Consider the following 144,179-nt stretch of genomic DNA (forward strand, 5'->3'; position numbering starts at 1 on the left):
TACTATCTCTGCCTGATTGCCTTGATTCTTTGTCTTCAGTATGTTACATGATAACATCGCGAGATGGATTTCACAGGGACGATATTTAATGGAATCTACGATATTTAGTACGGCGAAGTTAATTCTGTTCCAGATATCGAAGGCGACACGCCTTTTGTTTCCCACCAGACACTAGCTCAAAAAAATCCATCGCTCAGAGCGCCCTCCTTGACATTCTCTGACTACAGTATTTTTACAATGAACACAATGGATGATCTCAGTAGACCGCCATTGAAGAATGAGTGAGGTTCAAGTTTTGCAACAGTATGACCACCTCAGCAACGATATGCCAAACAGGCTCTCACCATGTTAGTAGGTTCTAGGTGGAGCAGCATGGAACTGAAAGTAACCTAACCCTAGGAGAGTTTGACTGCGCTCATTTGTAGCACCGAACTGGCCGTTTTTATTTTGACTGTTGGTTTGTTTTTATTTCAACTACCAAAAACCCTGCACTAATTTTAAAGTAAGTATTTATTATTGATGTTGATGCGTATGCTTACCGCCTTCAGATGTTTGTACTTCAAGGGTGTATCGTTCAGAAAACTTTGTCCTTATTTATCTAGCTGATGCTTTCGAAGCAGGTTTGGCACACTGATGGTTTCTTTTCGACACCAAGATACTGGGGAATGGTCTTTCCTTTACCGTACCTAGGTCGATGTGACGTAAAATTCATGTTAACTAGGTACAGTTTAGATGCGCTTTCTGTTTGGCAGTCAGTTGTCGCGGGACTTCGTATCGATGCCATTGTCTGAGATGTACAGTTCAGACTTAGCTTAATTGTTTAACGGCATGCCATAGGTCGTAAATCTGGCTAAAAATTTAGGTTGTGTAGTCTCGTATTTTCTGGATATCGTAATTTTCTTGTCGCGTCGTATGGAAGTCTTGTGTACTGTGCACTGTGGTAGTCTTAAACTCCATTTGTACCGTTTTCTTTTGCAGCATCTGAAGATCTTTCATGTTAGTGTTGAAAGTTGTGTCTCATGTTACACCACCGTGTAATGTGGTGTGTAGAAGCGACGCTTTATATGGTCTGAGATTAGTTGTAGTTGACGTTTTTAAAGATTTTGATGCTGAGGATTGGCATTGATGTTTCACTTTCTTCTTTTTCTTGACGTGGTTTCTAAAATGACCTCGGTCTCACCAAACTCTAAAGTATTTTGTTTCCACTTTCCAGTGTATTAATCATCAAATATAGTTAAATCTTTATCTAGAATTGGCCTTATTGTAGCTGTTCTAGTTGAGTGTGAAGCAGCTGCTTACACTGCCGCCTCACACATGAGTATTTTATTTGTGTTCATAATCCCTACATTCCTTGGATTGACACCCTCATATGGTCACAGTTATGCATGTACAGGAACTCTTAATTCAGTAGTTTCGAATGATCGTTGCACGACTCTCAGTCTTTGAAAGGATTTACAATGGCTTCAGTATATATATATATATATATATATATATATATATATATATATATATATATATATATAGCTTCACTGTGAATATTACATGTATTAACCCTCAAAATACCAAGGGGTACAGGGTAGTTTATGCCCACATTTTCAAAATGTCATAATCTAGTCAATTACATTGTTATCTAAAATTAAAAGAAAAACATTTTTTAATGAGCACTAGTGGAACAAATAAATTTTTCATGCTTCTCACTAATTTTAAAGTCATATTCAACAATTTAGGTACAAAACCTTACTTACACATAAATATCTCTTTAAAAATTACATTATGAGAAAATTTCTACAACAATTAACGAAATTTGCATTTTAAAATTTTTCTTTAGGGTGGCCATGAAGTTCCCCTCCACTCCTCCGCACCTGGTTGTAAACATGATTGAAGATGCATTGATATTGCCAAAGTGTGCTAAAAGATATTTTCGGGTTCTGGACCAAAATTCCAAATCAGTACCTGTTTAAAAAGTATGTGGTTAATGTAAGTCAACAAAAATTTACGAATTTCTTATATTACTTATGTTTTATACAGTGGGTGTAAAATAAGGTTTATGTGCAATTAAGGATCAAAATAGGCAATCATTATGGAGCTACTACGTAGCAACACTCATCACACATAGATAACATAATGGAAGGAAGAAAGAGAGAACAGTCTTTAGCGTCCCATCGACAACAAGGGCATTAGAGATGGAGCACATTCTTAGCATGTTTCAAGAATGGTGAAGGATATGGGCCATCCCATTTCAAAGTAACAATCCTCTTGTTTGCCTTAAATTATTTAGGGAAATCACCGAGTATCTACATCAGGTTGGCTGAATGCTGATACTAAGCACTGTCCTCCGCAATATTATCAGTTTTTGTATTTTCGAGTTTATTATTGTACTTTAGACAGTGACTAAAGCACTAAGAAGATCGATGTGCGTGTGCACTGTTCTGCAAATTTTGAAAGGAACCTTTACACTACACAGAGCTCTGATGTACGTGTTTATTCATACACGCTCTTGATTTAGAATTTTAAAAAATAGTTTTATATTGTTCCTGCTTAGTAACACAAATACAATAAATAAGGAGACTGAACACATAATTCACTTTCTTACTTTTAGATGTGTAATTGTTTTCATTTACAATGTGTGACTAACACTTTGAATTATGTTTCTGCGGTGGTGTTGATAAATAATGTTTTATAATGAAACTTCCCATAACGATCTAATCATCCTGATAATTAGAAACTACATTATAGTAATGTATTGCGAAATTTATTTACTGTTGCTGGAGAATAACTAATAAATAACATGATTTTTAAAAAAAAACTTTATTTTTTTCAAATATTTAGAGTACAGAACTATAATCATTTGAATCACACACTGAACATCTTTGTGATAATATGCTTAAGGACTAGGCTCCAACAGAGTTTATGGACTAGAATGCTTTCAATAATTACGATAGCATTGTTTCGATGAAACATTTCTATTGTTAATGAAAGCAAGTCCGTTGGAATAGACTCTTAAGCAATAATATGCTAATTGCATTTCGAAAGGGACTCATTAATGACTAAAAGGGAAGGAAAATCACTTACTAGTGGCAAAACAATGCCAAGATATCTTTGTTTCTTCGAAGATTACATAATACCATGAAGAGAATAATATTGACCTTTCTATAAGCAGAACTTCCAAGCTGCTAGATCTTCATGAAGGTGGGAAGACTGAGTTGTAGGGGACCTTGCTAAACACTCTTTCAGCCATCTCCTTGAAGGAGGCAGCCAGGGCTTCCTGTATGACGGGTACCACCTCCTTCGCAATCTCTTCAGAATTCTCATTCAGAAACTTGAGGGTGTTGTCAGCTGTAACACACACATAAGTTACAGAATTACCTTTACTTTATCAGAGTCATAATCATCTTAGAGCATCAATTAACAGGCCAAACTCTAAGACATATGAGTATTGCTGAGGTTCATGTGTTTTTTTTAAATTATTGCCATATGTATTTAAAATATTGCAAACGTATCAGAACACTATGAAAAGTAGTGCCCAATAAATTAAATAATGACACTGATGGAGGTCGTGAATACGTCAGATGTCTCAACTGTTAAGATCAGTACAATAATCAAAATTTCAACTAGTAGGAAATTATAAAATGAGTCTCTGCAGGTGCTAAAAGTAGCGATTACTGCTCTTCACATAGCTGATTGTCTCTGAGACAAGCATATCAGTGTCTTAACATAGTTTGCATATTTACAATCAAAATCTTAATCTTCTGGGAAGTGTCATCACTTTTTAAAATATAGTACTTACTACAGAAATGTGAGAGGTGACATTTACTTTCGGTGTTTATCCACAGTTAATTTGTGGTAACTAGTAGCATTCATCCTATGTCACTATCTTTTAAGAGTTATGCTATCTGACTGAAATTTTCCTAAATACACTAGCGTCCACAAATAACGCAACTAACCGCTATTTCCCAGTCTTGTGTCTAATTCACCGTATAATCATAAAAACTGCCAACAGATTCAGTACGATCGTACTATGCACGGAAAGTGGAGTTCCGGTGAACGGACATCCACGTCAACCATCAAGTCAGTTACCATTTAGACAGTGTAATATCTAACGTGTATTCCCACATCCACGATTGCTGAATGCAGTCACCGACGGTGCAGCATGGCACAAAGAAGAGGCCTACCAGAACACTCTGCTGTGGAGAGCCATAAGAAGAATAGAAGCAGGACAGTTCGCACACTGATGAGGCCCGATGGCTTAATGTAAATCGTTTTGTTATTTCACGGATGTAGCAACAACTTACAGAGGCCGCAACAGTACCCCAAAGACCAGAGCAAGGCCGACCACGTGCGATATCAGAAAGAGAGGACCATTATTTTAAAGTTAGGTCACGATGGTACTGCCTCAGCATTGTACGGAAACTGGCATCAGACCTCGCAGCATACACTGAACGTCTTGTATCAAGACAAAATTTGTCCAGAAGACTTTGGCAGAGTGGCCTTTATTGTCGAAGAGCTGTTGTATCTGCACCAATGATGCGTTTTCACAGAAAGGAACGTCTAGAGTGGAGACGTCAACATGCCGTCTGGGCGCTCGAACAGTGGACCAATGTTCATTCCACAGATGATTCCAGATTTGGTGTGTAGAGTGATTCTCGACGCATTCGCATATGGAGGGAACGAGGAACACGCTTTTGGAATCCAAACATTATGGAAAGAGACCGATAGAAGGTAGGGTATCTAATGTCGTGGGCAGGGATTATGTCGACCGTATGAAGACCTCTTCTTGAAGTTGTGTGCGTGAATCGACAAGGTTTAACTGCTGTCAGGTATCGTCACAAGATTTTGAAACCCAATGAGTGGTTGTTTCGAGGTCTTGCGGGCCCAGACTTGTATTGATGGACGATAACGATCGGCCTCAAAGAGCAAGATCGTTTGATATTTTCTTGGAAACGGAAGATATTGCACTCATGGTATGTTCTGCTCGCTCTCCCGATTTTAATCCCATACTGCATATCTGGGATACACTAGGGAGACGGGTTGCTTCACTGCAGCATCCATCAACCACTCTAGAAGACTTGGGAGCAACTCTGCAGAAATAATTGACGTTATTGTCTCTAGTTGAGATTGATGATGTCTTTGTCAGACCTGTGTTACTGCCAGCGGTAGTAACACCTCATATTCAGCGCATTAGCCAGTTGTCAGAATCTGTATACAAATCTGTTAAGTTGGAAAAATCTTGGAACATTTTATGAATATTGCAGCTGTTTACGTTCAGAATTCCTTACATTATTACAACTTTACTATCATCTGTTTGTGCTGTTTGTGGCAAACCAAACGCAACCGTCCAAAAATTTTGAGTTTTTTTCTTAATTTTTGGACCAGTGTAATTCATCACATTGGCAGATGGTGTTTGTGGCCAAACAAGAGCTGTATCATTGGAGAAATACAGAGCCGATCGAGTTTGCCGGGACTTACCCCAGTTCACTGTTAGTAGCGACATGTCACCACAATGCGTCTGTGCGTAGCACACAAATATTGCACCATAATTTAAGAATGGAATTAAAAGTTAAAGTTGCTTTTCCTAAATTTGTTAGCACGTCTTTTAGTATACTAATTTGTAGTATGTCAAATCTCGGAACGATCAGGTCAATATTTTTCCCTAAATCCATCATTTTACGGAAAAACAAGTGGTGCTAAAAAATAAATCTAGAAACCGAAAAATTGGTCATTGTGTGCAGATGTATGTCTAAATTACCTGGTACAAGTCTCAATGTGATTAAAGAAATATTTTGGTCAGAATTCGGGTTTTTAAGAAAAATTGAAGGCACCACTTAGAAATATGAAAATTTGTATGAAGCTTCAGTTCAACATAAAAATAGTAATTATGTAACCCCATTGCGCTACCTCTAGTAGTTTTCGAGTAATTTTCAGGGAACTAAAATTGTAACTAAGACCTTATTTGTAGTAGGTTAAGTATCTGTTACATTAATGCTAAAAAGTTTTGGTTGCTACACGTGATGAAACCTATTAAATAATAGAGCTATGACAACTTTCAAGGCCTGGATATAAGTAATGACAAATACAAGGTTTCTTAAAGTTGTATTCCAGAGATCAGGTTCTACTGAAGTTCCGTTCTGAAAATTCTAGACGGCAAAGGTTCAGTGCAGGTGAGCTAAAACATTTCGGTTATTTTAAACAAATTAACTACATCTACAAAAATATTACGAAGATTCTAGATTAATACACAACAGTGTTTTAAAATATTATGTGCCTGAGAAAGAGGCCATTTGGAGGCTGCTTCTGTCGGCATAGGGTGGATAACAGCAGGTATTCCCTTGGCCGTCTGTTGCGCCACATACATAAATATAGCCTCGGAGGCTAGACTAGGCTTCACTTCGCATCCAGCCACTGTACGATCAGTGTCAGTCAAACATCAGAGTGCGTGCTGCCTCGGATGACGCCAGAGACAAGCTGTTACTAAACGCATATATCCAGTAATAATAGAAAATGAGCCCACGAGGACTGTACACCTTCTTGGATCACTTAAATTTCGCAGATGTAACCCTTAGTGTGCCGTCCGTAATGTTAACAAATCTGCATGGAAAGTTGTGATATTTATTTTCCACCTTTGTGGCGAGCCATTATTTTGATTATCAGAAGACACAGCGAAAAACAATTTAAGAGGAACTTACGATAGAGGTCGCCTCTGAACTGCTCTAGTGATGTTTAGTATAGAGAGATTTATTGTCAATATTAACATACACAAGGTTGGACAAATGGATCTTTACCAAATATATCTGTCAATTCGAACTCAAAACCTTTATTTATAATTACAGTTTTGATCCCGCTGAGCAAATAGAGTATGGCAACTTTTCTTTCAGTGGGCTGGACAAAAATGTGAACTTGCAGACTGGGAACTATGGTCAGCAAGTTCTCCATCGCTTTCCGGCTGAAGACAAAAATAATTTCCAGGCTCACGTATAAGATGGCGAACAATATTCAAATACTTAGAGCAATTCAACCATATTCTAATATTTCAAATATTCTCTTCTATTACTTATAACTGAGATTATTATATACTATAAACTATTACTGCTGTTATTATTGATCCACCACCTCACATGATAAGTCCCACAACCTTACAGCAGAAGAAAGAAAAAAATTATAACTACTTATGACTAAATCTGTTTATACTAAAAGCTTGCACCTCAACACAACAAAAGAATTTAATCGTTTAACGAATAACACAAACCTGATGACAAATAACAAACTAAATTACAAATCTAGAACGAAGTCCTTTCATTACTAACGGCCATGTATTTTATAGACGATTTTCTTAAATTGATAACTAATAGCACAAAGTGTATGTACGACAGTTACTTTTTGATTTACAAACCAAAGCTACTTTTAATTGTAATACACATAGTAAGTATAAATCCTCGTATTTCCTTGCACTGTTTTATGACAGACACTTATTGTGGGAAATCAGGGGTCTGCCGTTGATAAGTAGACATTTAATATCAGTTTAATATCTGTATAACTAGCAGGTGTTGTCAGATGTGAAAATTACCGAACAATCAGTTTAATAAGCCACAGCTGCAAAATACTAACACGAATTCTTTACAGACGAATGGAAAAACTAGTAGAAGCCGACCTCGGGGAAGATCAGTTTGGATTCCGTAGAAACACTGGAACACGTGAGGCAATACTGACCTTACGACTTATCTTAGAATAACGATTAAGGAAAGGCAAACCTACGTTTCTAGCATTTGTAGACTTAGAGAAGCGTTTGACAATGTTGACTGGAATACTCTCTTTCAAATTCTAAAGGTGGCAGGGGTAAAATACAGGGAGCGAAAGGCTATTTACAATTTGTACAGAAACCAGATGGCAGTTATAAGAGTCGAGGGACATGAAAGGGAAGCAGTGGTTGGGAAGGGAGTAAGACAGGGTTGTAGCCTCTCCCCGATGTTATTCAATCTGTATATTGAGCAAGCAGTAAAGGAAACAAAAGAAAAATTCGCAGTAGGTATTAAAATCCATGGAGAAGAAATAAAAACTTTGAGGTTCGCCGATGCCATTGTAATTCTGTCAGAGACAGCAAAGGACTTGGAAGAGCAGTTGAATGGAATGGACAGTGTCTTGAAAGGAGGATATAAGATGAACATCAGCAAAAGCAAAACGAGGATAATGGAATGTAGTCGAATTAAGTCGGGTGATGCTGAGGGAATTAGATTAGGAAATGAGACACTTAAAGTAGTAAAGGAGTTTTGCTATTTGGGGAGCAAAATAACTGATGATGGTCGAAGTAGAGAGGATATAAAATGTAGACTGGCAACGGCAAGGAAAGCGTTTCTGAAGAAGAGAAATTTGTTAACAGCGAGTATAGATTTAAGTGTCAGGAAGTCATTTCTGAAAGTATTTGTATGGAGTGTAGCGATGTATGGAAGTGAAACATGGACGATAAATAGTTTGGACAAGAAGAGAATAGAAGCTTTCGAAATGTGGTGCTACAGAAGAATGCTGAAGCTTAGATGGGTAGATCACATAACTAATGAGGAAGTATTGAATAGGATTGGGGAGAAGAGAAGTTTGTGGCACAACTTGACCAGAAGAAGGGATCGGTTGGTAGTACATGTTCTGAGGCATCAAGGGATCACCAATTTAGTACTGGAGGGCAGCGTGGAGGGTAAAAATCGTAGAGGGAGACCAAGAGATGAATACACTAAGCAGATTCAGAAGGATGTAGGTTGCAGTAGGTACTTGGAGATGAAGAGGCTTGCACAGGATAGAGTAGCATGGAGAGCTGCATCAAACCAGCCTCAGGACTGAAGACCACAACAACAACAATCTGTATAACTAATAGAAAGTCTGACAGAAAATTAGAAAATACACATATAATTAAATACATCTACGTCTACATCTACGTGATTACTCTGCTATTCTCAATCAAGTGCCTGGCAGAGAGTTCAATGAACCACCTTCAAGTTGTCTCTCGACCGTTCCACTCTCGGACGGCAAGAGGGAAAAACGAGCTCTTACATTTTTCTGTGCGAGCCCTGATTTCCCTTATTTCATCGTGATGATCATTTCTCCCTATGTAGGTGGGTGCCAACAGAATGTTTTCGCAATCAGAAGAGAAAACTGCTGATTGAAATTTCATGAGAAGATCCCGTCGCAACGAGAAACGTCTTTGTTTTAACGATTGCCACTCCAATTCACGTATCATGTCTGTGACACTATCTCCCCTATTTCGCAATGGTACAAAACAAGTTGCCCTTCTTTGTACTTTTTCGATGTCAGCCGTCAGTCCCACGTGATGCGGATCCCACATCGCACAGCAGTACTCCAGAATAGGACGAACAAGCGTGTTGTAAGCAGTCTCTTTAGTAGTCCTGATTCACCTTCTAAGTGTTCTCCCAATGAATCGTAGTATTTGGTTTGCTCTAAGCACAATATTATTTATGTGATCGTTCCAATTTAGGTTATTTGTAATTGTAATCCCTAATCATTTAGTTGAATTTACAGTCTTCTGATTTGTGTGTTTCCTTGCGTATTCGATGTATAGCTTATTTCTTTTAGTACTCTTGTGAATAACTTCACATGTTTCTTTATTCAGGGTCAATTGCCACTTTTCGCACCATACAGATATCCTATCTAAATCATTTTGCAATTCGTTTTGATCGTGTGATAACTTTACAAGATGTTAAATGACAGCGTTATCTGCAAACAGTCTAAGAGGGCTACTCAGATTGTCTCCTATGTTGTTAATATACATCAGGAACAATAGAGTGCCTATAACACTTCCCTGGGGAACGCCTAATATTACTTCTGGTTTACTCGAAGACTTTCTGTCTATTTCTACAAACTGTTACCTTCGTGACAGGAAATCACGAATCCATTCGCACAACCGAGGCGATACTCCGTAGGCACGCAGTTTGGTTAGAAGACGCTTGTGAGGAACGGTCTCCAAAGCCTTCTGGAAATCTAAAAATATGGAATCAATTTGACATCCTCTGTCGATAGCACTTACTACTTCATGAGTATAAAGAGCTAGTTGTGTTTCACAAGAACGATATTTTCTGAATCCGTGCTAACCATGTGTCAATAAATCGTTTCATTTGAGGTACTTCACAATGTTCGAATACAGTATATGTTCCAAAACCATACTGCAAATCGACGTTATTGATATAGGCCTGTAATTCAGCAGATTACTTCTACTTCGATTTTTGGGTATTGGTGTGACTTTAGAAATTTTCCAGTCTTTAGGTACGGATTTTTCTGTGAATGAGTGGTTGTATATAACTGCTAAATATGGAGCTATTTTATCACCATACTCTGAGAGGAACCTGACTGGTATACAAACTGGACCAGAAGCCTTGCCATTATTAAGTGATTTAAGCTGCTTTGTTACACCGAGGATATCTCACCTTGGCAGTTTTTCGTGATTGCAGTTCAGGAATATTTACTTCGTCTTCATTGGTGAAGGAGTTTCGGAAAACCGTGTTTAATAACTCTGCCTTAGTGGGACTGTCATCAGTGACTTCACCGTCGTTATCGTGCAGCGAAGGTATTGACTGCGTCTTGCCACTGGTGTGCTTTATGTATGACCAGAAGCTCTTTGGGTTCTCTCCCAGATTTCGAGATATTGGAAATTATTGAAAGCATCCTGCACTGAAGTACGCGCTATATTTCGAACTTCTGTAAAACTTAGCCATTCTTGGGGATTCTGCGTTATTTTAAATTTGGCACGCTTTTTTTCGTTGCTTCTGCAACAAAGATCTGACCCGTTATGTGTACCATGAGGGGTCAGTACCATCACTTATTAATTTATGAGGTATATATCTTTCAATTTCTGTCGATACCATCTCTTTGAAAACATTCCTCAACTTTTCTGCACTTACATGATCAGATTGGAAGGAGTGAAGACTGTCTCTTAAAAAGGCGTTAAGAGCATTTTATCACTCAACAGAGGAAAGGCCACTGGACGTGACGGGATACCAATTCGATTCTACACAGAGTACGCGAAAGGACTTGCCCCCCTTCTAACAGCCGTGTACAGCAAGTCTCTAGAGGAACGGAAGGTTCCAAATGATTGGAAAAGAGCACAGGTAGTCACAGTCTTCAAGAAGGGTCGTCGAGCAGATGCGCAAAACTATAGACCTATATCTGTGACGTCGACTTGTTGTAGAATATTAGAACATGTTTTTTGCTCGCGTATCATGTCGTTTCTGGAAACCCAGAATCTACTCTGTAGGAATCAACCTGGATTCCGGGAACAGCGATCGTGTGAGACACAACTCGCTTTATTTGTTCATGAGACCCAGAAAAAATTAGATACAGGCTCCCAGGTAGATGCTATTTTCCTTGACTTCCGGAAGGTGTTCGATACAGTTCCACACTGTCGGCTGATAAACAAAGTAAGAGCCTACGGAATATCAGACCAGCTGTGTGGCTGGATAAGAGTTTTTAGCAAACAGAACACAGCATGTTGTTCTCAATAGAGAGACGTCTACAGACGTTAAAGTAACCTCTGGCGTGCTACCGGGGAGTGTTATGGGACCATTGCTTTTCACAATATATATAAATTACCTAGTAGATAGTGTCGGAAGTTCCATGCGGCTTTTCGCGGATGATGCTATAGTATACAGAGAAGTTGCAGCATTAGAAAATTGTAGCGAAATGAAGGAAGAACTGCAGCGGATAGGCACATGGTGCAGGGAGTGGCAAGTGACCCTTAACATAGACAAATGTAATGTATTGCGAATACATAGAAAGAAGGATCCTTTATAGTATGATTATATGATAAGGGAACAATCACTGGTAGCAGTTACTTCTGTAAAATATCTGGGAGTATGCATGCGGAACGATTTGAAGTGGAATGATCATATAAAATTAATTGTTGGTAAGGCGGGTACCAGGTTGAGATTCATTGGGAGAATCCTTAGAAAATGTAGTCCATCAACAAAAGAGGTGGCTTTCAAAACACTCGTTCGACCTATACTTGAATATTGCCCATCAGTGTGGGATCCGTACCAGATCGGGTTGACGGAGAAGATAGACAAGATCCAAAGAAGAGCGGCGCGTTTCGTCACAGGGTTATTTGGTGAGCGTGATAGCGTTGCGGAGATATTTAGCAAACTCAAGTGGCAGACTCTGCAAGAGAGGCGCCCTGCATCGCGGTGTAGCTTGGTGTCCAGGTTTCGAGAGGGTACGTTTCTGGATGAGGTATCGAATATATTGCTTCCTCCTACTTATATCTCCCGAGGAGATCATGAATGTAGAATTATAGAGATTCGAGTGCGCACGGAGGCTTTCCGGCAATTGCTTCCCCCTACTTATACCTCCCGAGGAGATCATGAATGTAGAATTATAGAGATTCGAGTGCGCACGGAGGCTTTCCGGCAGCCGTTCTTCCCGCGAACCATACGCGACTGGAACAGGAAAGGGAGGTATTGACAGTGGCATGTAAAGTGCCCTCCGCCACACACCGTTGGGTGGCTTGCGGAGTATAAATGTAGATGTAGATGTAGATCAGCTTTTTTAAGTAGATATACTCCTATCGTTACCATAGTGTCTTGCACAGCAACCAATCCATTGACCATAACATTCTAAAAAAACCGTAATTTTAATGAAAGACAATGACTGAAATGAATTTTTGCATCTATTGTCTGTTTTTGTGTATTTCTGCAACAAAACTGCAATTACAACTCAAATGATACTTCTTAGAACAGAAGCAAAAAATTTCTGCCCTTCAAGTATACTATTTTTCCATAAGACAATTCTGAGGTACCAAAATTTAGCCTAATATAGACAGGGAATAATAAATTTCCGGCAGTAAGTAACTGAAAATTACAACAATGTGAGCTTTTATAAGGAAAAAATACAAAAATAAAATGAACTTCAAGAGAAATAAAAGGATCGCCTCATTAGACTCTCTGAGATGGTTGACGAACTGTTGACATCAGTAGTCTAGTAATCTTCATGACTATTCTTTGTTTAACTTTGCCAGGTTCTTCTGGCTAACGTCCTTACCACTCTCAAACATAATGTACTTTTATCGGATGTTTCAATAAGTGATATGGACGTTAGCTAGAGGAACCTGCCAAAGTTAAATGCACATAATGTTGTACAATTGATGTATGTTTTAATATTACATGAAACATTTGTAACTGTTTAACATAATCTGAAAAACCAACGTTCTATACAAAAACTGCATTTCTGAGAGAATTAGGTTCTGTGGTATAATCTGAAGTTGCCTCAGCTATAGTTTTCTGTTAAGACAGCGCACTTTGTTATGAGCTATGAACGTAAATGTCTGTTGTGATGTGATTAATTGGTGCTGAGAAGGTGTTGCAGTATATGACAACTGTGAAGTTCGAGTTCCACGTCATAGTATGACATTTCTGTGGATACCTCACTTCCACAATACAGAATCTGGAGGAGAATACACATATAGCCACATGAAAATGAAATTTGCTGTAAAGGTAGGAATCGTGTCGTATGCATTACCATCAACTCGGTGGACTCGTCTATCAAACCTAGTTTTCCAAGTATTTCACTTTGAAATCAGAAACCTCTGGGCTAGGCACCCTTTAGGTCCCTGTTTAATCCGAGCAAATCGTGTACCGTAAAATATCGTAGTTGTTTTGTAACTGAATATTGCTTTTCGTTAATAGAATCTTGGTGATTCCTGTATCTGTCAATATAAAAGACTAGTTAATCTGTTATATTTAAATAATCTGGTATATCTACTTGGAATACCCGCAGGTACTTTCTAATGATACATTACTTTTCTATATTATTTGAAATAAATGAATGGAGTTTCATTGCATTATGGCAGAGTGCTACAGCAACCAGTTTAGAATTATTTCAGAGTAAAAACAATCTTGGTTGCGAAGTTATTTAATATCAACGATGTGGTTCACTCTACTAGGATTTCATCAGATTGAACAAAAGTAACTGGATATGTAACACATCTGTCATAAAGCCACATAAAATGGAAAATGGACGCAACAGTAACTGGATCTGTAATCCATCCGACAGATTGCATATCCAGCTACTGTGGCGTCCATTTCCCATTTTATATGGCTTTATGACGTGTGTGTCGTATATCCACCTTCTTTTGCACAATCTGATTTGCCCCAAAAGAGTGATACGCGTTATTGATGTTAAATGACTTCGCAACCAAGACTGTCTTTGTTCTGAAATAAAATACATAAAACATTGACACTTGGGAAATCCAACAAAAATTTGATTTCTTGGATTCTGTTTTGAATCGTATGTGTACCATGATTACTAACAATAACAGTATGCATTTTCTAAATAATATTAAGTCTTACTCTCAGCGACTACATGAATGGAGAAATTTTTCTCTCTTTTGCTGCAGAAAATTGTTTCCTCTACGACATAACGAAATTACTCAATGTATGAACACATAATCAGTAAAACAGTTACTCCTATTAGCATTAATCTTATCATCACAGATCTAACAACTGAACATAATCTACCAGGTTTAAGGTTTAGGTGAAACGCTTATCCATGCAGATTTGTCCTGCCTCTACAACCAAATGAAATGTAGTTTGTGTTTAGCCGTATGTGTTTCGATTATCCTATCTATGAACCACTTAAGTGGGCTGTAATACAGGAGTAGTTTTATATACATGTTGTCTCCAAAATTAAGGGACAAGCTTAGGGCAGCTTCCTTACATGAAAACAAGGAAAAATTTCTTGTAAATTTGGGCTCTCAAATGAATAACGTAAGAGCTAAAAGCACTTTTTCATCTGCAATCCTACGGAATACATCTCTTCTACTTTCAGTTCCTTGCTTTCGATACTTCTGCAGGAAATAGTATGCACCAGAATAGAAACGGATGTCAACATTGGCTCTAAAATGGACCTGAAGGACTATGAGCTCTTATTCAGTAGAAGACATATGTCTCACAATAGCGAAGATGAATAAGTGCTCATAGCTGCCAAAGTAGGCAGTTTAGATCGCATATTTACTAAACATTTTTGTCTTAGTTTGGATCATAGAACCGCCTCCCAAAATATTGGAAGAAAAATCCTTGCTGTAGAAAAGATCTGAACGTGGTTTTCAGTGTTTAGTGTTGCCACCCATTGCTGTTGGTTTATCTTTCGTCTTTTGATTGTGTCGCGCATGTGATTTGCTATTCGTTTCTTTTGTCTCGAGTGTGTGGGTGTTTGTCATGTGAGAGTGCATTACTCTTTTCGTGAGTGAATTTGTCTGTGTGTGTGGGTGTAAGTGTGTGAGTATGCGTGTTTGTGTTTGTGTGTGTGTGTGTGTGTGTGTGTGTGTGTGTGTGTGTGTGTGTGTGTGTGTGCGTGCGTTACTCTTTATGTGAATGGATTTTGTGTGTTTATGTATGTGTGTGTTGTTAAGTGTGAATGTGTTACTCTTCTTTCATTTACTTTGTATAGTCTCATCACTCCAAAAATTGCCCACTGCACTTCTCATGCGCCTCAATATTTCAACAGGTGGGAGGAACAGCCCTATAATAATGAGTACAAAAGGATCTGTTCAGTAACATACCTAGTGCCTTGTCATTGTTGTAGAGTCCTGTCAAGTCAATCGATAGCTTGCCTAAACTGAGGTCGACCTTGTAGTCCGTGACGTCCCAGTACACCTCTCCATCTCTTTCAATGGGCTGTCCAAATAGCTCCAGGACGGCCTCCAGTCTAGCTGCAGATTAGGAAAAGAAAATGAGTATTAACACAATTATAGCGAAACTAAGAATACATGACGAAAAGCTACAGAAAAATGCAAGGGCTTTTACCTGAGAGCTGTACCATTATTTGAGACAAAATTTAATGAAAGGAGTCACGAAGCTGAAGTTTTTGACCTAGGTGTCCCTGTGGTGGAAGAAAAAAAAATGGAGATTTCTGTTAAGGTCTTCCTGGACCAAACTGCTGAGGTCGTCGGTCCCTAAGCCTAACAGTATTTAATCTAACTTCAACTAAGTTACGCTATGGACAACGCATACCCATGCCTGAGGGAGGACTCGAACTTCCGACGGGATAAGACGCACGGACCGTGACAAGGCGCCTGAGACCTACACCGCGCGGCAGTGGTGGAAGAGGTAAAGTATTGAAAAATCAGTTACCTATGGCTGTGAGTCATTATACTGATTCTGAAGCCTCCAATTTTCATGATTCTTTCGCAAGCTAGATGAAGTATTGCAGTTGGTAAATGATGGTTACCAAATAAATATTCTTCAGTAACGTGGTGTCGTCAAACCATAAACAAAGGATATGCCGTATTAAGTCACTCTTAACAACTGAAATCTACACTCACACCATGTAATAATTTTGTGCTGCGTATAAGATATCTTAGACGTTTTACATAAATAATTTACATAGCTGTTTCTTCAATGCTAAAACAAATACACACCTAGATTTGTTGTAGCTTGTCCCTAATTCGTCAGGAGAAATTTAACCCTGCTTGATACACTTCTGGATGTGGGTTCAGGCATCCCAGTACTCTTACCATAGGCTTGAAGATATTGAAGGTGAATTGGTGACTAGTATATGGCATGTTTAGGATTTCTTAAGTGAAGAAAATTCTGTGGGTTTACTGGATCACACAGAGGAAATTCACCCAAACTTCGGTAGACATATAACTTACCACAAGCCTACAACAGGAGTGTGTGGGAAAGGGATGACGTGTGAAACGTAGCGCAACTCTGGATAAGCTGGTGCAGTTTGAACCAAACATGATTAACAGAAGAATTACCAAGTGGAGATAAAGTACTGTGAGTGATTCCTCTATAACATCACGACTGCCGAGGATGGGAGTGAAAATTAATAAATAATTAGATAAATTTGATTTCTATATAATAATTTATTTACCAAACACTGCTATAACCCAACATAGGATGAGACATACTTTAGAATCTGACGCTCTGATGAGAGGTGATTTTTGGTCATCCGATTCTTGGTACACGAGCGGCTTCGTACACAAGAGAGCCAGCAACGAGCTCAAGCTAAGACGTTTTAGATCTCTGTGTCTGTGGTTGGAGAGAGTAGGGAAAGACTATGATGTCGAGCTAGGGGGTTACGTGTGGTGGTGGTAGGCGGAACGAGAATCTGGGTTGGTTTATTCGTCTGCTTTTTCTTCCTTCTTCACGTGTTTACGACGAACATGCAGTACACCTCAGACTTTAGTTTATAATTTCAGTAAGTGTAGAACGTAGATGAGGCTTCCTACCAATTACCAGAACAAATGGCGACCCTCGCGCACACTCAGTAATTCATTCCACTACAGACCACCAACCGCGGAGATGCCAGTTTCTGTTTCTTTAATCGAAGCCTTAGGTTCAAATACTTGTCACAGTGTAAATGACATACAAATATAGGTGTATGTAGACAGTTGTAAGATGGAAGCAAATAGCCCTAACCCACAGGTATGTACAGGCAAGTATTGGAAGTCCTTCTTATTGCACAGGATTAACGGAGTATAGTCGCCCACTTGTAAAGTATTTACTGCATGCTCGTATATCTGACGTGGCTGTCGCAAGTTCTCTCGAGCCAAGAGGCATGTACAGGCACGTTTTGAAAGTCCTTCTTATTGCACAGGGTTAACTGAGTATAACTGCTCACTTGTACAGCATTTACTTTGTGCTCGTATATTTGACTCGGAACTGTCCTGCTTGGCTTTCGAGGGCCCCTACATACAGCTTTTGAGGCTGTTTGGTTATAGATGATATACGACTGCGTCGCTTTTTACCTCCGACTCACAATCGGTGTTTGTGAAATCAGTGGAATCTCGATGTATGAGACCTTTTAAAAGACTGACGAAAGGGGCTTACACTATGGGCCTCTACCTATGTTAGTGTATTTACAGCTGTTACTAATACTTGGATGATTTTTTCTTTTCTTTCTGGATACCGTTCATGATTCAGTCATTACAACAAAGACAACTAAAGGAAAACAGTCACTATTAGTATTATATCGAAAGCTAGAGTTATCGCCAATAGCACTCATATATATAAATCAAGATTAGTCGAAGACAATGAACGGAATTATGTAAGACTTTACACTAATTTTCAGCAATGAACATTCTGAAATAACTAATACTGTCAGACTTATCATTTTATAGTTATATGTTCTGACAAACCAATATAAACATGTGACCAAATAACGCCCTCGTAATTAACAATTTCTCCGCCTTATGAAAATATAACAAAGCTTGATCGCTGTTTCTACCAAAGATACTAGTTGCCAACATTGTTTCCAAAAGCAGATTAATTTTATGAGAACAGCTTAACATATTATACTGTTCTCTACATCTGAATATTTCAGGGTAGAACAAAAAAATTGTTCAAATGGCTCTTCGCACTATGGTACGGAACATCGGAGATCATCAGTCCCCTAGAACTTGGAACTACTTAAACCTAACTAATCTAAGGACATCACACACATCCATGCCAGAGGCAGGGTTCGAACCTGCGACCGTAGCGGTCGCGCGGTTCCACACTGAAGTGCTAGAACTGCTCGGCCACACTGGCCGGCCAGGGTAGAACACCGTTTGGCATGTCATACACAATCAATTGATGTCTGTTGAATCTTCTACTTAAGTAATATCAAATATTGAGGAATGTTGTCACACAAATTTAGTGTGTTTCCTTTCAGATAGATATACATTGATGATCTCATATTCACACATAATATTTACAGAAAATCATCCAGTCACAAAATCAGTATCATTGGCGATAATCTGCTATGCAGCTAAAGCTTCCTTTTGTGCAAGTGATGGTTTTCCCATGCAGAAGTGAAAATGTTGTATAGTAATTGACACAACAATTATATTGCAGTCACCTTACGTATGAAGCATAAAATGGAGTTAAACAGTTTCATTTTCATTACATAGCAAAAGACCCTCTGTATCGGTTAATGACTTATGATGTTCTCTCATGGGTTCTTATTGTTACTAATGTACATTAAGTATGTACCATTTGCTTTGTCACAAAATGGTAACTTGGTCATTTTTTGCAGATAACAGCAGTCTGGGAGTAAGCAGGTGGCATTAGTTCAGTTAGGTAAATTTTGAATCAAATCCTATTCAAAAATTTAAACAGATGAATAAAGGTAACCAATCTCCATTTAATTTTAGCTAGACTCAGAATTTTCTGTTCAGTAACTCACTTTGAATACTAACTGAAACGTATAATACATCAAACAGTTAAATAGAAGTAATCAGTGTTCAGTGTTTGGGAACATCAATAAATCGCAAATGAGCTTTAAAGTGATTTTTAATCTTCTTGTCTATAGACTGATTGTGAAAGTTTTCAGTATTAAACCGTTCTTTAGGTACCAGTAAGAGTCAAAAAGTTTTTGATTCACAGAAATGACTGAATAAAGTAACATGTTTCTGACACAAACCTGACTGTCAAGATCTAATGGCTACACAAAAACAATAAACAATTTTTTCTTAGATGTTTTCTGTTGTCATTGTAGGCTCAAGTTGCGGTACGTGCCTTAGAACACGCTGCTGACTGAAACAATTTAAGTAAATCAACAAATAATGGTTAATATAATTGTTAATGGTAGCCATTACACAATTTTGTTACCTGAATTTAATTGTTATTTGCTTGTACATAATACAGTCCGTTGAATCAACATTTTCAGAATAAACCACTTTGTTCTAAAAATTATATGTAAGGATAAATGTGCAACTCCCTACAGATATTTCTTGAAAACTTTTGTATATATGTATACACGTAATTTAACATTATCAGTATGGGAGAGTGTTGAACCCAGAGGACAATGTGACTAGGAGCTCTTGATTTTCCATGGTCAGCATTTCAGTTTAGTAGCTGATTTAAAATCACACAAAGGAAAGCCATAAATGATCTAACAATTTTCTGCATTTTTTGCTGTTAGATATGAGATTGAGTTATGAGTAGAATTTGTAAGTATTTCTTGTTCTGTTCATATAAGCTCTGCATGATATATTGATAGGTGCTAGTCACATTTGCCAAATAGTAACACAAATTCTTCACAGTTCAGTCGAAAAACTGCTAGAAGCTGACATCAGGATAAATCAGTTTGGATTGCGGAGAAATGTAGGAACATACAAGGCAGAACCGATCCTAGAAGACAGGTTAAGGAAAGGCAAAACTACGTTTATGGCATCTGTAGACTTACAAGGAGATGTCTCCAGCGCTGAGATCGACTTTTTGAAACCAAATATACAGTGATGTAAGTTAAGATCCTAGATATCACAGCATGCAAACATTCACCCTGGCAGGTCTTCCTTTGCGAATAACCGACAAAAAAATTCGAAAATTTACGTGATGCTCTGTAACGTTAAAAAAGTCGTAATACTAGACTGGATGCATGGTGTAATGGATAGAACAATGTCTTTTAATGCTGGGATTGTGAGTTCAGATCATGTAAGTTGCAATATTTTTTTTTATTTTTAAAAATTTACCAAAATGACATTGGTCATTACTTTCATTCAATTAACTGGTTTATATTTAATTTTTTATTTCCATTCCTTTGTCATTTCATTAAAGCCCTGTATGAACTTCTTGATTTGTTTAATTTTTTCTGTGTATAATTCTTTTCCCTAGCGGAATTATTGTGACAACAGGTTTAATTATATTTGTCTACTATAATATTCAATTATTTGAAAATTCCGATGTATCAGTTAAAAAGCATGAGACGACATGATCTATTTATACTGACAGGGCAATAGTGCGAAAGATGTATCTTTCGTCATCAGAAATTACTTTTTTCATGGTAATTGTCATAGAAACATTTAAACCATATCCTAATTACCTTTTGAACTATGAACAATATAACACAGGTCAAGATTTAAAGGAAAGAAGGGTTTATAAGTAAAAGAAGTTGGATATAAAGAACACAATAATGTGGATCAAAAAACAGGGTGATAAAGCAAAATAACTTTAATATAAATGAAAACATAAATTAATTAAAATCGCATGAACAAATATTTCAAGTGGGAAAAGAATGATAAGAAGAAAATAAGAGCAAATGAAGACGTTAATACTATGATTAAAATTACTTTACAAAGGAATGGAAATAAAAAATTACATTTTAACCAATTAATTGAATGAAAGTAATGATCAAAGTTTTTGGTAAGGATTTAAAAACAAAGACAATTACTGGACGTGACAATTCAAACCCACAACCTCTTGTATATGAAGCTATTACCCCATCCATCATACCACACAACCAGACTGCGTCATGCAACCTTTCTAACACTGTTGAATGTCACAGAAGAATGCAAACATTTTTTTGTTGGTGAATCGCAAACAAGGGGCCACCTGGTGAATGGCTGCAGTGCGTGTTCTGGGATCTTAACATACTTAACCTTCTTTCAAAAAGTTGATATCACCGCTGGGCACCTCTTAGAGAAAGATTTTGACTATGTTGATTGCGATACTGTCTTTGAAATTCTAAAGGTATAAGTGATAAAATACTGGGAGCGGATCCATAGAAACGAGATGGCATTCATAAGAGTCGAGGATCATGGAAGGGAAGCACTGGTTGAGAAGATTGTGAGACAGGGTTCTGGCATATTCCCAAAGTTATTTACTATGTACTCTGAGAAAGAAGTAAAGGCAGCCAATGAAAGACTTGGAGTAGGAATTAAATTTCATGCAGAAGATATAAGATTTTGAGGTTCGTCTATGATACTGTAATTCTGTCAAAGACAGCACAGGACTAGGAGTAGCAAATTGACAGCGCCTTTAAAGGGCGACAGAAGATGAACATAAAAAAATGCAAAACAACAATAGTGGCATGTAGTTGAATTAATACATGTAAAGCTGAGGAAATTAGATTAGGAAATGAGACACATAAAGTAGTAAATGAGTTTTGTTGTTTGGGTAGTAAAATAACTGATGATGGTCGAAACAGACTGGATATTAATTGTGGATTGTCATTGGCTAGAAACCTATTTCTGAAGAAGAGAAATTTGTTAACCCCAAAAAGACAGTAGATTTGTTATGAATTTATTTTCTGGAGGCATTTGTCTAGATTGTAGCTTTGTGCGGAAGTGAAACGTGTACAGCAAACGGTTTAGACAAGAAAGGAATAGAAGCTTTCGAAATGTGGGACTTTGTAAGAGTGCTGAAGATTAGATGAGTAGATCAAGTAACTGATGACGATGTAGTGACCGGAATTTTGGCGAAACAATAAATTTGAGGAACAACTTGACTAAAAGAATGGATGAGTTGAGGGATCACCAGTTTAATACTGGAGAGAAGTATGTGGAGTAAAACTCGTAGATGGAGACTAAGAAATTAGTGCAGTAAGCAGATTCAGAAGGATTTAGGTTGCAGTAGTTATACAGGAATGAAGAGGGATGCACAGGATACAGAACCAGGGAGGGCTGCATCAAACCAGTCTTCCACAACAACAACAATATGTTATATTAGAGATAATTTGAATATATTGTTAACTCTTCAAGTACATAGTTTAATGGTCAGTAAACTAACGTATAATTTTAGAATTCTTTATATAACATGTAGACAGTTGAGCCATAATTGGTAGCTTGTACAGAGACTTGTACCTTGAAACAAAAGAACATTTTTTCAGTGTGACATATCACACTAGAAATTAATGTCTTAACAAATTTAGCTTGAAATTCGAAATTTGTGTATTTTCGGGGAGCTTCTATTTGAAAATGTATTTAACTTGTAACTGGTTTACAATAAAATTTTTTGGTAATTTGATTTCAGTTACTGATTATAATCATTGCAACACATTTTTCTTTCTGCCAGCCCTCTCGATAAAGCTACGGTTTGTCTCACCTGTAATTGTGAGGAATAAGGAATTGAAAATAAAAGTTTCCTATCACAGACCGTTATTCCCAAGTAGAAGTTTTATTTTTTGTAAGAGTTCTAGACAGATATTTTACCCAAGGATAAGTTGAGAAGGGTATTTTTGGTCGTTTTCTTTTTTATGAATATTCTGCAGTGCCTCTTACTATGTACCAACAATACTCAACCAGTTCCCCATCCTATAAACCACTTTTCCATTACTGCAATCTTGTGCTAAAAAGTTTCCCCATGTTTATCAGCTACATCCCTCAAGTAATAAGAAAAAAAATCAAGATGAAAATAAAGGAATCGTAACTTTGGTGACATACGATACTTCATACTTTGGAAACATCATGTTATTCACAATCGGTTTACAGCCACCAGATTTGTGGTTTCCAATAAAGTGTGCACACTCTGACTTTAAGGTATTGCGTACATCATTAGGTCAAAACATATTGTTTTTTTACAAATTATCTAGTCTTTTGTACAAATGTTTCTGACAATATACTTGTATATCACATATTTCACATAAACACAGCACACAATACAGTAGGGACTGTAAATTCTGGGTAGCTCCAATACTCATTCTTCGAAATTTCTCACGTGATTTAAGCACAAAACAGAATTGTGACATTTGTTTCTAATAGCTAACGCTAGATGGACAAACAAAGAGATAAAAATAAGTGTAGAGAAGAAAGTTTCCCTGTTGCATGTGAACTGAAACTTCCTTCAATAAAATTAATGCAAATCTACATGACAGAGAAAAGCCGATATCCAGAAGAAACTGTTAATAATGGAGAAAAACTAAAATCCCTAAAATCATAACTGAATGCAGCATATAAAATCAGTCCTAATAATTTACTTTCATGCAAAAGTGGAGAAACTATTCTGTGCACTGTTAATGATTTATAGTAGAGTAATGATGTGACAGATAGACGATTAAATACAATACTCACAATTTCTTCTTTTTTACAGCATAGCTTCTACTCTTCAGTACTAGATCATATTGTATCTTGGAATATGTATTCACATTTGGGAAAACTTTATAATTTTCCAGCGCAATTTTTAATTTCAGAAAAAGACTGCACCAGAGGAACAATACAATCATTTACAAAATTTTGTCAAAACTGTATCCAGTTTCTGTTACAGGGCTCGTTAGAGGTAATTGTCTGAGTATTGACCCAACCTACAACACTCTCACCTACTTCAAATATGTGAGAAGCAAGGTACAGCACAACAGTGGACAACAATCTCTGTAAATACTTCAGGAGCTTAACATTCAGTCGGTAAAAATGTATTACACATTCTGCCACACAATATATTAAATTTCTCTCCATTATTACAATGGAGATTCAAGGAGAGTTCCAAAAAAAGTAAGATATCTTCCACCTGTTAACTCCTTTGGTTCACATAAGGTTCTCTTTGTAGGGTCTATTACAGTTAATTCATTTGTTGTTGTTGTTATAAGACTGTGAGACTGCATAACTTGAGGTTAATGTGTTATAAGCCTGTCAACAAAATACAAATTTTTCATAATTAGCTGCTAACAAACATGGGACAGAGAGGTTATGTTTCTGGGAAAGTTTGTAAAAGTGATATTCTCTACCGACAGATATGTGGGCACTGACAATCCTGTCAAGTGGTCGTCATATTTGAAACACCATTGGATTTGTGTGCTTCAGGAGATGATGTAAGTGTTTGACAGTGATCCAATTTTTAATTACTCATTTATCATTGTCTGATTCATATCATATAATGTTTAAATTCACAGAAAATGTAGAAAAAGGTAAAATATGTGTTTTTAAGAAATTGACATAATTACGTATTATGCTATGAGACCAGGATGCTCCTGTGTTCGATTTTATATATATATATATATATATATATATATATATATATATATATATATATATAATCGAACACAGGAGCATATATATATATATATATATATATATATAATCGAACACAGGAGCATATATATATATATATATATATATATATATATATATATATATATATATAATCGAACACAGGAGCATCCTGGTCTCATAGCATAATACGTAATTATGTCAATTTCTTAAAAACACATATTTTACCTTTTTCTATATTTTCTGTGAATTTAAACATTATATGATATGAATCAGACAGTGATAAATGAGTAATTAAAAATTGGATCACTGTCAAACACTTACATCATCTCCTGAAGCACACAAATCCAATGGTGTTTCAAATATGACGACCACTTGACAGGATTGTCAGTGCCCACATATCTGTCGGTAGAGAATATCACTTTTACAAACTTTCCCAGAAACATAACGTCTCTGTCCCATGTTTGTTAGCAGCTAATTATGAAAAATTTGTATTTTGTTGACAGGCTTATAACACATTGACCTCAAGTTATGCAGTCTCACAGTCTTATAACAACAACAACAAATGAATTAACTGTAATAGGCTTTACAAAGAGAACCTTATGTGAACCAAAGGAGTTAACAGGTGGAAGATATCTTACTTTTTTTGGAACTCTCCTTGAATCTCCATTGTAATAATGGAGAGAAATTTAATATATTGTGTGGCAGAATGTTTAATACATTTTTACCGACATATGTCACCCTCATCTGAATGTTAAGCCCCTGAAGTATTTACAGAGATTGTTGTCCACTGTTGTGCTGTACCTCGCTTCTCACATAATATATATATTATCATCTTCAGCTTATATCAGGTGGTCTTCATATCTATATGATATCACCATTGCAATTCCTACCACTACTGTAAAAGTTTGTTTTGTAGATATTAGTGGTGCTGTAGTAGGTGTTAAACTTTGGCTGGAGCAGTTATTTTTGGAGTTGTTGAATTATGAAAGGTTATTTCATAATTACTGTCAAGTAACATCATTATGAAATAAACTTTCATAAATTTTAACACTTACTATAGCTTCACGAACATCAATGGTGCAAACTTATACTGTACTGACAGCAACTAAGAAATCGGCAATTGGAGATTTGTGGTAAGTTCCTATAGGACCAAACGGCTGATGTCGTCAGCACCTGGGCTTATACAATACTTAATCTAACTTAAACTAACTTACAGTAAGGACAACAAACACACCAATGCCCGAGGAAGTGCTCGAACGTCCGACAGGGGGAACCACGCGAACCCTGCAAGGCGCCTGAGACCACGCGGTTACCCCGCACGGCGGCACCTAAGACAGCAATATCATATGAACATCAAGACCACCTGAAGTGCAGTAACTTGATGATGCCAATCACCCCAAAATAGATCTACAGTAATAAAACTGTAATCGAAAACAGTGGCATCTTGGTTTGTAGGACAATCTGTACCAAATTGGCCATGATTTAATTGAAAGTGTTGTTTTTCAAATATTTCACATGTTACTGTGATGATTCAGCAATGCAAACCCCATGAGAAAATAGCTGAAGTAAGGTTGAAAACTGTATTGGATTTTGTATATTTTGTGGGCGATTTGCTGAGCAGCCGTTGGTCTGATAAAAAAGATGTATTATCCATATTTCGTGGCATTACGAGTAACTGGACGATTTGAAAGATATGTAGATGTAGGTCCTTGATTAGATATCAAGATAAGTTAATGAAGGGAAGTAAACGCTCCTTGTGAGAGTATATGAAGAATTCGCATGTATTGCGTTAATGGAATATGGCTGTGGAAGTCAAACACATAGATCCTCTCCTGATGGGAACAGTCCAGTGGTTGTGTGTCAAGTTTGATGAGACATCAAGTGTTCGAAATGCTAATTTTATGTATTGCCATATGATTTTCGTAAGTGAGAGTAAGCCGATATTGTAGCGAGGCGGAATGCATGCTTTTCAAGATTTCAGAGGGAGTGACAGAACATTGGCTTCTTTTGATGGTTTCGGCGAGCCAGTGTAGGTCTGGAGAACTGGTGACATGAGAATAGAGCACAGGAAGCGTAAGCCTGGGTACTTACGTGCTGTTATGTTGCTGTTCCCTTCCCCTTTAACAGGCAGCACCAACACCTTGCCTTCTGCCTTGTATGGGCCGACGAGTGTCAATGGCTTATCGGTATGTACCTTTGTCTTCATGTAGTAACTGCCTGGCTTCATCCTGTCAACACAGTCAAGTTGACAAGAGTTATCATGTTCCTTTGGTGTAAACTATAATCATTGAATAATCAGTTCTGTAAATAACATCGTTATGAAGTGAGTTTCACTTTCATATGCCAAAGTTCACTGTTCCAATTCCTTGGGACACCGAGGCAGGAGTCGAACCTGCTACCGTAGCGGTCACGCTGTTCCAGACTGAAGCACCTACAATCGCTCGGCCACACCGGCCGGCAGAACTTGACTAGAACACGCGGTTTTAAGTGATTATTTAAGTGTTATAATAGTGTGCATACGTCCGCAGATAACGGTTTTACATCAAGATTACTGTAAAGAATTCTCCCCCTGGCAAGTGGGAAGGTCATGCACCTCAGACAATTGCGAAGGCGGGAAAATTAAAGTTTTCCGATCGCTGTACCAATTAGACAACGATCAAGAACTGGGTCAGACTTCTTGGACTATTACGTAAATTAGAAAAGACGGGAAGCCCGCGTGGGATTACAGAAACGTGGCGCCAAACGCATGAATTGTACTTTTACTACTGCAGCCTTGTTATTGTAGGTCCATTCACAGGAGTGAGATGAAAATCAGCAGCCAAGCCATTCTGCATTACAAAATGGCTATAAATTTTACCACTGTTACAGACGTAAGGCACTTCAGCATTACAATGTGTGACTGAATTACTATACTGATAATAAAATGAAACGAAGGAATATTCTGCGAAATTGTGACGAAATTTACGACGTAAGAGAAAATGACATTACAGTATGTTGAAGAACTATTTTGAAGTAACGACATCACAACGGTTATTGTAAGCGCTTCCGCTCCAACTGTTAATCACCATAATATAATCCACATTCCTCAAATACTAGAGCATCCATGTGATATATGTAGAGATGCGATAATGAACAACTAGCACACAGCGATATTTAAACAAACGTCACTTATTCACTTGTAAACAATGAACACAATCTGATAATTTAACAAATTCCAATTAGAGAAATTAAAAATACAACCGAATATGTACAAAGTGTATGGTTTCAGCCGAGTCCCCGACATACCGCTGTCGATGTCACGTGATCCGCATCTGTTTCGCTGGGCCATAGTGAGGCCACAGAAAAACATGTCGCTCAATGGATAACTAACAGGATAAGGTGGCTCTAGGAAACACATGGATGCTGTAGCTCATATAAGATAAAAGACCAACGTGTTTATTCACCTATGAAATGGAACAGTGGTCCACATTCATCCCCGTTTATAATAAACGCCCCCACGTGATATACATGAATACCAAATTACTACAGAATCAGTTCCAATGCTATAAATGCAAACAATAAGAAAAATATCAGCTATTAAGATGGAGGAAAGCAAATCTCGACAGCGTTTGAATAATTCAAGAGATTTGGGAAAAGACCGCAGTTTACACGTATTGAGTTATTGAAAGGTAATACTTCATTGATCGTGCAGAAGCTGTTTGATTTTGCTTCGCAGGCAACAAAATATTCAACTGAGTCGCAATGAGTCTACAACTATATGTACATCTACATCTACATCCATACTCCGCAAGTCACCTGAAGGTGTGTGGGGGAGGGTACCTCTATCGGTTCTCCTTTCTATTCCAGTCTCGTATTGTTCGTGGAAAGAAAGACTGTCGGTATGCCTCTGTGTGGGTTCTAATCTCTCTGATTTTATCTTAAAGGTCTCTTTGCGAGATATACGTAGGAGGGAGCAATATACTGCTTGACTCCTCGGAGAAGGTATGTTCTCGAAACTTCAACAAAATCCCGTGTCGAGCTACTGAGCGTCTCTCTTGCAGATTCTTCCACAGGAGTTTATCTATCATCTCCGTAACGCTTTTGCAATTACTAAGTAAACCAGATGGCAGTTATAAGAGTCGAGGGGCATGAAAGGGAAGCAGTGGTTGGGAAGGGAGTGAGACAGGGTTGTAGACTCTCCCCGATGTTATTCAATCTGTACATTGAGCAAACAGTAAAGGAAACAAAAGAAAAATTCGGAGTAGGTATTAAAGTCCATGGAGAAGAAATAAAAACTTTGAGGTTCGCCGATGACATTGTAATTCTATCAGAGACAGCAAAGGAATTGGAAGAGCAGTTGAACGGAATGGATAGTGTCTTGAAGGGAGGATACAAGATGAACATTAAGAAATGCAAAACGAGGATAATGGAATGTAGTCGAATTAAGTTGGGTGATTCTGAGGGAATTAGACTAGGAAATGAGACACTTACAGTAGTAAAGGAGTTTTGCTATTTGGGTAGCAAAATAACTGATGATGGTCGAAGTAGAGAGGATATAAGATGTAGACTGGCAATGGCAAGGAAAGCGTTTCTGACGAAGAGACATGTGTTAACATCGAGTATAGATTTAAGTGTCAGGAAGACGTTTCTGAAAGAATTTGTATGGAGTCTAGCCATGCATGGAAGTGAAACATGGACGATAAATAGTTTTGACAAGAAGAGAATAGAACCTTTCGAAATGTGGTGCTACAGAAGAATGCTGAAGATTAGATGGGTAGATCACACAACTTTTGAGGAGTTACTGAACAGAATTGAGGAGAAGAGCAGTTTGTGGCACAACTTGACAAGAAGAAGGGACCGGTTGGTAGGTCATGTTCTGAGACATCAAGGGATCACAAATTTAGTATTGGGGGGCAGCGTGGAGGGTACAAATCGTAGAGGGAGACCAAGAGATGAATACACTAAGCAGATTCAGAAGGATGTCGGTTGCAGTAAGTACTGGGAGATGAAGAAGCTTGCACGGGATACAGTAGCATGGAGAGCTGCATCCCAGTCTCAGGACTGAAGACAACAATAACAACAACAAGTAATCGTGTAATGAAGCGCGTTGCTCTCCGTTGGATTTTCTCTATCTCTTCTATCAACCCTATCTGGTACGGATCCCACAATAGTGAGCAGTATTCAAGCTGTGGCGAACAAGTGTACTGTAACCTACTTCCTTTGTTTTCGGACTGCATTTCCTTAGGAATCTTCCAATGAATCTCAGTTTGACATCTGCTTTACCGCTGATTAATTTTATATGGTCATTCCATTTTAAATTACTCCTAATGCCTACTCCCTGATAATTTATTGAATTAACTGCTTCCAGCTGCTGACCTCATATATTGTAGCTAAATGACAAAGGATCTTTCCTTCTACGTATTCGCAGCACATTACACTTGTCTACATTGAGATTCAATTTCCATTCCCTGCACTGTCAATTCGTTGCAAATCCTCCTGAATTTCAGTACAATTTTCCATTGTTGCAACCTCTCGATATACTACAGCATCATCCGGAAAAAAGCCTCAGTGAACTTCCGATGTTATCCACAAGGTCATGTATATATATTGTGAATAGCAATGGTCCTACGACAGTCCCTGCGGCACACCTGAAATCACTCTTACTTCAGAAGACTTCTCTCCATTGAGAATGACATGCTGCGTTCTGTTATCTAGGAACTCTTCAATCCAATCACACAATTGGTCTGATAGTCCATATGCTCTTACTTTGTTCATTAGTAGACTGTGGGGAACTGTACCAAACGCCTTGCGGAAGTCAAGAAACACGGCATCTACCTGGGAACCCGTGTCTATGGCCCTCTGAGTCTCGTGGAGGAATAACGCGAGCTGGGTTCCACACGATCGTCTTTTTCGAAACCCATTCTGATTCCTACAGAGTAGATTTCTAGTCTCGAGAAAGTCACTATACTCGAATATAATACGTGTTCCAAAATTATACAACCGATTGATTCTAGAGACCTACGGTACACCGCTGCAAAAAGAGGAGCAAGTTCCTTCGCGTACATTCTGAAGTAGGCCGAATCCCAGCACCATACCTAAAAACGCACTTAAATTATCGCGCCTTCTCCCCTATCTCTCACTGTGTTCAGTCCACAGGTGCATGAAGCCTAGTGGGCGCTGTGATTTTCCTCAAACTGCCGAGAACCAGATTTGCCTCGTACATCCAAATATAGTCTCTCTGCCTCGTTTTCTCGCCCGTACTCTTACGAGAAGTCTCCTGCATCAAGTTAGAAACCGACGTCTGTTCTACCACTCTTCGAACAAAGCTGTTCTCTGCTGTTTTTCGAACACAAGTGACCTGTCTCCAGGGGATAGTTTATTCGCCACTCTGCAAAAGTGCAAAACTGTTGTATACCAACAAGAAAGATACATCAAAATAGTGTCTGATGCTGTGCTTATTTTGCAAGTCAACAATCTTCCCTCCATATGAAAGTGTACTATATTAACCGATTGTTATCCACCAATATGTGTAATTCTTATACAATACTGAACTACCATATTTCAGCCAGTTTTACCCATTGAGGTCATCTTCATATACGCACTTCTCGAAAGCTGGCGTCTTGCCTTCCCCTACTTTGTTAATCGTTTAGGTGAGACTGTGGTGGCTTGTTACGTTTTCTTTTTTTTTTTTTTTAGCTTAGAGGTCATCCACGTTTAGTCAGCGCCGTCCCTTTGAAGGATAAAGGAGTTTCTACTCATTCTACTCACAAAGCGGGCCAACAGCTCCCTACAGCATGCTAAGACATTTATCTATTACAGACTGCCCCTCGCACAGATTTCCATGAAGGCGACTGTAAAATGGTGCAAGGTGTTCTAAACTCTTAGGCCAACAAGAGTAAGATAGAGGGAAAGACGGTTAATATACAATTCGTACAAGAACCAAGATGGAACAATGAGATTGGAAGACAAGGAATGAAGTGTTTGAATTAAATAAGTGCGTAAGAGAGGTAAGTAGTCTTTCGGCCCTAATATTCAGTCTGTATAACGAAGAAGCAATGAGAGAAATAAAAGAAAGATTCAAGAGTGGAATTAAAATTCGAGGTGAAAAGATATCAAACGTAAGATTAGCTGTTGACATAGCCATCTTCAATGAAAGCGAAGAAGAATTACAGGATTCTGCTGAATGGAAAGAACGGTCTACTGAGTACCGAATATGGACTGAGCAGTAAAGAGAACAGCGAGAAACTTAATATAAAAAATGGTGGTCATTAAGTGGAAGCATTTAAGGAATTCTGATACATTAGAAGCATAGTAATATGTAACAGATCAAGCAAGTAGGGAAAAAAAGCAGACTAGTAGGGGGCAAGAGGGCATTCCAGGACAAGGGAAATCTATTGGTATAAAACATATGCAATAATTTCAGGAAGAATTTTCTGAGAACATTTGTCTGGAGCACATTGCTGTATGGTACTGAATCATGTACATTGGGAAACCCGAAACAGAAGAGGATAGAAACATTTGAGATGTGGCGCTGCAGAAGAACGTTGAAAATTAGATGGAGTGACAAGGAATGAGGATGTTCTCCGCGGAATCGGAAACGAAAGGAACATATAGAAAACACTGACATGCGATAAAGAAACAGAGATTAACCTCCATGGTACCAGAGGGAGCTGTAGAGGGGAAGACAGTGTTTGAGATTTTTCCAGCAAATAATCGAGGACAAAGGGTGCAACAGCCGCTCTGGAATGAAGAGGTTGCCGCAGGAGAGGAACTCGTGGCTGACCGCATCAGACGATTCAAGGGACCACTGACTCAAAAAAATAAACTTGAGTACTTACTCGACGTCGTCGATGATCGCATTGCCATTTCCGATAATGTCTACTTCGTTGAATTCCAAGCTCAAGGTGACTGGCCGTTCAGGTGAGTCCTTGATTTTGATTTGCGTGAAATGTAAGGGGTCAAGTGGCGGGAGACCCAGACTGGGAATACCTGAAACGAAAAAGTATATGTGATCAGAGTGACAATCGCGATACAGCACTGATAAATAAGTAATACGGGCCAGACCGCTGAATCGTTTAAGTAACTCTAAATCACTCTAAACCACCAATATTCCACTAATTAAAGAAATCCACTAAATTAATGTTTCAGAAAGGCCAAGAGCAGTTATCGAGAAATTTGGGTCAACAATAGTGCCACAGAAAGCACACTAAACTGTGACTTGATAATGCCCTGGGCGTGGGTAAGCTTCCGAAGGCGCGTAATTGACGCAGTTGATTCTGTTAATTTTGAAGATCTAAATATTACAGAAAACACACAAAAATATTTTATTTAAAACGAGCGATATGTGCCCCCTTAGAAAGTGTGGCATATGGCGCCAAAGGGACAGTTAATGAACCTGCTCGAAGAAATGGAGATTTATGTGCACAGGAAACAACAACCGGAATTACTTGGAAGGAGAGACAGCATTGGTGGTATATTTTTGTTTATTATCGCAAAATCGATTTTCGGTCACTTAGTGACCATCTTCAGTGCTGTAATATATAACTTAAATTAGTAAGCACTGGTGTCAATAAGCATTACGGCGATCACATAGACTCCAGCACTGAAGATGGTCACTAAGTGACCAAAAATCGATTTTGCGATGATAAACAAAAATATGCGACCAATGCTGTCTCTCCTTCCAAGTATACCCATTATCTGGTCGTAGTGCACAGGACACTATGGAGTCGCCAATCAACCGGAATTACTGCTGAATGAACAGAACGAGTATAACCTGAATGCTTACTATGATATATTCAGAGACCTACTACTTTGAGTAGCGTGGAGCACCCTAGCGGATTGCCGTGTACCGGCCGCCGGTGAAAAGGACACCGGGCTGTCCTCCGTGAGCTCAACCATAGGAAAACAAGGAAGTCATGCAGAGAAGACAGAACATATTCGCCATCGATACTGCACTCTAATATAATATCGATTCTCAATTTTCTATTTTTAACTAACGGTATCAAATTTACTAACTGTATTATGTTTTCGTTCACTGTTAACTAATCTTAGGATAGAAGATTTTGTGATTTTTAATTTTTTTTTTACTTTATACTTTTTATACTGGCATTCATAAAAGTTGTATGTTACCTAACCAGGCTATGGGCTGTATTTTACATTATTTGTACTTTTCATGGATTACAAGTATGAGTCTAATTTCACTTACAGTATATCAGCATATGTTTGTAATGACAGACGCTCGTTTAGCCTAGGGGGAAAGTTTTTTTAACTAAAGACAATGCATACAGCATTTTAATCTCTATATTGGCGACACTGGTTTACTATGTACTCTGGCTGAAGTGCCCTCTGCAGGCATTAGGTTTTTGTATAAATACTGACGCAATCTGATTATTAGCACGCACATGTTTAAATTGACGATGATTTATATCAGAATATTTTAACTGTATGTATGACTCCCATGCATGGCTATAAATATTTTATATTTCATTCATCACTAAGACTTGTATAGATTTAATCTTAATTAATTGAACCTGGTCGCTTAGACAATATTTATATTTACAACAAATCTGAAGATGGCGATAAGCCGAAACCGGTCATTAAGTGTAAAGAAATCTATGTGATGAAGACGGACTTGTGAAAATAAAAGTGCTAAAAATAAAATGATCGCGGACTCATATACAGACTTTATGTCTTCAATTGTAAGGACGAGCTCGGTGGAAAGTTTGTAAATCATAAATCATGACCACATATGAAACTACGTTTATACAGTATTTAATGTCCAAACAAATTAATTGGTATCTGCTTTGTATACTTTGCAGTGGGCACCATCACAGTGAAAAAACAAATTAGAAATGCTGGTGATACATTTGTCGCCAGACCGGTATCAATTGTAGAACAATAGTTTGTTTCTAAAACTCATGTCAAGGTTGAATATATGATTTAGTTCCTCTTGCTAGACGTATACAACATTAAACATAGCAAAAACCAACTTTCCAACTCAATGAACATAATGTCTTGTAATGGCGACGGAGAAATTGCTCCTACGCAACGTGTACAAAATCGTGTAAAGTACTGAAACACAAAGCTCTCTAACCATGAATATCCCGCTAACACTGTGGGAGGTAACTCATTTCTGTGGAAGAGTGGTTGGGGAGGGCTATAAACTTTCCTAATATGTGCAGCTCGCAAATGTATTGTAAGGGACTCCAAGACCAACGAAATAATACGATTAATCAGGCAACTCAAGTTGCGTAGAAGATCCCAGAAATTTTGAGCTGCTCAGAAAATGGATAATGCTAATGCAAATGCGACGATGACTCAGAACTCATCAGAATGCACCAGCCATCACCGGATAGAGACAGCCATGATAGCAGCAGAAAAAGGTTGCCATCGGTGATCTCTGGACCCCGAGTGCCTCACACAGCCTCACAAGGCAAGTGCCTAAAATTCTTGTACTGTAAGACTAACTCCTGATTGTTCGAAAAGCTGTACATGCAACACACGCAGATCGCTTGCAGATGCCTGTGGACTGTGTCTGCTACAACCCATGTCGCGGAAATGTGAGCCCATAGAGACCTGACTGCAAGACGAACTTTCCAGTTCATCTCCGCTGACACAGTGGCTGAAATACTTAACCAAAACTATTCAAATCTGGTCAATCCTGGCAGATCCAGATAAATAGTTAGTGATACAAGTTCCTGAGAAGTACTGAAGGCGCAGAAAGATGTCACCAAAACGTTGTCATATGCAGTCGAGATCGATCGATGTCTTTCGATTTTAATCGATTTTGCCACTCCACCAGGCACCTCAATGACAGCTTTTACAGAGTTTCTCGTATAGTGCACGACAGGACATGGTTCTGCAGCCTTATGGGGCTCTTCGCATCAGTTACTTTGCTCGTTCTATAACACGACAGTGACAGAACCGCATTAAAACTGCGAGCGTGTCATAACAAAAAAAAATATGTGCTAAGTATTTAAGAACTGAGTGCTCGACTATCATTTTCGGGTTTCATTTTGAAGTAGTTATGAAATATGCGTAATAAGTGGAACAAATGAGACTTTATTCTCATTCAGCAACTGATATGATAGTTATCAGAGACATGTACACATGATGATGATGAGGTCCCATACTCCGAGGAGCGTAGGGGGACAATGAGGGAGACCCGCACCGCCGACTAGTCAAGTTCCTAGCGGAGGTGGTTTGCCCTTGCCTTCCTCCGACCGTAACTGGGATGAATAGCGGTGATGAAGGTGTCACAACAACACCCAGTCATCTGGAGGCAGGGAAAATCCCTAACTCCACCGGTAATCTAACCTCGAACCCCGTGCGCTGGAAGCGAGAACGCTACTGCAAGACCACGAGCTGCGGACCATGCACATGTACATAACACTAATGTGCATGAAATTATTTCTAGGTTGCAGCAGCCGCGCAAATACCAAACAAATGAGTTTGTAGCGTTCAGTGACACTAACTACGATGACATGTGGATGAATATTTTATGAAATAGATACTAAGTTACTTTACTTGTGATACGTACCTCAACGTAAGTAGCACATTGATATGGTAGAAGGAGCAGCCAACACGTCCCATCAGTTTTTTTTTAATTATTATTCATTAGCGACTAACTACTTTAATCGTTACAGCCAAGTTATAGAAGGTTATCGTATTGTAGTGACAACTTACCTGTTCATTAGAATAACAAAACTTATTATAATAAGACTCTGTAAGATCATTATCTGCAGAAAAATAACCACACTTGCTGACCAGTAAAGTTTTTAATGCTTCCCGATTGTTGGTTATCGTTTACGTTCACGCAACCGTTTCTACCGCTCTGTTCGACCAACAATGGTATTCTTTAACTGGCTCAAACATTAAAGTGTGGCTACGTGCGAGTAGGATTCGCGCAATGAGGGTTCCTCACAAATTTAATTATGTATGTAGACAGACCACTCATCCTGGCAAGCGGAGGAGCTCTCGACGATTTTGGTCTGTTATCGATATTGGCAAGCCAACAGTCCCAGGAATTCCAAGACCGTGACAAAAATCTATAGTAGTTCCTAAGATACCCGGCGAACAAAAAGAAGCGAAAGCGGACGTCGCTTTATATATGTAAAGAGAGGAGACCTAATGAAATGTTGAAACTTCCTGGCTGTTTAAAACTGTGTGCCCGACCGAGATTCGAACTCGGGACCTTTGCCTTTCGCGGGCAAGTGCTCTACCATCTGAGCTACTGAAGCACGACTCACGCCCGGTACTCACAGCTTTACTTCTGCCAGTACCTAGAGCACTTGCCCGCGAAAGGCAAAGGTCCCGAGTTCGAGTCTCCGTCGGGCACACAGTTTTAATCTGCCAGGAAGTTTCATATCAGCGCACACTCCGCTGCAGAGTGAAAATCTCATTCTGGTAATGAAATGTTTTTTATTCACACATTAAAACATGACTATAACTTACGTTTTATATTTACATGCAGCAATATTTTTCTGTTTCGCTATTAACGGACAGTGAATGCAGTGTAATATATAAATGCCAAAAGATATTTCTTATTTCATATAATAACGATTTTACAATTTTCTAATATTTTTCCCGTTACTGGTACTGTGTAACCTTGCTTCTTGCCAAATTTCATGATTCTAGGTTAACGGGTGCACCCTACAGATTTTGATGCTTGAGTTTGCGAGTATTAAGATACGTGTTATAAATGATAGCGTCCTTTACTCGCGTTAACTTCGAACCTTAAATATTGTACGCAGGCAAGGGATCACACCTCTTAGTTTGTGACATGTACTTCAGTATGACACGTCTATCCGTTCCTGAGAGAACGAGGTTTCAACAGACGGACGGTAAAAGGGTAACACGGGACAAGAATATATTTTTTGTGTCATATAATTACAAATTAACAATTTTTGAATTTTTTTCCTTTACTTGTTCTGTAAAACCTTGCTCCTTGCCGAATTTCCTAATTATAGACCATGGGGACATACCCAATATGTTTTAACGAGTGAGTTTACGAGTATCGAAGTATGTGATACATAAATTTCAACTCGATTCGCTTACACACTACTGAGAGAAAAAGGTTTTAACAGACGGACAGCCAGACAGAGGGGTAAAATAAGTGACAACAATATTTTGAGGCATGATATAAATACAAATTAACAATTTTTGAATTTTTTCTGTACGTATACTGTCAAGCCATGGTTTTTGAAAATGTGATGATTGTAGGTCAACGAAAAGTACCCTCTAGGTTTTGATGAATGAGCTCACGACTCTGAAACTACGTCACATACATGGCCGTATCTTTTGATTTCGCAGTCTTGGAAGGTTAAATGTTGAACACAGCGAAGGGTGTGTGCCATAAATTTTAACTTGATACCTCTATCGATTCCTCGGAGAAAGGGTTCTTACCAGTCGGACAGAAAGACAGACAGACCGATAGGCAGACTAACAACAAAAGGAACCCATTAGGATTTTGTTTTAATGACTGAACTACATAACACTAAAGGCTATTGTTTACGATAACGCAGTGCTACTTTAATTATGGAAGCGATTGCATGAGAATCAGTAATCAAAAAATTGTACACTAACTGCAAATAACAGTAGAGGTAGATGGGGTAAAATTACCACCCTAACAGAAATTGTATTTTCGCAGTACCATAATTATTAACAGAAGTATGTCGCTTACACATTTTGAACCTACATGTGATATAGTATGAGACGAAAATGAAAAAAAAATGTGTAGGAACTGTATGTATTTTTCTGAGAGACTTTCCCAGTTTCCTAGAGAGGAAACATGGCAATGGCCATCGCAGCGGCATCTCACGTACGTTGCTCTGATTTCCAGAAACATTCATCTCTTAAAACAATATCAGGTGACTGCAGCAGATCGATTTCAGTCACCAAACATAACAGAACAGAGACAGTTTTAAATAACATAGTTAATTTGAAATAGTCCCGACGGAATGGAATTACGGATGAGAGCTTCGTGTATCAAAGGGTCTGTAAGTCAGTCGGATCTGTAGTATTAAGCGTGACGTAATAACGGTACGTGGAAAGAACTCTTACTGGTAGAAGTCCATCTGACCTGTAGTACTAAGCGTGACATATGGAAGATGTATGGTACGAACTCTTATTGTAGTGAACGTTTTGTTCATTTTCATGCTTAGGGTGGTCACTTTTCCCTATCGGAAAGTATGTCGCCATTAGTGATTCACACATGAAACTATCACACAAAAGAAACCACACAGAACTAAGTTTGTAGGCCAAAAGACGCTGTTTAAACATGAAACGATTCAGAGGTATTACTCAACATATAAGTAATAAGAATAATATGTTGTAAGTAAGGTTGCAGTATCACTTCTTAAAACATTTATTGATCATTACAACATCAATTTCGGAAGATTTCCATTTTCAAGATCACGCGTATACAAAGTTTGAGAATTTCAATGTGCTACTGTAGTTCTATTTTCTTATTTTTTTTAAGTGGAGAATTTCGTGAATTATTAACTTATAACTGAAACTTTATTCATAATTTTTACTATCGGGAATTACACAATCAACTACGTTGTAATTAATTTTTATACTTCTAAATTATGTGAGTAAGTGGAAGACTAACGTCTGCGTTGTCCGACGTATATATAACATCTGGCGTGACTGTATCTGGTGACTGTTCTCGTAATATTTCACATTAAATTCTGAAATATCTACACTTGTGTCCAAAATTAAAGCAACAAACCACTATTTCCCAGCCTTGTGACTAATTCAAGGTTTAATAATACAAACTTGCAACAGTTGTCCGTGCAATAGACTGCCGCGAGGGTGGTGGCATTCCGGTCAACAACGGACAACTACGCCAATAATGACGTCATGGCACCTATCAAATGGGGTAGACCCACATCCACACTCGATGTGTACACAGTCACAGACGGGGCGGAATGGCACAAAGACGATGCCTATCAGACTATGTGCGGTGGAATGGATGTAGAACAGTTGCTAACTGATGTGGTCCGATGGCTTAATGTGAATCGTACTGTTGTTTGTCGGACGTATCGACAGTTTATAGAGACTGAAACAGTATCCCGAAGAACAGGGCAGGGCTGACCACGTGTGGTAAAGAAAGAGAGGAATGTTAGTTGGCTGTAAGAACACGACGGTATCGTCTTGGTACTGCACGGCGACTGGCATTTGCCCTCGCGGCATCCACTGGACATGTCGTATCGAGACAAACGGTGACAGAAGGCTTCGGCAGAGTGTCCTTTACTGTCGGAGACCTGCTGTATATCTACCTGTGATGCACCTTCACTGAACGGAACATGTACAGTGGAGTCGTCAACATAACACCTGGACGTCGAATATTGGACCAATGTACTTTTGACAGATGAGTCACGATTTGGTCTGGAGAGTGATTTTCCAAGCATTCGAATGTGGAAGGAGCGTGGAACACGATTTCAGTACCCAAGCATTGTGGAAAGAGATCGATATCGAGGAGAATCCCTAATACTGTGGGCAATGATTCCGTTGATCACTCCAACCCCTCATCCCTGAAATTTTACGGGGAAATCGGCAAGTTTTAACTGTTATCAGGCAGGTATCGTGACTAGATCCTGGGACATCAGGTGCGGTTTTTGCGAGGTGCTGTGGGCCCAGACTTCGTTCTGATGAACGATAACGCTCGACTTAGAGCATAGGTGGTTGAGATTTCCTCAGCAACCGAAGATATTGCACGCACGTTCTGGCCTACTCACTCTCCCGATTTGAATCCCATAGAGCATGCCTGGGATGCAATAGGCAGATAGGTTACATCACGTCAGCGTCCACCAACCACTCTCCAACACTTGTGAGTAGCTGTGCAGAAAGAATGGGCGTTATTGTCTCAACATGATATTGATAACATCATTCACAGTATTCCCCATCGTTGTCGGGCCTGTATTGCTGCCAGAGGTGGTCATACCCCGATATTGAGCACATTAGCCAGTGTCAGAATGTGTGTGCAAATCCATTAATGGTGAAAAAACGAAGAACGTTTTTGTCTACCGTTGTACAAATAACAGTTATTTATGTTCTGTATTCTTTACATTCATTATACTATATCATCCACTGTTTATACAGTTTGATGGCAAAATAAACGTAACTTGCCAGATTTCCCTTTGTTGCTTTAATTTTGGACACCAGTGTATTTCATGTTGATTTTGTGCTGTTTTAGAGTGTAGCGTAATATAATATTGTAGATATTTGCTGTAATTTTTTTTACAGTTCACACCACAGTTATTTTATATTGACATAGTAAGAGACTTTGGTCAGAGGCGATTATATCCTTATGTATATCTTTCACTCTCAGCCTTTAACGACTCAGTCAATAAAGCTGTATAAATAATTTTTGTGTTTGAAATCGGTGTGTCCATTAAGAATTGCCTTCGGATTTTTGTTGTGCGAAATATATCTCAACTTCTTCCAAAATATTAATTTCTAATCCTTTTGGTGTTTTATATAATAGTTTTAGAGCGGTTTCGATGTTTCTTGCTGAGTGATTTTTGTTTGTTCCATGTATCTACCCACTTGATTGGTCTTTTTCATTGACTCATACGAGTACATAGAATCGTGTGACTAAAATATGTCCCGTCTGGCAGATATGTAAGATATTGCAGTTATGGCACGTGATTTTGTAAATTCCTGGAATTTCTGGTGGCTACGAAACGTAGTTTCGTTCTTGAATTGCTGTTAGTGGAAAAATCGAATTTAATCATGGTGTTTTTGTAAAGTTTCTGTCGGTATGTATTTAAGTTTAGGATTTGTCTGGTTTTCTCTAACTAGGTGGACATTTTTGTGTAGTGTGTCTCGTTATTCGTTTGTTACAAGTTTGGGTGACAATTTTAGGGTCAAAGTTGTTTTCGTAAGCTGTATCTTGTAGTATTTCAAGTTCTTAATCGATTGCGTCTATATTTAGTGTTAAATTTATTAATCTATTGACCATCGAGAACGTAAATTTATGTGACGTGGGATAACATTATTCGCCATTCGTAACGCAATCGGTGGTGGTAGCATTTCCGTATAATTCAAAGTTGTGTACAGCGTTATTTTTGCTAATAGTTAGGTCTAAATAACTCATGTCACTTCAAGACACATATTTCACTGTGGGCTCACTCATCAAGAAACTTAACATCACTTTCATATTTAACACTGGAGAATATACTGCGTTTTATACGTCTCAAATTAAAATCACGAGGACTATATAGAAAGCATAAGATACAAAAGAAAACGCTTACACCGCAGAGTTACTCCATCTTACAGGCATGTAAAAAAATTCCACACAAAGAAACGTTAAACCAAGATTTGTATTTAGCACATCTACACCTACGGAAGTCCGTATCTCATGTGATATTTGAAAATATTTTCATATTTGCTGATTATTATACAGCTCACAGCAGCAAAATATGTTCGACATACACATAATAAAAAAATTACGAACCACATACATAACGAAAATAGCACAAAAAATTCAAATACAGTAAGTCAACGTCTTACCTACGTAATTAGAAATGTTAAAATTAATGACAACATAGTTGTTTGTGCGATTCTCGATAGTAAAAATTAGTACTATTTTCAGTTATACCTTAATAACTCACGAAATTCTTCATTTACACAAAATATAAAAATTTGATCTATTGTACGCTGTAATTCTCATACCTTTTATACGTTAATAATCAATAAATGTTTTAAACAGTGATACTGGAACCTTACGTACAATGTCCTTTCAGGGCTATATTTCACTGCTGCCCTAACCAGCAAGGAAAAAGAATAATATAAACGACTTACCTTATACCAGACGTTTAAAACCGTAAAAGATCTTTTGTACAAAAATAACGGTACAATCTTCCTCTGTCAGATGCATTGAGACCAGTAACGTTGCGTGTTACATCTAGTTTGATCTACGTACATCTACGTCTACAAGATTAGTCTCCAATTCATGCTTAAGTGTATGGCAGAGGGTTCATTGAACCGCCTCCAGACTATTTCTCAATCGTTCCACTCTCGAACAGCTCGTGAGGAAAATAACACCTAAGTCTTTCCTACGACCTCCGATTTCTCTTATTTTACATAAATCAGTTCTCCCTATGTAAGTTTGGGACGATAAAATACTTTCGCATTTAGTGTAGACAGCGGATGACTAAAATTTTGTGACATGATCTCGCCTCACCAAAAAACATCTTTGTTTTAATAATTGCCGCTCCAAATCGCTTATGATATCAGTGACATTCTCTTCCATATTTCGATATAATATAGAATGAGCTGCCCTTCTTAGGAGTTTTTCGATGTCCTCCATCAGTGCTATCTGATAAGGATCTCATACAGCACAGCAGTAGTCTAGGAGAAGACGGACAAGCGTATTATAGGTAGCGTCTTTCGTAGAGCTGTAGGACCTTCGAAGTGTTCTGCCAATAAAACTCTGTCTTTAGTTTGCCTTCCGCACAACATTATCTAAGTGATCCAAGTTCATGTTGATTGCAATTTTAATTCCTTGGTATTTTGTTGAACTGAAACCTTTATATGTATGCGATTTATCAAGTAACTGAAATTTAATGGATTCCTTTCAGTACTTATGCGAATGACATCACACTTTTTCTTATTTCGAGTAAATTTCCTCTTTTACCATCATACTGACGTCGTTTGACTACCTCTCGGCAGGCGTCCTTGGTCACTGTGCCTCACCTTCCTCTACTAAGTAAAGGAACATTCCATATTGATCTTATGAAAATCTATGCAAAACAGGCACGGATGAGCTACGAATTAAAGTAAATGTAAAACCGAAGTACACATGAAAAGTGCGCGGAAACCATGACAGTGCTCGTCAATGGCTTCCGAACAGCTATAATTAACGGACGCAGCAGCACAGACAGCTGTCAATAAGGGCAGTCTGAAAACCATCTGTACAAAAAGTATTTTACTTTATGAACTATTTACAGTTCAGAGGTCGATCGCGATGCATAACAGGATAACTAAAATGAAAGAAGAACTAAAAGAAGATAAAGGGAAATAGAAAAGTGTGGGGACAGATGGTGAGATATTATGTCTTACAGCACGATGACACACGACTACAGTCAAAAATATAGGTGAACGTGCTGCTTATGCTGTATTAATGTGAATACCTACATTAGAAAGAATACAGACTATAGAAAGAATACAGACAAAAGTTAAAAACTGAAACACATACGATTTGAACACAAGCAGAACGCTTAGAACTTCCGAAACAGGTAATTGATGTAAAGTGCCCTCCGCCACACACCGTTGGGTGGCTTGCGGAGTATCAATGTAGATGTAGATGTAGATTATCAATTTTTTTTTACTTTAAAGGTTAGCTCATTAATAAGATGTATACGTATTCGTGATTATGATTTTTTTCTTTCAGTAAGAAACAAGGAAACGCAACGTCACACTTCCTCGTCATCGGCTGGACGTTAAGCACAAATTCCTCGTACGCCTCTTTCTCCTTTTCTTTCGGTCAGGTGTGTAAACAAAGCTGTTGGTGAGCTTTTTTTTGATTTGCTCTCATACGAGCTGCAAGCATCGCCGTCATCTTCCAGCATTTGCATGCCTCGTGATGACTGGGTGTTGTGTGATGTCCTTAGGTTAGTTAGGTTTAAGTAGTTCAAAGTTCTAGGGGACTGATGACCATAGATGTTAAGTCCCACAGTGCTCAGAGCCATTTTGAACCAGCATTGGCAACGAGGACGTAATATTTCCAGCAGCAAAATAGCGCAAAACCTTTTACTGAAATCTGGTTCCTATAAATTTTTTCCACACCTGACACGAATGAGTTTCTGTTTCAGTCACAAAGAACGGATGATCGTAGCCGTGTCGCAGTTAAGAGAATTCACGTGCATTTAGGAGGACGTGATTTCAGAGTTGAGTTTTCTGTGATTTACATAAATATCTCAAAGTAAATGTCCGGATGATTCCGATTTCTTACTTCAACCTTGCTCAGTCGTAGCTTGTACTAGGCGGTCTATTAACATAAACTTGAAATTTACCGACCGGAAACTACCCCTAAAGAAAGTAGTGATGCTAGAACTCTGTACCGTGTAACGGCGAATTTCTCGTACGAAATCAGTATTGTACTATATTTTGCTTACCACGACGACCCTTTAATGAATATGTGCTAACCGAGGGTCACATGTTCCTCGTTGTTGGGAGTTCTGGATTTCTATTCTGTATGAAGGCAAACGGAATTCCACGAATCTTAATTAATGTTTTATCTCTTGTCTAGTTACCGTAACTATATGTTTGACATGGAATAATCTCTCGGTATCTGTTCTTTGGTGGGCTAAAATTTTAGGCCTACAGAATTTCATGTAGGCCGTAAGTCACGGTAATTGTAATAAACAAATATACATCCAGCTTGTTTATTTGGAAGACGCTAAGTTTTTCTTTGCAATAATAAAATGTCATCTATCTCGCCAAAAGGCGATACATTAGTTTGCAAGAATGTTCCTTTGTTAGGAAAAAGAAACCGAGAAATTTTCAAAATCGTTGAATATTAATAACGTCGCAGCTGAAGTCGGCATCACTGATGTATTTTCTTTATGATTACTGTGTAATTTAAAAGGTCCGTCGCCTGAGAACCTTACAAAGAGCAGTGGAGTGCAGAAAATCGTAGCTCAACATCACGTACAAAACAGTCAACGCACTCATCAAAACAGTTGCTTTCTGATTTGGCGACGGTTTTCATACGGCTTTAAAACTTTGCCGCGTTTATCGAGCAGGGCATTTATTTCAGCTTCGATAGCAGCTAGAAATTGTCATTTACGTAAGTACTTCCCTCTAGGTCGTTTTAAAGAAGAGAGCGGCCTGAAAACAACATGATTAGCCCATATAAACGGGAACAGGTTTCCGTGATTGCACCTTCTCCCCGGAACGAAAGTCGCCCCTCAGAGCTATCAGCTGAAACGATTTTCGTGTTTTCTTATTTCCGAAGAGAGCTCGATTAACGATAAAATGAAGATAAGATTTTGGCGTCCGATTGAAAGTGAGGTCATTCAAGGCTGGGAGCAAGGTAGAAATAGGAAACATCCTCGAATTTACCTCAAATGACTGAACAAAACCTGGGTAAATCTGAATGATTATGGTCACATGACGGTTTAAATCTTATTTCCGAATTAGAATCTTGAGAGCTTCGAAACTGTGACCAGCATAAGTTACGGTGGGAGCTAATAGTCTGTCTGTGTGGATTCAAAGTACAGTCAACATCATCACCCACCCCCCTATTTCTCTGGTTTTTGCTGCAACAAAGTTTTAGAGCTAAAGAATTATTCTCTTCTGAACTTTTAATCAAAGTCCTAAGGAACGAATCTGCCAGTGCCTATTAATAACACTTTCTCTAGTTCTCAGTATAGTTCGTAATGTTAAAACTAACTTCAGAAAAGGACCATAAGAATAGTAACAAAAATAGTGTTGAGATTATTATAAATATCTCTTAAAAAATTAGCAATTTCAACAACATACACTGAGAAGCCGAAACATTATGCCAACTACTCACCGCGAAGTTGTATGGGCGGCGCTGAGGACACGTGACGCGGGAAGAGAAGTATATGAGCGAAGCAAAGACGAATGGGGAATCATTCTACGTATGAGAAGAGGCGCAAATGCAGAAATCCGCCGATTTAAACAACTTTGACAAAAGCCAGATGGTTGTGACGCAGTGCCCGGAGCGAGTTTCTGGGAAACAGTGAAACCGGTTGGCTGTTCGCGTACTATTGTCGTAAGCATCAACGGAAAATAGTTCAAGAAAACCGAAACTACGAGTAGACTACAAGAAGTTGGACGTCCATACGTCATGACAGAACACAGGGCCTGAGGTTGGCCCGCTCTCTAAATCAGGATAGGCAACACTCTTTGGCAGATCTCACGATAGAGTACAGTGCAGGGGAAGGGACAAGTGTTTTGGAGCACACCGTTTGGCACACACTCTTGAACATGTTGTTAAGCAGCAGAGGAGCCCTACATATTCCCATGCTGATGCAACAACATTGTCAATTGCCGGCCGGAGTGGCAGAGCGGTTCTAGGCGCTACAGTCTGGAACCGCGCGACCACTACGGTCGCAGGTTCGAATCCTGCTTCGGGCATCGATGTGTGTGATAGGTTAGTTAGGTCTAAGTAGTTCTAAGTTCTAGGGGACTGATGACCTCAGAAGTTAAGTACAATAGTGCTCAGAGCCATGTGTGTCAACGTTGTCAATTAAATTATAGTGGACACGGAATTGTCGACATTGGACCATGGCTCAATGGAATCGTGCCGGCTGTTCGGATGAATCCCGTTTACTGTTACACCAGTTCGATAGCCGCATCCAGAAACGCTCTCATTCAGGCGAACAGCTGTTCGAAACATGCATTGTGACACGGACGCAGGTCTCTGGGAGCATTCACTTGGGATTCCATAGGACCTGCGGTAGTAACCGAAGGCACCATAACAGGTGTGGGCTACGTGAACGTTATTAGGGACCACTTGTAACCTCTTATGCTTCATGTCTTCCTCAACATAGATAGCATCTTCCAGCAGGATAATTGTCAGTGCCACAAGGCTACAATTGTGCTGCAATATTTTGAGGAGCATGACAGTGAACTCATGTTGATCTCTTGGCCATCAAATTCAGCTTACCTGAGCCCAATGAAACCCAACTGGGACGCTATCGAGCGCCAGCTCTGAGCCCACAAACATGATCTGCGCTTAGACATCTGGTGCCACGAAAGTCTGAAAACGTATCAAGTATTTCTCGAATCCATGCCACCCAGAATCGCTGCTGAATTGCATTCCACAATTAGACCAACAAGCTTTTAAGTACACAGTCATAATGTTTTGGTTAATCAGTGCAATGTGAGTCTGTTTACCAGTGGGCTACCCACGTTATAATTAGCCTTCATAGTTACTGCACAGACAGCTCTGCCCACTACCATGCAACAGAATCTTGACCGAACGTATATTTACAAAAAAGAATAAACATAAAACTCAAACAGCATCAAGAAATTTCGTAAGAGGACAGAAGATAATTACAGAAAAAATTATTTAAAAAGTCAGTAAAAAGTATTTGTCAAGCAATATATTCTATACACTGAGGGATTACATAGGTTGCATCGGGTAGATGACTATTAAAGAAACTAAAACAAAAAAGAGCAATAGAACATCTCGGTCATTTCACGACATACTATCTTTTCCCAGAAATCTTACACCAAGGCTCTGCAACGTGTAATACTAATGTCTTATCCATTTTCGACGTCTCACATATTATGCAAGTATGCGGACTGAAATTCCCAAGCAAAGCAATGGGACGTCACACTATGGGAAATGGAAACCAGACATCGTCGCTGTGGTCATGATGCCAGTTAACTGTGCATCGTATGTTTATGAAATGGTACATATTATACTTGTAGGTATGGCGAACTGTGTTGTGATACGAATGGACAATGTAGCACTGACTTTTTTGCATTGTGAAATACACTAAGGGAAAAAATTGCCACAACAGAAAATAACTAATGCAGAGTAATGAAACTGTGGAAGCATATTTGTCTGGTAACATATTTAAATTATTAGCATTGCAAGACGGCAGGTTCATGTAAGAGCGAGATAAGCCAGCGCAAATGCGAAGTGCTGGTATATTAATAAAAGCTGTAATGCCAGAATGTTGAATGCAAGCTCGCAAACTTGCATGCATTGTGTTGTACCAGTGCCACATATCTGTTTGTGAAATGGAGTTCCATGCCTTGGTCGGTGAACACAGGGACGGTTAATGCTGGCTGTGGATGACACTGGAGTTGTCGAATGGTGATGTCCCATATGTCTTCGACTGGAGACAGGTCTTGTCATCGATCTGGCCAAGGCAACATGTTGACACGCCGTAGAGCACTTTGCTTTACAACAGTGGTATGTGGGACAGCTTCACCCAGTTGCAAAGCCCTCAAAGGAATGCTGTTCATAAATGACAGTTCAACGTGTCGAATCACTAGACTGCTGTACAGATTTGCAGTCAAGGTGAACGGAATAACCACGAGAGTTCTACTGTTGTCATACGAAATCACACCCCACTGGCCTCCTTCTAACACAGGGCCACGTCTCGCACCAGGCACAACCATCTTTCATCAGAAAACATAACAGATCTCCACCCTTCCCTCCAACAACTCGCGCTAGACGCCACTGAAGTCACAGATGTCGGTAGTTTGGTGTCAGTGGAATGGTAACCTTGAAGGCATCTGGCTCGGAGCTGCCCTTGAAGTAACCAATTGGTAACAGTTAGTTGTCACTGTGGTGCCAACTGATGCTCAAATTGCTGCTGAAGATGCAGTACGATATACCAGAGCCATACTCTGACCACAATTCTCTTCCCCATCTGTAGTGCCATATCACCGTCTGGAGCGCAGTCGTCTTACTACAGTACATTCCCGTGACCACCGCTGCCAGTAATCATGTGCAGTCGCTACATACATATTCTGAGGTATTTCAGACGAATATCCAGCTTCTCTTAGCTCTTTTACATGCCCTTGTAAAGGAATTCTTGACTAACATCAACCAACCACGTCCATTCTTAAAGGTAACTAACGCTCACGACCGTTACAGCATGTATTTCAAGCAAACCTGATAGTAGTGGGTCAAAGGTGATTTGGGCACACTTTGGATCTCCACCACCATCCCTCGCCCCCCCCCCTCCCCCCAGAAAACAATTGACCAGAAAAATCACTCAGTGTGTGCTACACTGTTGGACTGAAGAGTCTCAAGTAACTATATTTAAATCAATGTGGATTACATTGCAAGAGATATTCTCTTTATTTATAAAATTCAGTTTGCTTATTCCTTAATTAATTGGTCTACAAAAGATGGGGCTGTGGATCTCTTTATTTGACTGGAGGAACTCATCATTCTCTGATACTTATTTCTACATCATCTACATCTACATGGATACTCTGCAGAGTGCTCATCGAACAACCTTCACAATTCTCTATTATTCCAATCTCGTATAGCGCGCGGAAAGAATGAACACCTATATCTTTCAGTACGAGCTCTGATTTCCCTTATTTTATCTTGGTGAACGTTCCTCCCTTTGTAGGTCGGTGTCAACAAAATATTTTCACATTCGGAGGAGGAACTTGGTGATTGGAAATTCGTGAGGAGTTTCCGTCGCAACGAAAAACGCCTTTCTTTTAATGATGTCCAGCCCAAATCCTGTATCATTTCTGTGACAGTCTCTCCCATATTTCGCGATAATACAAAACATACTGCCTTTCATTGAACTTTTTCGATGTAGTCCGTCAGTCCTATCTGGTGAGGATCCCACACCGTGCAGCAGCATTCTAAAAGAGGACGGACAAGCGTAGTGTAGGCAGTCTCTTTAGTAGGTCTGTTACATTTTATAAGTGTCCTGCCAATAAGAAGCAGTCTTTGGTTAGCCTTCCCCACAATATTTTCTATGAGTTCCTTCCAATTTAAGTTGTTCGTCATTGTAATATCTAGGTATTTAGTTGAATTTACGGCTTTCAGATTAGACTGATTTATCGTGGAGCCGAAGTTTAACGAGTTCCTTTTAGCACTCATGTGGATGACCTCACACTTTTCGTTGTTTAGGGTCAACTGCCACTTTTCGCACCATTCAGATATCTTTTGTAAATCGTTTTGCAGTTTGTTTTGATCTTCTAATGACTTTATTAGTCGATAAACGACAGCGTCATCTGCAAACAACCGAAGACGGCTGCTCAGATTGTCTCCCAAATCGTTTATATAGATAAGGAACAGCAAAGCGCCTGTAACACTGCCTTTGGGAACGCCAGAAATCACTTCTGTTTCACTCGATGACTTTCAGTCAATTACTACGAACTGTCACGTCTCCGAAAGGAATTCACAAATCCAGTCACATAACTGAGAGGATATTCCATAAGCACGCAATTTCCTGTCAAAAGCCTTCCGGAAATCCAGAAATACGGAATCGATCTGAAATCCCTTGTCAATAGCACTCAACACTTCATGTGAATAAAGAGCTAGTTGTGTTTCACAGGAAGGATGTTTTCTAAACCCTTGTTGACTGTGTGTCAATAAACCGTTTTCTTCGAGATAATTCATAATGTCCGAACACAATATATGTTCCAGAATCTCGCTGCATATCGACGTTAACGACATGGGCCTGTAATTTAGTGGATTACTCCTACTACCTTTCTTGAACATTGGTGTGATCTGTGCAACTTTCCAGGCTTCGGAAACAGATCTTTCGTCGAACGAACGGCTGTATATGATTGTTAAGTATGGAGCTAGATAATGCATCAACATACTCCGAAAGGAACCATATTGGTATACAATCTGGACCAGAAGACTTGCTTTTATTAAGTGATTTAAATTGCTTCACTAGTCCGAGGATATTTACCTCTACGTTACTCATGTTGGCAGCTGTTCTCGATTCGAATTCTGGAATATTTACTTCGTCTTCTTTTGTGAAGGCATTTCAGAACGCTGTGTTTAGTAAACCTGCTTTGGCAGCACTGTTTTCGATAGTATCTCCATTGCTATCTCCGCAGAAAAGGCATTGATTGTTTCTTGCCGCTAACATACTTCACATACGACCAGAATGTCTGGAATTTCTGCCAGATTTGGAGACAAAGTTTCGTTGTGGAAACTGTTATAAGCAACTCGCATTGAAGTCGGCGCTAAATTTCGAGCTTCTGTGAAAGATCACCAACCTTGAGGATTTTGCGTCTGTTTAAATTTGGCATGTTGGTTTCGTTGTTTCGGCAACAGTGTTCTAACTTGTTTTTTGTACCAAGGAGGATCAGCTCCGTGGTTTGTTAATTTATTTAGTATAAATCTCGCAATTGCTGTCGATACTTTGAATTAAAGCCACATCTGGTATACACCTATAGTATTAATTCGGAATGAGTGGAGATTGTCTTTCAGGAAGGCGCCAAGTGAATTTTTATCTTTTTTTTGTTATAGGTGTATTTTTCGCTTACTTTACCAGGGTTTGGGGCTTACAATATTCAGTCTCGCTACGACAACCCTGCGTTCACTGTTCCCTGAATTGGTTTTGATGCTCATTATTAACTCAGGATTACTTGTTGCAAAAAAATGATTCCAATGGCTCTGAGCACTATGGGACTTAACTTCTGAGGTCATCAGTCGTCTAGAACTTACAAATACTTAAACCTAACTAACCTAAGGACATCACACACATGCATGCCCGAGGCAGGATTCGAACCTGCGACCGTAGCGGTCTCGCCGTTCCAGGCTGTAGCGCCTAGAACCGCTCGGCCACCCCGGCCGGCTATTTGTTGCAACCGTTTGCTGTTTACGTGGGCCCATGAACTTAACTGTTCCAAATAATTTTCAGAGAATGCGTTTAGCACAATTTTGGATGATATGTTATGCATACCTCCGGAAATGAACATTTATTTTCTCCAACATATCGAGGGTCAATTAAAGTCACCACCAACTATTACATTATGAGTCGGGTACGTGTTCGAAACCAAACTCAAGTTTTCTTTGAACCTTTCAGCAACTGTATCATCTGAATTGGGAAGTCAGTAAGAGGATCCAATTATTATTTCATTCCAGTTGCCAACAATGACCGCTGTCCATACTAACAGGGAGTATCTACTACAATTTCGCGACAAGCTGAACTACTTCTAACATCAACAAACACGGCGCCTCCAACCATGTTTAGCCTATCCTTTCGGAACACCGTTAGGTTCTTCGCAAAAATTTCAGCTGAACTTATATCCGGCTTTAGCCAGCTTTCAGTGCCTATAACGATTTGAGCATCAGTGCTTTCTACTAGCGCTTGGACCTCTGATACTTTCCCAACACAGCTATGACAATTTATAACTGTTATACCAATTGTTTCTGTATCTACGTTCTCTCTGTGTTCAGCCTGCACCCTTTGTGACTGAAGCCCTTCTTGTGTTTTCCCGAGACCCTCTAACCTAAAAAAAATGCCAGTCCACGCCACATAGCCCCTCCTACCCCATGTAGCCGCCTCCTGTGTATAGCGGACACCTGACCTATTCAAGAGAACCCGAAACCAAACCACCCTTTGGCGGAAGTCGAGGAATCTGCAGCCTGCACGGTCGCAGAACCATCTGAGCCTCCACTCGATTCTGTACCAGAGTTCCGCAATCGGTCCTGTCGCCTATGCTGCAAACGGTCAGCTCTACTTTCATCTTGCAAGCAAGTCTGGCAGCCTTTACCACTTCTGTTAGCCGCACGAAACCAGAGAGAATCTCTTCTGATCCAAAGTGACACACATCATTGGTACCGACGTGAGCAACTACCTGCAATTGGCTGCATCCTGTGCTCCTCATGGCATCCGGGAGGACCCTTTCCACATCTGGAATGACTCCACCCGGTATGCACACTGAATGCACACTGGTTTTCTTACCCTTCTTGTCAGCCAATTCCCTAAAGGGCCCCATAAAGCGCCTAACGTTGGAGCTACCAATTACCAATAATCCCACCCTTGCGATTGACCGGATCTTTCAGGCTGAATGGTTTCCTCTGAAACAGGACAGGCGACAGCATCTGGCTCAGCCACAGTGTCAGCCACAGACAGCACCGGGAACCTGTTTGTCAGACAAACCGGGGAGGCCTTACGTGCGGCCGCCTGGGAAGTGTTTCTCCGCCTGGTTCGCCGCAAGGCGACCTCTCACTCGACCACAGGTGAGGGATCAGCCTCAGTGTGAGTAGTAACTGGGTTGGCCACCGGTGAGGACCGATTGGAGGACTCGGACATGCTGGACGTTTGTTGGATCCCCATGGCCGGCCCACAACAGTGGTGCCCATCCAGTGCAGCCTCAAGCTGTGTAACCGAAGCCATCACAGCCTGAAGCTGAGCGCGAAGTGTCACCAACTCTGCTCGCATCCGCACGCAACAATCGCAGTCCCTGTCCATACTAAAGGCCTCGGAAAACTAAACTATACAGATAAAGGGACTATCGGCACGTGCTGCGCAGCTCTACTGTAGACCCTGACGAAAACGCACGAACTGTGTCTGATAACACGCAGATATTCAAAAACCTTACTACCGAAGCACTCAGGTGAAAATAAATAGTTCTCCCCTCATTAGAAACTTGTAATATGTCACAAAATCGGTTTACTTTGCGGCGCAAACGGAAACGCGAGAACAGTGGCTATTAGATATTAAATTTACACGCAGAAACACAAGAAACTAAACTATTAAAGCACTCAGATGATATAATAAAATTCGCTCCTCGATATGAACTCGTAAATTTCACAAAAGCGGTTACTTCCCTGTTGCTCCGTCTGTCTTGGTTGGCTACTATTGCCATCTTCTAATGTGCAGGAGTTGTAAAATGCTTTGAAAAAAATTATTGACATATCAAATATTCAAACAGATGGAATTTCTTCCTGCCACACATGTAATACCACCACGAAGTCAGCGCCAACATCAAGTAATTATATCACAACAGATCGCAGTCGTAGCACAACAGAGATATAGCAAAAAGGAGGTAGTTTTGACGGTAAATCATACATATCGTGAAGAAACAATAGTTGAAAACATTGTCATGGGTAAGAAAAATCACGAAAAACCATAGTCAACTGTACCGACAGCACGTTGCACGTGTCTAGAAATTGGCGGTAAGTCTTCCATAATGCGGAAAGAACGGTAGTTAAAAATATCATCATAGGGAGAAATAGTGATGAAAAACTCTGCGAAACTGTACTGATACCACTTTAAACGCATTACGCGCAAATATATTGGTGGGAAATCATACAATAGTAAAAAAAAAAAAAAAAAAAAAACTCTGTGGCGCTCACCCTGGGAACACGTTCATTTTCTGCACACCGGAAGGCGTCAGCAATCTGCTGGCTCACGTGGACCATTATTTCTTTGCCTGCAGACCGGATGTTACCCGCCTTTTTCGGCGTATTGTTGTCCTTCTATCGGTCTCTCTTTGACGCGGTCTGCAGCTTGCAGTGGCTGCACCTAGTACATTCCCCGAACATCTGCAAACCGTTAAGCGTTCTGGCTTGCAGCGGTTGCTTCAAAGGCCTTCCTAGAAGGATCGTCAGAAACAATGAATTTCCTGTTGTCACACACAAGCGACTCCTTTGAGGCATTCCTCAGCTTGTCCTATTGTTCTCGGAAGGATGGCGACCTTCTGGGCACTTGAAAGAGACCACGGATTTGATGTCCCTGACAACAGGTTTTCAAGGGAGGACTGGTGAATGCTGACAAAGACATTCCTGGAAGAATGGATGGTTGCTGTTTCATCTGGATTCTGTGTTCTGAACCAGCTAATCAGTGTTGGCAGACTAGTTCACAACACAGCAATCAGAGGGAGCTCGAAATTCTGACGTCATGGGTCCATTTACAGGAACACGAAATTCACGGAAGGGACTCTTATTTAACAAGACACCAAAGGACAGAACATCTGCTGCTGCTTTTCTCTCGATAAAAACCTTCCTATTAGCCCCTAATTTTCTCTTTGCAGTCACCCCGCCAGATACATGTGAGAGGTTGTAATACGTTTGCCACAACACATACAGCCCGCCTCTCAACTCCCCTGGCATCAGATTATCGCTTACTTGCCATATCCTAACGAATCCTCCAGTCTTTGGTATACAGCATTAAAATCCACTTGATTTTCACGAGTAGTCTCCCACTAAATTACATACCCCCTCCCCCCCCCCCCCCCCCACCCCCCCCACCCCCACTTCACTCGAAATCCCATCGCAATCCGACAGCATTGTTCCATTACTTAGAAGGCTGTCCAGTCCTCCACCCAACACTGACGAGATAGAGAGCTATCACAATGAGAAAAAAAGCATATTAACGTACAGCAAGAAATTAGCAACCATACAGATTATCTGAGGATTGCAAAAAGAAATTCAGAATTACAGCACCCAACAATGCATCGATGTCTAACGATTGTCTACAAATATTTCCCTGCACGTGCTATAATCTCGTTTATCGTGTTCCTATGATTACTATGCTAGAAATACGACAGGATGATGTTGACAGTGTAGCGTTTCATGAGAAATACATCATAATCATCATCATCGTTACCTTTTCCTTCTTTTCAAATGGAGCATGTCTTCATAACATGAATCTAGCAACAGTAACACAGAGCATCCGATACACTATCCACTGAATCATATACACTGGTACAATAGCCTCATACTTCCGTGCATAATTCAGAGCCACTGCAAGAGTAGGAGGAAATTCGGGATTTAATCTCAGCAATGCTCAGTTTTACCCCCACACAGTATTTCATAGTTGACTGATCATGATACTCTATTCCATCTAGAGCAGAGTATATCCACGTGAGTGGTACAACTATGCTTTAATTTGAAGCACGAGGGCCAGTCCCCTCCCTCCCTTCCTGCCATAGACACCATTAGTGTCTGTAGTTGACTTGGTCGATACATACACAATCAGTGATTCATCATGTCTGCTTGTTCTGCTCTAAAGAGCCTAGCAGCCTTCAGCTTCTTGGTAGAAGTAACAGTCCTACTGACAAACATATTCAAACATGTGCGGTGGGATTAACAGCTGTCTACGCGGTAGATTTCTCAAGTTCACCTCTGTCGAGGCTGAGAAATCATATCTCCTACGTGGGGATGACAATGTGATGACTGTGGGAATACTAGGGGAAAACGGCAAGAAGACATCTAAAGACCCACAGTCCTACCATTTATGTTGTAAATGGCTTACGTTGAAAGTTGCTGTTGTTCTGGTGTAGCAGCTGTCTGGGATATCACAGTAAATACTAGTTATCGAATTCTTTTTCCTATAGCTTGTGCACGATTTCTTAGAACTTCAAATGTTTGTTCACGACCTCATGAGAATCTACCTTCCTGGCAGTGACTGTGTCACAGACACTTCCCACTTCTGCAGGAATGTGACAAGAAGATACCTGATAATGGTCATATGTAGGAAAAAATTGTGGAAAGCCGTACCAAAACAAATGTAGCTCTTACACCTTTCAAGGGTAGTAGTATAGGGGTGGATGTAGGCCGGAAATAACACGATTCGCCTAAGTGCCTGGAACCGAAAATGGCACGCTCCCTAGCAAGAAAAATTTAAGTGTGCTTACCCCCATTACAGAACCGTTTTGCAGTGATATTATGGTTGTTAAAATCTGTAATGAAGGGGACGGTCAGGAGAAATTAAGGAAAGGACAGTCCGTAATGTTGAGTAATGAAATGTATTGGTCATTTAACTATTACCTACATAGTAAATTCTCCAAGTTCGTTACTGCGAGACATGTCAGAGCAAAGCTATGGTTTTTGCTACACGGCAACAACAGTGTGACAGCAAGAGGAATACTGGAGAAAATCGGCAAGGAAGCGCAGGAAGCCATTTCGGGGAAATATAAAGATCCGGCGCCTATACCGTATTAAGTGGAATTAACCGACATTAAATTGAATGTTCTAATTAATACTGCAGCAGCTACGTGTGGACAACTATGACCTATTGGATTTGGACCAAACGCAAGACTTTGCCAGAATTTTTAACAAAATGGAGACTGCGACTAGTTAACATCAAAGCACAACTTCTGCAAGGGAGGAGACCGCCAGAGAAACAGCAGTGTTATTGTGGACAACGATAAAATAGTTGGAATAGATTACTTAACGTGAATGACCTCTTATTGTAAGGATATACAGGGTGTTCCAGCTATCTTGTCCACCCAAAATATCTTTGGAACAATAACAGCTATTGGGAAAACGACTTTCACCGGTATCAATGTAGGGCTGGGGCCCATGAATGTACATATTTGGAAACACTCTAAAACGAAAGCATATGTATTTTTTAACACAAACTTATGTTTTTTAAATGGACCTCCTATATTTTTTCTTCAGCAATCCGTAGCATGACAAAGCACATACACAATGGCGTTGATTGCATCGCATTATTCCCATTACATCCCGAGATATTGAGACGCGAAGTTGACGCTTGAAACACCCGACATGCGCTGCTAGCGCACGTCCTGAGGCTCAGGCGTGAACCCCACGCTGCCCGTAATCGCGATGTGATTGACATGTGTAATCACACCTCCATACTTTTCAAAAGGTCCGAAACGAATAATACGGTCTGCTGCCATCAACTCTCATAAGCACATAATGGTTTCCCTCTTGCACGTTTTACCTATCTACGTACACAATATGAACCAGTACCGATCGGTGTACACCCGTCAGGTTGTCTTATTTATCCTGCACACCCAAAATAAGTTTTATCTAATGCGTTATATGACCCATTGTGCCTGTCGCGCAGGGCCTGGCTCTACCTAGTCAAGTGTCCAACGTAGTTCCCACTACTGCCACAGTTACCACTTCGCCTTGTTCATGATTTGCGACCCATGCAAACTCCTGTACTCCACCACCCTCCGAGCATCCCATTTGTTGTTGCTTTGGCGTGCAGTACACCGCTTGCCAGTGTAGTCTTGCATCAGAGTAATCTAGCGACAGCACGGAGGTAGTATACATTGTGAATAAACGTTGTGTTGTGGAACTTATACTGTACAGTATAATGTACACACATGAAGATATGGTAGAAGTGCTGCTGATCTATGGAGAATGTACGTTGACGGGAAATACGTTATGAGATTGCTTGTTTGTTGATAGTACTGTTAGCGAACATTATGACTATTAAGTTAATATGTCTGTTTTCTACCCTACTCTACATACCTGTACTGTACACTGTTGTAGGTGGACGAAATGCTGTTCAGGCAGAACGACTGTACAGAAGACGATTCCCTGACAAGCCATCGCCTTCGCGCCGGATGTTTGGTCGTCTCACATCTCGTCTACGTGAAACGGGAAGCTTAAATCCAAGACCTCGACATCATCCTAGGACACGCACAGATGAACGTGCTGAAGTTGCTGTGCTCGCTACCATAGCTGTGAATCCTCAAATCAGCACACGTCAAATTGAACGTGAAGTTGGTGTGTCGAAATCAAGTGCACAGCGTATTCTTAAACGTCATAAATTTCATCCTTACCATGTTCATTTACACCAGGATCTTCCGCAATAGGGTAACATTTTGTCGGTGGGCTCAGCAAAAACTTCTGACTAATCCAAATTTTTTTGCAGATGTTCTCTTTAGCGACGAGGCATCATTCTCCAACAAAGGAATTGTCAATATAAGGGAATATGCATTATTGGTCCGCAGACAATCCAAAATGGCTCCGTCAGGTAGAGCATCAACGTTCGTGGAAAGTTAATGTTTGGTGTGGTATTATTGGAGATACCACTATCAGACCTTTCTTTATAAATGGCATCCAAAATGGCAGACAATACTCCAGATTTATACGACACAATCTTCCTGTTCTCTTGGACACCGTACCTCTGAACCGGAGAATGGTCATGTGGTATCAGCATGACGGATGCCCTGCACATAACGCCTTACGAGCACGACGACTTCTGAACCGTAAGTTCCCTGTTAGGTGGATTGGACGAGGTGGCCCAGTTAGGTGGCCTGCCCGATCTCCCGACCTTACACCGCTGGATTATTTTCTTTGGAGAGCAGTGAAGGATGCTGTTTACCATCGTGAACCAACAACACTAGGGGACATGAAGCAACGCATTATTGATGCTTGTACAGCCATCAAAGAGGAAACAGTAGCGCGAAGTAGGGCATCCTTCATCCGCAGAGTGACCCTATGTATGCAAGCCAATGGGCATCACTTTGAGCATAAGATGTGAACGCTATGTTTAGTATGCAGTGCTGGTATCACAGTGGAAGTTTCTACAAAGGGCCATTTTACCCAGTGATGTTAAGAAACATTTGTTTGCAACAATTTGTCATTTAACGCATTAGTTAAACATAACATTGATAATTATGTGATAATAAAACTAATTGGTTAAACATGTTTACATTCATCTTCTATGTCCTACCTCAACTCCCCTAAACAAAACATTTTTACCTAAACAACGGTAAAACTTTTAGTCCACTTGCTCGTTTCACTAAAATCATCAACATGAATTTTACTATTACGAGTGGATGATTAACTGTCACTTGCGCTAGATCTACAGTAAAGTAAAGTTTTAACGTTGAACGGCATTACCTTTTTAGTAACGGATTAACGATAGGCGAAGTTAACTTTGTGACTAACGTTGCGGTACACAGATATGTTACAGAGCCGCATCACACCTAGCCTATGGGATAAATACCCGCTGGAATATACGACGTTAATGCAGGATGGCAGCAGACCGTATTATTCGTTTCTGACCTCTTGATAAGTATGGAGGTGTGATTACACATGTCAATCACATCGCGATTACGGGCAGCATGGGGTTCACGCCTGAGCCTCAGGACGTACGCTAGCAGCGCATGTCGGGTGTTTCAAGCGTCAACTTCGCGTCTCAGTATCTCGGGATGTAATGGGAATATTGCGATGCAATCAACGCCATTGTGTATGTGCTTTGCTATGCTATGGATTGCTGAATAAAAAATATAGGAGGTCCATTTAAAAAAAAACAAAGGTTTGTGTTAAAAAACACATATGATTTCGTTTTAGAATGTTTCCAATTATGTACATTCATCGGGCCCAGCCCTACATTGATACCGGTGAAAGTCGTTTTCCAATAGCTGTTATTGTTCCAGAGATATTTTGGGTGGACAAGATAGCTGGGACACCCTGTGTAATGAATATCAAATCACAAGTTCAGGAGTAAATAAAGTTATCAGTAGCCTCCTTATAGATTTTATAAAGTGTCTAGACATGAAACTGCGAGTAACTTTTGCGTCCTCCTTGGCTAAGGAACATGGCATTACCAGGCTTGGGAGCAACAATGTACAACTAATGAATGGATCGTGTGTTCGATCCTGTACTTACACTTTGCTCCATTGTGCTCTGTGTAAATCACATTCATACGTTGTCGTTTACATAATACCTTACAGAACAGCTGCTGTGTGGTGTTTAGCAACGTTCTGCAATGTGTCTACTGGAGTAATAAGAATACCCATAAACTGATTGGTGTATAAATAAGTCTGCCAGACTCTCAAGAGAGAGAAAAGTTTACGGGTAATGTTCTGTCTGCATACAGTTTTAATAGTTTATCTGCACACTATGTAAAGTTTCTTAAAACTGACGCCAACTAAGATCATGTGAGTATTATATTAAAGCTGAAATGACATATTTTTCACAGTCTAGAACATTGTTCTCCACAATACTACCAAATATAGAAACTGACGAATTGGGTCTTGTTCCCACAAACAAAGTTATTCCTCAGGCGTTAAGGAAAAGAACTAATGTGTCATACAGACTTCAAACTTTCCCTATTAAAGAAATAATTCCACTGAGTACAGTAATGTGTTATGTGCACGAAAAAGAAAACTGGAAATGGAGGACATCAAAGTCGATAAACGAGAACTGCTGGACTGCAACTGGAGAAAGAAATGGCTATTGCAGATGGGCAAGCAAACGACTGGGTTTAACCACAAAAAAGAGAAATCTGGGTACTACTGGGGAATATACAATATCTGCATTTACAGTAAACAGTATTGGAAATTGGTCACATGCTGGAGTGCTGGCAGAAATCAGTAGAATCGAGAATGTTCAATAGACTAAAAAATACACCAATTTTTTGTATGAACCTCCATTCCCATTTGAAATGGCCAAACAAAGGTTTGCATTATATCTGAATGTGGAGAACAGGTTGTTGTGCACCTAGCAACAGAACAGCCATTTAGGGAGTTTAAAGCTGATTGAATATCTACACTTAATGAACACTGGTTTGCATGAGTTGTAAACTTCACGTTCTATACAGAAATCCCCCAAATATGTGTAGCAGGAGAACAGTTGGTGTACACACCGGAAGATTTGGAGTGCTTTAATAATAGTGTCTTGGAGGAAATAAGAGGTAAAATCCATGAGCCCTCTCGCCTAGAAGCACTTTATGAAGGAACAGAGCTAATTGTTACAGCCATAAAGGAGGAAACAAAAACATATGTGTGTTAGAATTTGATAACATACCTTCTTTGTACCTGCCAAATTACTGACTGGAGAAAGAAAACTCTGATACAGTTATGGACTTAAGTTGTAAGTTAAAAATTGAGCTAGATATTATTAAAATTACACCCAACAAACTTAAAGAAAGGGTTGTTTTCTGCATGTAAAAGTATATCAAGGAATTAATAAAGATTTCGTGCGAGTACATTTGCTTGTCTTATTCACAAAGCTGCCAAGAATCCTAATACATTTAATATTTACAATGAAGGAGTAGAAGGAGATTAGTGTTTAACGTCCCGTTGACAACGAGGTCATTAGAGACGGAGCACAAGCTCGGATTAGGGAAGGATGGGGAAAGAAATCGGCCGTGCTTTACAAAGGAATCATCCCGGCATTTACCTGAAGTGATTTAGGGAAATAACGAGAAACCTAAATCAGGACGGCCGGGGACGGGTTTGAACCGTCGCCCTTCGGAATGCGAGCCCAGTGTGATAACCAGTGTGCCACCTTGCTCGGTAATCAGAAGGATGAGGAAGGATTTCGGCCGTGCCCTTTCAAAGGAATCATCCCGGCATTTGGCTGAAGTGATTTAGGGAAATCACGGAAAACCTAAATCAGGATTGTCGGAGACGGGTTTGAACCGTCGTCCTCCCGAATGCTAGTCCAATGTGATACCCACTACTCCACCTCTCTCGGTATTACTTACAATGATTTACGTGAATGTACTAGGGACAGTGTGTAGTTTATGGGCGTGAAAAGCAGCCGAAACGAGAAAGCTGGTAGCGTCGTGATACTCCTTTCATACCTATACGAGGCCATTGTCAGCTGTTATCCCGATGTTAACATGCATAGACCTGTGTGTGATTAAATTATATGTTCGGTGAACAGTAATATTGATTCTAAAGCTCAACTCTACACTATCCACCAGGCATGTGAGTGTTACATGGTTGATCCACGAACCAAAAGCATCTGTGGGTACTACTAGGATCATATAGGTTGGCATACTCCATTCGAATATTTAAAGAAAAAAAAATCTCTGTTAAGGGCGACCTACTTCTTCTGGAAACACAAGGCTGCATTTAGGTATGGATGGATGTTATAGACAACTTGTTTTTAAATCGAAAGGAGCGTGGGTTTGAGATGGAGGGGTAATCAATAATACTTGTCGAACGTATCGTCAGTCAAGGACTGTAAAGCGGATTGCAGCGTGCTTGTTTTGTACGTGGAGTGTTCATAAGTGATAGAGATGTCCGCAAGCAGGTGGGAAGACCTATGGTGGGGGTTGGTAGCTGGGCTGAATGTTACTAAAACTATTTCACATTAATAGCATTGCACTCGCATCGACAGCGTTAACTGTGATAAAGTACCTGGTATTCTGCATAGTTGGGGGGGGGGGGGGGGGGTATAAGAGTGCATATGACGGGTTCGCCGGACGCGGTGGTCTAGCGGTTCTAGGCGCTCAGTCCGGAACCGCGCGACTGTTACAGTCGCAGGTTCGAATCCTGTCTCGGGCATGGATGTGTGTGATGTCCTTAGGTTAGTTAGGTTTAAGTAGTTCTAAGTTCTAGGGGACTTATGACCACAGATGTTTGAGTCCCATAGTACTCAGAGCCATTTGAGCCATGGGTTCGCATTCATTTGCTGTAATCGTACGGTATGCAACCCAAACACTAAAGACTGACAAGTCGGTGAACTAAAGCAGATGAATATGTCAGGTACAAATTCATTTACATGGATTTTTGAGGGCGTGTAATCTGCCCAATAAGAAGCGACAGTGCGGGAGATGAGTAGCCGCAAATTCTGTCGTTATGTCACCTTGAGACTGTGGTATTAAATTTGGATCGAGGTGGTTGAGATACTAAGATGAGTGTTGTTGATGGAGGAAATACTGACACTGATTTGGTCTGGCATGTACTCGTCGGTTAATTGGCTCTCGATGTACAATAGTTGGATAAGCATTTCAGTACTAAGTTTCCTTTAAATAAGTAAGTACCACTATGCACTTCTGTAGTACTCCTATGAATGTGTTCTGCTCTAGACAGAATGCAGTATCATGGCCGATCAACTATTGAATGCCTCGGTGAGATCAAAATGAGCAATGCTGTGATGAAGTCCCAAGTCTCCCTCTACTCTTACAGTAGGTCTGAATTATGCGTGGAGTATGAGACTGTTGCATGAATGTAAGTCATTCAATGCATAGTGTATTGGATTCCTGTTATGGAGGTATGTTTCATTTGAAATAAAGGTGAAAACTGTCAACGAAGACTCTGACACCATCATACTGACGTATTTATAACATAGTAATAGGACACAAGAGATTGTAACACCTACAGGAGATATTTATAGACAATCATTCAATATAGATGAGCTGGGGGTGTTATGCTTCTAATAATTTTGTGCAGTTCTCGCATACTCTGCATGGTTGTGAATTTCTTCCTATACGTTTGTTTGCCATTTTTCTCGTTGCGATAGCTCTCTACCTAGTCTGTGTTGGATGGAGGACTAGACAGCCTTCTAAGTAATGGGACAGTGCTGTCAGATTTCTAGAGAATGGGCAAGGTCTGTGATTTGGTGGGAGACATTCCTTACTCATCAAAATCATCCTTACTCATATATCAAAGACTGGGAGATTCGTGAGAGTATCGCAGGTAAGCGATAATTTGATGGCAGAGGAGTTGAGAGGCGCACTGTATACCGCTTTTCTAAGTATTATGGGCAAACATATTGCAATCACACAGATCTCGAGAAGTGAACGCAGTGAGAAAATTAGGGGGTAATATGAAGATTTTACCAACAGACAATGAGCAGGAGAAGTTCCACCTTTTGTTTTCTTGGTAAATAAGAGACCAAATTCTTCCATGAGTTTTGTGTGCCCATAAATGGATGGAAACACATCTTAATAGGTGGACTATGTTTAAATTTACATCCATATGCATACTTCACAAGTTATCCTACAGTGTGTGGCGGAGGTTTTTAAAGTTGTCTCAGTTAAGTTCCAATAGTTTTTCTTGGTTATTTTTTCCTACTTGCTCACGCCGTCTTCAGGCCACGAGTGGTCTATCGGTACCATCCGGCCGCCGTGTCATCCTCAGATGAGGATGCGAATAGGAGGGGCGTGTGTTCAGCACACCGCTCTCCCGGCCGTTATGATGGTTTTCTTTGACCGGAGCCGCTACTATTCGGCCGAGTAGCTTCTCGATTGGCGGCCTGGATGGTCACCCGTCGAAGTGTCGGCCATGCCTGTCAGAGCTTAGCTTCGGTGATCTGAGAGCAACCGGTGTATCCACTGCGGCGTGGCCGTTGCCATTTTTAATTATGGCGATGGTTTTAACTACCGCTTTTCGTGATACGTGTGATCTACCATCAGAAACCTCTGTTTTCTGTATATCTGGGCTAACTGTATTTAGTGCTACAATTGGGATCTGCAGCGGTTAATTATATGTGGTGAGTGTTTATATTGATGTTGAACCAATTTCATGTCAGTATTGCATGCATGATTGGAAAAAAGCGATCTATTGACATATATAATTACTTTTAGACTGGTTGATATTTCTTTCGAAGTGTTTTACAACACTTGCATCTCCCAAGATTAAATAAACGGCTGAGCTTCTGCTGCCAACTAAAGAGATCCACAACTCTACCTCCTGCAAATACATTAATTAAAGAATACGAAATCTGAGTTTCACAAATAAACAATATATCCTCTACAATGCAGTTATTATTGATTTAAATTTCGTGCCGTGAGATCCTTCCTGCCCTATAGCTCAGCACAGACTAACCAGTTTTTCTCGCCAGTTTATTTTCTGGAAAGAGACGGCGGGAAGGTGAGAGCTGGGGGTTGGGGATGGCTGAATATTTCCCAGAGAGGGAAGGGGCAGGACCCTCTGAAGGGGTGGGGATTTCCCAGAGAGGAGGATTTAATTAAGTGATCAATTTAATTGATTAGTCAGTTAATCTGTTATGATATCAAAAGTGTGCTCATATCAAACCTGCCACACTACTCTTGATTTCCATCCTAATAGTGGCGTTACCTGCGGCACTCTAAGGCGACTGGCGTTATTTTGAATAGACATCATCTTTCCGATGTGGGAGACATGCCTACCCACTATCGGTATGTTGCACAGGCCATTCTTGTAGTAATTTTCTTCCATCATTGTAGCTTCCTTGCAATAATGTGCGATATCGAATGAGGCTACAGTGTTGTATACGGACTGGCCTTGTATATTGGAAGCCATCTTACTTTTTGTTTTCTGTGGTTTCCCTAAATTAGTTCAGACAAATGTTGCGATGGTATTGACAATAAGGCCACCTGCCCTATCATTTCAAGTTAGACATATAACCATGTAAATAATTATTTGTTCTGTAACTATTATATACGTGTCCAATATGATTGTGAATGTGATCCTCAGAAATGTTTGGAAATTTGCAGCGCATTGGACTACAAATTGCAGATGTAGTTTACATTGAAAGTTTGAAACAATGTTGTCAGAACACAAGATGTCAGAAATGTCGTTTCAAACAAATGCTATTGTTTCGGAATTCGTCGTACTGTTACGTTATATTTAATTGTTCGTTCCAGTTGATGAAAGCTATCGAATGTGATGAGCACTGCTTGAACATTTAATTTCAACTGTGGAAGTATTCTTTCTTATTGAATATGTGCTCCGACAAGACGACTATTACGTAGATTTAGCGCAGGAGGTATTTACAGAAAAATTCCGGGAGCACTTGTACAGCATCGTTATGTGGTTCGTCGCTTTACTGAGATACTCCGTGAGACAGAGTCATTGTTAGATACCAAGCGAACTGGAGTACCACTTAAACTAATCAAAAAGAACTTCTTCGCTTTTTCTTTTTGTAGAAGATCCCAACAAAATCATTGTGCCTGTTGGCTCACTTAGAAGATACCGGGTTTGCAACTGTGCAAAAAGCAATTAGGCAAACATTGTACTTCTTCCTGTATCAAGTGATAGGAGTGCATCAATTGAAAGATACGGATAATAAAAAACGAATCAGTTACCGCAAATGATTTACATGTTTTATCGGGAGGATACCACTGATATTCTGGGTGTCACATTCTATACAGATGAGGCCTGGTTCCAAATCTTTGGTCACTTGGTAACATGGCCCGACCCGTGGATGTCATTTCCTAAATATGTAGAAACAGGACATGAACTATTCGAACGCTCTATACTACTACATAGTCCAAATTGTTGCTAAAACTATATTTTTAAAATTTTTACGATACTCTCACATGTCATTGCAGAACGAGAATAAAGAATGTAAACCGAGCGAGGTGGCGCAGTGGTTAGACACTGGACTCGCATTCGGGAGGACGACGGTTCAATCCCGCGTCCGGCCATCCTGATTTAGGTTTTCCGTGATTTCCCTAAATCACTCCAGGCAAATGCCGGGATGGTTCCTCTGAAAGGGCACGGCCGACTTCCTTCCCCATCCTTCCCTAATCCGATGAGACCGATGACCACGCGGTCTGGTCTTCTTCCCCAAAACCAACCAACCAAAGAATGTAAGTCAGTCACTTAATCTGCGGGATAGTATGCCTTTTACATAAAATGTTTCCTCCATTAGCAAATGGTAGACGTCACTGTGGACATGGTATGTCTGCGTTATAAGTAAGGAAACAGGTTTCTAGATGCAGGAAAACGACTCGGAATATAGTTATAACTTGATAGACTGCTGCTCATTAATATGTAAGAATGTTGGCAGTGGAGTTAGTTATTCTACATACCGTCCTACCGCGCGTCACGTCTGAAATGTTGATGTAGGCACGGAAGCTGGACCGAAATTCGTTGCCCTTTGTTGTCCCATACTGCCTTCGATAGAAAAACTGCAATTCAATTATTTCAATTATATTAGGTATCATGATAGCTACCCTCGGGTGGAGCCCGCATATTGGCACGTCGCTTCTGGTATTTGGGCAGGAGTGCTGGCCCCAGATGTAACACGTCCAGTGGACTAGCGATTAGGAGCGGTGTGCTGGCCAACCTGGATGTTGTTTTCGGGTGGTTTTCCACATCGTATAGGTGAAAACGGGGCTGATACCCAAGTCCCGCCTCACTTATCCGATTCGAAAACATTTAACAAACATGTGCACACTTTTACGTGGCTAACACTAGTCGATGACCTTTTGGGGACACATATTCTGTCCTCAGGGTAACGCGATGACGACAGGTAGGGAATTCGCCCGCACATAAATTAACCATGTAAAATTCAATAGTGACAATGCAGACCCCAGGTATATGCGAGACAAGGTCACATGGAAAAGAAGAAGAAGCATCATGGTGACCGAATTATCATTCTCTTAGTTTTGATGGTTTATTACAAGATTATGACAGTTTTGTAGGTTATACTATGTGATTTAGGAAATAGACTGAAGTATCATATTCATACTGAAACATTTCATATGTCGATTATACATTAAATATAAATAATACTTAAAGATTCACTTTGTAGACGGGCTGTCCACAGGATGAACGGATGAATTTACCGAGCTACGACAACTGTAATTTCTATGCCAATTGTATTTTGTTTCTTATTTCATAAATTACTGGAAGAGGTTAATCATATGGTGATGGTTGTCTTAATCTTTTTAAAGCTTTATTGCATGTAGAGACCAGAGTTATATACAACAGGTACCTGTTGTGTTAGATTGTAGTCTGTAACTGGAATGTATGTTACTAAACGGCGAAAACTGTCACTTGGTTTCCCAGGCACAGTTACAAGTTGCCTGTCTAACGCCTTCGAGGGGAAACGATCATCTGATATTCAGTATTTCATACAGTTATTGACCATTTTAAATATATATATGTTTCCGTCATAATTATGCTATTGTTCATCGCAGATCCCATCTCAGACATGTCACTCATGCCTGGAAAACCGTTTCTTGCCTTTGATATGTAGCCTGCCTTCCAAAGTAGGTAGATTTGCCTGGCTGATACCGTTCCCGCACTACATAACTATTGTGCAGGGCAATCTGTACGCCAGGCGCTGCAACAAACACAAGTTTGCCTGTATCTTCTCCTTTCTTCTTCTTCTGTAGTGGTCAATCCAAGGATTGGTATGCAACAGCTACAATGTGTGCGTCTTTCAGCTTTTCTCTTCATTTCTTTATACACTCCTGGAAATGGAAAAAAGAACACATTGACACCGGTGTGTCAGACCCACCATACTTGCTCCGGACACTGCGAGAGGGCTGTACAAGCAATGATCACACGCACGGCACAGCGGACACACCAGGAACCGCGGTGTTGGCCGTCGAATGGCGCTAGCTGCGCAGCATTTGTGCACCGCCGCCGTCAGTGTCAGCCAGTTTGCCGTGGCATACGGAGCTCCATCGCAGTCTTTAACACTGGTAGCATGCCGCGACAGCGTGGACGTGAACCGTATGTGCAGTTGACGGACTTTGAGCGAGGGCGTATAGTGGGCATGCGGGAGGCCGGGTGGACGTACCGCCGAATTGCTCAACACGTGGGGCGTGAGGTCTCCACAGTACATCGATGTTGTCGCCAGTGGTCGGCGGAAGGTGCACGTGCCCGTCGATCTGTGACCGGACCGCAGCGACGCACGGATGCACGCCAAGACCATAGGATCCTACGCAGTGCCGTAGGGGACCGCACCGCCACTTCCCAGCAAATTAGGGACACTGTTGCTCCTGGGGTATCGGCGAGGACCATTCGCAACCGTCTCCATGAAGCTGGGCTACGGTCCCGCACACCGTTAGGCCGTCTTCCGCTCACGCCCCAACATCGTGCAGCCCGCCTCCAGTGGTGTCGCGACAGGCGTGAATGGAGGGACGAATGGAGACGTGTCGTCTTCAGCGATGAGAGTCGCTTCTGCCTTGGTGCCAATGATGGTCGATACGTGTTTGGCGCCGTGCAGGTGAGCGCCACAATCAGGACTGCATACGACCGAGGCACACAGGGCCAACACCCGGCATCATGGTGTGGGGAGCGATCTCCTACACTGGCCGTACACCACTGGTGATCGTCGAGGGGACACTGAATAGTGTACGGTACATCCAAACCGTCATCGAACCCATCGTTCTACCATTCCTAGACCGGCAAAGGGAACTTGCTGTTCCAACGGGACAATGCACGTCCGCATGTACCCCGTGCCACCCAACGTGCTCTAGAAGGTGTAAGTCAACTACCCTGGCCAGCAAGATCTCCGGATCTGTCCCCCATTGAGCATGTTTGGGACTGGATGAAGCGTCGTCTCACGCGGTCTGCACGTCCAGCACGAACGCAGGTCCGACTGAGGCGCCAGGTGGAAACGACATGGCAAGCCGTTCCACAGGACTACATCCAACATCTCTACGATCGTCTCAATGGGTGAATAGCAGCCTGCATTGCTGCGAAAGGTGGATATACACTGTACTAGTGCCGACATTGTGCATGCTCTGTTGCCTGTGTCTATGTGCCTGTGGTTCTGTCAGTGTGATCATGTGATGTATCTGACCCCAGGAATGTGTCAATAAAGTTTCCCCTTCCTGGGACAATGAATTCACGGTGTTCTTATTTCAATTTCCAGGAGTGTAGGTGTTACATCCCACATCTTTCACGATTTGATCCCTGTACCTCAGTCGTGGTCTTCCTCTTGGTCCAGGGCTACAATTTTGTAAACCCCACAGCTCTCATGCAAGGGACTCCTGCTACTTCTGTGCAAAAATTTGGTTGAAATCGATCAACCGGTTTAGCAACTACCAGAATTAGCTGCACAGAAACTGGCGGCTGCCAATAGATGGCCTGTTCAATCAGACATGAAATGTGATTTATCTGAAAGGCCATCTGTTGCCACAACATGGACGTCTAGTTGTGGTCCAGGCGTGCAGATTCCAGGCTTTGTCGCTGTTGAACGGAAATCAGTATCGGTAGATGAACCAGGTGCCTGATACAGAGGCCTGTACGCAACAACGTTCCCTGAATTATCCTTAAGAAGGCAGTGAACGGTCGTTCTTTTGGTAGGCTCTTGGTTCATGTGGCCGGACAGTTGCTCGACAGTTGCCCGTCTATTCACCTGTACACTCGTGCGCAGCTGTTGTTCACCCTTGCCACCTGTGGCCCATGGGGCACCGCAGTTGCCTCAGCGCCGGTTTTGAATAGAGACAATTTTTCATATACAGTGCACTTTAACCATGGCGGCCCCGAACAGTTTACAGACCTAGCCTTTACGGAATTGCTTCCATCGCAGTCCCAATAGCCAATGATTGTGCCCTTCTGTACGTGACATGAATCACTCTCTTTCTATACTACAACGATTGCACTGTTGGCAGTGTCCCCCTGACGTACTTTAGGTACGCTTCACTGGTAGTGCTGCCGTCTATCGTCTGTGAGTGGTTATTTCTCGTTGTCGTCGATCATAGGCTGTACTTGAAGACAATATACTACATGACAAAAGTAAATGATCACTTATGTGAAACCCTGACACCATCTCCCATTCCCAGATAAAAATTTAAAATCTCGCTCTACGGTTCCAACTGACTTTCTCTATAATGGTGCAAAAGCGTTTCGCCCTGTGATGGCACCTGGGGCTCCACAGTGCTTGAAAGATCAACGTGTCGACAGACGCGAAAAAAGGCCAGAGCTCAGAAATTCATGTTGTATGCAAAGTAGGTTAATGATGTCACACTGGCAATCAGTTTTGCCACAGTTCTACCCGAAGACGCCGTGGACGTGACATATCATTGGAAGTCGTCACACTCCCTTTACCCACAGCTCTCTCCTCTGCGGTGGAGGTCACAACAGCGGTGCCTAGCTATGGTGTAACACGGTTTTGTTATGGATTGCAAGGGAAAACATTTCGGGCATACCGCTTCACAGAATCGACAGAAAAATGTCTCAGGAGGTGACATAATCGGCGTCAATGAAACCGCACCTGCCCTTTGGAGTAAATTTTCAAACTGTTCACAGTATAAAACGACAGTTTGCGGTGCGGTGTTCTCAAAATGCTTTGATACCTCTGAAACCGGCAGGCGATTTGACACTTCTCTAAGAACTTAATAGGCTACCAACCACTGAACATGACCTGACGCCATTAGAATGTGGTGCGATCGAAATTTCTGCTGTGTTGTGGGCGGTGGGAATGCTAGGAACAGTTCAAAACCATCTCACTAAATGTAAACATGATGCGAAGCAGAAAAGGGTCTGGTCACTCCTTTTCTGTGTCCTCCTGTGGCGTGTGCACGTGAGACATTGACACGTGTGTGAATAAAATGGTGAAGTCTCCCTCTAAGACACAGTTGCTTGGCTACATCCTTGGTGCCACCTCTTCCCATTGATTTAACACTTAAGAAATGTACCTGTACAGAGACAACCACGCATCAGTTCCTAGGTCTGTGCGGGGCAAACAACATTTTGGCACTCTCCAGCTGAGAGGCATTGTGTGGCTGCAGTAACACATGTCTGCAGCACGTGAAGTCTGAACGGTGTCCAACGGTTGCCTGTCCCACAGGCTTTTCGGAATTGGTGAGTGATTGTCTCTATAGGGGTATATTTTGAAACTACCCAACAAGTGTGTGTGGTTGCTATTGTGAGTGTGGCGAAACTGGGTGGTTTTAGGGGGATCATTTGCTGTTTTATATATGCATGTGTCAATAACGCACCCTCCCGATGCACACGTCACAGGAGGGCGCGGAGAAGGCGAAAAGGAGAAGTATAAACACCTTTTCTTCTTCGGCACCCATGAAACACGTATGTTCTGTAGCAGCGATGGCGAGCCGTGACAATCTCTGACCAGAGAGTAGTAGCGCGTGCGAGATGATTCAGTTGCGAGACAGCAGTTGCATGTAGGGAGTCGGCAGTTGTTGTTGTTGTTGTTGTACGTGGCAGTCTGTCGGCAGTAGTAGTCTTGTACAGTTGCAGGTAGAGTCGCGAGTGGGACGCAGTCCGCGGGCGTCGACATGGGTCTCTGGTCAAGATGCTAAATGAGGTATATTGTTAAATGAGGTAACGAAGCTGCATTGCGCACATCAGATAATGTAATGTATATTTATTGTAATTAATTTCCATGAAGTGCCCCAATAAATATTTTGTTTTCAAAGCATTTTTTAACAAAAGAGCTATTTAATTAAAAAATATTTCCCTTGTTTCTCCTCAAACAAAAGTTTCAGTTAAATTCAAAGAATATGTGCGATGCATTTCCTCCAAGCTATGGCAAAAAATAAGAGCAGATGCAGTTATAGTGAGGTAAGAAATTAATTCTGATTTTTTTGCACAGGGCCAAAGGTCGACTTTTCGGTCTAATTGAGTTTTCATTGTCACTGAAATTTCATTATCATTGAATTATCTTTCATTTTTATGGGGATTTGAATTTTGGAACATTTTTATGTCTTGCATTTTTGTGGGGAGCTCACATTTGGGTCAGATTGCGATTCTCACATTTAATTGTCATTGTCAGTAGAATTCATTGTGAGGAGGTTACACTTGGCTCCCATTTATTATTTTTTATTTAAATATTTCTGTGGGGACGATATTGCTTCGTGGTTCCATTTTTATTTAACTTTGCTATACTTAATTTTCGGTGGGGAGGTTACACTTGGCGACATCCGGCGAGGATCGTATTTCTTTGGGAATCTTCTAAGAAACAGTCAGATATCTGCTCTTATTTGCTTATATATAATTAGGATTTGGCGCAACGCTATTACTAATTTTGTGACTTTCTTTCCACAGATCAACGGCAATTTGTTGCTCTCTGTTGTACTTGTATTTGTTGAATTTTTGCATTGTTTTTGTTTCATTTGCGAATAATTGTGATCTGTGTTAAAATGCCGCGAAAAACTATTAATAGTACATCGCGAGGTGTAATGAATGAAATTACCGACTCAAACAATTTTACCGATAGGACTTGTGACACGCAGTGTAATGATGACAATCCTGCGTTCACTGACAATCAATGCATTCCAACCACTAATGATGACTTTTATCTTAATAATGAACAAGCGAACTCAATTGTCTCCTCTGTTAGTTTGACGACAATTGATGACGCGGGGAGCTCTATTGTAATGAGCGCTGCCCAGCCTAATACACCCGGTTTGGAAAATTCAAGTAACGTACAGAGAAATTTGTCTAATGAAAATGGACAGTGTACTGAAAGTACGACGGATTTATTTAATTCCGAAATAGTGACTGACAGTGTACATTCGACTGGCAAACCTTTTTGTAAATCACAGAATACCCAAATGGTTACAGAAAGCGTGACAATTCCAGATCCACCATTAAACAGCACTGAGAATACACTCCTGGAAATTGAAATAAGAACACCGTGAATTCATTGTCCCAGGAAGGGGAAACTTTATTGACACATTCCTGGGGTCAGATACATCACATGATCACACTGACAGAACCACAGGCACATAGACACAGGCAACAGAGCATGCACAATGTCGGCACTAGTACAGTGTATATCCACCTTACGCAGCAATGCAGGCTGCTATTCTCCCATGGAGACGATCGTAGAGATGCTGGATGTAGTCCTGTGGAACGGCTTGCCATGCCATTTCCACCTGGCGCCTCAGTTGGACCAGCGTTCGTGCTGGACGTGCAGACCGCGTGAGACGACGCTTCATCCAGTCCCAAACATGCTCAATGGGGGACAGATCCGGAGATCTTGCTAGCCAGGGTAGTTGACGTACACCTTCTAGAGCACGTTGGGTGGCACGGGATACATGCGGACGTGCATTGTCCTGTTGGAACAGCAAGTTCCCTTGCCGGTCTAGGAATGGTAGAACGATGGGTTCGATGACGGTTTGGATGTACCGTGCACTATTGTGTCCCTTCGACGATCACCAGTGGTGTACGGCCAGTGTAGGAGATCGCTCCCCACACCATGATGCCGGGTGTTGGCCCTGTGTGCCTCGGTCGTATGCAGTCCTGATTGTGGCGCTCACCTGCACGGCGCCAAACGCGAATACGACCATCATTGGCACCAAGGCAGAAGCGACTCTCATCGCTGAAGACGACAAGTCTCCATTCGTCCCTCCATTCACGCCTGTCGCGACACCACTGGAGGCGGGCTGCACGATGTTGGGGCGTGAGCGGAAGACGGGCTAATGGTGTGCGGGACCGTAGCCCAGCTTCATGGAGACGGTTGCGAATGGTCCTCGGCGATACCCCAGGAGCAACAGTGTCCCTAATTTGCTGGGAAGTGGCGGTGCGGTCCCCTACGGCACTGCGTAGGATGCTACGGTCTTGGCGTGCATCCGTGCGTCGCTGCGGTCCGGTCCCAGGTCGACGGGCACGTGCACCTTCCGCCGATCACTGGCGACAACATCGATGTACTGTGGAGACCTCACGCCCCACGTGTTGAGCAATTCGGCGGTACGTCCACCCGGCCTCCCGCATGCCCACTATACACCCTCGCTCAAAGTCCGTCAACTGCAAATACGGTTCACGTCCACGCTGTCGCGGCATGCTACCAGTGTTAAAGACTGCGATGGAGCTCCGTATGCCACGGCAAACTGGCTGACACTGACGGCGGCGGTGCACAAATGCTGCGCAGCTAGCGCCATTCGACGGCCAACACCGCGGTTCCTGGTGTGTCCTCTGTGCCGTGCGTGTGATCATTGCTTGTCCAGCCCTCTCGCAGTGTCCGGAGCAAGTATGGTGGGTCTGACACACCGGTGACAATGTGTTCTTTTTTCCATTTCCAGGAGTGTAGAAATGCTAATTTTGGTTTGGATCAAACGACGGCATTATTGCTACAATTTCTTGAATCAAACAAACAAAATAGTGAAGGTAACAAACAATTTAAAGAAAATTTCAGACAACTTAATGAAAATAACGAAAAACTCAAACAATACTTTAATGAATAATTAGACGACAATTCCAGACAGCGTAGTGAACAAATTAGAGCCGTTGCCGCACAGTGTCATGACTCTAAGGAACAGTTACGCGAGGAAATTGAGGCTTGTTCAAGAAAAAGTAGCGAAGAAATTAGGTCTGTTGCTCTGGAATTAGGGGAAATGCAAACAGCTACAACAGAAACACTTAGAGCGGAAATTAGTACAGTCGCTAAAAAATGCTCTGAAAAAGCTACACAATTACGCGACGAGTTTAAAGCAATGACAACAGAACTTTCGCGCACAATGGATGAAAAGATTGACGCGAAATTCGACCAATAGAACACTCAAATTAACGAACGTCTTAGTCTTCACATACAAAACAGTGATACGCGTTTCCGCAAATTTATTCAGGATCAAAATAAAGTCAAACGTCAAGTCATGGAAACAATCACTGCTCAGAGACAAGAAGACAAACGTAAAATGTTTGCGAAGGCAAAAACGTATGTAGACAATAATATTGCCACAGTGTCCGACGAAATTAATACCACCAAACAGTCGAACACAGAATTACGTGACGAAATTACGGATCTTAAATCGAAAACAGACACATACACAACAGATTTTCAAACAGTGCCCGACAGACTCGAACAATTAGAACTAACACAGGATTCCGATGTCGTCAAAGCTGACGTTAAAAAACTGATCTAAACTGCACGTAAATTGCAAAAACAGATTAATGCCGCTGACACTAAAACCGATGATCAGGTAAAAATACTGACCGAAAAATGTGATGAACTGGCCAGTCGTATTGACGTCATTGAAGGTAATAATGACAGCAAATCAGACGATACTTCACCGGTTTCATTTAATTAAACACCTGAATTCCAAAATTTACAGCAAACAATTAATGAGATCGATTCGTCTAATAACACGTTGCGTAGAAAGTTGTCAAGTTTACAACAAGAAGTAACAGAGATGAAAAGTATTTCAGTTAATAACACATCACAGCAGACGCCACTTTGCGAACATTTGTCAGACTCGCACAACGCGTATAATTTGAGCAATTTACAGAGACTACGCGACTTAAAATCCGAAATGGCACGCGACTTAAAATCTGAAAAGTTGCATAACTTGAAATCCGAAATGACACACACAAACAGATTCACACACAAACCTGAACATGTTATCAAATCCAGTGACGAGAACGTTGACTATAAGCAATTTGCATTTGTAAAAAAATCTAAGGAATTTAATAATGACAGGACACAGGTACACGCTTTGAGCTGTATGCGACAATTTATTTTTGTACTTTCACCGCTATCACCTGTAATGCAGAAACTAGCTTTGAACCTGATGCGACAATTTGCTATTGTATTTTCATCAGCATTATCTATTATGCAGAAATTGGAATTAACAGGGATACAACAATTTGCCTTTGGATTTTTACCGCTATTGCCTGCAACGCAAAAGCTGAAACTTATTTGCAGTACGTAATAGACCTCAGGGGATTCATTACGCTTTAATGAATATGTGCCGTAGCGTGCACAGGGCCCCGAGCTGTAGTAGTGCTGTTTCATCTTTAGTTTTCTGCACTGCTGCTTTTTCTTCTACTATCCTTTATATCTATCAAAACAGCTGTTTAACTATTGCTCTATCTAGGGTTAAGAATATGTAATGAAAACCGGATATGACAAATTTTTACTGAAAGTGACAATTTTCATTAGGCACTCCCGTAATGACAACTACCGCCGTAATTTTGATAACAGATAAAATCATAATCATCAGTATGTGTAAAATTATTAGTAACAGGGACCACATTTTAGTAACAATAGACGTTTTTCACCACAACAGCATGAAAGTCAGCCGCTTAGCATACCTAACCAACAATCTAGTCTACAAGGTCAACCAAGCTTTAATGTTTCGCCGCGTACACGTATAGTCCCAGCAACAACAAATAGTAACGCACAGCAGCAAAGAAATAACTACGTATAAAAAACACAGTATTTCAATTCCTATCGTAATGCACCGTATAGAAGTGACTATCATGGCCAACGTAAAAGTAATGAGCACAATTTTCAGCGTACATTTAATAACAGTCGATCTTTTCAGCAGCAAGAACATCAGCAACAACATATTATCATGAATGAACCAGACGATAGGTGTTATCTATAGCGTAATAGGTCAGGAAGAAATAACAGAGCAGTTTAAATAGTCAAAATGCCACAGCATCATCCCGTAAATAACAGCACGTACGATAGAATTTGACCAGACACAGTACAGGTTGCATATTCCAGTAACGTAAGCAATAATTTTGACACGCAGAATCTTGTTCACGAAAATGTTAATTTTGACACCATCCGACACACGTTTGCATGAAAAATATTATCACGACGTACGTAGATGACATTCTTATTGCAGAACCTAACTGGACTGAACACAATCTGATTCTAGAACAACTGTTGCAAACTTTTCGTGCACAAGGACTCACAGTTAACCTCAGTAAATCGCACTTTGGCAAAACTTCTATAACATTTCTTGGATACGTAATTTCAGCAGAAGGCATTGCAGCTGATCCGGAAAAACTTCAAGCTCTACGTGACATTACTATCCCTACAACGAAGAAGCAATTACGCAGTTTTTTGGGCTTAATTCACTTTTCTCGTAAATTTATTCATCATTCTGCTTTAGACACACCTAGATTGTGCCAATTGACAGGTAAAAACACTATTCGGTCCTGGGATAAGAAAGCACACTCTGAATTTGTGAACCTGAAAGAAGCCTTGTTGAATGCTCCACTTTTATCGCACCCAGATCTTACCAGAAATTTTTCCATTGCCACCGACAGTTCTAACACCGCTTTAGGCGTACATATTTTTCAGGAAATTGAAGAAGATAGTTCAACAGTAATTAAAAACATCGCATTTGCAAGCCGCATTCTGTCACCTGCTGAACGAAATTACTCTGTTACTGAACTGGAAACATTATGTGTTGTTTGGGCTTTTACGAGATTTCGACATTTTGTTTATGGAAGACATACCGCTGTTTACACAGATCACAGAGCGATACAATTTTTACTTTCGGCTAAATTCACTCACGACAGATTAAGCAGATGGAAACTTTTTTTACAGGAATTTAATTTTACAATAGTTCACATTCCCGGCACACAAAATGTTATAGCAGACGCACTATCTCGTTCTCTCAGCAACAATCAGCAAGACGTAGCAACCAACTTCTGCAAAGCAAATTTCAGCGTTATGTACATTCAGCAAGTTGCATTTGAAAATTTTATTTCATCGTCATTACAGGACATAGCAAAAGAGCAAAGTAAAGACAATGTGTGGAAAGAAATTAAACACCTTTGGCAAGATAGGAATAATGTTACGATTAGAAACCATTACACTGTACGCAATGACATTCTGTTTCGCCGCTCTCATCCTGACAGCAACTATTGGTTATTATGCATTCCTGACGAACTGGTTAACAAATTAATCTGGTACACTCATTTAAGTTATGCACATTACGGAGCCAGAAAGTGTTTTCTTACACTGAGACAGAACTGTTATTTTACCAACATGGAGAAACGTATACGACGAGTTTTAGCGTCATGTAAAATTTGCCAGATAGCTAAGTCAGACACCACTTCACATATTCCTCCATTATATCCCATTATACCCGTTAAATTAAGACACATGGCCGCTGTAGATATTTTTGGTCCGATTCCGAGAACTAACAGAGGATTTTGCTACATCTTTGTCGCTGTTGAACTCACTTCAAAATTTGTTACTTTCACTCCGTTACGCAAAGCTACTGCTAAAACTGTTTCGAAAGCATTTGTAAAACATTTTCTATTTCATGTAGGGCATGTGTTAAAAGTAATTTCTGATAATGGATCACAATTTCGTTCAGCTATATGGACACGCATGTTACGAGCTAGAAACATTTCTCCGATCTATATATCCAAGTACCATGCTTCTCCGAACCCCTGTGAACGATTAATGAAAGAAATTGGTAAACTGTGTAGAATATACTGCCGCAAAAGACATATTGATTGGGACACACACATATTCTCATTCCAAGATGTAATTAATTCCATTCCAAATGAATCCACTATGCTATCTCCGTCTGTTATACTGAAAAACGTTGAACCACCAAACAAAATTACAGAATTAGTAAATTTTCCTACATCTCGTCGATTACGACACCACGAAATAATTGAAATTGCGCTGAACAACATCAAACGTGCCGCAGAGCGCCGGAGAAGACAGCAAAAACAGGTTTGTACACGCCGAGACTTTCACGTGGGACAGAAGATATCAGTACGTACACACTATTTATCCAGCAGAATAAAAGTGTAAGTAGGCTATTTATGTTTTCTTATTGGCAACGTTACGTAGCGGTCTGTATAAAAATCACTGGCTGTGCTGTGTGCAGTCTGTGGCTAGTTTGCATTGTTGTCTGCCATTGTAGTGTTGGGCAGCGGCAGCTGGATGTTAACAGCGCGTAGCGTTGCGCAGTTGGAGGTGAGCCGCCAGCAGTGGTGGATGCGGGGAGAGAGATGGCAGAGTTTTGTAATTTGTCGTGAACTGCTAGATATATGATGATATTAAGGTAAATTCATTGTTTGTTCTCTATTAATATCTTTCATTTGCTAAGTATCCCTATCAGTAGTTAGTGCCTTCCATAGTTTGAATCTTTTATTTAGCTGGCAGTAGTGGCACTCGCTGTATTGCGGTAGCTTTGTAACGCCGGAAATGCATATCCTCCTATTTCCATCTATTGTACTATAATTTGTTTTCCTTATTTTTGCTACCTGTATATATGATATTTCTGTGTCTTCACATATTGTAATTGTTTTACTATTTGTATATATATATTTATGCACTCATGTCGATGTATAATTGGTTTGTTTCGTAAATATTATTTGTATTTTTACGCTGGGTCTTGCCTAGGGAAAACTGCTATCGAACGATTACGTCGATAGGTCGTGTGACGAATCAAAGTGTGTAGGATCTTTGGGAGTGTCAACTCTGCCGCGTGGAGCGCGGGCAGTGCAGTGAGAGTCTGGCGGGAGTAGCGAGTGGAGCAGGTGTCGTGTGACGCTCCCGCGAGTTGCCGCGCTTTCGGGGTTTGGCAGCAAGTAATTGCGCTCGACTCGCGATGATAGTTTCTGACATGGTGTCGCGGACGGGAAGCATTAGCTGGCGCACATCAAGAGCCCGTTTCGCCTGGTGACCGTGTCGAGAAGAAGGCGCGCCAACATCCAGCTTCTGCAACAGCGACGGCCGACAATGAGTGGCTGTCGCCACCTCCTCGATCGACGGCTTCAAACCTTCAATCAACCAACAAGGAAGACTAAAAGCACGTAAAGTTTCAGAACTGTATGGCAGACCTCAGCTTTTCAAATTGTTCCATTTGCCTCGCAAAATTACAGCAACTTAGCATGAACCTTTGTTGCTCATTGTCCCAATTGCATTGCCAAGCAGGGTCCCTTCCTTTTCCGAAATGAACCCGAGTGTCGTTGAAATTCAAACGCCAGCATTAAAATAATATAACTAGATTTCACTGCTTTAATTTCAAAGTTCAGTAGCTGGCTCCAATATTTAGATTGCACAAGCACAAATTAAGAGTGCGAGTTTTGTTACCGTATTTTAGTTACCTGTGACTGCAGCTCAGCTTGGTACGTACTAAATTTTACTATTGTTAATTGTTCAGAATCATTTAATTCAAGTTCAAAGTTAATTCTCTTATTTCTAAATTGCGTAGATTCAAGTAGCTTTTGAAATGATTGTTGAGGTAGTCCAAGACTAACCTTATTTTACTGAATGTCGATGTGCTTCAGAAAGAAAGCTCACTATTAACTTCAGCCACTAAATTAACTTTCGATTTTCCGGTTTTATTAATTCTTTTGCTAAATTAAGTCAGAGTGTAGCGAAATTTATTACTTCTGACAAACTTTCAGTTTTCACACTACACGTGTCAACCTTCAGTTGCCACGCTTCTAGTGTTAATTATATGTGTAATAACCTTTCTTTTTCAGTTACTATAGTAATTGTCCTTAGGACTGGCGACCGTGATTTCCCCCAAATCTCAAATATCTAATTACCGCTAGTTAATTGTTAACGTAACGGCCGCACATTTACTTTCTTTATTAACTTTACCCCTTTTCAAAATTAATTTCCACCAGTTTCATTTGCATTTTTCCTTTCATTTAGATGTAACCCTTTCCTCCCTCTTTACCGATAGATTAACTTCGGTGACGATTGCTTTTCCCAAATTTCCATTAGGTACACGCGGTTTAATTTCTCACTGTCATTAAGGTCGATAAGTGAGGGGGGAGGTTACACGTGGCGACCTGGTGACAGGACAATCTTCAAATTTGAGGTTGTTCTGGACACGAATTTTGCATTGTGCAAATCTCGTAACAAAGTACTGGTTACGAAATGGTCGATACGTCAGCGAGAATATTCGTGTGAGGAATCCTAATTAGAGTTGAGATTTGGCAGTTATATTGAAAATTATTAAAATGAGTGAAGGCAACAATTGCCAAAATTTGGTAGACTTGGATACGGAACAATCGGTCGAACAGTGGGAAACGCGCACCGCGGTACCCATTGTTCAGGGGCAGGCGGCTAGCATGAAAGACGCGACCGGCGAAACGCAACAAAGAGCAGAAATGGAATTCCAAACTTTAGAAAATGTTTCGGAATCAGAAGTGAAAATCAAATCTGAATCCCTTTATGACGAATACGGGGGGACAATTAAAGAGGAAGTCGCTACGGAAGTAAAACCGGTAGTTTCCGGGAATTTAACTGATTTATTGAATGTTTTGATTAACGAAATCAAGAGTCAATCGGCCAAGCAAGAAGCTCAGTCTGAAAAAATTGAACGAAAGCTAGACAGTCACAACAAAGCTATTAATGTTGTTAACAACAATGTTGGAGTTGTTAACACAAAAGTTGATAAAATCAAAGAAGATATTGTCGTGATTAATAGCGAAATCGGTAATCTTAAACAGGAAATGATAGGCGTTCAGGTGGAAATTGCGAGTATAAATACTCGTTTTTATTCCGAAATTAGCAGAATCGAGAAAAGTGTAGGAGAATCAGTTGCTCCGATCATCGAGAATAAGGTGACGGAACAAATTCAATTAGTGAAAAAAGAGGATCAAAAGAAGGTGGAAACTTTAAAGGCTTTAGTATCCGAAGTAGATACCAAACTGACGAAGCAGGCTAATACCTGCGAAGAGAAAAAGAGGGAAGTGGAAACGCTTGCGACAACCACTTGCCACTTGATTACGAGGATGTCGGAATTAGAAAAGAAACTTGACGAAAAACAGAGCTATGTGCCAATCTGTGCACATAGTTCGGAATTGTTGACGAAAGAGGAGCGGTTCGACCCCTTGAAAAAAGGCGGTATACATGCGACGGATTTCATTAAAAATTGTGAAAGAGTTTTACCCAGATCATGGACTAATGAGAGAAAAATTAATGCGATTATTGATGTGTTGGCTGGTGATGCCAAGCGTTGGGGCTTAAAGCTCAACATTACGGACCTGACTTTTGACGAATTTAAAAATTTGTTTCTGGCTGAATACTGGTCAGAGCAAAAACAGCAAAGTGTCTGGCGCGAATTTGTCGTATCGAGGCCTTTCGATGCGAATTCGCGCGGTTCAATGAAGGAGTTTTGTGAGGGCTGGATCCGCAAGTTGGAATATTTGCGTGACCGCCGCTCGGAATCCGAAATAGTCTGGGAACTCTACAAGAAGCTTCCATATGATACGTAACGCTACGTAGGGAGCAATTACAGGACAATCAATGATTTCCTGGAAAGAGTGGAGGACGAGGACAATTGGTGCAATAATCGCGACAGTGGCAGAGGCCGTGGTAACAACAACGGGTACCACAGCAACCACAACAACGATAACCATGGGAATAATGCATACCGCAACCATGGCGGCAATAACAATAATGGTTCGGACCGTAATAACAATCGGTACAATGCAAATAATAACAGGAATGACGGAAACCAGTATCACACTAACGTGATACGGGCTTCACAGAATAGTAATAACGCCAGAGGGTGTGATCAGCCGCCTCAGCAGCATCCGGGGAGCGTATCTGCTGGGACGAGACAGGGAAACCATTAGCCGCGCCGGTGAGGGGCCGACCGGGCGTGGAGAAATTTTGGCGGCCCAATAACAGGAGAAAACCCAGGTGTCGTCGTTATGAAAATTCCGTATGGAATAATCAACGGCGGGAGAGTGTGCCAGTGTTAGGAGAAAGGAGTGCGCCCACAAGTAGTAGATCAGCTGTAGACACGGCAGTAGGAAGTACATTCACTGTCAGTAAGAACAATTTAAGTAGTGCTCCGGAAATCGATTATAAAGTGGCAGCTGTAATACCCACAGCGGAACTGGAGATTGAGTTTAAGAATGATTCGCAAGTGTTGAAAGAAGAACAGATGTCGGATAAAACGTCCGTCATCGAGCGAGGAGATGCAGAGAGGGATGAGGTCTGGTTAAGGCAGTTCGGTCGCTTATACGACGAACTAAGAGATTATAGGGGCCTGTACGGGAGAAGTGTTTATGGGGAGCGCGGGCAGGATTTGCCGCGTCTCGTCCCGCAGGAAGATAGTGATTGTGAAGTGATAGAAAGTTCTGGCCCTAACCGGCAGACTTTACTAGAAACAGTTGATGTTAAGGGGGAGCACGAGCAAGATGCGTCGTGCTTCGTCCCGCAGGAGTTGAATGTTGAAGTAGTAACGGAAAGTTCTGGCCCTAACCGGCAGACTTTACCGAAAGTTATAGTGGTAGAAGTAGCCGACCCATCCGACGCGAACATCCAGTTTAAACATTGCGAGAGTATTAAGGAGAAAGATTACGAAAATTTTAGTGATAGCCGAACACGATTGGTAGAAAAGCACGTAGATTACAGCGTGTATGAGGTTAGAGCTGACGTTATACGGTCAGACGGTAGCAGTGTGGGTTGCGCAGATCCAGAGGAAGTGATTTCAGATGCTACTGGGCACATTTTTCCAGGTAGATTGGCAGATGAGATCAATCTGACCAAAGAGGAATCAACGAAGGTGACAATTAGTGAAGTGATAGCAAGGCAGCACTCACTAGTTGACGAGTTACAGGAAAAGGTTTCGGTATTGGAGGCGAAGCTACAGACTAAGCCTCAGGACAGACGTGTTGAAATTAAAACTGTAAGTGAACAGAGGCTGAAAAAGCCGCCAGATAAACCGGATTTAGGATCAAAGCCGGATGGTTTTTTCTGGAATGACCTGGATATAGACGAGGATTTACTGTGGGAAAATAAAGAAACAGTCGAGGACAAGTGTAGACAGATAGTAGTGTCCGTTAATATGCACGACCTACAACTAAACGTGTTGATTGACACCGGTGCAGAATTGAGTGCTGTATCTGGGAAAATATTTGAGTTACTGAAAGACAGACCTGGCATCGTAGTTATGCCAGTAACAGGAGTGAAAATTATCGGTGCTACTGGGAAGGCCAGTAAACCGGTCACAAAACAGATTTTTGTCAACTTCGAGATATGTGGGGCACGATTTGAACAAGAGTTTGTCGTCGTGCCAGACTTAACTACGGAAGTAATTATCGGGTTAGATTGGCTATTAAAGTACCGTGCAGTGATTAACTGCGAAAGCAAAACGTTGACATGTACGTCCCAAGATAAAACAATAGTAGTTAGTTTTGACGAGGCAGGAGACGGTGTGCATAGGCAATACCAGCCTATACACATTGTTAACTGGCCGGATGGTATTGACGTAGGTATGAATCTGAACTACTGTAATGTGAAGAATCTCGGCATTGACAAAAGTGTAGAAAGTGAATTGGAAGAGATAATCAAATTCCCTCCACGGATTAACATTAGTATTGGTGTGAAAAAAGATCGTTTGCGAGAAGTAATGAAGCTAAAAGCCGATGCTCGCATACGTCGTCATGACGCTAAAGCGCGTTTTGCTAAGTTTGCAATCGGAGACTTAGTACTTGTAAGAGCTCATGAGAAATCGAGCGAGATAGACCATGAAAACTCTAAATTTAAGTTTGTTTATAATGGACCATATAAAGTCATTGGTATGCCTCACACAAATGCTTACGGAATATTGTAGACTTGAAATTGTACCAACCTAGGATCGATTAATACCACACAATGGGTAATTTATACAGTATGTAAAATAGAGTGTAAGATTTAACGATTTGCTATATTGCCGTGCTTTTGACTGACCAAGGTCATTAAAGAAGTTGTAATTAATAAGTAATTAATTTTGATTAATCAATTTAATTTTAATCAATTTAATCATGATCTAATCAACTGAAAAATCCAAGCTGCTAGTTTAAGTTTTCAGCTGAGTCACAGTAGATTAAGGAATGTAAATATGATTTTGTAAATAGCTGTAAGATTTCATAAATATGTGATTTACTAGTCATTGCCGATGTACTTAGACGCTGTTTTAAGTTTCAGGCTAGTACATGCGTGTGATGATGGACAGTGTTGAGTTATCCACTGTGATAGTATTAAGGGACTCCTTGAGATTACTCGGGAGTGAGTTTTTCCTAAAGAATTCAGTGAAACGGACGTTCTGTAAACGCCGTCATAAGGGCGAGTGAGATCAAGCGTGCCGCACACGCGGGCGCAACAATACTGGCGAGGCGAGCCGCTGTCGGCTCTTGTGCCGCTGTTGGCTCTTGTGCCGCTGTCGGCATCCTTTGTACTCGCGAGTACGGAATGTGGAGTTGCTTTTCTTCCCGGACAGCTGATGTGAAAGGATTCTGCTGTCAATATTTATGTTTTATTTTATCTGCTGTATATTATTTTCTTGTTTAGCGTTAATTGGACATGACGAGAATATTAATTATGAAAAGGTTACATAAATATGTGTATTCTATGTAATTAATTATTAGTTTGCGTATTTTGATATACCTGTTTTTTATGACCATGTACTCTGATCAATTTTGCAAATAGTATTCCATTTCTCATAGTGTTACGAATTTTAATGATTTTGAAATAGCTAAACCATTTTCTATATTTTCTATGAATTTTAATATGTTGTCAACCTGTTTTATTTTGTGCAAGATGACAGAGTGGAATAAGATTAGGAGTGTCTCCACTCAATTATTATGGTCTAAAAATTGATTTATGCTTAATTAGACGAATGCTAAATTTTGTTGATGTTTTGAGCATATGCATTTCCGCTGTTTCTTTTTTGGGACATTTTCTGAGTCTGTTTACGTTACACGAACATCCTCAGACAATGTGGGGCACGTGTAACGCCGGAAATGCATATCCTCCTATTTCCATCTATTGTACTATAATTTGTTTTCCTTATTTTTGCTACCTGTATATATGATATTTCTGTGTCTTCACATATTGTAATTGTTTTACTATTTGTATATATATATTTATGCACTCATGTCGATGTATAATTGGTTTGTTTCGTAAATATTATTTGTATTTTTACGCTGGGTCTTGCCTAGGGAAAACTGCTATCGAACGATTACGTCGATAGGTCGTGTGACGAATCAAAGTGTGTAGGATCTTTGGGAGTGTCAACTCTGCCGCGTGGAGCGCGGGCAGTGCAGTGAGAGTCTGGCGGGAGTAGCGAGTGGAGCAGGTGTCGTGTGACGCTCCCGCGAGTTGCCGCGCTTTCGGGGTTTGGCAGCAAGTAATTGCGCTCGACTCGCGATGATAGTTTCTGACATGGTGTCGCGGACGGGAAGCATTAGCTGGCGCACATCAAGAGCCCGTTTCGCCTGGTGACCGTGTCGAGAAGAAGGCGCGCCAACATCCAGCTTCTGCAACAGCGACGGCCGACAATGAGTGACTGTCGCCACCTCCTCGATCGACGGCTTCAAACCTTCAATCAACCAACAAGGAAGACTAAAAGCACGTAAAGTTTCAGAACTGTATGGCAGACCTCAGCTTTTCAAATTGTTCCATTTGCCTCGCAAAATTACAGCAACTTAGCATGAACCTTTGTTGCTCATTGTCCCAATTGCATTGCCAAGCAGGGTCCCTTCCTTTTCCGAAATGAACCCGAGTGTCGTTGAAATTCAAACGCCAGCATTAAAATAATATAATTAGATTTCACTGCTTTAATTTCAAAGTTCAGTAGCTGGCTCCAATATTTAGATTGCACAAGCACAAATTAAGAGTGCGAGTTTTGTTACCGTATTTTAGTTACCTGTGACTGCAGCTCAGCTTGGTACGTACTAAATTTTACTATTGTTAATTGTTCAGAATCATTTAATTCAAGTTCAAAGTTAATTCTCTTATTTCTAAATTGCGTAGATTCAAGTAGCTTTTGAAATGATTGTTGAGGTAGTCCAAGACTAACCTTATTTTACTGAATGTCGATGTGCTTCAGAAAGAAAGCTCACTATTAACTTCAGCCACTAAATTAACTTTCGATTTTCCGGTTTTATTAATTCTTTTGCTAAATTAAGTCAGAGTGTAGCGAAATTTATTACTTCTGACAAACTTTCAGTTTTCACACTACACGTGTCAACCTTCAGTTGCCACGCTTCTAGTGTTAATTATATGTGTAATAACCTTTCTTTTTCAGTTACTATAGTAATTGTCCTTAGGACTGGCGACCGTGATTTCCCCCAAATCTCAAATATCTAATTACCGCTAGTTAATTGTTAACGTAACGGCCGCACATTTACTTTCTTTATTAACTTTACCCCTTTTCAAAATTAATTTCCACCAGTTTCATTTGCATTTTTCCTTTCATTTAGATGTAACCCTTTCCTCCCTCTTTACCGATAGATTAACTTCGGTGACGATTGCTTTTCCCAAATTTCCATTAGGTACACGAGGTTTAATTTTTCACTGTCATTAAGGTCGATAAGTGAGGGGGGAGGTTACAGCTTGAGCAGCGAAGATTTTTGTGAGGTAAGTGATTTGTGAAAGGTATAGTTAAATGTTAGTCAGGGCCATTCTTTTGTAGGGCATTTTGAAAGTCAGATTGCGTTGCGCTAACAAAATATTGTGTGTCAGTTTAAGCACAGTCTTGTAAAATTGTTCAAAGGGGACGTTTCATATGGTGACCCTGCCAGGATACCTCACTGGAATCTTCTGATTTTTTGTTGTAGTTTGTGTAATTAGTGTAGATTTTGTTTATTGCTAGTGCGTAATTGTAGAGAAAATCTCCTTTGTAGTTGCAGTCTTTCATTGTTGTACAGTAAAACAGTTGTGGCATGCATGTAGATTTGCACCAAGTATTTCGCAGCTGCAATTAACTAGATATTATTTTCAGTGCTATGTTAATGTGTTCTCTTATTTTTGATCTTCAAATTGTGTTTTTCTGTGTTATCGTGTGAAATACTGTGACAATAATGGCGTGTGAAAAACGTAATACTAGGCTCCAAAGTAAACTGGGAAATGACAGTGAAGACGAAAGCAGTGTGTTAGCGCCGCAGAGTAATGAATTAACTAATGTTCAAAGTAGTAATTTGGTAATTGCGCATAGGGAAATGGAGCGGGCAGCAAACAATGGTGTAGACAGTGAAACAGGTAGTGAACAGGGAAGCGTTATCGATCGATTGGTCGGCAACAGCTCGCCTCAGGAATCGGGAATGACAGAACACAATATTGCAAATACTGCAGACTCAGGTTTTGGGTTCCCACCGTTTTCTCAAATGAGTCAAGACACATTTTCCACCTGTCAAAATGTGAATGTTGCTGGTGCAACTTCACTGCCAAAAAGCACTGAGGAACAGGTTTCAGACACCAGTGCATTGTTATTACAATTAATGCAACAAATGGGACAAAAGCTTGAAAAGTTAGACACAATGGAACAACACCAGAGACAAACACAGCTACAGTTAGACACAGTGGAACAAAATCTCAAAAAGTTGGACACAATGGAACAAAATCAGAGACAAACACAACAACAGCTTCAAAAGTTAGACTCATTGGAACAAACTCTTGAACAAACGTGTGAAGATTTAACTACTGAGTTACATAACATTGAATCGAAATGTCAAAAAGTCTGTAATGGCGTAAAAACTCAAATTTGTGAGCATTTTCAACCTATTTTTTCGCGGCATGAAAATGCATTACAGAATCACGAAACAGCCATAAAAGAACTGCAAATTATTGTTCATGAAAATCATGAGACCTTGCAAGCTAAATTTGACTCAGTTGCATCTACCGATTCGGTTACGCAACTTGCAAAAACTCAGGAAAACTTTAAGGACACAGTCGATACTCTGAAACTTGGTTCAGAAAAACACACTAAAGAAATAAGTACACTATCGGAGAAAGTAGCCGAACTTTGGGATCAGGTCACTAACTTATCTACAAAGGTAGATGATGATCTGAATGACACAAAACCTGTAGCCTTCACTGACACAGAAGAGTATGAACAAATAAGAAAATTCAAACAAAATCAAAATCAAATCGATACACAGTACAAAAGAGAAATCCGGGAAGTGCAAGATCAGTTGGCACAAGTAGTACAAGAAATACGTATTTCAGAGGACACTCGCGCCCCAATACGGGAAGAGGGACATAGAAATACAGAACAGCCACAAAATAATAACACAGCGCATTTCGGAAAGTATGAAAGAAATTGGCAATGTGCACTGAATTTTGAGATGGAACGGCCGACACGACCTAACAATGACCGATATGCGACTCGCCGACATGATGATTTTGACTATAAGCTGTTCATTACTACACGTAAATTCAAACATTTAAGAATTCTGGCAACGACATTCATCCACAAGCATGGCTCCATCAATTCTCTCATTGTTTTCCTCCCAACTGGTCGTTAGAACACAGATTAGAATTTATGTGTGGCTATTTAGAGAATGAACCAGCTGTAAGAATGCGATCGGTCATTCACGATTGCCACAGTGAAGGAGAATTTTACCATGCCTTCCTCTCAGCATATTGGTCTCAAGCCACACAAGACTGAGTAAAACATGGTATCATAATGATGAAACATTTCGAACAATCTGAATTCTCCAGTCTTGTGAAATATTTTGAAGACATGTTGCACAAGAATCAGTACTTGTCAAACCCATACAGCCCCTCAGAACTCATCCGCATTTGCTTAATCAAATTACCTGAACATTTACGACATATTATTTTGGCAGGACGTTGCAAAGACGACATTGAAGCTTTTCAGGGACTGTTACAAGAACTGGAAAGTGACACTGACAATCGCGGAACACAGGAGCACAACAATTACAGATCACATCAGTCGCAATTCCGCGATGAAAGAAATAATAACTGGACGCGACAAGGCTATTCTCACAACACAAATCGTGACCGAAACAGACACTACCCGTATTACAACCGTTGGCAGAGTAGTAATAATTACAGGGAAAGATCACCTCTCCGCGGTAGTGACTATCACAGAGACAATCAGAGAAACAGACAATTTGGGAACCAAAATAATTATTATCAAGGGAGACAGAATAACTTTAGACACGCAGTTACGATTCAGGGAGAAATTCTCCACCACTTAACTGACAAGAAAGAAACTACAGGAACTACCGACATGACGACAGACGATGTGATCGTAACGACAGACCTGAATTGCATCAGAACTGGCGGGATTCAAACAGAGCAGAGCCCTCTCGAGGAGGTGAATTTGTAGAAGTTAGATCTCCAAATCCCAATAACGACGCGCGCCAACAAAGAGACAGACAATGACTCGCACAGCAGGCAGCCGCGTGCGCCCGCTGGCTCCGAGAAAAATAACATAAGACGCTAGCCTTGAGAAAAATTTTAGCATTCTTTACCGATGTATACAACATGACAATTGCTTTGAAGTTGAAACTCTGTGCACTAGGAAGAGTAAAGGTTTACACCACATTTCACATGTAAAACCGTTTATTGAAAGATAATCTGCTTTTTAACTTTGTCATTGCCATAAAACTTTTCACTTTACATTACTAGTATGCTTTGTCAGACTTAGAATCTGTTAACATACAACAATGTTTGAAGTTAAATATCCAATCAAGAACCAAGAGAACTTATTTAAACAGAAATGACGAATGCATTGTTATAGTGAACAGACGTCACAGTGTTATTGTGTGTGTACATTCTTGCTTGTTTGTTCCACGATTACATAACGACTATAAGGCTCACATACTTAGAACATTTACCAGTACTGCTAATGAGATTTTAATGCAACATTTTGGTTTATTTGAAAATACATTCTGAATTTAAAGTGCTTTCTGAGAGATACCAGATGGCACAGTGGTTAGTTTATGTGACAGCTAAACGATTTTATCACGACGCTACTAATGAGTGACAATTTACAATGTTGCTTTTGCGGTGTATCTGTTTTATATCTGCACAGTTTTCTGAATTCTTCTGGAAAGAAAAACATGTTTTAGTAGTAAGTTTTGTGGTATAGCTACAATGAGATTGCCTTTTCCATAGCACAACAATACGTTACAGCACAGTACTTTCTTCATCATGGCAATAAGCGTAATAACTAAGATATCTATACATAAAGCATTTCACTTTTGTTTATCATGAGGTAAACACATTGACTTCTGCAGAACTTAGCTTTCGGAGGACGATATGTACGACACTTCCACAGAATTATCTTACAGCAAGACGCACATTTAGCGCTACAGGACACGCATTTGAGTGATTAATTTTATACTTAAAACGCTTATTTTTAAAGATTTTTGAATTACAAAGAAAGTTTTCCATGATACATTTCATTCCATTGCTGTAATCTGTAACACCTGAGGGTATAATTACATTAATCCTCAGGGGAGTACACGCTTACTTTGTGTACCATGTGTGTGGCAACCACAAGGAACCCTAGCTAATATGGTATTTGCTTATACAACTTTATACATCGGTACCATATTTCTCTAACACACAAATTACACAGTTATCTGATCATTTAACTGAGAGATAAACATTTTTTTTATTACATCAGTGACAGATGTTTACGCAATTACACAGTTGGATAACTTCACACTTATGAAATTGTATTTTGTCTGTACTTTGTGAAATGCTCATATTTTTTCGGAACCATTGTGATACTATGAGAGCTTTGAATGATATATTTGGTAAGGGAACATGATTTTAAAGTACGTTTGAGGTAGATTACACTATTGAAATGAGCAGAGAATCTTTTTTAGGTTTTGAAATTATTGGAGGAAGCTACGACGATTTTGAGAATTGACTGAGATGTTATGATATTATTACGACGACGATGTGTACTATGCTGTTGAGATATGTTTATGATCAATAAGATGATGCTACCGTATATGAGGAATAAGAAGTATGTTGGAAAGGAAGAATCGTACTTTAAGAGTTATGAAATGTGCGTAAATGCGTGACTGTATCACAATGCTGACGAATATTTTTTTGGACACTTATATTTATAGGATTTTGTTTCTACAGATTTGCAACGCTAATTCTTGACCTGTGAAATATTTTTATGTGAGACTGTTACAGTAGCGGAAACTGCTGTCGTAAATATTTCCGTAAGAAAGTTAAGTGACCACCTGCACGTAATGCATCGCGGGCACCCACCTGGGCGACAGCCGCCCGGAAAAAAGCAATTAGCCTTTCAGCGGCACAGGTAGAAAAAAAAGGGGAGGCCATTATCCTCGCTATTGATGTTCCTTTCTAGAAAGCATCGCAAAAACGACACGGTCGAACTTGAAAACATATGATTACACGCTCATTACCTGAAAACATTTGGTTACTCGTACTTTGTGCTAATTACTGAAATGCTTATGAATTGATGGGAAATATTCGTACATCTGCACACCTGATTATGACAAGTGTCTTTCTACGAGAGTTGAGGGCTACTGACTTACGAAATGCCACATGACTATTGAATAATATTTTTATGCTTTGGTTTGCGTAATTGCTTATTTCATTTGACATCTGTTTTCCACCTGTGTTGCAGCATTGGTTTCATAAAATAAAATTAAATGCATTTGCTAATGTGAACACTTTCTGTCAACAGATCTATTAAATAATAATTTTGTGATCCACATTCTTCAAAAAAGGAGCACTTGGAAAGGAAAGAACAATAAGAAGGGACTAGTAACAGTAACTGCATACATAATATTCTTTTCAAGTACATGGTAATATTTTTTTTACAATAAGTTGTTGTGGTGCACCACTTTAATTACTTAGACATTAAGATGTGGTTATACATTTCCCTTACCTGCATTGTTGTTTTTACTGTAATATTTTTTCTGCTTGAGCTATGTCATGTTTAGATATAAGCTGCTGTTTGCCAGGCATAGTGCTACTGAACTTTAATTTGTGTTACTCTGCTAAGCCAGATTTATTTTTTTGTTTGCTGCGCATTGCCTCATATTAGTTGTAATGTTGAATTGCTTGGTAATTTAGATTTACTGTAGCTTGCTTTGCAAATTTGATTTTTTTGTCCTTGCTGTTTGTGTTACTTATTTTGTGCTGCTACATTGCCTCGTCCCTTAGTTTAGCATCTGAGCTCAGTAGATTTAAGTTAGCTTAAGAGGGGGTAGCCTCTAAGAGAATGAGTTGCGATGAATTGGAAGAAATGCATTGAGAAGTTACACGAAAAAATGTACAGAAAACAGGTTTAGGTAGGATTTTCTTGGAAATAAATGTTGAGGTAAGACATGTGTGAACATATAAATACAGAAAGCATGCTTAGATAGAATTTTTTTGGTGGAAACAAAGGATGAAATAAGAGGAAAGATATATGAAGTTTTGGGTTGGACTGCAGTACCAAATGTTACACTGAAAACGAACCCTGTCCTTTCCTATTGGTGTTATCCCACTATATGTTTGTGTACCCTTGTGTATTTGTTTTCTTCCTGTCTCTGTGTACTGTTCCATAGAACTTTTTTCTCTTCTAATATTAAGTTACATTCACTATGATGAGGAATACTGTTATCCTCAAATACAATTGGCATTAATAATGTGTTATTTACTTTGTAAAGATGTTTAGACTTTATTTATTCTGTTTTGTGTTAATGCTCATGTGTGAAGTTGATGTTTCGAAAGTTATTCTGATCTTTTATGTATGTACTCATGTCATAACTCCTGTAACACTGACGTATATGTCTATTTCTATTCTGTTGTAAAGCCTGTACTACAAATGTTATCTGTATTGTTATGTTCTTTAATGATGTATTTTGTACCTTTGTAATTGTATTCTTATGTTATAATATTGTACTTGACACCAGTTCATCAAATTAAGGAACTTGTAAGTTACATTTCACTGCACATGTTTTTGTTGGTCATAGTATATGGACATTACGTGAGAAGTAGGGACTGTTAGTGTTTGCATGTGTGTTACTAATTCAGCAAGGGACTGGATAACAGAATTGCTGGTTCTAAGGACAATTCCAAAAACTTCGTGAGTGTATAAGTGGTGGTTTATGGACTAGCTACATTATCCGCAAGACTCTTCGATGGTGATTGTGCACCTGCACAGTCGCAACAGATGGCTGCTCGCCATCTCTATATGGACTACAGTGGGTCTACACCTTTGATGACTCACCAATACCATTATCTCTACAAGGACTACAGTGGGTCTGCACCTCTGGTGGCCCACCAATACCATTATCTCTACAAGGACTACAGTGGGTCTACATCTTTGATGATCCATCAATACCATTATATCTACAAGGACTGCAGTGGGTCTGCACCTCTGGTGGCCCACCAATACCGTAATCTCCACCAGGACTACAGTGGGTCTGCTCTGTGGTGACCTACCTACCAATACTCTTCAAAATTTCGACTGACTCTGCTGTGGGTTTGCTGTGTTGTGGCCCATTACCTGTATGCATGTCAAGAGTCAGCACTGTCTTTCCATTGGAAGGACAACACTACTTCTTCAAGATTGCATGGAAATCCACTAATTCTGTGTGCAATTTCTTTTACTAATGAGACTTTGTGAAAAAAAACTGTAATTACTATTATGATGATCAGGACTGTCTTTATGGACTGTGAGAAAATTTTAGCTTTTGACCAACATTGTATCAATAAGTGTGTGCATTTGATATCTTTGTTGTTGTAATTATGAAAAATTTCTTCAAATAGTTTTTGGCCACTGCCCAAAAGAATTTGTAAAATTTTTTGTGGGGAGCATGGGGGCTATGTAAGTAGGCTATTTATGTTTTCTTATTGGCAACGTTACGTAGCGGTCTGTATAAAAATCACTGGCTGTGCTGTGTGCAGTCTGTGGCTAGTTTGCATTGTTGTCTGCCATTGTAGTGTTGGGCAGCGGAGTAGTGGCGCTCGCTGTATTGCAGTAGCTTGAGCAGCGAAAATTTTTGTGAGGGAAGTGATTTGTGAAAGGTATAGTTAAATGTTAGTCAGGGCCATTCTTTTGTAGGGCATTTTGAAAGTCAGATTGCGTTGCGCTAACAAAATATTGTGTGTCAGTTTAAGCACAGTCTTGTATAAATTCTTCAAAGGGGACGTTTCAAAAGGTAAGTGCAGTAAATTTGAACTTCTATACGCAGGTCCATATCGGATTCGCAGCATTCCTCACCCCAATGTTGTACACGTCGAAACTTTGAGAACCAGAAAAAGTAAGGGGAACCACCATGTATACAATGTTAAACCCTTTATTGAATGAAACCACTCTATGATGTAACATGCTATGATGCCATTGACTAATCTTTATGACCACTTATGCAATTATAATTACATGACTAATTACTGATGATTATCGCATTTTTTCTTGGCAAGTGCCCGGCAAGGTAAGGTTAGCAGGTCGCTCTTCTTGTCGTTACACATCAGACCGTGCATATTTTTCCAGACAAACTTACGTATTTTATGAATAATTATACAATTCTATGTAGTGACGTATTAATTTCATTAAATTCTCTCTCCATTAAAGTCTTTAATTCTCGCCTCTATTAACTACACAACATACAAGCTGAACACAACGAATGTTACATTTTGTCTTTCTTATGTACGTATGTATGATCGATTTCATGTTTTGTTTGTATGCACTGTGAAATAGTTAAGGTATAACACACACACCAGTTGACTTTGACATTTTTTGCCCTATGATATCTCAACGTCGTGACTGTTTTACATTTTTCTTTTTTTGCTGCTGCATTGCGATATTCTCTGTACATTTTTGCCTTTGAACACTGTCTATGCTTTTGACATATTACGTTTTCTGTCATGTTATGCTGTATGCTTAATTATGTCACCATAAACCAGTCATTATTTAGTGGGTATATGATTTAAATGCAAGACATTAATCTTTGTTCATCAATTTCAGAAAGAAATGATGCGTAAAGGAAATAAATTAAACAGAAATGGGAATTTCACATTCGAAGTGATCGAAAGAAGATACAAACCTAGTGAGGAAGAGTAAATGGATCAGGATTAACAAGCATTAACAAGAATATACTATACACATCGTAGAATAGCAGTCTTAACTAATTTTTTCTTTCAGAATACAAAGCGATTAATGCAGGCTGTCAGACAGAACTACACGTCTTAGTTTTAGTGATGAAATATGCTAGAGATAAGGAATAGTTGTGTAATGAGTAATGAAGTGATTTTTTGCAGATGATAATGAATGCTGATGAATAATGATGAAGAATATGCTACTATGAATAATGAAGTTTTTCTTTACAAGTGATGGTAATAATGGAGTTATAATAATATAAGTAATGAAGTGATGGATAATGAAGTTTTTTTCTTTACAGATGAGGATGATGTTGAAGTTTATGTATTTATGCTATGTAGTTATTTAAGTATTTGTTGCAGTTTGTTTTGACAGTATGTTTTATATTGTATGGTATGATGACTGAAGGTTTTGGAAAGGACAGCTATGGAACACATTTTTATACACATTTCACTACCTGTTAATTCGAAGTTCACTACTTTTCAGCATAGTATGCGTTTCTTCTTTCAGCTCAATAATCCATTTTGTATTTTTTCCAGGAGAAGCCTTTCATGATATTTACTAAACTTGTCACTTGATAAACCTGTACTACTACTTGCCTTTTTTTTTACCCAGTTGTGTCACAACCTTGCTACAGCTGACTCATGACGAATGACGTTACACATTTTTCATTTACAGGAACAACCTAGAAGCAATTTTTTTTTCTCTTCTTGCTTTCTCTTATAATTACCCAAAGCAATGCATTGCTAACAAAAAAAATTGTATTACCAGTCCCAAATAATGATACCAGTTTAAGAGAGTTCTGAGTAATGCTGATCAGCTATGAATAATATGTCACCTGAAACATGACTACTGATTATTTCTATATTGAAATGACAAATGATTAATTAATTATGCTTTGTAACTGGAAAATGAATACTATTAACTCATAATGCTTTGTAACTAGGAAAAGAATGCTACTACTTATGCTTTGTAATTAGAAACTGAATGCTATTCATTATGCTTTGTAACTGGGAAAAGAATGCGATTATTTAATAGTGCTTTGTAATTAGAGAATGAGTGCAAATATTCTATGTCAAACAATTAATGAACATTTTTCTGTAATGCTACATACATGGTACAGAAATGTTCAATACCTGGGCTATGAATGCCGCAAACTACTAATGTAATTCTCAATGAAGACTAGTATGTGACTTAATGTCCTTCAACTACTGACCTAACTACCCTGAATTACTGTAATGTCCATTTTTCCTGTCTATCCTCATGATCATGGAGCACTATATTTGGTTTTGCACTAATTCTACATTGGTGTGCCTTACAAGAGCGTGGTGTTGACACGACATGCTGTCCACCACCATGAGCGATGGAGACGTTATTATGGTTCCACTGTTTGGTGTACCTGATGTACTGCCAAAATGATTAGATGGAAGATTACTACGACATTTCAGTGTCTTGGCTACGCTGATAAACACTTCTGGGAAAAGAACTTCACACTGTCTCAATTGGTGTTGTACTTCTGTGGATAGATATGGACTTTCAGTGCAGCTGTGTGCAACCTGAAGTGCTACAACCATGATGCAATCCTTCCCTTTCCTATCCTAAGTCTTGTAACATAGTGAAAAAAATTTTTTTTTGCTAACATGATTTGTATTCATGACCTATACATTTTTTTGATTTGATGATATGTTCTAAACTACAGTACATGTGCACTTATGTCATGTGTTAATATGTTTTCTACTGAACTTCAGTGCCTGTGCACTTTTCTCATTTTTCAATATGATTTGTACTCATTGTATACATTTTGTGATTTCCTGATATGTTCAATACTCCAGTGCGTATGCACTTACGTTATTTGTTACTCATTGTATATACATTTCCTCATTTGCTGATATGTTCTGAACTGCAGTGCATGTGCACTCATGTCACTTGTCAACATGATTTTTTTTGCCATTCTGTTTATTTGTTCTGAAAATGCTAAAGAGTTTTTCAGTGCGTGTGCACTTTTGTTATTTATCAAATAATTTGTATATACATTTTTCTGATTTTCTAATATGTTTTGTACTCATATTTTGTCATTGTCTAATATGTTTTGTACTTGATACATGTGCACCATATTTTTTTCATGTTCTATATCTGTATATATGCTGTAATTGTAAAGTTAATTACTTAAGAAAAAATTTGTTGCTCATGGCAAGTCCAAATGACTCACCATCGCTGATAAATTTTTGCCCACCCCCCCCCTCCCAGTGGAGGGTTATGAAACACATATGTTCTGTAGCAGCGATGGCGAGCCATGACAATCTCTGACCAGAGAGTAGTAGCGCGTGCGAGATGATTCAGTTGCGAGACAGCAGTTGCATGTAGGGAGTCGGCAGTTGTTGTTGTTGTTGTTGTTGTTGTTGTACGTAGCAGTCTGTCGGCAGTAGTAGTCTTGTACAGGTGCATGTAGAGTCGCGAGTGGGACACAGTCCGCGGGCGTCGACATGGGTCTCTGGTCAAGATGCTAAATGAGGTATATTGTTAAATGAGGTAACGAAGCTGCATTGCGCACCTCAGATAATGTAATGTATATTTATTGTAATTAATTTTCATGAAGTGCCCCAATAAATATTTTGTTTTCAAAGCATTTTTTAACAAAAGAGCTATTTAATTAAAAAATATTTCCCCTGGTTTTCCTCAAACAAAAGTTTCAGTTAAATTCAAAGAATATGTGCGATGCATTTCCTCCAAGCTATGGCAAAAAATAAGAGCAGATGCAGTTATAGTGAGGTAAGAAATTAATTCTGATTTTTTTGCACAGGGCCAAAGATCGACTTTTCGGTCTAATTGAGTTTTCATTGTCACTGAAATTTCATTATCATTGAATTATCTTTCATTTTTGTGGGGATTTGAATTTTGGAACATTTTTATGTCTTGCATTTTTGTGGGGAGCTCACATTTGGGTCAGATTGCGATTCTCACATTTAATTGTCATTGTCAGTAGAATTCATTGTGGGGAGGTTACACTTGGCTCCCATTTATTATTTTTTATTTAAATATTTCTGTGGGGACGATATTGCTTCGTGGCTCCATTTTTATTTAACTTTGCTATACTTAATTTTCGGTGGGGAGGTTACACCCATTCGAATTTCGTCTAATTTTTTGAAGCGTCCTTAATGGTTCTTCCCCGTACACCAGGGCAAAAGTTACTGTCGTGATACACTCCAAAACAATGCGTTCAATGGGGTTGCAGCACTATTGATGTCCTTAAGAGAAGGTTCAATCTTCCAAGGTAGATGTTAACAGTCAAAGTTTGTCTAGAACGTCGTCCTGCACAGAAAACTATCGTTTTCGATCTTTAAATGTGTGCTAATTAATCCTCAAAGTTAAGAGAAAGTTTCATTGACGCCCTTTACGACACCTCCAGCGGCCTTCATGTTCGATTCCGATCAGCGGCGTGTTCGGTACGTTTTCCTCGGCAACCCACAGGAGAACTGTATGAAGTCACCAGTGGGCATCGCTATTCTGACCTCCAGCGCTGAGCCATCAGCGCGAGCTGAGGGTAGCGGGGGCTGAGAAGACCTTCCAATGGTGTGGTACTTCCAAAGTGTCTGAGCGAAATTGTGGCGAAATTTGGTGACACCGTGACATCGTTAACCCACCTTCTACCTAAAATGAACAGAGCTCTAGCCTTTCCGTGTGTGTCGACATCTTGGTGTGTGAAGCATCGCCGGGCCCGAGGATTACGTTGCAGGTGCCACGTTTCAGCACTGTTGCAGGGGAAGGACGTATGCACATTCACACAAAATTTTAAACTACTGTGTCTCAGAGGAAGGAAATTACGAGGTTTCAAAAAAGTGATGTTTTAATTCTGCTGCGTCCGCAGCTCGTGGTCTTCCGGTAGCGTTCTCGCTTCTCCAGCACGGGGTCCCGTGTTCGATTGACGGCGGGGTCGGGGATTTTCTCTGTTCGAGATGACTGGGCGTTTTTGTATCGTCTTCATCATCAACATTCATTCTCATTACGGTCGGAGGAAGGCAATGGCAAACCACCTCCACTACGACCTTGTCTAATCGGCAGTGCGGGTCTCCCGCATTGTCCCCTACGCTCCTCGGAGTATGGGACTTCTTCAGCATCGTCAATTTTGCTGCATTAAGAAATAAAATGAAATGGGTCGATCGCGTAAAATCAGCATTAGGCAAAGGCGAGTGGAAATCTAGAACTGATTGTAAGCGTTCAGGGCTCGTACAGTGTATCTGTAAAGGTAATTGCAAATAAACGCTAGAGCATTGCTTGGGGCCTTTATTAAGTATGTATGACAAGAAGACGACCGGTGACAGAGAAGAGCTTCTCATATCATAACAGGTCGGCAAAGCGGGTACAGAAGTGTAACAGAAATGATCAGAAAATTTGTAAGGAAATTATTACTTTCTCAGTATTTGGAGACTGCTGATGATCCGCAACTTTGTACTGAAGTAACGAATAATCGCTACAGTTGCTAAAAACTTCTGTTTACCTCTCCCCGACGGGTCCTGGTTTTTATACTGAAACAATTTTCCAGTGGTCTGCTAAGATACTGCTTTTATGAAGCAGAGTGACACAGCACCGCACATTTTTCAGATCCACTGGAACATGGCTTCAATGTGAAAGCTAATGCCGTCATGGAGTAAAATAAAGAACTTCAGACAACTGAAGTGGTTATTCATCAGCTACATGGAACTTTTTGGACCACAGAACACATAATTCTTACGAAACCCTGTTTTATTAACGTACAAATCCTGTGCTCGTAAAGGTCCCTGCGACATTATGCTGCCACACACGTATAACTCGTGCAAGGATTTTGAAAGAAAGGTAAGAGACATTAGAGTAGGTACAGATTAATGCTGTCAGTCAGTTTTTCCTTGCTGGTCGAGTATATAAGGGTGATTCAGCTGCGCCTACGGATGTCGCTTAATGCAACCAGCAACGCCTAACCTCATGTGCCATTCTACGCTGCTGGGAATACGCTTTTATTATGAATAGTTTTGAGTACATCAGTTCGGAGTTCAGTACATTAGCTACTTCGCTTTTACCTTGTCTTACGCATTCACTTTGCTCTTTGATACACCGGGTCACTAGGCATGGCATATTAAAAAAGTTACAAGGTGCTTCATTTCCCATTACCCTCAAAAGGTCGATATTCCCTTACTGCCTTACTGTATGCTAATAATTTTCAGTAAACAAATATTGAAAACTATTCTGAACACACCTGCATGGAGGTACATTCCCTTCGGAAAACGCAACCCTTTAAATCGTTTACCTATGTCCGTTTACCACGTAACTACGTTAATATGTTGTGTCTAGTGACCGGATCTAACAAAGAGTGAAATTAAAGCTTGAAACGAGGTAACAATTAAGTAAATAACGTATTAAACACTGAATATACGGCGTGATTACTACACTACTGGCCATTAAAATTGTTACACCAAGAAGAAATGCAGATGATAAACGGGTATTCATTGGACAATATATTTTGTTAGAACTGACAAGTGATTACATTTTCACGCAATTAGGGGGGAAAGCTCCTGAGAAATCAGTACCCAGAACAACCATCTCTGGCCGTAATAACGGCCTTCATACGCCTAAGCATTGAGTCAAACAGAGCTTGGATGGCGTGTACAGGCAGCTTCAACACGATACCACAGTTCATCATGAGTAGTGACTGGCGTATTGTGACGAGCCAGTTGCTCGGCCACCATTGACCAGACGTTTTCAATTGGTGAGAGATCTGGAGAATCTGCTGGCCAGGGCAGCAGTCGAACATTTTCTGTATCCAGGAAGGCCCGTACAGGACCTGCAACATGCGGTCGTGCATTATCCTGCTGGAATGTAGGGTTTCGAAGGGATCGAATGAAGGGTAGAGCCACGGGTCGTAACACATCTGAAATGTAACGTCCACTGATCAAAGTGCCGTCAATGCGAACAAGAGGTGACCGAGACGTGTAACCAATGGTACCCCATACCATCACGCCGGGTGATACGCCAGTATGGCGATGACGAATACACGCTTCTAATGTGCGTTCACGGCGGTGTCACACGGATGCGACCATCATGATACTGTAAACAGAACCTAGATTCATCCGAAAAAATGACGTTTTGCCATTCGTGCACCCAGGTTCGTCGTTAAGTACACAATCGCAGGCGCTCCTGTCTGTGATGCAGCGTCAAGGGAAACTGCAGCCATGGTCTTCGAGCTGATAGTCCGTGCTGCTGCAAACGTCGTCGAACTGTTCGTGCAGTTGGTTGTTGTCTTGCAAACGTCCCCAACTGTTGACTCAGGGATAGAGACATGGCTGCACGATCCGCTACAGCCATGCTGATAAGATGCCCGTCATCTCGACTGCTAGTGATACGAGGCCGTTGAGATCCAGCACGGCGTTCCGTATTACCCTCCTGAACACACCGAGTCCATATTCTCCTAACAGTCATTGGATCTCGACCAACGCGAGCAGCAATGTCGCGATACGGTAAACCGCAATCGCGATAGGCTACTATCCGACCTTTATCAAAGTCGTAAACGTGATGGTATGCATTTCTCCTCCTTACACGAGGCATCACAACAACGTTTCACCAGGCAACGCCGGTCAACTGCTATTTGTGTATCAGAAATTGGTTGGAAACTTTGCTCATGTCAACACGTTGTAGGTGTCGCCGACGGCGCCAACCTTGTGTGAATGCTCTGAAAAGTTAAATCATTTGCAAATCACAGCATCTTCCTCCTGTCGGTTAAATTTTGCGTCTGCATCATCTTCGTGGTGTGGCAATTTTAATGGCCAGTAATGTATAATCTATTCCTAAGACAAGAGGTGCATGTGGTAAGGAATTACTAGTGCGTAGAAGGTCATTGGTAGGGGCAGCTGAATCACCCTGTACGCAGATACAGATGTAGATAAACTCAAACCTATCCTAACCTGTTGTGCTAGTAGAGAGTACGAAGATACATACAATGACACTCAGAAGTGCTTTCTGTTTTGCTGATGTGTAATGGAAGTGCTTGTTCTTCCACATTAATCATTGGAAACATTTACTGCATCATTTCAGTTAGCAGCAACATTCGCCTCACAGAATTACATTCTTTATGCACAGTCTTACCTAAAAAGAAGTGATTAATCTTAAATTTTTTATGAAACTCAGCACATCAAATGCGGAGAAAGAGTTAACTATGACGACCCCACACATTCTGCTGTTAGTAACTGCAACAAAACTGTTGCAAAAATTTAATGTCACTGTTACCTCTGTGTTAACAAAGGAATGATATCAGTTCCTTGTTTTCCGTCATTACACCAACACATGAGCTCCAGGTACTGTGCGTACATATGAGAAACACATCTTGCAGTTCTGCAACCTCCCTCATACTTAATCATGAAACAATATGAGTTTATGGGCCATGGAAGAAGGGGACAAATGGAAAAAGAAAAGAAAAAGGAAAAAATCATGAAATGCGTTGCCGGAACTTACCTTTTACCAGAACCGGCAAGGCATCCGTAAAAGCATTTTTCAAGCAGCCGTTGAAGTCTGGATCATTTTGCTTGCAGGTCTTCAGGGATGCCGCTGTAAGAGAACAAAACTGATTAGCGAATAAGAAAATGCTGCATCACAAAATCATCCTGAAGAAACATAGAAACCGCAGTGTGAAAACATTGTTTATAATTCCTTTGACAGATTTTCAAGATTTTTTCATTGGGTTTAGCGCTCTAAAATTACGTTTGTCACATTACGAAGAGCGTGTTATATATACTGCAGACAATATACGACTCTGTGTATGGCTAATCCGGGCCTGAATTTTCTGTCGAAACTGTGAGCCAGATGTTGTAGAATTGTGTTCTACGAACGTTACAGTTCAGTAAGTTTTGATACATTGCATAAATGTTGCAGTAAATGGTAGAATTACTGGCAGTATTGGTAGTGTATAATGTGTATATAATTATTGTTGTTATCTTCTACTCTACAAAACATTGATCATCAAGATTAATGGTAGGAGTTTCTTGCTATTATTGATAAATGCAATAGTGGTTTCTGAATAACATGAACATGTTTATACAGATAGGAGAATAACTACGTAGAACAAAAATGTGCCATACCTTATCCGACCGTCTACGAGGGTTGGAACTTAAATAGTAGCAACTATTTACTTACAGCTCGTACAAAATAGATACGTGTTTCAAAGTTCTACTGAACTTCAAAGCAGTCAGCATCATCGTCTATAACCCGTTGCTACTGATGTGGAAGTCGTAGGATATTCTTAGCAGTGCCAGTTGTGTTGACAGTTCGAGCTGCGCGGTCTATTGCCCGTCGGATTCGTAGCAGTTCTGAAGCGAATCCCGTGAAGTGTTTCCTTCAGTTTAAAAATCGAGCTGAACTCATGAGCTCGTAAGTCTGGGGGGTGCAGTAGGTGGTATAGCACATAGCAGCCTCATCAGTAAAACAAATCAGTAACAGCTTGCACTGAACGTGCCTGAGCATTGTCCTGCAAAATGATGGGCAGGTCCTGCAGAAAGTGTAATCACTTCTGTCTCTAAGCTGGTCATTTATGGAACACAGCCTTCGACTAGATTAGAGACAGAAATGATGACAGTATCTGCAGGACCTGACCATCATTTTGCAGGACAATGCTCAAGCACGTACATTGCCAGCTGTTACTGATTTGTTTGACTGATGGGGCTGCTAAGTGCTATACCACCTACTGCACTTCCCTGACTTAAGACCTCGTAAGTTCTACTCGATTTCTAAACTGAACGAAACACATCACGGCATTCGCTTCAGAACTGCTACAAATTCGTCGGGCAATAGCCCGCGCCGCTCGAACTGTCAACACAACTGGCACTGCTAAGAGTATCCTACGACTTCCACATCGCTAGCAACGGGTTCTACGCAATACACAATGCTGGTGGCTACTTTTTAGGTCACTAAAACTTTGAAGCAAGTATCTATTTTGTAGGAGTTGTAAATAAGTAGTTGCCACTATTAAACATCCAACCCTCGCATATCACCTCACTCATTTTCTATGCGGTTCACAGCTTCTGATTTTAGGAGAGTGTAGTAAGACACTGATTGCGTATGTAAAGAAGGAGATCGTTAGCAGGTAATGCCCTGTGGGTATGCAACACACCTAATGTACAGGTGGGTATGACTTGAGATAAAAGCACTGCGTCTTCAGCCCACGAATGGCCTACCGGGACCATCCGACCGCCGAGTCATCCTCAATGGAGGATGCGGATAGGAGGGGCGTGGGGTCAGCACACCGCTCTCCCGGTCGTTATGATGGTATTTTTGACCGAAGCCGCTACTATTCGGTCAAGTAGCTCCTCAATTGTCATCACGAGGCTGAGTGCACCCCGAAATATGTCAACAGCGCATGGCGGCCTGGATGGTCACCCATCCAAGTGCCGACCATGCACGACACCGTTTATCTTCGGTGATCTCACGGGAACCGGTGTATCCACTGCGGCAAGGCCGTTGCTGAGATAACAAAAGCCATTAGGAAAAGTACTATAGCCTATGGTTACTCATGACAGTCTACGGAAGCCAAGTTTAGTTTCAAAACTCTACATAATGGTGATTATCTACGGCCACTTCTTCAAAGTTATGTCTCGCTGTAGCACTATGACCAAATAGGGACGAAATGTAAATATTATAATAGACGAAGCAGTTCAGATAGTAGCGAGCTGTTCGATCGAACAAATATATCTTTTTTTTCCTTTTGCCGAGGGAACACTTCACTCTGCAGCTGTACCTTCCGCATTAATACTTCCACGGCCTCTGCTCTTACCGGCCTGGAAGATAGCAGATGAGCTACTGGCAGAAGTAAACCTGATGTGTGAGACAAGCAACAGATGACACTGCTCAATCGTTTCCAGCGTTGTGGGAGTGGATCAGAGGGATTACCATTTTGTAGTAATTTTGGAGGGCTTGTCAAATCCGTTATTTGCTTTACAACCAAAGGGACGCCGCACAGAAATCTTGATTATAACGATGGGATTAAAACAACTTTTTTATTTGTTACGGAGAAACTTTTTTCGACACAGTAACCCGAAGACCTTGTGTGTGTTGGTAGTTGATGACTTGCTCGGTGTTAGTAACAATGAACGTGATAGCAATCGGCAGACGGTAACACATCGTCAGTGAGGTAGGGCATCGAATCAAGGGGATGGGAATAGCTATACGCTCATAAACTGTACACGCTAGTAAGTCTCTTAAAATGAAAACGTGGAAACAGGTCTTTTCCTTAAAGGTATACGTCTTGTATTGCAGGTTTCATATCTGATGTTTGTTGTCATTGGCATGCCTTTATGACGTTAGAATGACAGTTTAGAGTGAACACAGACATTGCATGAACGTACGTGTATGAAACTGTAGAAAGACTTGTTTCCTCTTTGTACTTCGTGCTCCTAAGATCTAGATAGGAAATCTCCTGGGCATTCACTTAAAATTGTGTGGGATCTTGCTAGTCAGTTGTCTAAGCGTCATACGGAGCAAGCAAATCGATCTTAAACAGTCAGTGTTCGAAAGATAAAACACGAGGAAGCTTCAGTGGTACAAGTGCTATCTAGTCCAATAACGTAGGTATATGTTTTTTAGAATCTCATAAGTAATTCAAAGCTATAGAAATGCGTCGCGTATCAAATTAAATACATAACAAAGTACCGTGGTCGAGGACTAGCGAGATGTGAACTAAACCCCTGTATTTGCTTTTAAAATTTTACTTCGCTTGAAAGAAGCTACAAGAAATTCAGGACTGCACGGACAAATTGGAACACATAGAATCTTCTGTCTCTGAAGGATATATAAACTCTTAAGTCGAAAAAGACGCACTTCGAAGGAATTATCTAAATGAGACGTAAGTCTGTAAATGTGATGTACATGAGCAAACAAACAAATAATTACGATTTCAGAAAAAAATGGAAGATTTACTCAAGAGAAAGAGGTTCACAAGCCGAGCGAGTCAATAATGCATTGGTCCATCTCTGGTCCTTATACAAGCAGTCATTCGGTTTATCATTCACTGGATTTTTGACAGAGTTGTTGAATGTCCTAAGGGATTTCGTGCCAAATTCTGCATCTGCATTTAAAAGTAAAAATTTAGAGTAGGTTAGAGGAACCTGCACATAATGCTCAAAACGTTCTCAATTGAAATATCCGGCGAATTTGCTGGGCTGGATATAGTTACGCAATCACGAAGACCAACAATAGAAATTCTCTTCAAATGTGAGCAGATGTTATCTTGCAGAACTGTAAGCTGAAGATGACTTGCCATGAGGGGCGTAAAACATCGTTGACGCACCGCCGTGCTGTAAGGTTTCCGCGGATGACACCAAAGGGGTCCTGCTATGAAACAAAATGATACCTAAAGTTACCGTTCCTCGGTGTCCGCCGCGTGGTGGGCGACAATCATGTTGGTAGCCACGGCTGTCCAGAGCGTTTCCAGTCACACCTTCGGCCTATAATCTCATTCCCTGGAGTAGAATTGTTGTCAGTGATGAGTCTTGCTTCGAAATGTGTCCATACACGCCCCAGGAAGCGGTGGCATATTTTACACCTAAGGTGATGGATCCATTCTTGATTTCTTTTTCAATGGTTGTATCTCGTCAAGGAATAAAAACACTAACGGTAAAATAATAATAATAATAACAATAAAATAATAATCGCAACACCAAGAAAGAGTTGTGCATGACAAACGAAATTTGGGAGGCATGTTTCTAAATCTGAAAATGATGTCTACGAATTCTTTCGCCAGCCACATATCAGCGGCGCCAGTAGTGCCACTGTGAGGATACAAATTAAGATTTACTTTAAATACACGTTTTAAAGGTCATGAGCGTTACTATCATGAGATTGGACAAAGACGTAATTATCAACATTTTACTATGTTTAAATGAGGTCGTGTTAGCCGGCCGCTGTGGTCGAGCGGTTGTACGAGCATAAGTCCGGAACCGCGCTACTGCTATGGTCCCAGGTTCGAATCCTGCCTCGGGCATGGTTGTGTGTGATGTCCTTAGGTTAGTTAGGTTTAAGTAGTTCTAAGTTCTAGGGGACTGACGATCTCAGATGTAAAGTCTCATAGTGCTCAGAGCCATTTTAACCATTCTTTTGAGGTCGTGTTATAGGGCTGCTAGAAGCTGCGTGAAGCCTTCTGCTGTATTATAGGAAGACATGGCATGAATGTAGCCACTGTACATCATTGCTGGCAGCGGTGGTGACGAGAATGCACGGTCGCAAGAAGACCAGGCTTTGAACGGCCACGTGCCACTAACGACAGAGAAGACCATCGTGTTCGGCGTATTACTCTAGCTCATCGGACTGCATATGCAGCAGTAGTACGAGTAGCAGCTGGCACCACAGTGACACAATCAACTAACGCAAACGGTTCCTTCAATGAGAGCTCCGAGCCAGACGCCCGGTAGCGTGCATTTCACTGACCCCAAACTACGGACATTTGCAACTTCAGTGGTGTCAAGCGAGATTTCATTAGAGAGCAGAGTGGAGGTCTGTCGTGTTGTCTGATTACAGCTGGTTCCGTCCCGGTGCCAATGATGTCCCTGTGTTGATAAGAAGTAGTCACTTGAGGGCCTGCAACCAACACTTCTGCTTGCTGGACGCACTGGAGCTGCGCCTGGAGTTACCGTCTAGCGTGCAATTTCGCATGCAGCAGAAGCACTCCCGTGGTTGTTCCTCGAACCCTAACTGCAAATTTGTACGTCAGTCTGGTCATTCCACTTGTTGTGCTGCCATTCATAAACATCTATCCAGGGGGTGTTTCCCAGCAGTATAACGCTCGCCCACATATCGCTGCTGCCACCCAACACGCTCTACAGATTGTCTACATGTTGCCTTGGCCTGCTAGATCACCAGAATTGTCTCAGAAGACTGTTATAGCGTTATCCACACCGGCATTAACCGTTTCTGTATTGACTGACCGCCGGCCGAAGTGGCCGTGCGGTTAAAGGCGCTGCAGTCTGGAACCGCAAGACCGCTACGGTCGCAGGTTCGAATCCTGCCTCGGGCATGGATGTTTGTGATGTCCTTAGGTTAGTTAGGTTTAATTAGTTTTAAGTTCTAGGGGACTAATGACCTCAGCAGTTGAGTCCCATAGTGCTCAGAGCCAGCCATATTGACTGACCAAGAACAACACGAATGAACCTCCACCCCACAAACTGACATCCGACACTTATACAACACTGAGACTTGGTTCTTAGGGAAAGCAGGAAAGGTGTGGAAGGGGCCTAATCTGTTGCCGTTGGTTGCACAGAAAACAAATACAATTTATTTTTTTAAAAAACTCACACCAATCATTTTTTAAGTATTTTACTACACTGGCAGCTGAAGGCTTTATTAGAAGAATTGCAAGTTGTTGTCGGCTTAAGGCCACAAGCAATGTTACACACAATCAACGGCTGAAGGCCTGATTAAGAAGGTTCAAAAATTATTCGTCGGCTGAAGGCCAGAAGCAATTTCAAAAACACACAACGGCTGAAGCCCTGAATTACCAATAAGGTGGACAATTACACGTTAAAAAATACCACAAACCCTTTTAACAATCTTAATAACTGTAACAAGTTACAGTGACGGCTGAAGGCCTTATCAAGAGAGAAGTGAAACTATTTGTCGGTTGAAAGCCACAAGCAATGTTACAAACAATTAACGGCTGATGACCAGCAGCAATTTCAGAATACACAACGGCTGAAGGCCTGAATTACAGGTAAGGAAGGCAGTACACATTAACAAATAGTAAGATATTTTCTTTTTAACAATCAAAACGGTAACAAGCTATAGTAACCACTGAAGGCCTTATTAAGAAACACTGCAAATTATTGGTCGGCTGAAGGCCACAAACAATGTTACACATAATCAACCGCTGAAGGCCTGATTAAGAAGGTTGAAAATTATTCGTGGGCTGAAGGCCACAAGCAATTTCAGAATATACAAGGGCTGAAGGCCTGAGTTAGCATAAGGTGGACAGTTACAAACAACTAATGTCTGAAGGTCGGAATTACATGTGGGGAAGGCAATAACATGTTAAAACATTAGGTTAAATTTTAAACAAATATGACAACTTGTCCAAATAAAAGGGAGTGATCCACAGGCAGTGTTCCCTGGATCGACCTGAGGAAGGTGACTACAGCTGGGTAAGCGGTGAGACAGGCAGCCAAGAGTTGTACTCAAGTAACAGGATGGCAACTCGCACTAGGGGTAGCTTAAGCGCCGACCGAGCGACTAACCAATCCGTCTAACGTCCGATCAGCGGTACAGCGATGGAATATTTTTAGGCATGGTCGAAGAGGCGGACAGCACTACGTCTTCAGAAAAACACCCGCAAGGCCGACGGAAACACTAGAACCAAGGTAGACCTCCCAAAAACATATGCACAGTACAATTCAAGAGGCTGTCGAACTACACGCCGTATTGGACAGCATGAACACGACGAGGAAATGTACACTGCCGGAAAAGTACGCTAACCTCCAGGGCAGGCAACTGGGGCGTTAACGGCCACAAAGCAGAAAATACCGCTGGTTGCACTTTACTAATAAGAAGAGTGCTAAATCCAAACTAACATCAGGGAGTAGAAGGTGGCTGACAGCTTCCACCAACCTGACAGACCACTGTTGCGGCTGGTCTCACCGACCATGTGAGCAGCAACACGAAAACAACAGCAAGATCTGAAACAGTGGAGGTTTCAGTACTGGGTATGGTTCACTCAACTTCAAACGTCCTGGGTTCGATCCGACAGTGCCTGCCCTCACGCTGCGGACCTCCTCGCTGCTCTGTCCGAAGCCGAACTGACTGACACACACGACGACCCGGAACTACTAGCCGTGGCACCAACGATAATACCACAGTTCTGGCTATCGATAACCTCTGCTGCTGCCTCTCGCGGACAAACAGTACTAGCAAACTCAGTGGTGCCATTAACACAAGAAGGAAACAAGACGCCACTACCGCTATTACAAGACGCCAAGTTACGAACGGCAAGAACGCGGTTCAAACACAATTCATCCACGTTTGAATACTTTTATTCAACGTTCTGGGAGTCACACTAGTTATTGATGTATCAGTATATCTCATTTGCAATGGATTATCTCGCGCTTACGTTAACCAGCAATGTTAACCGCTTATATGTATTACTTAAACAAATGTATTCCCAAAAATTCAGTACTCTACATTAACTATTTTTTGACGTAGCGATCTTTTTCCGTTAGTCTATAAAGACAATTTTCACCCTCTTCATCAGACTGCTGCAGCTTGTACGGGAAAGGGTTAAGATCCTGGATGGGACATTCGGTGAGACGAGAGTGCTTGCTAACAGACGGTTTGGAAGGGCTGGTTTGTGGGAGGAGATTGAGAGAAAGGTGCAGATTCAAGATGACAGACGTTATAAACAAGGCAAAAATCACGCGGACCTGAAGATGACGGCAAAAGGCAAAACATCCTGGAGAGTTAGTATGTGAAAACGTGCCTATGGGCAGAACAGTAAGACAACATCAGAGATAGGCCTGTCCCCAATGTTCTTTGTTCTGCCCTTATCAGTCTCTGCTCTCATAGAATTGAATTCTTCTGCTTGAGTTTCATAACGTTCAAATTGCATACTTAAGAAATTTTTACCTTTCACTACCCCGTGCCTTCATTTTTTTTAGTTTCCATTTCCAGCTGCTGTTGTCTTGAAGATTCCTTGACTGGGGTAACAGTTAGGAAGGTATTGCAAAATGGCGCGTGAACGTGCCCCAACGCCACGTTAGAATTAGTTTCGACCTACAGTAGTAACTTTGAGGCTTTTATATTATACAAATGTTCCTTGGAAAGTAGAATAATCTCCTGTAAACGATCATACATTTATTTATTCTCCGTTCTAAACTGTACGCTCCCTAGGAGCTTCACTATTTGAATGAAAAACGTTTAGTCATCTTGCACAAAAACTTAAATGTTACATGGAAAGAGACGCTGCATTGGCGTATGACGATTTGGGAATTTCGTTCGGTCGGGAGGCGTGTCATATGGGCGAGACGGTTAAGGCGATCATTCTAGATAAGCGTAGAATCCGGATTCGAATCCCGGTCAGGCACAAGTTTGCAATTCGCGTCATTGATTAAGTGGTGCGATAAGACGTTCATTCAACTGGTGCTGTAAAGCCGGTGAGGGCCTCAGTAGATAGCAGTAATATCCTTCGATTGTCGGTCGTGCTCTAACAAGAATGGTCCCCGAGAAAACTGCTCTGCATAAATGTACTCCAGTCTCCCATGCTGTGAACTGCACGTACGTGTTGTAAGCGAAAACTGCTAATTGGCTCATGGAAGGAAAACTCTTGCAAAAGTTTCATAGTAGGTGCGCACACTCTTTATGATGGCAGGACAACTGCAGACCATACTCTTGCAATGCAGTAGGTGAGGTTGCGACATAATGCTCTCAAGTAACCTCTCACAACGCTGGAAAAGGTTCACGGTGAATTACTAAGCGTCTTTAATAAATCATATCAAAATATGATGATGTTAAAATACCAACAACGCGCACTGCACAAAAACAGACGGTTTCCCTATGGCATTACTGAAGCCCAGTACATGTTATGTGGCCTTAGCGTCTTTAATCAATAGGCCGACTACGAAATGTGACCTATATGACAGGAAATCGCAAATCCAGTGGCACAACTCCGATGATACTCTGAAAACACGCAATTTAATTACAAGTCGCTTGTGAGGAGCGGTGTAGAAAGCTTACTGGACACCTACAAATATGGAATCAATTTTAGATCCTCTGTAGACACCTCTCATACGTCGTGTGAATAATGAAACAGCTCCGTTTCGCACGGACGGTGTTTTTGTGAATTCTTTGGGTATAGTTGAGTACATCGGCGGAAGGATTAGACGCTGCACATAATGAGATGGAGAACAGCTCAAAAAATGTTCAAATGAGTGTGAAATCTTATGGGACTTAACTGCTAAGGTCATCAGTCTCTAAGCTTGCACACTACTTAAACTAAATTATCCTAAGGACGAACAAACACAGCCATGCCCGAGGGAGGACTCGAACCTCCGCCGGGATCAGCCGCACAGTCCAGGACTGCAGCGCCGAAGACCGCTCGGCTAATCCCTCGCGGCGGAGAACAGCAACTAGACATACTGCTGACTTTAAAACTGAAAAGATAAAATTATTACGTATTGTGGGCGTTAGGAATCTGTACAATAACGGTTTACTCCGTACTGTCACTGAGTCCACCATTTCGGTGACGCTCAATGAAGGAAAAAGTATCCTCAACTTTATTTAAAAAAGCTCATTGCTTCACTGGGTATGGTCGTGTTGGAAGTACCATTACACAGGCAGCTGCGTGTGGGGCTACAGTTTTAGTATGGGCTCCACATAAAAGTGCCATTTGCCATTTTTCTCATTAGCATGTCATTGCCACAGGTTAAAGAAGCGATAAGCAACAGGATTGTCATCACCGAACAGTCTGGAAATTATCAATCGACGCTCAAACAAGCGTCTCTTTCAAAGAATATCCTCAATCTACAGCTGTACAGCCGATTTTACTGTCCGTCTAGATTGCAAGTATTTCTGAATTTATGATCTATTTCGGTTCCACAGTTACTGTGGTGTCACCGCCAGACACCACACTTGCTAGGTGGTAGCCTTTAAATCGGCCGCGGTCCGGTAGTATACGTCGGACCCGCGTGTCGCCACTGTCAGTGATTGCAGACCGAGCGCCGCCACACGGCAGGTCTAGAGAGACTTCCTAGCACTCGCCCCAGTTGTACAGCCGACTTTGCTAGCGATGGTTCACTGAAAAATTACGCTCTCATTTGCCGAGACGCTAGTTAGCATAGCCTTCAGCTACGTCATTTGCTACGACCTAGCAAGGCGCCATTATCATTTGCTATTTATCTTGTAATGAATCAGACCGATGTTCACCAATTATGGATTAAAGTTAAGTATTCCAGAAGCTACGTACCTTTTTTACTAGTCTCAACACCTTTAACTGTTCCAGACCTCACGCCAGCCTGTGTGAGATTAAACGCGTGCCTTTCGGCTATCTCATAGTGGCTTGGCTGTCTTACCAAGTCACAACAGTTACCATCTTAAGATCTTAATGATAGGTTGCTAGAGAGGATGACTGTATTGGGATCCTACCTTCTGAAGTCGTATATTAATGTCTACCCTCAAAAGGCGGAAGAACTAGCTATGATCAACGGCATGAGGTAACAGAACGCAATGAAAACTATTGCATTCAAGACACGGTAACGTGTATCAATAGAACATGTGGCCTGTAGCTGAAGAAGTGCCGTTATGATATCTCCATTGGCAAAAGATTCCGGATTAGTTCCCCATCCGGGACAGGACTGCGAAGGGGAGGTGACCATGAGTAAGTGGTGGAATGACCAACGACGGGATAACGTTCTAAGAAGCGGGGAATACAATGCCAGAACTTTGAAGGTAGTGGGAAAGCTGGGAAATCTGAAAAGTGTATTGCCAAAGCTCCGTGAAATGAAAAGAAACTAAGGACTTCAAGTCAGGCGAATATTGAGTAAATTAAACATCAGCAGCAAATATTATGACGTGGTACTTGTAGGATACGATATGAATAGGAAGAAAGAACAGGGAGTGAGCTACTGTGAACAGCTCTGTGATAGCGTGGTTCTCATCAGACTCGTCAGCAAACCAAAGCCGACAACGACGGTACAGGTATATATGATAACTTCACTAGCAGCGGACGAATAGGTAGGGAATGTATATGAGGCTATCGAACACGCAATTCAGGATGTAGCAGGAGACGAAAATCTAATAGTCGTGGCGGATTGGAAAAAAGTTCAAGGAGAAAGGTCAGTAGACAGGGTTACGGGAGAATATGGGCTTGGCAATGACAATGAGAGAGGAGAAATGCAGAATTTTGTACTTCTCAAAAGGGAAACAAAGTAGCATGCCATACCTGGGTGTAACATTTTGTAGCGATATGAAATCAATCAATCTCATAGGCTCACTGGCGGGTGGAGAGATCGGTTCAGCCTGCAAAAGAGGTTGCTTACGAAACATTCGTGGGACACATTCTAGAATATTGCTCAAATTATGACTACCAGGAGGAACTGAACATGTACAAAAAACATTTTTATGAGTGGGGGAGAGTCACAAAAGTGGCGGACGCTTGAAGGTGAACATGAACCATTCCGTGTAAGCCTACTCGTTAATTTCAAGAATTAACTATAAGTGATAAAACTAGGAATACGCAACAATTCCTTACATAGCGTTCCTGAATGTATCACAAAGTCAAATTAAGATTAACTGCAGAATGCTCAAAGGACGTGAAATAACCATTATTCCTGCAGGTGCAACTGGAAGAAGCCATAATAACTGATAGAATGGAGAAATCCTCTCCCATGAGCTTCACATTCGTTTGCAGAGTATAGAAGTATCTGTGGAATATTATTCCATAAAGTAGGATGCACATTTGCTGGTAAACTGTTTGGATTGCTCTTGTAATTGACATATTCCGACCTAAAGGTGGTACGTGTAGAACTGATACCGAAATTAATTCAACGATGGCCAGGTGTGAGAAAGACACCCGTGTTGAAGATTCCGTATAAACTTAATTATGTGTATTGGCAGCTCAGCCGTTCAGGAAATGGAGGATCGACAAGTTTTGCCTGTATCGACACTGGTACTGGCAAGATATAGGTTCCACAAGTTGCACGACGTAATAGAACGATATAATTTCAAATTTAAAGTGGAATCAAGAATGACAAAATAAATATATTTTTGTGTGATATACTTATAAACGAACAATTTTGTTTTTTGTTTTTTTACTTATAACTCGAAACCTTTCTTCTTGCCGAATTTCATGATTATACATCAAGAGGAAGTTCTCTATAGGTTTTAATGAATGAGTTTGCGAGTATTACAATGTATGACTAACTGGCAGTATCTTTTGATTGAGTCGGCGTAATATTTTTACACCAGGAAAGAACTATAAACCTCAGTATGTGACATAAATTTCAACTTGGTACCTCAAACAGAAACAGGGGTCTTAGCAGACGGACGAACATACAGACAATCTGATAAAAAAAGTTAGTAATGTAATTATAAATGAACAATTTCGCTTATTTTCTTTGGTTCTAGTGAGAAACTCTGCTTTCTGGCATATTTCATATTTCTAGGTCAGTGGGAAATACCTTGTAGGTTTTGATGAGCGTGTTTACAAATATAAAAGTATGTGACGTAAATGGCCGTATCTTTTGAGCGGATCCACTTAGATGCAAACGTTTTCTATACCAACAAGGGACCATAGACATTAGCATGTAACAGAAATTTCAACTTGACAGTTCTGTCCGCTCCTATGAAAAAGGGCTTAACAGACGGACGGACGGACAGGCAGACAGTCCGATAAAAAATTTAAAAAATTCATAGCATGTAAATCCAAATTAATAATTTTCGGATATGTCACTTTGGTTCCAGTGTGAAAACTTGCTTCTTGCCAGATTTAACGATTATTGGTCAACGGGAAGCACCCTTTAGGTTTTAATGACTGAATTTGCGAGTGTCAAAATATATGACATAAATGGCCGTAACTTTTGAGTGCGTTGACCTAGAAGCTAATGTTCATTTTATCGCCAAGAGACCATAGACCTTACTATTTTATCTTCACACGTCTACCATTATCTGTGAAAAAAACAGCTCTAAACAGCCGAGCGGACAGACAGACAATCTGATAGCGAATGATAAAATAATCACAAACTAGCAATTGTCAGATTCTTTACTTTTGTTGTAGCGTGAAACCTTGCATCTTGGCGAATTTCATGATTTTAGTTCAACGGGAAGTATCCTCTAGGTGTTCAAAGGCGCTACTTGTAAAAACTGTGCCACGCGGGATTAGCCGAGCGGTCTGAGGCGCAACAGTCATGGACTATGCGGCTGGTCCCGGCGGAGGTTCGAGTCCTCCCTCGGGCATGGGTGTGTGTGTGTGTTTGTCCTTAGGATGATTTAGGTTAAGTAGTGTGTAAGCTTAGGGACTGATGACTTTAGCAGTTAAGTCCCATAAGATTTCACACACATTTGAACATATTGTGAACTAAAAACTGAGGTATAAATGACAGTCTCTTTTGAGTGAATTGATTGTTACATGACCAAGAGGCTGTAGACCTTAATGTGTTACGTAAATTTGAGCTTGATAAGTATACTCGTTCCTTAGAAAAACGGTTTTGAACAATCTGATAGAAAGACAGACAGACGGATGGACGGACGGACAGTAAAGTGATTCTGTAAGGGTTCCGTTTATACCGGTTGAGGTATGGAACAATAAAAATGCATCCTGTTTAGATGGGCACTAAAATCTTACATAGTTATCCACCCAGGCATGCTAAGATTATACGATAGTTTGAAATGACGATGCTGGAGACATGTTTAACACGTGGTCACGGCAATAGCAGTGCGGACTAGCACAAGTGCCCACGGCACCAGAACATACATACAGGCGCCTGAAGCACGTCCGTGACTACCTCGGTCACGCACGGTAGGCACTTACGGAGCTGAGCAGCGGAGGCGTAAGCGACGAGCAGCAGCACAAGCGACGGCAATGAGGACCCCATGGCGGCCGCAGTTGGGATGTGACGTCTAGAGGCGGAGACTGGTGTGTGGCGTCGCCGGTTCGCTTCTTCCAAGTTTTAAGTGCGTGATCTCAAGGGCGATTCGCAGCACCTGCCCGCGCCTAGCGTAGCCAGCCGCCGTTAAGTATCAAGGGCACGGTTTCGCAGGAACAAGTAGGTTGTTCACGAAAAAGAAAAGCTCAATGTGAGCGACGATCCCCGACGCGGTCGAGTCCACGTGCATGCTCCTTGAAGCGTGAGATAAAACCATGTTTTATTTCGCGTAGATGGTGATTCCGCTGTGCACGCTAGCACACGCGAAGTACACCGAGCTCAAGTGCAACGTTGCACCAAATATTGAGGCCCGACATGTTTGCCATTCACGCGAAGACGTACGCCGAACAACTGCTTGTAATCACTGAACACACAGTAAGAGGTACTATTAATGTTATTCCAACCAAACGACAAGTCTTTTGGCAGACCACTCCCCTCCCCCCCCCCCCCCCTTCCCAACACACACACATACCGCCAATCTCCCGTTCCTTCAGTCAATAGTTTCCTTCAGTTGGACGCTTAGTAAGATATTTAAAAATAAATCTAGTATTCTTGGAGGGGTAGATTTTTTAAAATAAAATAGCTTCCTAGATTTTTCTCTACAGCATTAAAAAATTTAAAAGAAAGTTAAGTTGCTTTTAAGATAATCCTGATTTTTTAAAGGTCTCCAGTGAAAGTAGAAACAGCAAGAGTTTTTGTATTGTTGTATTGTTTTAGCATAAATAAAAATATGTTATGTATCAAACTACGTCTAAAAGATTAAAATACAGCGTCTATTACTTTTTCATTTTGGTAATAGACCTTTTTAACACTATAATTTTAAAAGTATCTCATTTTCCATCTCAAAAAGTGGACAGGAATACAAAAAAATCTCATATTGTTAGATTTTTCGATACTCCACAAGCCACGTGACAGCGTGTGATGGAGGGTACCCTGAGTACCTCTATCGGTTCTCCCTTCCATTGCAGTCTCGTATTGTTCGTGGAAAGAAAGATTGTCGGTATGCCTCTGTATGCGCTCTAATCTCTCTGGTTTTATCGTCATGGTCTCTTCGCGAGATATACGTAGGAAGGAGCAATATACTGCTTGACTCCTCGGTGAAGGTATGTTCTCGAAACTTCAACAAAGGCCAGTGCCGAGCTACTGAGCGTCTCTCTTGCAGAGTCTTCCACTGGAGTTTATCTATCATCTCCGTAACGCTTTCGCGATTACTAAATGATCCTGTAACTAAGCGCGCTGCTCTCATAGGGTCTTCTCTATCTCCTCTATCAACTCTATCTGGTACGGATCCCACACCGCTGAGCAGTATTCAAGCAGTGGGCGAACATGTTTACTGTAACCAACGTCCTTTGTCTTCGGACTGCATTTCCTTAGGATTCTTCCAAAGAATCACAGTCTGGCATTTGCTTTACTGACGATTAATTTTATATGGTCATTCCATTTTAAATCACTCCTAATGCCTACTCCCACGTAATTTATGGAATTAACTGCTTCCAGCTGCTGACCTGCTATAACGCAGCTAAATGATAAAGGATCTTTCTTTCTATGTATTCGCAGCACGTTACACTTGTCTTCATTGAGACTCAATTGTCAATCCCTGCACTTTGCGTCAATTCGTTGCAGATCCTCCTGCATTTCAGTACAATTTTCCATTGTTACAACCTCTCGATGTACTACAGCATCATCCGCAAAAAGCCTCAGTAACTTCCGATGTTATCATTTATATATATTGTGAATGGCAGCGGTCCTGCGGCACTCACCTGCGACACACCTGAAATCGCTCTTACTTCGGAAGACATCTCTCCACTGAGAATGACATGCTGCGTTCTGTTATCTAGGAACTCTTCAATCCAACCATGTAATTGGTCTGATAGTCCATATGCTCTTACTTTGTTCATTAAATGCCTGTGGCGAACTGTATCAAACGCCTTACGGAAATCAAGAAACCCGGCATCTACCTGGGAACCCATGTCTATGGCCCTCTGAGTCTTGTGGACGAATAGCGCGAGGTGGGTTTCACATGATCGTCTTTTTCGAAACCCATGCTAACTCCAACAGAGTAGATTTCTAGTATCGAGAAAAGTCATTATACACGAACAAAATACGTGTTCCAAAGTTCTACAACTGATCGACGTTAGAAATATAGGTCTATAGTTCTGCACATCTGTTCGATGTCCCTTCTTGAAACCGGGGATGACCTGTGCCCTTTTCCGATCTTTTAGAACGCTACGCTCTTCTAGAGACCTACCGTACACGAAGTTCTTTCGCGTACTCTGTGTAAAATCGAACTGGTATCCCATCAGGTCCACCGGCCTTTCCTCTTTTGAGCGATTTTAATTGTTTTTCTATCTCTCTGTCATCTATTTCGATACCTATCATTTTGTCATCTGTGCGGCAATCTAGAGAAGGGACTACAGTGCAGTCTTCCTCTATGTGAAACAGCTTTGGAAAAAGACATTTAGTATTTCGGCCTTTAGTCTGTCATCCTCTGTTTCAGTACCATTTTGGTCACTGAGTGTCTGGACATTTTGTTTTGATCCACCTACCGCTTTGACATAAGACCAAAATTTCTTAGGATTTTCTGCCAAGTCAGTACATAGAACCTTACTTTCTAATTCGTTGAACACCTCTCGCATACCCCTCCGCACAGTACATTTCGCTTCGTGTAATTTTTGTTTTGGCTATGTTTACGTTTGCTGTGAAGTTCCCTTTGCTTCTGTAGCAGTTTTCTAACTCGGTTGTTGTACCACGGTGGGTCTTTTCCATCTCTTACGATCTTGCTTGGCACAAACTCATCTAATTCATATTGTACGATGGTTTTGAACTTTGTTCACTGGTGCACCTGTAGGCACCCTTCGTGATGTGTGCAACGTCTGTCTCATCTGAATATCATCTAAAGTCCTCTGCTCAGCTTCTTGCAAAAAATCCCATTTGCTGCATTTCTCTGTCCTAACCTGTATGCCTGTTCATTACACTTCCTTATTCTGTACATGGATGGTCTCATCGACCGCTCCAAATCGTGGAGCTCTGCCGAGCCGCCTTCTGATGACCTCGTCTTCCGTGCCCAGCGACTATTTGTACCTTTGTCGACATCAGATGCTCCATAGACTTCGCACAAGCGGTAGTGAATATTCCCCACAGTATCTTCCTCTCAGTGAAAAGTTCAATGACGGCACATTGCTTGTAATGTACATCTCCTATAGACGCCATTTTGAAACTGCCCCACAGCTACGCTGTCTGTCGGAAGTGACGGAAACTTGGCGCGCTAACTCAGGGGGCTTCCAATAATACATATGTAACGTTTCGCATTCGTAGCATTGTTTTCGGCTAAGAAAAAAAATGCGGTGCATTACTTTCTGGGAAACCCTCGTACCTCACAAAATTCTAGTTTTGGATTTTTGCAAACGCTCCGTCCCCAGCTACTCAATTCTTTAATGCCTCCATACACGTCACTTATGTTTTCGATTCTCCCACCAGTTGCAGTTTTGCTGTGTGCAACAACTGCTGTCAGTGCAATCACTCATTTTGAGAAACGTCTTAAGGTCCTCTACGTATAACCGTACAGCCTTAGGTGATTTTTCAGAAAAAGGGAAAGCATTATCTTGCAGCTGCTGCATCTAACTCAAGCTGCGCTATCAGTAGCAATACTCACTGTTCGTCCCCAGCCCATGTAGTGGCATATTATCTGCTATCAGCTGTGAGCTGTGCTACCTTTCCTATAAAAATCCGTACCGCTTCCAGCTTTGGCACACTTTGTGTCTCTGAATGTACCATCGCGACGTTGTTACTTTCTATTACACTCAAAAGTACAAAAAGATATCAGAACAAATACAGTCTTTACATTGTCTCATGAGTCACCTACTCTCTACATTGCCTTCCAAAATGACCGTATCAATGACAAGTGCAACACATTAGAGGCATTGACTCCATGCATGGTTCAGTATGTTAACCAAGTTATGTATTGTACATGTTACCAAAACCAAGTACATCTCTCTATAGTTACCTTTAAAGGCAGGTAACTTACTCAACTCCTCCACCCAAAAGAAGATAACCTCTAACCTACGATGACAGTCATGCCTCACTTTCATCTCTATTACACCCTCCAAAACATAACCAAAAATTTTGTCACGCTCAGCACTGTGATGACGCTGTTTGTCACGGTCTGCTTTGTGTAGCCGTCGCCGCAATTCTGATACCCAATTCAGGGAGGGAGAGAGGCGATGGGTCACGATGTGCGAATGGGTGATAGAGGCAACTTCGGAGCCCACGACGCTTCACAGAAACACAGCTGCTACTGCAACAGGCTCTTTCTTGAAACATCTGCGTTGCGTGATACAGTGGGTAAGTGGCTGACCAGGCTCTGAATTTTGATGGACTGGCCGTCTGCACACCCAATATCAAGTTGATATGTCCCTGTAGACAGCATCTCTCAGTTTTCCCCACAGAATAAATTCTCCAGGCATTAAATGTGGGGAACTGGCGGCCGAGGCACAAGTCCTCTGTGTCCCGTCAAATGATACAGCAACAATCCGTGCTGCAACACTTCGTACACTATGGGCTGTACAGCCATCATGTTAGAACCGCAGACTCCTCGTAGTCTGCAGAGGAACGTCTGCTGGCATCCGTGGAATGTGGTGCGTTGGGAGGCTGCGATTCTTGTGCGCTTTCAGTGTTCTGTCTATTAGAATGGGCCTATGAGTTATCCTATACAACAGGTTTACACTCCATAGACGCTGGCGTTCCAACTGACGAAGCCAACAGGGAATGTCAACAGGTCAATAGCGCATAATTCGGCTGTTTAGCTGGCCATGTTTGGCAAATGTGTCTTCATGACTAAAGAAGATACATGATATATCTGAAATGTCTAGTCATAGTCCGCAGCCCGTGGTCGTGCGGTAGCGTTCTCGCTTCCCACGCCCGGGTTCGATTCCCGGCGGGGTCAGGGATTTTCTCTGCCTCGTGATGACTGGGTGTTGTGTGATGTCCTTAGGTTAGCTAGGTTTAAGTAGTTCTAAGTTCTAGGGGACTGATGGCCATAGATGTTAAGTCCCATAGTGCTCAGAGCCAATTGGACCATTTTTTGTCTAGTCATAATCGTTAAGCACAGGTTCTCATTATCCTTTCCACCCAGCTCTTGGCGGAGAAAAACCTAAGCCGATGGTGAATACTTAGAAAACTTCCTCGTGCGATTGCGCAGCAGCTAACGTCAAGATCAACTGCAGCAGTAGCAATACTATTAATTTCGTCATTTGCTTCCTTCTCTTACGTTGTCTACATGTTACGCCATCACTTTAACATAACTCGTTCAAGAGTTTGATAAATAAGTTTCTAGATGACTGACGTCTGTTGGGGTATATTGTGGCAGAAACCGTGTAAGAACGAACGGCATTCTTCCTACACTCCCCATACACTATGAGCATGTCAGCTTTTCTGCATTGGTTAATCCCAACGCCACTCACGACCTATTGCTTGGACTGCTACACTCTAACTGCCTAGCAAGTCACAGTGCTCTCAAGGAACATGCAAGAACGCTATAGGGAAACACAATAACGTCGTACGTAACATCTATGCAAGTTGAATGGGACAAACGGTTGTCGATGTGGAAACTTTCCAGAATACGATACGTCTTAAACGTCTCGCGTTAGAATCCTGCAACAAACACTACTGGCATACTAATTTACTCTACTTTTAGTCTGTTAGTGTCAATAGCCATTGTTACATTTAAAAAAGTGTCTGTCTGCACAAAAAATACACTTCCTAAGTCTTATTACAATTTGTTTATTGGCTGATTATTCGAACCCGTGACTATCAACATATTCCGTACCGGTTACCGTACCCACGGCCTTGCCAAGCCGCTAACAATGGTTCGCACCCGACCACCGAAGTTAAGTAACGCTGGGTCAGGCTCGTCCTTCGATGTATGACCATCCTGGGAAAATTGGGTGCCGTTGGTTTTAAGGACACGCAGGTCGGCGAAGTGGCGCCTAACTAAAAGGCTTGTATCAGGTAGTGGTACTGCAATCCTGAAGATCATTGATGGAGCATTCCTGAGATATAAGCTCTTTCAAAACAGCGACAAAGAGCCAGGATTTACTCTCTAATGTCAGAATCTACTTACACCAACCTGCAATCAAGCGAAGATCATCTCCTTAGCAATTCTCGAAAGACATTGAGGCAGTATGTTCTGATCTGCATAGTGTGGATAATAGACGTTTAGGAATGGCGGCTTCCTCTCTCTTCAAAGCTTACCGTTCAAGCATCATTGGAAAATGCTTACATAAATTAGTGCTCCTCAATTCACTTCCGGAAAAACATTTAGCACTTGTAAGCATATGCACAAGTGTACCTGTGTTAAAAAACAAACGTTGTTAAAAATAATAACATTAGTTATCTTATTAATACCTTTTAAATAAGTACATACTTCCGATAAAAATAAAGAATGGTAATTAAAAACTGAGTAAATATTATTGGTTGCTAAAATATAAATGTAAGTGTGATAGGATGGCGCCATATTTATTTGAAATAACATTTTCATCACAAATAAAACTTTCAGGGGAATAAATGTAACTCCGTCTTATGTCTGGAGTGCGGGACTTCCTCTGGTCGATTTCTAATAATAAAATACGAACAGCCGTTATTTTGGTTTTATTTGTTAGGTAACCAGTTTCGACATTACATTATATTATCTTCACGCCTGCATATATCGAGTAACCCTCGCTTTAGAAACCAATGCAGCACTGTCAACTAGTATCGAAAAGATTTTTTTTCTCCTGCTGACAGCTGTCCAAGGATCGCACATGTCCGTGGGAAGAAAAATCTTCAGGATAACTGTTGACAGTTCGGCGTTGCTTTCCAACGCGAGCGTTAGTCGATATACGCAGGGTTGAAGATGACATAATGTAATGTCGAATCTGGTTGCCTGACGAATAAAGCCAAAATAACGGCCGTTGGTATTTTACTACTGGTAATTTAAGGGGAAAGCAGAGAGGTTACCTAACAATCGAATAATCGATTACTAGGATACAGTTAATAGATATGATTAATCGATTCATATGCGAAGGTAGCCCAGAAAAGAACGCAGCGCATTTTTCTTCGAAAATTCTTTATTGAACACAATGAGAATTACACACACGAAAGAATAGTGTTTTGCCTACACTCCCTATTTTTCCACGTAATCTCCATCCCGTCCTGTGGCCTTACTTCAGCCCGAAACAAGGCCGTGTGTGCCCTATCGGTACCAATCCTTGTTCTGGTGGGGGAACCAGTGTTTCAGTGTGTGAATCACCTACCCATCATCCTCAAAATGGCTTCCACCAATGGCATGCTTTAATGGCCTAAACAAGTGAATGTCCGAGGGGGCTGGGTCAGGGGTGACAGCCGTGGATGGTTTCCGTGACCGTTGCAAATCGTGGAGCTCCAACGAACCGCCTTCTGATGATTTCACCCTCTGTGCCCATCGACTACCTGTTTTTCTGTCGACAGCAGACGCTTCATAGACTTTGCACAAGTGTTTGTGAATATTGCCCATCGTTTCCTCATCTGCAGTGAAAAATTCGATGACGGCACGTTGCTTGTAAGTACACCACATATAGACATCATTTTGAATCTGTCCTGCAGCTACGCCATCTGTCGGAAGTGACGGAAACTTGGCTCGCTCACTCAGGAGACTACAAAAAGCACATGCGTAACGTTTCGTATTCGTAGCATTGTTTTCAGCTGAAAAAAAAAAGACGCGGTGCATTACCTTCTCGGCAACCCTCTTGAATAGTTGGACAGCCTCCCTCATTGACTGATTCTTACTCCTAATCTCTAGAATATTCGGAGCCGATCGTGTTCTTTCGGGCAAGAGGCATTTTCTCGCTGTTTGTTCAATAACGCCCTGGCGCTTCGGTCACGCAGCTTTGTGCGAGGAGTCGGAAGTTGTTCAGGTTTCACATGTATCGGTCACACGCATTCGAGTCACTCCGAAAAACATGTGAACAGTTTACAGATATTGATAGAATATCACTTCCGAAGATTCCCTTCGAATAGTACGGCAATGGTGAATGATGAATCGGGTTACTGGTGAAGGATGCGAGTTACTGCACAAAAATTCAATGGAGACGTCAGCAGTGCCGGGTCATGAGCACTTTTTCACAAAAGCTTCTTTTCCGGTCCTTTACATTTCCAATGAAATTGTAAACCTGTCGTCTGTCTGTTTCTCTGATTGAACACCCTTATATCCTAAACCCTTAGACCAGTTTTTGTGGGGTTTTCACAGGTAATGTACGGCCTTGAATTAATCAAAATCGGATCACTGGAGAAAACAATACCATACTCTGAAATTCTAATACATTATAGGGACACATTAAGGAAAACCTCTTCATTTTTGTCATTTGAACGCTGTCATAATTGTGAAAATGCTTTATTGGTTCAAATGGCTCTGAGCACTATGGGACTTTACATCTTAGGTCATCACTCCCCTAGAACTTAGAACTACTTAAACCTAACTAACCTAAGGACATCACACAACACCCAGCCATCACGAGGCAGAGAAAATCCCTGACCCCGCCGGGAATCGAACCCGCACGACCACGAGAGGCGGGCAAAATGCTTTATTGTTTTGATATTTGCTATGTAATGCGATTCGTTGTAATGACTACAATGCTTACACAATCCTTAATGTGATTAATACTCATTAACATACTGCCTGTTACGTTTCCGCGACTATACTGCATAACCGATTTCGATGACATTTTGTAGCGACGTAGCCTCAACCCTGAGGAGGAATATAGGCTGCTTTAGAAACTAAAACAAGTGAAAGAACTTAACCCCTGAGAATGCGAAACAGGGGTGAAGCATCATTCTTTTCGTCAGTGAATATAAACTATTTGAAAAAGTTATTAAATTTGAGGCATAACGTCCATATCGTATAATGTATACCTACTGAAGTCGTACAACGCATAGAATGTCACTCTAACCCACAACCCTCTGTCGCGCATACCGCAGTGTCGTAAAGTGGGGCAGTGGAGCGTTGTGTGGGAGAGGATGCGGATGACAGGTGGGGATGCACATCTGTATTTACGTCTACATCTACAGACATACTCCTCAAGAAACCGTAAGGTGCGTGGCAGAAGGTACTTCCTACTGCTACTAGTCACTCCCTCTTTTGCTCCACTCGCAAACACAAACGGGGGCAAAACGACACCCTACAGTATATGTCTTCATATGAGCTCTAACTTTAATATGGTGATGGTCCTTACGCGAACTGTACGTTGGCAGCAGCAGAATCGTTCTGCACTCAGCTTCATAAGACAGTTCCCTCAATTATGGTCCTCGAAAAGACTGTCTTTCTTCATGGATTTGCATTTGAGTTCCCGAAGTTTCTCCGTAAATTTGCTTGTTGTTCGAAACTACTGGTAACAAATCTAGCAGGGCGCCTCTGAATTGCTTCGATGTCATCCTGGAATCTGACCTGGTGTGGATTCCAAAAATTCGAGGAAAACGCAGGAACAGGTCGCACTAGTGTGGTACTAGAGTACCACAATTTCCTGGACGTCTCCTAGCAAATCTAAGCCGACCCTTTGCTTTCGCTGTTACAATTTTTACATGCCCGTTACATTTCGCTTTGTGACCTTACACCGTCGGCACAAGGGCCGTGCTTTCGAACCTCAACGTTGAGCGTAGCACTCTCAGCATGCTGCTTAATGCTCAAACGTGGTACAACTTGTGCGTAGAGTAGGTTTGCCTCATTGTGGTATATGAGATCGCATTACGCTCCACTGGCTGTTGTTGGCTGTATCTGGCTCGCAAATCGCACTGTTCACGAAATGGATTCGCTTTAATTCCCTACGTTAGCTTTATCAAAATGAACGTTTCCTCCCTTGTCCATTTGCTATTCAAGTTGTCTCTCTCGTATACGTAAATAACAACTTCGATATCCATGAACATGTTATAAGGCAAAAAGGAAGATACCATGACTAGTCAACAAGAACATGGGCTTACAAGGATTACGTTACGAAGAGTGCGATATAAATTTATAGTAGTTCTCCACCTAAGACAAACATTCTTTCATCCTCTTACTTTTTATGAAAAGCTTAACGTCATTCTTAACTGATCACTATTCCGATTTAGTAGCAGGACCTTCAGATGTAACGAAATATTTTAATTATTTAAGCATCAGATTGAGAATGGGAAGCAACGTATTTTGCGTGGCTCCATTTCCCGTTTAGAAAGTGCCGCGTACCATTGTGGAACAGCGAGGCTTTGAGCGAGCGATGTACGATTTGAGAAGTGAAGTTTGCTAAGAAATTCCCGGACGTCATTCGCACTGAAAATATACCTAAGGGCCAGTTTACAACAGAGTTTGAAGAATATTACAAGGAGGGAATATAAGTACTATGTTAACGTCGGCCTCGACTGTTCTGTCCGCGCAATGACACGTCGGACACGGCTGGCTCTGTAAAAAACTTGGCACATAGATAGTAAATGATTACGCAAACACAGATTTAGGGTAATTGACACTATAATTATGAACTTGGATTTGAAACACATGTAACATGTTAACACTTACGTCAATAATAATGACAGAGCCTCAGTGGTCTTTTGTTGTTGTTGTTGTTGTGGTCTTCAGTCTAGGGACTGGTTTGATGCAGCTCTCCATGCTACTCTATCCTGTGCAAGCTTCTTTATCTGCCAGTACCTACTGCAACCTACATCCTTCTGAATCTGTTTAGTGTATTCTATCTCTTGATCCCCCTCTATGATTTTTACCCTCCAAGCTGCCCTCCAATACTAAATTGGTAATCCCTTGATGCCTCAGAATATGCCCTACCAACCGATCCCTTCTTCTAGTCAAGTTGTGCCAATGTCCATAAAAGTTTATGACTCACGTATAAATGTCCATTCATTAACCACTCTGTGTTTTTCACACATACTAGTCTCACACGCAAAAAAATAACAGTATTTATCAATAGATTTAAATAAATTACAAATCTTATAATGACGCCTATGTAATGGTGCGCCCGTATTATACAGGAGATAAAAAGAGAGTGATATGGTCTGGCAATGGACGATGGGTTGCACGCTTGGTTTTTTTATGTTCAAATGTCTTCAGAGTCTGTTTTTAAAATCGACGGTTTTACGTGCGTGCTGAATGAGTCAAAAATGGTTCAAATGGCTCTGAGCACTATGCGACTCAACTGCAGAGGTCATCAGTCGCCTAGAACTTAGAACTAATTAAACCTAACTAACCTAAGGACATCACACACATCCATTCCCGAGGCAGGATTCGAACCCGCGACCGTAGCGGTCGCTCGGCTCCAGACTGTAGCGCCCAGAACCTCACGGCCACTCCGGCCGGCCTGAATGAGTCTATTGTTTCTTAGGTTCGTCAGTGGCGCTGGATTCATTTCTCGTAAATCGTCAAAATACATCATTACAATGCGTAGTGAATATTATACATTGACAAATAAATGGCTCTTGGCCTCTTTAGTTACTCAAATCAGTATTTTATGTGACGAGATGTGTCGGTGCGAAAATATAACATCTCATCGCCTCTCGTGTGGAGAACGAGAACTCCTACTGGGTTCTCGTGATCCACACGCAATTCCAGTGCAAATGGTTCAGATGGCTCTGAGCACTGTAGGACTTGACATCTGTGGGAATCAGTCCCCTAGAACTTAGAACTACTTAAATCTAGATAACTTAAGGACATCACACACGTCCATGCCAGAGGCGAGATTCGAACATGCGACCGTAGCGGTCACGCGGTTCCAGACTGAAGCGCCTAGAACCGCTTTGCCACACCGGCCGGCTGCAATTCCAGTGATGATGTAGTTGCACACAGTACATACATTCATGTAACTTGTCAAAATCACACTCTTAAATTAATTAACATAAGAGTTACATCATACTACCCATAATATTTATCAAACAGCTGCAGAGAAGTATTTATGCCTTAAACTGCAATTGTTTTCGTATTATTATGCTTCAGTTCATTGTGGTCGGTGCCACGGTCATCTACGTTCTGTTAATGGACAATCGGTGAGCTTCATACCTTGAAAAATAAGTGTACACCACATTGATCTAGCTTTCACATTCATAAATTTAATTAATTCAGTCCTGCTGAAAAGAGAGAAATTTATAGTCTAACATGAAAATCAAAGGTAGACGGCTTATAAACTAATCATTGTCTGTACATCTGCACGATGTTTTAGTTAGTTCAGGGGTTTTGACTCTTTTGTAGAGTGTTATTTTATGTGCGAGTTGCACGGCATTTGCTTATCGCTTAAATTTACACTAATAAACTATCATGTTTCACACGAACACAAAACACTTTGACGTTCTTCGCTGTGGGTTGTCGATGGTAGTTTGTGGTCTTGTCTCACAGCATCTTGACATGGTTTGGTGGACAAGACAAGGACGTTGCGGAGCTCGAGTCTCATTATGTTGAATATTCGTCGATGTAGATAAATGTCCGTGACGTGTGTTCGTCTTAGTGCATTTTATCATGAAACAAAAATAAAACCTGAGTTAGGTTCTGCTTAACACTAAGCTTATGTCACTAATTGGGTAAGGGACAAGGATGTGAACATCAGATTTACAAAGCTAGCGTGAGCACTCGATCACTTCATTTATACACTGTTCAGTAATATCTTATTTTCGCTCCGAAATGGCAATACGACTGTTCGTGTCTAGTGTACAGTGTACACTCGGTACTTGACATATGTCCTTAGTTTGGACGCATTTATTGTTATACAGGTCTCTATATTCGGGGAAATGTACATGTACATATTTTGAATTGCCGCTGGGCACGCGGTTGTTAAAGTCAATCAGCTAGCATAGTCAGAAGCGATACAAGCCTCTGTTGCCTGGCCGTTAGCGCGCAGTACAGGCTTGGCGGTTGTCGTCGGTACGCGCGGGTTAGCAAAGTTTTCGTCGAAGTATTGTCTTTTCGATGATAACTCATTACTTGACTGCATCGTGAGTGTAGCGTAGCTCACTACAGGGCGAACTTCACTTTGTGGTCCTTCGATAGATGCTGTTGCTCGTTGTCTGCAAGGTGCAAGACTCGCCTGCAAGTAAGGACATTTAAATTTTCAGCATGCACGCTGGAGTGGAAATGCGTAGCACTGGTTATAATTTTCACTGTCTAACGTGTCTTGTAACGTTTTGCATTAATAGTTGATTATACACTTGAGCCTAGTCACTTCCGATTCACGTGAGTAAAACACAAGTTTATAATTTTGTCACTCGTTGATTCACATGAGCAGTGCATATGTCCATAATTTGTTCGTTTCAATTTACGAAGAAAAGTTGCTACTACTCACAATGTTTGCTTAATCACTAGTATGTACAGTTTATTTACTAGTCAGTTCCTTTGGGCCGGCCGAAGTGGCCGTGCGGTTAAAGGCGCGGCGGTCTGGAACCGCTAGATCGCTACCGTCGCAGGTTCGAATCCTCCCTCGGGCATGGATGTTTGTGATGTCCTTAGGTTAGTTAGGTTTAACTAGTTCTAAGTTCTAGGGGACTAATGACATCAGCAGTTGAGTCCCATAGTGCTCAGATCCATTTGAACCATTTGAGTTCCTTTGGTGTCGGTATAGCCATTCGGTTTCGCTTTCAGAGTAATTTCAATTTTGAATTATGTCTCAAAGATACTCTTTAAAATTAATAGGGATTTTTACAGATTTCTGCTACTCCCTTGTTTATTATTTTAAGCCATTTACGTTCATTGATTGTGCATTAGAGAGAATTGTGTGCCAACAGATAAATTGCGTACTTGCTACAGCGAAAACGTGACTTTATCCAACTTTGGAACTGTCACGATATTCAGATTTTCAATTTCATGTGCTCCAGTCGATAAAAGTAATAAAGAAGACAAATGACCGATAACTGAGTATTCGCGGTAAAATCCTATCACAAAATATGCGATTGCGGAACAAAATTTATCGAAAGGGTTAAAGGAAATTTGGAAGTTGCGCAGAGTCACGAAGTGTGGAAATCCTTTCCATCCAGTGTGTGTTCGCATTCCGTTTACATGTCCTCCATTGAACTACTGATGCCCACGTAGGTTGGGAATAGCGTAGGAATTTGTGGTATATACATACATACCAGAGTGAGAAGAAAGTGTTAAAGTTCCTTGAAATATTGAAGACAAAAAAACAAATGTCGGTGACACTTCTGCCACATCAAAAGTATCAATGAAACCAAATTACTTCCAGATTTACCTCCAATACTGTTTTCTATCTGTTTACATTTTATTTACAATGTCTATACCAGGGTAGTTTCCTCATGGGTGGTGGTATTTACAGTTGACTTCTAATAGTAGACTCATGTATCACTCCTTTGTATTGGTTGCACACTTCTTGATAAATAGCAAAAGATTCTGGTCTTCGTTCTTGTAACGCTTCTACGTTCTAGTAGCTTGATCATATCTTTAAATATGCCAGCTTTCATTTTGAATAGGCGTGGTCGCATTATCCCGTCTTCTTGTGCAGCATTCGCTTCGCGGGGTGTTCCGTAAATATTAAAGCTGGGCGTGTCAAGGGACAAATGACTGATAAATTCCCTGCGTGTTTGCCGTCAGGGTCACGTCGTACGTTGCCTTGTTTTTCTTCTTACCGTTCAGTCCACGTCGTTCATTACCTCACTTGCCGTTGGAGTTTCTTTTATCGTCCGCGTGTTTATATCTGTCCTTACATGCGGTAGTTACGAATAATTGTTCTCTCTCCATCGTGTCGCGCCGTCTGTTCCTCGGATAAAATTATCTTCGTCTTACATCTAACAAAATTCATCATGTAGAATGTCGGAAGTCGGCTCACCGGCTACGTCCTTCCTTTGTATTCAAATAAAACCTCCATATAAATCGGCATCCATGGCCATCAGTCGCGTTGGATTTCATCTTCTTAATAACTAACTTAAAACTAATCCGATAATTTCTCCTGTAAATCAGGTCAGCGACTTTCTTTAATAATTTTCTTTTTTTCTTCCCTCTTTTCTCTGCAGCAGTGTCTTGACTCGAGGATTCTTTCTGCAAGGTTCGCAGGAGAGCTTCTGTAAAGTTTGGAAGGTAGGAGATGAGGTACTGCAGAAGTGAAGCTGTGAGAACGGGGCGTGAGTCGTGCTTGGGTAGCTCAGTTGGCAGAGAACTCGCTCACGATAGGCGAAGGTCCTGAGTTCGAGTCTCGGTCCGGCACACAGTTTTAATCTGCCAGAAAGTTTCATATCAGCGCACACACGGCTTCAGAGTGATAATCTCGTTCTGGATCCACCAACTTTGTTTAGCGTGTCGAAATACATTTGCAGATGAATTCCTTAAATACGCGCCTGTCAAGTTTGACTGTGGTCTGAATTTCGAAATCAAAATTTGCTTGATGTTGTTCCTTGCGAGAAAACTTATCAATTGTTTGCCCATAAGGTTTGAGGCATTCTCCGAAAGTATGGCGTCCGGTTGCCGAAACGTGGGAAGTAATCCTGCTCTATTCTTCTTATAATCGGGGGCGCGTTTGACGACTTCGTTGCGTACAGACATATATGATTTGTAAACAGATCTATAAGTGCCACAAGGTATTTCACACCTCCTTTTTGCCTGTCGTGAGCGGTCCAGCGAGGTCTATACATACTATCTGCCCTGGTTTCTGGGTTAATGTGGGATTTAATGGCAAAGCATTTGACAGATTAATTGGCTTGGCTTTCTGGCGTACTAGACAACTTCGTAGGAGTTTGTGTATCTTTCCACGCAAATTACTAACGTAGCGATACATCGATGTTTTATTCTTGCATTTTCCAGGACCGAATTGTCCCCAAGACAGGTGGGTACACCACAGCCAATGTTCCACATAGGGATGGGATATGCACACGCACTATCTTCCGGTTTCTGTCGTCCGATGAAATAATACTCCATCATGTAATTTGTAAAATTTCAGTAACCGGTGTTGAGGACATAACGTAAGTATTCCCTTTACCTTATGCCATTTTCTGTCGGTGTCTTGAGATTTATTGACTCCGACATGAAGTCGCTCCCTGCGCCTTCCACAGCTAACACACGGAGGCTTGGACCAGCCGCTTGTAGTTTTCCGCTCTCATTAGGCCTGAGCTAGCACCGTTTGATGTAGTGCTCGTGCTATTGTCTTCAGTTATCGTCACGGTAAAGCTCGGACACCATGATCTCGTTGGTACGAATTCCGGTTGGTTGGTAAAATTATAGTTCGGCGGCGGACAGACTTGGGTTTAGAATATGGACAGATTGTATGTTCCACGCGGCTTCTGATTTTTTTATACTGCTGCTGATTATTTCCATTAGTTGCTTGTTGTGGTGACGCATTTTGTTGGTATTGCACGACTTGGTTTTGCTGCTGAAAACTGTTATGATTTCGCGACGCATTTTGGTAGCCTCCATCGTTTTGTTCGCCGTATTGGTTCCCACCGAAGATGTTACGTTGGTAATCGTTGCCGTATCTACACTCCTGGAAATGGAAAAAAGAACACATTGACACCGGTGTGTCAGACCCACCATACTTGCTCCGGACACTGCGAGAGGGCTGTACAAGCAATGATCACACGCACGGCACAGCGGACACACCAAGAACCGCGGTGTTGGCCGTCGAATGGCGCTAGCTGCGCAGCATTTGTGCACCGCCGCCGTCAGTGTCAGCCAGTTTGCCGTGGCATACGGAGCTCCATCGCAGTCTTTAACACTGGTAGCATGCCGCGACAGCGTGGACGTGAACCATATGTGCAGTTGACGGACTTTGAGCGAGGGCGTATAGTGGGCATGCGGGAGACCGGGTGGACGTACCGCCGAATTGCTCAACACGTGGGGCATGAGGTCTCCACAGTACATCGATGTTGTCACCAGTGGTCGGAGGAAGGTGCACGTGCCCGTCGACCTGGGACCGGACCGCAGCGACGCACGGATGCACGCCAAGACCGTAGGATCCTACGCAGTGCCGTAGGGGACCGCACCGCCACTTCCCAGCAAATTAGGGACACTGTTGCTCCTGGGGTATCGGCGAGGACCATTCGCAACCGTCTCCATGAAGCTGGGCTACGGTCCCGCACACCGTTAGGCCGTCTTCCTCTCACGCCCCAACATCGTGCAGCCCGCCTCCAGTGGTGTCGCGACAGGCGTGAATGGAGGGACGAATGGAGACGTGTAGTCTTCAGCGATGAGAGTCGCTTCTGCCTTGGTGCCAATGATGGTCGTATGCGTGTTTGGCGCCGTGCAGGTGAGCACCACAATCAGGACTGCATACGACCGAGGCACACAGGGCCAACACCCGGCATCATGGTGTGGGGAGCGATCTCCTACACTGGCCGTACACCACTGGTGATCGTCGAGGGGACACTGAATAGTGCACGGTACATCCAAACCGTCATCGAACCCATCGTTCTACCATTCCTAGACCGGCAAGGGAACTTGCTGTTCCAACAGGACAATGCACGTCCGCATGTATCCCGTGCCACCCAACGTGCTCTAGTAGGTGTAAGTCAACTACCCTGGCCAGCAAGATCTCCGGATCTGTCCCCCATTGAGCATGTTTGGGACTGGATGAAGCGTCGTCTCATGCGGTCTGCACGTCCAGCACGAACGCTGGTCCAACTGAGGCGCCAGGTGGAAATGGCATGGCAAGCCGGTCCACAGGACTACATCCAGCATCTTTACGATCGTCTCCGTGGGAGAATAGCAGCCTGCATTGCTGCGAAAGGTGGATATACACTGTACTAGTGCCGACATTGTGCATGCTCTGTTGCCTGTGTCTATGTGCCTGTGGTTCTGTCAGTGTGATCATGTGATGTATCTGACCCCAGGAATGTGTCAATAAAGTTTCCCCTTCCTGGGACAATGAATTCACGGTGTTCTTATTTCAATTTCCAGGAGTGTATTTCGTTTATAGCCATTGCCATAGTTTTTCGGATTGTCATTATAAATGTGGTTGTGTCTGTAATTATTGTTACGTCTGTTCCGCTGGTTTCCATTCCTAAAATTACCATTATTCTTTCCGTTGCTTGGCTGCCAGATCGCGTTTACTTGTAGGCTGCCCTGACTGTTCCCGCTCGCGCTCCCGTGTATGTCGTTGGCCGGTGCGCTTGACGTTTGATACTCGTAATTGTGAACACGCGCGTCTTCATGGATGAGGTCTAAACTGTCCAACACGCATAAGAACATATCCCGGTCGTCATCTGGAACGTTTATCAATTTTTCCCTTATCGACATAGGCAATTTCGACTTGAGAATCATTATTAAATCTTTAGTCATGTATCCCAATAGCGAATCTTCCTTAAGTACTTCTCGAAATACTCCCTTAGACTCCCAAATTTGGCATGAAAGGGTTCGGCATTATACACTTCTTTCCAAAGTCTCTGCTGTATTCCTGTGCTCCAAAACTTATGCAAAAATTGGTGTTCGAATTCGGCATAGGTATGACATCTATCGAGCATCTCTGTTCCCCATAACGCACTTTCTCCTTGAATGAATCCAATAACAAACAGTGTGCGTTGGCGGCCTGGCCAACTTTCTGGGAATACGCCAGAAAATCCTTTTAAAAATGCGACAGGGTGAATGTTTCTTTTCTCTAGTATGGATCCTTGAAAGACTCTACGCTTCAAAACGCTCTCTTCTTTCAATGGAGTCGCGAGCGATACTTGAGCGATTTGTTCCGGTTGTAAAGGTTGGTAGTCCTGTTTCGGTACTGATCGTATGGAAACTTGTTGGCGGTCGAAATTTTCTGGCGAGATGTTTACGGTTGGTAATTAGCTTTGGGATTCGCCCTGCGCTTCATTGCTTTGGAGATAATTTAAGCGGTGTTGCATTGTCTCAATTTGACCGTCAAGTTTGCGTTTCCACTCTGGTAAATCTCTCATGAAGACACGTCGAATCTGCCCTCACTTGCTGCAGACTGTGTCTCCTGAAGTTCCGGGAACAGCTAAGACTTCTATTGTGTCTCATTTTACGGCATCTTTGAGCTCGTTCGTTACCTAGTCGGAAATTTCTCTGTCTTTGGTCTCCACCCAATCTTCGTATCTCTTATTCAGTTCTGTGATGTACGTGTCTAAGCCATGCTTTATTTTACTTTCAATATTCAACTCAGGTATGTCATCTGACAATTCTGTCATTTTATCGCCTATTTTCTTGATATTATCTTCAAGCTTGTTGACATTTCCAGACACTTCTTCGTACTTTTTCAGCGTCTTCGCCGCCTCCGACTGGCACGCGGTTACTTGCAGCTGAAGCTGGACGGCGATTGATTTCATGCCATACTTCAAAATTTGGTCTGCTACCGTGGAAATGTTGCTATGTATTTACACACGTAAGTCGGTTTTAACTGCATCTACTTTTCATGTTTGAGACCAGTTCATGCTTTACCGAATCTATCTTGCTTTCCACTATACCAAATTTGGTTTTCATATTTCTCTTGACTGAGTCGGTTTCTGCCGTTACTGTAACCATTTAGATCCGAATTTACCAATATCCGCTTTTAATTCGGCCTTCAAATACTTATTCATTGAGTCAAGTTGTCCGTTTTTAAATTCGAGAATAACAAGGCTTGTTTCTAGTCCCGCTCCCTCTCATTCTCTTCGCGTTGCCTTTCCTTCTCATCACATTCGCGTTTTTCTCTGTTTTTACTCTTCCCGTTCGCGTTTATCTCTCTGTTTGACCTCTTCCCGTTCGCGTCTATCTCTCTGCCACATTTCAATACACATGTCAAGTTTATCCAATTGACTCATCCGCGATGTTTGTCCGAAGCACCACCGCTGCCAGCAACGATGTACAGTGGCTACATTCATGCCATGTCTTCCTTCAATACAGCAGAAGGCTTCACGCAGCTTCTAGCAGCCCTATAACACGACCTCAAAAGAATGGTTCAAATGGCTCTGAGCACTATGAGACTTTATATCTGAGATCGTCAGTCCCCTAGAACTTAGAACTACTCAAACCTAACTAACCTAAGGACATCACACACATCCATGCCCGAGGCAGGATTCGAACATGCGACCGTAGCGGTCGCGCGCTTCCAGACTGTACAGCCTAGAACCGCTCGGCCACTTCGACCGGCTGCAACCAAAGATTTCGCGATAGAACCACTGGTAATATTTTTAGATACACTAATGTACTGCTCACACGGGGTGTCTACCTCTGAGTTATTAAAACAGTCAATTGTCACTGGCGGCAACGAAAATTGAATAGCACAACACGAAAGAGACAGTATGGATTCCACTAAATGTAAACAATTGAAGATAACGCTGCTGTCCTTCACCAACGCTGTATTTCCATCATATTGGATTTGAATTACAAGAATGATAACAAGATAACATATACAGACAATTACAGAAAAACAAACAAAAAATTGCACTTTAACCAAATAGAGCTTAAAAATTGCAAAGAAACGTTTTTGAGATAATTAATCTGAATAAATTTACGAAATCTAGCGGGGTTTGGCGGGAAAGCTGGATTTTAAATGAGCAATCACTTGAATGTTAGAAAATGCACTGCGGAAGCGGGGTTTCCCCAAACACAAAGGATTCTACTCACTTTGCGTTGTCTTTAAACAGCGGCTCGGTACTGCAGTTACAGCCTCCACTACCGTTCTGTTGGTAGTCACCATATTATTTTCCATATCCGTCTTTTCCAGAAAATTTCCGACTCCGGACCCACATGAAATTAAAAACAAGAGGATTAGCTATGATTTTGATTCAAGTCGCTGTTCGGGCGCCACATCTGATGTAAGGAAATATTATTGTTATTTAAGCATTAGTTTGAGAAGAGGAAGCAACATATACTAGCGTGGCTCCCTTTCCCGTATAGAAAGTGCCGCGTACCGTTGTGGAACAGAGAGGCTTTGTGCGAGTGATGTACGATTTGAGAAGTACGTTTGCTAAGAAATTTCAGGACGTCACTCGCACTGAAAATGTACCTAAGGGCCAGTATACAACAGAGTTTGAAGAATATTACAAGTTGGGGGGGAATAATTTGGTATTTTAACGTCGGCCTCGACCTTTCTGTCCACACAATGACAGGTCGGACACGGTTGGCTCTGTGGAAAGACCTTGGCACATAGAAATTAGATGATTGAGGTTGTCCGACGACTAAAGCATACAGAATTTTAGAGAAATTGACACTATAATTACGAGCCTATATTCGAAACACATATAACATGTTAACACTTACATCAATAACACTGATAGAGCCTGAGTGTGGTTTGTTATGCCCATAAAGGTTTATAAATTACGTATAAATGTCCATTCATTAACCAATCTGTGTTTTTCACACATACTAGTCTCACAAAGTAACAGTATTTATCAATATATTCACAAAAATTACAAACCTTATAATGACGCCTATGTAATGGTGCGTCCGTATTATACAGGAGATAAAAAGAGAGTGATACGGTTATAAAGGCACATTTGCATGCCGAGCGTGAGTTTCCGCAGAAACGCGAAATACTAATTAAATAAATGATCAGTGACAAATAAATAAAGCCTATGGCACACAACTGCAGCGCTGTGTCGCTGATAAAACAAAAGCACAATTACGTTACTCTTATGTTTGATTAAAAAAAGGAGAGCTCTGGTAGAAGTGGTGCGAGAAGCACGTATTTTATTTTATTGTCTGGCACACCGCCATATTTCATGTTATAGAAGAATACTGCGAGTTGCAACCACACTAGGCACTTGATTCTGTAAAGAATTTATATTTATATAAGTAAGTAGGATTATGAACTGTAGGCTTATTCATTAAATATATCTGATTTAACTAACTGTGTAACTTTTTTATGTTTAGTAGACAATCACCTCTGTATGACGTATTGGCATGGCTGGCAAATTATTGAAATATTGAGATTTAGATTATGAGTCCGCACCTACCACAGCAGTCTTTGGAAACGATTTAATTACGAAGTCCGATTATTTCAGTTTTATTTCACGGTCAACTACGAGTAACATTGCCTTTACGAAAAAGCCATTGTCAAGCGTCTGATACCGAATAATTAAACGTCCACGTTCCAGATAAGCAAATATCAATTACAATTACAATCACCATCATACAGATAGAATAATTAACATATTTAAATAACAATATTTTATTTATTTTATATTGGCGACCGTGACAGGACACGTTTTTTTGTCATTTGTTACATTGTTCTCTTTGTTTCATGTAAAAAATCAACTTTCTGGACCTGGACGTCAATGTATGAGAGATAACAAAATCTGAAGATATTTTCCAATTCTGAAATTTTGCGGGAAGACGCAATGAAACTTCCAGCAAAATAAGGTAAGACGCAGCATCTTTGCATTAGCAGGCTTGACCAGACGTATAATTCAGTGTATTAGCTTTTCAGTAAATTCTGTAGTGTTTCTTTTCCGCATAACAGTTTCAGTGATAAATTTCATTCTCAGTACTTTTCCCTAAACAATAACGTATGCAACAATACCAATACACGAGTGTACAATATGGCCGACTTCTGTACGATATCATGTAACATGGCCAGCAGCCATTACCAATAATCTCAAATTCAGTTTATATTTTTAAATTAACAGACAGCCATTGTTGCTACGAGCGATTCATGCTCAACTACATTTTATTTTAAAATCAGTGTCAAAAATTTTCTTGAAACATATATCACGTGTGGCATGGTAATAACTAGAAAACAATACGCAAAAATGGAACAGCAAGGACGTACTATTCAGACGCAATCCGACTCGGACGTGAGACAAGTGTTAGAAAATGACTTTACGACAGCAACCGGTAGTGACGATTCATCAAACATTGACGCAAGTGTTGACGAAAATTTTGACAATAGGCCGTCCACTACAAAAATTTCAAAATCTCAATCAGAGCCCATGTTAATGCATGACGTCACGTCTAATGACGCGGCGGGGGCAGAGACCTTGCAAACGGTAAACATTGCCGACATGTTACAAATGCTAATGAAACAAAACGCAGAAAATATGGCAACCATAAGGAAACAGAACGCCGAAAACATGGCAACCTTAAAGGCACAATTAGAGACACAAAATGAACAGTTAAAAACACAAAATGACGAAATCAAATCTGATCTCATAGCAATCAAGATAGGTAATGACACTTTGTGTAAACGTGTGGAACTTATAGACGCCACACTGACCAAACAGATGACCGAACTCAGTACTAAATTTTCCCAGCTCAATACGAGACAAGAAAAGACTACAACTGACGTAGCACTTTTACAGACACAAGTAAAAAACCTTAATGTCACGTGTGAAGTTCTTACTGAACAAATTCAAACATATCCTTCAGTACATGACAACCTTGGAAAACGAATTACTGACGTACAGAATAAATTTGACAATGTTGAACAACACCTGACTGACATCTTACAATCTGATGCCACAGCTCATTTTCAAAATATTAATAAAGAATTTCATGATTGGGTTGAGAACAAAGACAAACATTTTGATAGATGCTTACGTGAAAATTTACCAACAATTGTGCACGACTCCGTAGCGCAATACATTACTAATAACAAACAGCTGATCAGTGACGCAGTACAATCCGTCACTGCACCCATGAGACAATTCACCGATCAACTACAGTCTGAATGTAACGAAAATATCAGTCAAAATGTACAGTTCAGAAACCAATATACATTCGAGTATGATACACACATTCCGCACACGACAAATACACGAGAACAAAACACACCACGACTACAACACATACCACGATGTGGAAACACAAACACAAGCTATTATCATGGTAAACCACAGCAACATTATCGTAATTACTCGCCAGCTGAACATACCAGTAATTACAGTGGAATAAATCCATATCACAATGCGAAGGAAGATGAAAGCTTAATGAAACACAGGCAATTTCAGATTTTTATCCCAGAAAAACGAACCATTCATCCGGTAATTTTTCTTAAATCTTTTAGTAACGCATTTCCACGCACTTGGAGTGACCGGAAAAAGATTTCATATATTGTCGGTTACATCCAAGGCGATGCAGCTGTCTGGGCATACAGTCAATCTGACGTATGTTCCACGTACAGTGAGTTTGAGCGTGCTTTTCTGAACAAATTCTGGTCGCAATCCGTCCAGGAGCGACTCAGAAGACAAATTTTAGAACCTGAAACTTTTAACAGTAAAAATGGTAACTTACGCAGATATTTTGATAAATACTTGAACATGGGACATTTTTTAGACGAACCAGTCGCAACGCGTGATATACTCCGTGCGTTGAAGGCCAAATTGCCTTTCAACATTAAAGAAAAACTCCTACATATCCCGGATGACGATTCAGATTATTTTTTAACAGCTTTAGATTCGGTTGACATGTTACTTGAAGATCAGCGCTTCGCGCGGCAAAACAGCAGCCACAATGTTTACACTAGTGGTATGCAAAACATGCAGGCTTGCCAACACAATTCTGGCGCGCCCACAGTTGGATACGCGGTACAACAAAAACAGCAAACTCACATGCCGTCTCAGTACGGAAATCAAAATCAACACGCGTATTCCAATACAAACAGTAGTTACAACAGTAATAACATTTCATGCGGCAATCCATACAAAAGGCACCGCGGTAATGACTACAACGGTAACAACGGATACAAAGGTAATAACAAAAACACAAACAGAAATAGAAATAATAATAACTACGAGCCAAGACAGCATCAAGGTTGGACTCGTAACGATCAGTACTTTCATTCAAACTCTGCTTTACCACAGCAGCCACCAGGTCAAAATTGGAGCATACCTTACGACCGACAGGTAAGTTATAATGCGCAACAACAACAACAACCGCAAAAGTTTGGAGATCATAATAGGCAATATCCGAATGTGAATATAATAGAAATGACACCTGATGCACAACCTCAATCTGTGTCAGTACCTAGTACAAATGCTAATCCAACAAACTAGAAACAGTCACTACTCTGCCCCAGGTCGTGGCTGAAGAATTCTTGGGGGGCGACTTCAATGTTAATCAGTTATTTGACACCACACTTGAACAACAGAATAATGATATGCCGAGTAATTCTAAACAAAAACTACCTGTTTTATTTATAAGATACAACCACAATAACAATATATCAGATGAACTTTTACAAGACAGTACACAATGTCGTTTAAACACAAATGAAATTGTTTTAGCATCTACTACTGGTGTAGTAGGTGGGATTCCAACTACTATTATCCTAGATACAGGTGCAGCTGTGAGCGTTTTGTCTTTTAATTTCTATAAAAAGATGTGTGAATTGGAACCTGTGCCTGAGTTTCCTGCCCAAAACTGTAAAATAACTACTGCACTAGGTAATAAGTCATGTAGGGTTACGAAGCAAGTTTTTGTAAACGTTAAATTAGGTAATGGAACCGTACAATGGCCATTCCTGGTTGTACAAAACCTTGTGACAAATTGCATATTAGGAATAGATATTATGAGCGAGAAGGACTGCATTATAGACTTCTCCAAAGGTAAATGTATTTTAAATGATAAAAGCAGGGTAATTATTATTGATTTGGACAGGAGAACTCTAAAGCATGACAAACACTGTACAGGGTACAAGGTTCAGTTAGTACTTGACAATGACATTCAAGACATGCAAACACACTCATCTGACACAGAGATAATGGACTTGAAAACATTGCTTGATCATAAGATATGTGAAGCTACAGCTCTCAGTGTACATGAACGTATAAAACTACAGGAAGTTTTATCCAAATATTTACAAGTTTTTACCAAACGATTAGGTGTTATCAACACGTATGTGTACAAGATTGAAGTTAAGCCTCACAAGATCTTCTACCATAAGACATATAACG

General features: G+C 40.9%; 1 protein-coding gene across 2 annotated transcripts; it reads right to left on the minus strand.

Annotated features, from left to right (window-relative positions):
- Positions 1-1,811: 1,811 nt before the first annotated feature.
- On the minus strand, positions 1,812-118,437 carry LOC124711461 (protein takeout-like). Of its 2 annotated transcripts, XM_047241557.1 has the most exons (7): positions 118,283-118,437; positions 104,248-104,340; positions 32,491-32,641; positions 26,765-26,901; positions 15,545-15,694; positions 3,147-3,336; positions 1,812-1,953 (listed from the first exon to the last, which is right to left on the minus strand). In XM_047241557.1, the coding sequence occupies exons 1-6, from the start codon at positions 118,344-118,346 to the stop codon at positions 3,182-3,184; spliced, it is 750 nt and encodes a 249-aa protein (XP_047097513.1). In that variant the 5' UTR covers positions 118,347-118,437; the 3' UTR covers positions 1,812-1,953; positions 3,147-3,181. The 2 variants fall into 2 exon arrangements, with proteins under 2 accessions (XP_047097513.1, XP_047097512.1); XM_047241556.1 differs by lacking the exon at positions 1,812-1,953 and having other exon boundaries at positions 2,826-3,336.
- Positions 118,438-144,179: the final 25,742 nt, after the last annotated feature.

The sequence above is a fragment of the Schistocerca piceifrons genome, chromosome 8 (genome assembly GCF_021461385.2).
Source record: "Schistocerca piceifrons isolate TAMUIC-IGC-003096 chromosome 8, iqSchPice1.1, whole genome shotgun sequence".
Taxonomy (NCBI): domain Eukaryota; kingdom Metazoa; phylum Arthropoda; class Insecta; order Orthoptera; family Acrididae; genus Schistocerca; species Schistocerca piceifrons.

Excerpts from the sequence above, each read along its gene's own strand:
- LOC124711461 (XM_047241557.1), bottom strand. The coding sequence starts at position 118,346 with ATGGGGTCCTCATTGCCGTCGCTTGTGCTGCTGCTCGTCGCTTACGCC. Across the intron at positions 32,642-104,247 it reads CTTGCCGGTTCTGGTAAAAG|GTATTCCCAGTCTGGGTCTC; the intron begins GTAAGTTCCGGC and ends TTTTCGTTTCAG. Across the intron at positions 3,337-15,544 it reads CAACAATGACAAGGCACTAG|CTGACAACACCCTCAAGTTT; the intron begins GTATGTTACTGA and ends TGTGTGTTACAG.